General features: G+C 40.8%; 5 protein-coding genes and 1 long non-coding RNA gene across 11 annotated transcripts; 3 read left to right on the forward strand and 3 right to left on the reverse strand.

Annotated features, from left to right (window-relative positions):
• Positions 1 to 8,978: 8,978 nt before the first annotated feature.
• gdf6a (growth differentiation factor 6a) lies at positions 8,979 to 16,711 on the reverse strand. The gene is made up of 2 exons (XM_034611381.1): positions 15,953 to 16,711; positions 8,979 to 11,562 (listed from the first exon to the last, which is right to left on the reverse strand). The coding sequence occupies exons 1-2, from the start codon at positions 16,311 to 16,313 to the stop codon at positions 10,574 to 10,576; spliced, it is 1,350 nt and encodes a 449-aa protein (XP_034467272.1). The 5' UTR covers positions 16,314 to 16,711; the 3' UTR covers positions 8,979 to 10,573.
• A 2,286-nt stretch (positions 16,712 to 18,997) lies between these two features.
• On the forward strand, positions 18,998 to 31,691 carry sybu (syntabulin (syntaxin-interacting)). 3 transcript variants are annotated; one of them, XM_034611377.1, is made up of 8 exons: positions 18,998 to 19,165; positions 23,147 to 23,193; positions 23,341 to 23,527; positions 24,902 to 25,102; positions 26,546 to 26,645; positions 27,408 to 27,566; positions 28,883 to 29,038; positions 29,854 to 31,691. In XM_034611377.1, the coding sequence occupies exons 2-8, from the start codon at positions 23,170 to 23,172 to the stop codon at positions 31,043 to 31,045; spliced, it is 2,019 nt and encodes a 672-aa protein (XP_034467268.1). In that variant the 5' UTR covers positions 18,998 to 19,165; positions 23,147 to 23,169; the 3' UTR covers positions 31,046 to 31,691. The 3 variants fall into 3 exon arrangements, with proteins under 3 accessions (XP_034467268.1, XP_034467269.1, XP_034467270.1); XM_034611378.1 differs by having other exon boundaries at positions 24,956 to 25,102; positions 29,854 to 31,686; XM_034611379.1 differs by lacking the exons at positions 18,998 to 19,165; positions 23,147 to 23,193; positions 23,341 to 23,527; positions 24,902 to 25,102 and adding an exon at positions 25,141 to 25,795.
• A 2,316-nt stretch (positions 31,692 to 34,007) lies between these two features.
• On the reverse strand, positions 34,008 to 42,119 carry ebag9 (estrogen receptor binding site associated antigen 9). The gene is made up of 7 exons (XM_034611747.1): positions 41,769 to 42,119; positions 41,211 to 41,305; positions 40,020 to 40,101; positions 39,673 to 39,828; positions 38,556 to 38,666; positions 36,713 to 36,804; positions 34,008 to 35,710 (listed from the first exon to the last, which is right to left on the reverse strand). Exons 2-7 carry the CDS (start codon positions 41,291 to 41,293, stop codon positions 35,593 to 35,595), a joined length of 642 nt encoding a protein of 213 aa, XP_034467638.1. The 5' UTR covers positions 41,294 to 41,305; positions 41,769 to 42,119; the 3' UTR covers positions 34,008 to 35,592.
• A 464-nt stretch (positions 42,120 to 42,583) lies between these two features.
• On the forward strand, positions 42,584 to 52,558 carry ttk (ttk protein kinase). Of its 3 annotated transcripts, none has more exons than XM_034611290.1 (25): positions 42,584 to 42,689; positions 43,334 to 43,424; positions 43,529 to 43,751; positions 43,997 to 44,103; positions 44,197 to 44,340; positions 44,543 to 44,618; positions 44,707 to 44,788; positions 44,911 to 45,029; positions 45,327 to 45,414; positions 45,562 to 45,670; positions 45,809 to 46,031; positions 46,631 to 46,737; positions 47,012 to 47,155; positions 47,243 to 47,415; positions 47,595 to 47,740; positions 47,865 to 47,991; positions 48,135 to 48,227; positions 48,366 to 48,523; positions 49,185 to 49,336; positions 49,425 to 49,549; positions 50,321 to 50,395; positions 50,486 to 50,662; positions 52,082 to 52,178; positions 52,267 to 52,352; positions 52,434 to 52,558. In XM_034611290.1, exons 2-25 carry the CDS (start codon positions 43,334 to 43,336, stop codon positions 52,500 to 52,502), a joined length of 2,991 nt encoding a protein of 996 aa, XP_034467181.1. In that variant the 5' UTR covers positions 42,584 to 42,689; the 3' UTR covers positions 52,503 to 52,558. The 3 variants fall into 3 exon arrangements, with proteins under 3 accessions (XP_034467181.1, XP_034467183.1, XP_034467182.1); XM_034611292.1 differs by having other exon boundaries at positions 47,255 to 47,415; XM_034611291.1 differs by lacking the exon at positions 42,584 to 42,689 and adding an exon at positions 42,719 to 42,883.
• Positions 52,559 to 54,356: 1,798 nt separating this feature from the next.
• Positions 54,357 to 114,870, forward strand: bckdhb (branched chain keto acid dehydrogenase E1 subunit beta). Of its 2 annotated transcripts, none has more exons than XM_034611294.1 (11): positions 54,357 to 54,595; positions 55,559 to 55,636; positions 57,577 to 57,645; positions 61,681 to 61,814; positions 64,040 to 64,195; positions 67,814 to 67,922; positions 75,622 to 75,719; positions 79,137 to 79,247; positions 99,596 to 99,682; positions 111,698 to 111,857; positions 114,410 to 114,870. In XM_034611294.1, the coding sequence occupies exons 1-10, from the start codon at positions 54,361 to 54,363 to the stop codon at positions 111,836 to 111,838; spliced, it is 1,218 nt and encodes a 405-aa protein (XP_034467185.1). In that variant the 5' UTR covers positions 54,357 to 54,360; the 3' UTR covers positions 111,839 to 111,857; positions 114,410 to 114,870. The 2 variants fall into 2 exon arrangements, with proteins under 2 accessions (XP_034467185.1, XP_034467184.1); XM_034611293.1 differs by having other exon boundaries at positions 111,698 to 111,849.
• Positions 100,338 to 101,759, reverse strand: LOC117776904. The gene is made up of 2 exons (XR_004616515.1): positions 100,823 to 101,759; positions 100,338 to 100,380 (listed from the first exon to the last, which is right to left on the reverse strand). It is a non-coding gene; the product is annotated as an uncharacterized LOC117776904 (long non-coding RNA).
• Positions 114,871 to 144,179: the final 29,309 nt, after the last annotated feature.

Here is a 144,179-nt window from a genome sequence, read left to right on the forward strand (position 1 = left end):
GTGTCTGAGATCAAAGGCAATGTGAATAATGCTAGTTAGCTACTGTAGCTAAGTGACTCTACAGTCAATATATTGGCTGCAGTCTGCAGGTGAGGTTGAAACGTACTTTGCAGACTGTCTGAAGACAGCTTTAGATCATATTATGGGATACGATTCAAGAAATTGCAAAAATGCTGACTGGTACTCTGCCCAATTAATAAACTGGGCTTCGTGAGTAACATATATGGAGTGTGTGAGTTTAAGAGTAATGACAACAAGTTGAACTTGTGACTTAAACCAAAACCTTCATTCTAAGATGTGTGATGCTGAAGTGTTTTGAGCAAGACACTGACTCCCTACAAGATCAAGAGCCGGTGTTGCAGCTGTCCCTATTTGACCTGTCTGGATATAAGGTAAACGTATGAGACTTCCCTTGGAATGATCAATAAAATGAAGATATCACATTATTATGCAGATGACACATTCTTGTTTTATACCCTTTTGGGCAAACTGGTGTATGGGCTGAGTACTTTACACTTCATTTCAAATCATAGATTGCGTCTGTAACATTGCTCCTCTTTCATATGGTTTGATTCCACTGTGAATGCTGGTGAATGTGTGTCTGTGGAGCTGTGTCAAACACTTTAAGCTGGCGTGGATAGCCACACTTTCTCCTCATTAGGGAGAGATACTGTCCCACCTGGAGTCTCTCCCCCATACCCAATCAATGGCAATAAATAAAAGAGCTTAGAGGTTCCAAGCCTTTCCAGTTTGAAGCTCAGCTTTGTTCATGCCTCATTCATCTGAGGCCAGGGCTGGACTTGTAGGCACAGAGTCCACAGAGGTCCAGCAGAGGACTGGAGATGGCAGGGTTCAGAAGGTCTCAGGTGCTACTTTTGAGAGAGGACCATAGAAATCTGCTCAACAGACCTTTCAGTTTTGAGCAACAATTTCTTATTAACATAGAACATAAGTATATTCACATAATAAGTGTATAAACACATGCCAACAGGAATCTATGTGATGATGTGTATAGTGCAATAAAGGCTCTCAACTTAATTTGTATGAATACACATATTTTCCTTAAAATGGGTTGACTATAAATAATTTAAGTTGATTCAAGTCAAAATTCAGCCGAAAATAAAAAACTTATGTTTAATTAATGCTCCTTTATGTAAGTTGGATATTTGCTATTGTTACTAAAGTCAGCAGTAGCAGCTGTTTAGTTACAGGTCCTGAGGAAACGTTATGAGTTCAACATTAAATCATCCCTTTACCCACCAAGAGCTGCCTTAATGGTGAAAAGCAAAACCAGTGAACTTAACCACTTTTTTTATCTCTTTGTCGTTGAACAGGGTTTCTTACCCTTTAGGCAGTGATACTTCTTCAACCTCTAATTTTAGACTGAGGGCAGACTGGACTCAGGAGAAACTCACTATCACCTCTTGGTTTGGGCTAGCTGGTTAGCATGCTAACTTCAGTAGAAATCATTAGGTCCGTTTGACTTGGACTTGGACTCACTGTGTCTGACAACGTGATCAGCCGGCGGCTGCAGGGCTGGAGTAAAAGAACACAGACATCAAGTCGGACACTTTTACTTCTCGTAGCGTCAGTCGGATGAAAACAACGACCGATCTCACAGTGTTTGCTTTTTTCGTTGAAGATTAAATGGATGTTTAGGAAATGCTTGTGTTTTTGAAAAAAGAATACAATGAACAACGAAGTTGACATAGAACTTTCTTTCAGCTGAAAATTAAAACTGTAGCGTATAGTGACCATGTCAGAAGGAGATGAAAATGTATCACATCATGTTTGGAGATAAATAGTGAGAGCTTTTTGCTTTTTTCTTAACCAGCACATTAGAAATACAAAATAAGGCACACATGAAATAACATAACAGAGACAAAGAGAAACCAACAGATATGCACTACCAGTGGTTATATATTAAGTGAATATTATATATTCACATAAACATATATGTTTATATAATTACATATAATATATATAGTTTTTATATATAAAATCGCTCTCATGATCTTTTAAGGTCACATGACCTGGTGACGTTTTGCAGCGCTGGATGAAGTTAGACAAAAAATGTAACCAGCAATTGTGTTAGGACCAGCATGCATCACATTAAGTCAGCGCTGCACAAGTCAAACGCACCAATTGACTGTAAATAGAGATGGATGAGTCTGCAAAGTAGCGATAGTGAGGTACCGCCAATACACACTCTGGATCAATTACTAGTTAGTCTCAGCTGTCAGTCATGATCCTGTTGTTTTAACATTAAATAACGAATTCAAACCAAACTTACCAGAAAAAATTAGCACATGAACATACATCAGTGCTATAAGAACTATCTAAAATTATTCAACTTGCAATTTAGTTTGATCCAGCTCTCATCCATTGATATGGAGAAGGTGAGATTTATAACCAGGTGGCGATGGAGACAATTTGGCTTCACTTTTGGGGAACAGTCATGTCATCCATCTTTATGTACAGTCTATGGTAGAAATCTCTGGACCACAACACATGGTTGTCCTTGTACCGTCTAACCTTCTTCTCATTCTGTTCATAATTTTTGTTTATTTTTCGAAAGTTTTAAAATACATACATATGGCACCTTTAACTTGAAATCTCCCAAAAATATATAGATTTGTATGAAGATAATAATAATTAAAGAAAGGTAAATTTCACTGAATAGCCCTATTGTGTTTTTCTTTTCTTCCGCTGTCTTATGGTCGGATAGAGGTCAGATGAAAAGTGTCTCTAGAGCTCATCAGACAGCATTAACAAACTATAGGAGGCAAAGTGTTTTACTAGTACAGACAGACTATAAGACAGACGAGAACAGAAAGACCGAAATAGAGAGACAGAGCGGGTCAGACAGGGGGAGAGGAATGCTGTTTACTTATTGCACTCATCCATAAGAGGGCTCCATCTCAACAGTCAGTTGGCCGGACGCTGCCTTGAGTTCAGCACTGCATCCAGCCAACAGCAGCCCCCCTCTTCTCCTCCCCCAAACCCCCCGACCCTAAACTGCCACCACTTTACCAACACAAAAAGATGCAGCACGGCACTTTCCTTTTCACCCTAGCATGCAACACCCCCCCCCCCCCCCCCCCCCCCCACACACACACACACACACACACCAACCCATCCACACACCCTTCTGACACACACACACACACACACACACACACACACACACACACACACACACACACACACACACACCCCTGGCCTCCCCCTTTCCCACCTTTGTATCAGTTGAAAGGCATATGGTTACAGCCATCCGATTCCCCCTGGCTGAAAGTGCCTTTCACTTTACCGCAGTTCACAAAGAGGTCAGACTACGGCAAACAGGAATATTTTGTGAGAGCTCACTTTTTTTTGTGCCTGAGCTAAGAGATGTTAGAATAGCAGCGGTAGAGAGAGTCCCTGATAAAGTTACATCTGGTCAAACAAACCTCACTCCATTCCTCATGCCAGAGCGGGACAATTTATGTTGCAGTGAATAAAGAGCAGCATTTGGGAGAATTGACAGAAACTAACCTCAGACATGGTCAGCGAAAAACATCATTCATTCAAGCCCACATCCATGTACCAACTTTTCAAAAGCAGGTTTCCTGACGAAGTTCAAACAGCTGCAGAAGAAACTTTACTGTTTGGATTCGAAATGGTCAGTGAAGTCGAGCTGCAACGAGTTCAGGAAGAAGACAACAGGGGTGGGCTGTCTGAGGTGAACGCCACAATGAGAAAATCAATCAACGGCAGGCAGGTAGGGTTGATAGGAGCGAGGTGTCAGAAATATCACAGAGGCCGGTGTGTGTAACACGATGAGGCAGTGTCTCGGTCACAAGCCCCTGGGTCCCTGGGCTATCTAGTCTCTCTCCCTGTCTTTGTGCTACTCTGGTAAATGATTAATAATGAGTGTTCCTCTGTTGACCTTGTTTGTTAAGAGACTTGTACCTGACAACTTTCCACAGTTTGTGCACCAAAGGAAAGACATTTCTGACACGGACAAGGACCTACTCCAATTTCTGAACGTCTCCCTGCGCCACTTAAACGACTCATAAAATAAGTTGAGCCCTTTGAAGCTTTGCGAACGCTACCCCAGTGTCCCTATTGTTAACCTAATAACTGTAGCTGTGAGTTTCGGGGTAAATTTTCAGTCTGTGGCCCTGTAATTAGACTGACTATTCAGGCACCAATTTATGACCATTATTTTTCTTGGCATAAGAGCTAGTGAGCTGAAGATTTGATTTCCAAACGGGAACTCTGGGGAACCACACCAAAACAGCCTCTGGAAAGAAACCGCGCAGCCAAACAGTCTTCAGCACTTCAAACACTTCACTGCGAGCTAAAAGAGATTAATTCTGAAAAGCTAACTGCTGTTTGCTTTGCCCTTTATGATGGTTCCTTTTAGTAGGATAACATTTGGTGAGAAAGTGTCAGACTTGGTTTAACTCGAGGCCGGCTGCTTCCCAATGGACCAGGGAGTCTTCGAGGAGGTCTTCCCCTAGAAACCTCCCTCCAAACCTGCCACCCAACCCCACCCCTGAGGAACGGAGTGACGACCGGCCTGGAAGTGTGCCCTGTTCCACGGGGCCATCAAACATTTATTCATCTCATAAGATGCTGCCAACAGCCTCACTTGCAGCCTTGGGCACAGCAGAGAGCTGGGTGAAGCGAAGGCAGGTCAGGCCCTAAGTTATGACAGTCATAAAAAACAAAGATAATGCAGTGAATTTATATGTATTTCTGTTTTGGTGTGTGGAAACGCTAGCAAGTGTGTGTGTTTGCGTATTAGGGAATGCTGTGGTGAGGGGATTTTATCCCTGAACGCAAGACTGCCTCGCACCATAAATCCATCCCTCATTGGGATGACAAAATGAAAATGGCCCCATCATAAAACATCTGTAATGGCTCCATCTACCACCAACACATAATGGGGCAATTACCAAGACGGGGGCTGGGACGGCATAAAGCCTTTAGCTCTCAGCTTAGGACGTCACATATGTGAAGACCTTGAGAGAGTGAACAATATGACAAAGATCTCTCATCATTACCTGTTCATTGACCCTGTTCCCAGAGAAACCATTCTGTCAATTCCACAGATTGACAGACCGGCACATCTAATCTGAAATTGCATTATTGATGCCTGATCTTTTGCACGGCCCCGGCCTGGGTGCTGCGTCTTCCACACCTCGTAATCAAGCATAATTGAGGTTAACTGTACGGCACGGCTGAAACGCTAGACAGGTAGGCCGCAGCCTCTCATGATTAATGTAGTGTGTTAGTGTTCTGGGCTCTGACCTTTTGAGATAGGCCAGGCACCATTTTTAAGTGAAAGCTCTGCCTCTGCCGAGTTGTGGAGTTGTCCATCAAGTCCTCCTGCACCCCGCCACCCTCCTCCTTCCACCTACCACCACCCCCACTCCTCCAAAGTCAGATCCTTGTCTTGCTGCCTCATTGCCCCTGACCCATGTTTGTTTGCCTACATGTCTCGTTTTACAATGCAGAACCAAAACCTCTTGCTTTTACCACCCAGGTCTTTTTTTTATTCGGGTGTGTCTTGTGTAGAGAAGAGAAAAAGTTAATGGACATTGATTGAGCATGGATGAGGAGAGAAGGAATTGTGGGCTGAAGTTCTGGGTTTTTCCTCAATTTTTAGCGGTGAAACATATTCCAGTCTACTCTTGAGCAGCTTTGGAGTCTAATTCCTGTCTTTTCCTTTGACATTACGAGTCAAAGCATGAATTTAAGACCTAATTTGTCCTTCAGCGGGTCAACTGTCCAGACCAGTGAATGCCATTGTCCGGCCACAATTGGTCAACGACCCTCCCTCTCCTCTCCACAAGCCGCGGCGGATGTGAATTGGCAGCGAGGTCATGTCCTTGCCTTGCTCCCAAACATGAGCATTGTCAGAGTTAACTGAGTAAATTTACTTTTGACTCGAGCTCATTCAGACCCTCGCACAAACACACAGATACACTCGAAAAAAACAAAAAACGATGGACTGCAAGAATACAAAAAAGACATTCTTCCTTTGTGCAGAGGTTTGCAGGAGAATTTGAAGGTGTGCTTGTTAATCAGGGATGGCAAGGACCCGGGTCACCGTCTGTAACATAGACCAGGGGCAGTAAATGGATGAGGAGGGGGTGAAAGGGCACCCTCAGACATTCCTTTAGAAAATAAACAGAAGAAAAACGGGCTTCTATGGACAGGTATTCCTGAGCAGATATATGAAGTTGACTTTAGTTTATTGCTTTTTTCCCGAGTTTCTAAATGAATTTGTTTCTAAGATACAAAAACCGTGAATGATTCTCTGGGGCAAAACATTTGGAGGCGTGTTTGCTACCTCTGTCGGAATAAGCCAATCATCCTCACGTTTCAAAAGTGCACTTGGGAGTGAGTTTAATGCAATTAGCAGGTTATCTGTGGTGAAGTGGAGGTGTCTGCTGTCCTCCTGTTACCGTATGGTCTGACAGGAGGGAGGGAAGGCTCTCTGTCGGGCCACAGAGGAAGAAGCAGAGGAATCGACAGGCAGATGCCCCCTCAGAGGAAAACACCCTGCTCTTTTGTTACACTACCTCTGCTCTGTCTGAGGTTTATTATCCGTCTGTGCATCGACACCAGCACCAAGTGAAACCCCCGTTTTTAGAAATTGTGCTTCTCGCTTGGCAAGTGATTTAAATAGGTTCTCCTTTTTGTGCTTTCCTTGACAGACTTCAAGCAAATGAATTCCGGGGGCGAGAGAAAAAGGTAGTGACCTCTGGCATTAAGGCACAAGCAAGTGTATTTAATGTTTGGGGCCGCCCCTGCCTTTGTGTTGAAGCCAGTGGTTCAATGAAAGGCAGCAGTAGGGGTCACTTCAGGCATCTGCTGCTCTCCTGCACCGATCATCTGTCCATCTGTGTGTGCTGCTGCCCTTCTGTCCACTGATAACACACTCACAGACACACAAATGCATACAGCAACACACACTCTCTGTATAACGTTGCATGCAAATGCACTCATTGCACGCTTTATATTCTGGACAAGTGTTTTTACTCTGTGTCTGCTTCAGCGTTGAGAAGCACCACCTTGCCCTGGCCCGTGTTCTTGGCTGCAGAAAGGTGTCAAGCTTTATTGTGGAGGGAATCACAATATCTGCAATGCATAACGGTGGGAACTCAAAGAAACCAGAGAAGGTGGGAACCCCTCTAGAGGCAAAACAAAATCTGTGAGTCGAGAAAGGCTCATTGACAAATGGATAATAAGTTCTTGCTGGATTTTATCAGTATAGGCTCGCAGTTTAAAAGGCAGACCTTGGCAGTGACCAGGCTCCCCCTTTTTCTTTTCCCCTCTCTACATTTAAATTGCATCCATTCAACAGCTCAATGCACGAGATCTAAGTCCTGAAGATACATTTTCTAATGCTCTGTAACAAATTTCTGCTTTCTCAGAAGTCTCTGCTGTCTGAAAGATCAGTGTAATTTATGCCTTTCCTGTCACTGATGAGGACACAGCCGATAACAGAGAGGTTAAGTATGAGGAACATTTATGTCTCCATGCGAGTCAGGAGTTTTTTTTTTTTATCTTGGAGACGCTCCCGGGCTTTCCACTCACAGAATCATGTTGTAGATCTTCACTTTTTCAGCCTTTTTCGAATCTCTAAAGAGGAGCCTCCACACACAGATGTGGGGTGTCAAGACTATTTGTGTTATACATTCTCCACATTTCTGATGAAAAGGACCCGTCTCTTTGCCATTTTCAGTTTGCTTAGACTAATATATTAGGACCAAGTTTCAAATAAACACAAGTCGGTTTTTTCTCTCTCCCCTGGTCTCTCTGCCTCGGTGTGGAGTGGAGGGACAATAAGGTGGTTGTGATGAAGAAGTTTATTGGAACATTTAACTTAAGAATGAGGGATTGGAGCGGGTAAACAAAGCATTCCTTTCCCTTTCATCACTGTTTAACTGTTCCCTTAACAGTCAGTCTCACCTCTAGGCCTGTGCCTACCAGACCGGGGGAACTTGTCAAATAAATATAAATCAAAAAGTAAAGCTTTATCTCACGAGGTACCGTTCGTTCGCTCTTCTAATCCGTAATCAGCTGCAAAGCCCTCATCTCTGGCACTGAATAGAGATTTAGGGTGGTGTCACAGTATCTCCCAAGGTGCACTTGTGAGCAGGATATAGCGCGGCTCGTATAGTAGCACCCCGGCGATGGTGTTCCAGACGTATAGCCTGGAGGGCCATTTGGTTATACTCAAGGGAATGGTTGTTGTGTCAGTCATTTGCAGCGACTGCTAAAGAGTGCACTTAGCATCCTCTGTTTCCCCCTAGCAAACATGTGGGGAGTGACATGATACTGTACAAGAGCCTGGACAACATATAACATTTCAAAGCAATTTCCTAATTGTTTCCAGGCCAAGGTCGATAGCCTATATGGAAGCAATCCCTCCTTTCAAACTTCTTCTTTTTTTCATCCACAGATTGGGAAACATTAAAGTGTTAAGTAAACTTGACCCAGGCGGGGCTAATTCATTGGGAAATAGCTGGGGTTCGTACATTCAGTGCCATATCAGTGACAGTCCTCCTGCTTGGATGGTCACCATATGTTTATAAGGATTTTAGTGGTGCAGTCCTGAGCAGGCCAGTCACCTGATAGTGACATGTGTTGTCTATATGATCAGAGACTGTTTACATAGAGGGAGAACTAACAGATTAGCTTGAATACCTGAAGGCAAAGGTATATGTGTTCCATTTGCACTGTATGTTGTACATAAAAAACACATTTAAGTTTAGAAAGTCACTTTAAATACAGTTGTCTGTTATTGCCAAAATATAGTCTCCTATTTTTCCTTTATTTTCTTCATTCTATATCATTTTACACCAACGGGCCACGTGTTATCCGTGGGTGTAATTTCTCTACATCTAATTCAAGATAAAGGGGGGAAACATTTCTTAATGACCACATGTTACCTATAATTAAACTATGAATGAAAATAAAAAAAAATATGAGATGCTTATTTCAGTCAGAAAAAAACGCCATACAAATGTTCCATTAGATTTTTATGTTTTTTAGAGAAATCACATGACACTTGAAAAATAATCATCAGAAGTTCCAGGCTGGTGCACTTTGTTTTGAATTTTATTTGTACAGTAATGGTGTGGAATATTATATAGGTATATAAATGATCTTATATATCATTGTAAAAGCTCTTTACACTCTAACTGAATGCACCTCAAAACTCAGATCCTATATGTAATTATGAGGTAGACATTAATTATGGTATTTTCCACCCTCTGCAAAAAAAAAAAACGAATACACCTTAAATTACTCTTATCAATGTAAGAAATATATGATTATCATGAAACTCTGTACATCACAAATAATAAAATAATTATAGAATAGAAATTATACCGATTTGAGTGCATTTTGTATATTTACAAAGAAATGCCGTTTTCTCATTTCTTCATTCGTTGCACTTTGTAAAGTTTTCCACTGTACAAATATTTACAGCTCAAAAAAATAATAATGAACAGCAGTGCATTCAAAGCTAATGTGCATTTAAATATCGTCTCGTTTGCGAGTCTCTGTTTTTTCCATATCTTCGTCATCAGAGAGGACAAACTTTCTCGCTGACCGCGTGTCCTTGGCGCAGTCAGTTGTGGAAGTGCATTGCGTAAAGATGCAGACTTTTGAGCAAAAAGTTCGCCTCAGTAATTTTGAGTTATTTCTTTCATTCGTTCTTTTTTTCTTGCTTCCTTCCTTCTTTTCTTTTTTTTTTTACAACTGGGCCCCACTCAGGCACAACTCTGGTTTTGTGTCCTTCTCTGTGCGCAAAAAGGCGCACGACGCATCTCCAAGCGCCTCCAAACGGGTCTCCAGTATAAGGCCAAAAAAAAAAAAAATCTCTTGAAGGCATCACCACCTCTCATCAGACCAGTGTGTGTGTGTGTATGTGTGCGTGTTGTAGATTAGACATTCATTTATATCTTTATTATTTAACTTCTTTTTATTCTCTTATTCATTTATTTGGAGAACAGGCACTAGTTGCTCGGGTCCGTAATGGCTGACTCCAGCTGGACACTGGCAATTACAGCCTGCTGGATGCACATACCCAAAGGAATCCGGCCTGGCAGGCGGGATCACACGGCAGAGCTGCAACAAAGCGCTGACAGGCAAAGCCCACTGTCCTCTGGCCTCGGCACGAACAGGTGCAGCACGGACTCAATGGGCTCCCATCCCGCCTTCAGTCACATCACACACCATGTTCCCAGCCCCTGTGCCACATGGACACGTCGCGCTCTGGGAAAACAAAAGCCTGTTTGATGCGTGATAACTCGGTTTGCGTGGATGGGAGTGCACTGTATGTGCGTAACACTTTTTTTTAAGGCAGAGAGTGTGAATTAATGTGGCTGTTACTGCGTCTGAATAAATAGCAGATATTCGCCTCTTGTGCGCATCCCTTTTGAATAAAAGACAAAGGCGCGTCATGCGTCAAAGCATTCCAGACCTGCAGTGAGGACATCTTCAACCTGGGACCCCTCGAGACATATCTTTCCTCTGTCTTTTTAATGTTCGAGCAAAATAATGGCCGCTACCTGCACCCGCACTGCTCCACCACCATGTCCTCGTACTGTTTGTACACCACGTTGTTGCCTGAGTCTATGTACAGGATGCTGATGGGGCTGAGTTTGGTGGGGACGCAGCAGCTGGGCGGGGTGCTGTTGGGGTCCATGGAGTTCATGAGCGTCTGTATGATGGCGTGGTTGGTGGGCTCCAGGTGTGACCGGAGCGGGAAGTCGCACACCCCCTCGCAGTGGTACGCCTCGTAATCCAGGGGCGCGATGATCCAGTCGTCCCATCCCAGCTCCTTGAAATTCACGTGCAGACCCTTTTTGCTGCAGCGGGATTTCGACTTCTTCCCGTGCCTCTTCCCGTGCCGGTTGCTCAGCGCGGTCCTGCGCCGACGCCGGGGCCCCTCTCCTCTGACGCCCCTCGGCGGCGCCCCCTCCTCCCCTGCGGCCCTCGCCGCCGCCGCCTCATCCTTCTTGCCCACCGTCCTCCGCGACTTGATCTTCTCCTTCATCTCGTTGAACAGGTTCTCCCTCTTCTTGGAGCGGGTGTAGGCCACCAGGATGGCCTTCTCCTGCTGGGACCGGCTGCTCCTGTCCAGCCCCAGCTGCCTCAGGTCCACCTCGGTGTCGGATTTGCTGAGAGTGACCCTGAGCTGGAGGCAGAGCTGGTTTCCCTGCTGGTTGTGATGGTGATGATGGTGGTGGGGATGATGATGAGGGTGGTGATAATGATGCTGGTGCGCTTTAAACGTCTCCCACACGTCCAAAACCTCCCAGCCGGCTTTGGTGGAGTCGAGCGGGTCCAGGGACCGGGAGTCCAGCAGCCTGTCCGAGCGGCAGGGGTAGACCTGGACGTCGTAGAGGCCCGTCGTCTGCAGGGAGGCCTGCAAATCCCCGGGCGCCCTCCTGAATATCCTTAATTCCGCCCCGACCAGCTCCTCTTGGTCTGAAAGGGTTGAGACATCAAACAGATACTTTTGTCTTCGCAGAGGAGAGTGCAAAAGATCGTCTGCAAGGATAAAAGAAAGAAATAATTGCAGTCAGATTCACTTAGGGTGTACAGTGTTCAGAGGGATGGAGGGAGGAGGAGGAGGAGGGGGGCTACACACATTCTCCCACAGAGGCCTTCCACCCACTCCCATCCCCCAGCCCCCCCCCCCCCCCCCCCCCCCCCCTCTCTCTCTCTCTCTCTCTTCCTCTCTCTCTTGTTTTTCAAATGTCCACCCGGAACCTGGCTGAAACAAACCGCAGCTGACATGTCCCTCGGTTTGGATGAGAATGGAAAAAAAAACCGTAAACTCGCAGTTAACACCAGGTTTACTGCTGGTGAGAAATGTTGGTTATCCCACCTTATGAACCCATGATGACCCCTTTCCTTCCCCCTGATTCACTTTGATTGGTTTCCACTCTAACACAATTCTGTCTTTTATAACGACAACAGGAATGATGAGGGTTCCTTTTTAAAAAAAAAACTGCTTTAAGGCTTCCTCCATCAAATTCCCTGCAATATATATATTTTGTTATCATAAAAATAACTTGAATTCCTTTCATGACGCAAAGCAAACCAACTTGTATGGCAGTGATATAATCTCGCACATGTGGATCTTTTACCCATCCGTCACATGGTCAGAGGTTTCCTTTTTGACACTGCAGCAACAGTAATCTAATAAATCCATGGCGATATTTTAATTCCACGCCACTTTTAATCAAATCCAGCGTGTTTTAATGAAAAGAGCCCTGCTTTCATTTTACTTGCTGACAGATTGATTCTTAATTTCCACCACTTTGGCAGAGTGGAAGTCAACTTTTTCCTCCTCTGCGGCCTCACTAAGTCTTAAATCTCAGCAGCAGAGATGTGGTTACTTTTCTTTTTCTTTTTTTGAGAGACAGAGTAGTAAGGCACAGAGAGATTTAAAAAAAAGAAAAGACACAAAGGAGAGGTACTGTACACTCAACTGAACAATACACAATTAATGCATTATTCCCTGCTGGAGAGCCAGGAGGCCTGCAAAGATTTCATTAAGGCGAACCAATGAGGCTTGGAATATAACGCTGAGAGACAAAGCACGAAAAAGCGTCAAACACACAAGTAGTTTTAACACAGAGTAGAATGCTCTGTGTTCAGCTTAATCACGAATATCAGGCTGCAATTCACAGTATTTTAATGTTTGGATGCAAATGAGCTTTGTTCTTTTACTGCGTAAAAAGGCCTTAAAATAATTAATTTTTTTCTTGAACAAAACGAAATAATTGTGAATATAAGGGTGATATTTTTCTTTTGTTCTTGTGGTTTTCCTTTTTTTGAAAATATTCCCCAAAACTACCGTCAGTAGTATGAGTAAATGCATAATTTAACAAGAAAAGTACATTTAATTCATGAAAATTCAAGAGACAATGATATTTGCATTAGAAACAAGTAAAGTGTTTTCCTATAAATGTGGAAAATTCTACTTATGGTTAAAATAATTGAATCTTTCAAACTGAATTGAATTGCTTATTGTCAGGGATGATTTTTGGTGTATCTTTAAAATTAAAAGCACATTGTCTCGGTTGATTGTCTCTATTTCCGTCTGATCATTTCTTTCCTCTTATTTGTCAATAAAAGTGACATGTTTGTATGTAAACGTCGCTGTGATAACTCTCGTAAAAACTTGTAAAAATCTCCTGAGGATATATTCTGCGTCTCGTTGTCAGTTTCCCTCCGTGAACCCTGCCCAGTAAAACAGCAGAAGCAGACTGAAACTTGTGCTCGTTGTAGAAACTTTCCGCGTATGGTCCGCATTAGGTTTCTTTTTTTAAGACCTCAAACAAATCGAATACAAGTTCACCAAATAATTAACAGTTCCCAATTCCCATCTTCCTCATTAAAGCACTTCCCCTCTTATATTTCACCTCATCCTGCCAACGACAACATTCCCCTCAAGTGCGCCTGCACGGAGCGAGCACACTGTGGATTATTACCGCGAGACACGATCCGTGTTGACAGTTAAAAATGTACAAAGTTCTTCTTAATTTCATTATTATGTAAAAGGTCTTTTTTCCATTACGCTGCGATGCTCCTCAGCGGATAATTGGCGGAAAACACAGTGAACCTTTATTTTTTTATTGCCTGGTTAATAAAGAAGCATCCTGTGCACTTTGGTTTGACCTTGTTGGTTGTGTTTGAAGAAACGCAAAACATGTTTTTGTCATCCTTGCCTCTGTTTAGAGGAGGGGGAGAGAGACACACACACAGAGAGAGAAAGAGAGAGAGAGAGAGCTTCACCATCTGCGCTTTAATGAGTTAACCCAAGTGCCAAAAGTAATTTTCGGATTCGGGTTATTCTTTTTTTCTGATCTCGCCTTTTTTGACCTCCAGGAAACACCCCGCCTCGTTTTATAAGCAAATTGCATTCACCTACAGTGTGAAAGCACAATGAAGCCGTAGATCACGTAGATGCTCTCGGTGAATCGTGTCTCTGCGCGGGGGAGCCGTGCGTAAAAAGACGCAAAACCTGTGGCTTTACGCGCCAAACGTTGCCACCCCTGTGTGTATTTCTTTCCTGACGGAGGCGACTTAAATTATAGGAAAACTCCCAGCTGAGGCTCATTCCGCAGGTCAATGCAGTGCAGCACTAATGGGATGCTGAGAGGAATCCCGAGAGAGAGCGAAGGCGCTCGAGCTGATGGGACAACGGGAATAAAAAGTATTGTCCGTAATTAAAGTGGCGGTCGCAAAGGGAGGTTTCGCAGTAATAATAATAATAAGAACAATAAATTATAATAAGAACAACAACAACAACAATAATAATAATAATAATAATAATAATAATAATAATAATAATAATAATAATAATAATAATAATAATAATAATAATAATAATTGGTATGATGAACCACTTCACAGCAGAGGAGGTGCTCGCAGATTTTTTTTCATCCCCCCGCCGTTTGCTGGTGATGTGCCCATCGTGGCCCGGTCGGGCCATTATGGGAGAATAGACAGTGTTTGATATGTTATGACATGAACACTCAATTAGATCATCGAGTTCAAATACTCCAATCAGCCGTTCGATGCCAAGCAGCTCTCAGAGGGTCCAGCTCGGGGTCAGAGCCAGTGACACATCACATCAAAATCACAGGAGAGAGTGAGGCGTTTTTCAAATCGGATCCGTTCACACTGCAAGAAATGGCCGCACGGATGAAGCACTCTTTTTTTAAAGTCTTTCTTTTTCGGCTGAAAACGAGTAAATGTGTGAGGGGATGTCACGTGGGTTGTTTTCAGCACAGCGCAGATGATAATTTTTCTTAAATTACACTTTATCGAATTTACATCTTTGGGGAAATGGCTGATGTGCGCTGGAGGTTTGAGGCTGCATCTCTAGAATCATTGGCCTATAACAGCAGGTTCCAAACAGCCGCACTCTGGACTAAACAACTTTTCGCCATGGGCACTTTTTGCAGCGCGCACTCATGCGTCCGAGCGCCGAGACTCGGAGTGTTTGAGACAGGAGGGGACGCAAACAAAGATAGCTTTTATTTCTCCTGCAAAGATTAACTCGGCTTGTGTCCCCCTGTGTGTGCCGAACGTGTTTGTGTTTATTAGATTGTGTTTGTCCTCGCAGGCCGGTCAAACCGCCTGGTTACACACGTTAACTGACCCAAACACCTGCTTCTCACACCGAGCAGCTCTGCCCCATGGCCCCCACAGCTCCCTTTGTCAGCACAGGCTGGATACACTGGGCACCACAACTCAAAAGATTGCACGGAGTGTCGGACCTGGCATTCAACTCCGTTTTATAGTTTTAAAAATGCACTGGCTTATTTCAGTGTTTGAGTTTAGCGACAAATAAAAGAACCGAGAAGGAAACAAGCAGCAAGTGCTTTAATATCCAGGGGAAAAAAACGTTCCTCCCCATTCACGTGGAGTTTGGGTGAACATCATCCTGCTGCCTGAGCAAATTTACAGCCTTCATTTAGAGAGAGCCTCACAACAATTAGTGTTTTACTGTCGTGTTACCCAGAGGTTAATTTAAGCGTAATATAACTTATTCGGAGACAGATTAAATGATCCGGCGACGGTGCTGCAAACAGATCCCAGTGAAACCCGAACCGTTGCACACAGCTTACTCTGCAGCATCCAAAATTCAGCTATCACCACTTACGTTATATGATTTATTGATGTGTTGTGCTCGTAAAAGTGCGTTTGCATATCTATTTTTTTCTGATTTAAAGCGTGCGTAAAAGTATCCGCGGCTATCTTAAAACACTGTTGCAGTTTTTACGCGTCACTGTTGTCTGCGAGCATTTCTAACACTATCTAAGAGGATAATACTTGGTCAGTCAGATGAGGGGAAAATAACTTTGCTACAGAATTATGCAAGACTGAGCTGATGGGGGTGAAGCAGCGGACCAAAACCAACCTGTTCCTCTGTCCACAAAACTTGTTATGGTGTTGGCAGATTTCGAGGAGCGGAAAAAGCTTGCGTTTAGTCCGAGCTTCTCTGCAGCCGAGTATGTCCTGTATATGGAGAGCATGTATTCATGCGGCACAATAGAGTCCTTTGGGTCTTCTTTGTGGAGCTCCACGATAGGATGCGACGACGCGAAGATGTCTTTTAAGAATTTGGATGACCTCTGTCCGTCCTGATGAAGGATCCTCGCTCCCCTGTTCCTCCTTGGCGCAGAGGGGGAGATGATAGCAGCAGATTGGAAACACGGTATATTCCCAAGGAAAACAAGGAGCAGGCCCAGATATAGCGTTACCACTCGAGATGCGTCCATGGCTGGAAGAGTGAGCGGGAGATGTTGGGGGAAACTCTTCTTTCTCGTCCCCCCTTCTCGGTGAAGCTGGATACGGGGGAAGCCGCCGGGAGCCGGAGATGATGTTGCGCCTTCAGCGTCGGAGAGCTGCTACTTTTGCGCTCTCTGGTCACACCAGAAGAAGTGCGTTTTGCGCTCTGGACTCCGCACAAGAGCGGAGACTGTTGGGCCGAGAGAGAAACACGCCCACATGGTCGCTCAGTGCGCGGCTCCCCCAAACAATCCCATGTCACAGACCTGCAAACAAGACGCGCACTCGATCCAGGGGACCGCCACTGCAGGATGAAGATATGAGAGGACATGTGGAAGTTGCAGAGATTTTGCTGTTGTTGTTTATTTTAGCAGCCAGTTTCTGATTCGTCCACATTATCCACAGAAGTTGACTTTAAGGATGTCAATAAATTAATTATGTTATTATTTCCCGAATGAAGTTACAATGAAACTGCTCTATTGTCAATTTTGCTCACTCTAACTTTACGATGTGGATGTAGAAGTAGGTGCCTTTCTACACAGGTCTCTAGGTGTGTGTGTGGGGGTGGAGGGGGGGTGGGGGGGTGGGGGTGGAACTACAGAAGAGTTGTTATGCTCCTTATCAGAGTATCTGACAGCCTGAAATCTTCCAAGGACGCATCGGATCAGATTAGATTAGATTTTACGCACAGATACACCGCACTACACAAGGTGGCCATAAAGTTGTGACATAGATTTTGAAAGCAACATGATGGATTTGGAAGCTTCATTTCACACTCTGTAAAGTGGAGGTTTCAGTGAATTAAATGTGATCGATGAGAGCAAGACAGATGGAATTTCAGAGGCTGAGTGGATGACACTTAAACCCAGCTTTGACGAAGAGACTCGTAAGACAGGGAAACGTGGTTCAGTGAACTGGGGTCAGAGGTCTGGCCTTGAAATTCAACCTTAGAGGTGTGAACACAGCAAAGGTTCAACATAGTCTGGATGGGGACTTGGTCAAAAGTATCAGACCCACTTCTAAATAGCATTACTGACCTCTAGTGGCCGCCACTATTTATTACAACGTGATGTCTTGCCAAATAAAAAAAAAAAGAAAGAAAGAAAGAAACGAGGACACATGCTGCGTTCAAGTCATCTGGGAAAATCAGATTTTATGGCTGTGTTTAAAAGCTCCCACTGAGCAGTATGAGCCAGTGCTTCAACCCTCGTCCAAACGTCATAACAGATTTTTGAAATGGCCCATAAGTCCAAAGGAGGGATGTAAGCAGTTATACATGTCGATACTTAAAGCTTGGATTGTAAATTCTAACAGGAAGCAATAAATGGTATTGTACTCAACAGCACAATAAATTACAGTGCATTATAGTTTGGTACTGGTCCGACCCAACCGGTCGAGGCAGATGGTTGCTCTTCTAGTTAATTAGTTTTTTCTCTACCCTGTCACCAAAATTCTTCCTCGACTTTACCATGTAATGTGAGTTGAGATAATGCGTGTTGTGATTTAGCGCTATACAAATAAAATCCAATTGAATAGTACAATATAATACAATGGTTCAGGTCATATGGATGGTGGGGGTGTACACTGTGTCAGTACGTCATTACTCCAGCAGAGGGCCTCAGTGACAAGAGAACAAACTGCTGCTCATGGGTCACATGCTGTTTGAGTCAGTTCCACCCAGTGTCTGCTGCTGCTGCCTCACAGCCCCGTTTGACGCACTTGTAAATGAGGAGCATGTTCGAGGCGAGGAGAGAGCAAACATTACGCACCGATATTTCGTAGATGCGCATGACGCTGCGGTTTAAATGTTTAAATGTCAGTCTGGTTTCTGCTTTTGTATCTGATCAACGAGGCGATTTATCAGTGGAAAACTGTGTTGGTAGGTTGCTTTTATAAAGAATCAGTAAATGCTAGAGTGAGAAACTGAAATTTAAAGAGAATATGAATCTAAACAAATATCTACATAGGCCTAAATATGGCCAAGAGCAGCGACCTGGACATCCCCCTGATTTCAGCACCATGGAGAGCCAACTCTGCACTGACCAGAGCCATTTGACAGACATGGCTTCTTAACTGCATGCACACGCACATAGTGTCAGACCCACATGTCATGGTGTTTATTGTAGGTGCCATAAATCTGTTATGGAACCGTGACGCATCGTGGATTCGGATAGATACACTAAAATGTTACATTTAGTGTGGGGATGAGCACCCATTTATTATGTATTATACGTGTGTCTATGAATAATAAATCAAAGCATGTGTCATGTGTGGAAAGTCAATATGGCCATGCAGCACATCATACCTTGTCATTCACATACATGAAGAACATGTGCCAGATTATCACAGTTGGTGTTTCCAAACGTGTCCAGGCGATATAGGCTGCCCTTAATGTCTGCAGCTTATATCCTTATATATATGGTGGAGATAGCTGGGGTGGGGGGGGTGGGGGTCCGTGGTTAAGTAATGCCTCACGCGTTATGTAACCCACTTGGGATGGTCGTCATATTGTGCGTGTGCTCTCGGCGGGCTCGCCTTTTGCCCAGTCATGTGTGTGTGTGTCCTCAGCCAGCACGCAGCTCATACACACATACACATACACATACACACACACACACACACACACACACACACACACACACACACACACACACACACACACACACACACACACACACACACACACACACACACACACACCCCTCCTACATCCTCCACTAGCATCAGAGGCTGAGCAGAGCGGAGACTGGCACAGGCGGAGGAGCATCAGCAGCGGAGCGACCCTTTGTGCTTCACCCATAAACGCGCATCCTTCTGAGAGGACTCACCATCAGACATCCAGGTAAACATTTTTTATTTATTTTATAAAATCAATAATAACAATAATACTTCAAGCTTTGGGGTTAAAGAATTAAAAATAACTATACTCACAGGATGAGAGCAGGTGTCTGACGAGGAGCTGTTTACAAGTTGAGGAACGACTCTTTTTTTACGCACGTCATCAATGTTTTGGGTGGTGCTGGGGGGATGTTTACATCGCTGCTGGTTAAACCCTGTGTCTCCTATGTCTTTGTTGTAGAGGCATCTCCTCGTTTCAGAAAAGAAAAAAACAAACATTGCCAGTATTACTGCGGGGGTGTAGGATGAAATCCCTCTGCTGGATACAAGCACACATGGAAAATAAGCTGTTTGATAACACTCAATGGAAATGGTTTTGAAGTGAGATGGTAAACAAAGGGAGGGATGTAAACATGTGGACGCATGAGGACATCTTGGGTCCCAGAACAGCGGCTGCATTTAATGACTAAAATGAATTAAAAACAATTGATGAGAAATTCAGGCATTTATTTATTTAATCTTATAATTCCATTGAATTGTATCATAAGCAAATGTTATTATAAATGACCCCCCCCCCCCCCCCCCCCCCCCCCCCCGTGGTCCATACCCCCTCTAGAGCAAAAACAACAAGGAAGACATATGCCTACTCTCCCTAGGATGATTCCTGGAAGTGAAAGAGATTATCCATGCAGTAATGACATCATGCAGCGATGATGCACTTTGTTTGAGGGCCAGTGAGCTCAGAGCAAGTGCTGTGATTGACGTGCTGCTCAGAAAAGAATGACATTGTTCTATTTTCGGAGGGTTATTATTTTCTGCATGGGTTTCATAGGCCTGGCACCTCATTAACAGTCGTACCAAATTAGAACAAAAAGGCTGAGAGCATCGTGGAGTTGAATATGAAAACGGATTAAAGATCATGCACAGTCCGCGTGCATGATCAACATTAGAGAGCACTGTGGGATGGATTAAGGGAATCCATGCTGTTTCAAAAGTTGACCATCTGGATAAGGGGAATAGCTCAACTGGAGGCCTGAAGACTTGTTTACCAGTCATGTGCACATTCTCTCAGCCTCCCACCGACAGCGCTTTCCCCCCACTGCTCTTGTTTTCTGAATCTATGCTCCCACCAGGCTCATATATGTTTGAATGGCTTTTCACAGGGACTGTGGATCACAGGCAGTTTGTAATGCTCAGGAGACCTGGAAACCCTGTGTTTGCAGCTTAGATAATGGTTAGCTGGTTGCTCAGTAGGGAGCCAATCAACATTGTCTAGAGTAAAGTGGATGAGCACATTCATGATGCTGCTTTAAAGGGTCTACAGTTCAGGACAATTAAACAAATACCGCACTGTGGTTGTTTGTCTGCACCAGTGCAATTTCTGTCTACATAAAAATAATTCCAGATACATTTAAGTTTCATGTGACAAGCTCATTAGAGATCATTGGTCCTGCAACAAAGCAAATAACAGGAGATGAATCAGAAATGCATTGGAGGCATTTGTCTGTAGGATGCTAAAGTTCTATACAGATTCTATGACTCGTTACGTTCCAGGTTTTACGATCCTCCACGGCTACTTGTGGCTGAATTAATTTATTAAAGTCACTTCCTGTTTTGTCATTAATATTGTATGTTATTTATTTAATTATTTCTCTCCCATTCATCCCCATTAGCTTCTACATCTTTTTCAGCACAATATTATTGTATATCAATCATCATGGATTCATCCTGCCTTTTGTTTTTATGATTAACACTTCGGTTCAACAATAATTTGATAAACAATAACAGCCTGGGCAACGGCAGAATCACAGTGAGGAACTTAAGCAATAAAATAAGGAAATGTACATAAATACACGTACACGATATACGTAAACTCAGATTAAATGAAACAGAGAAAATAAATTGATGAATAAATATAGGATTCGTGGCTTTATGACATTATACCCTTGCTGGTACCATTAGGTTGTACTCTTTGTAAGAAAATGTTTTTCTAAGAAGAAAATGATTATAAAGTGCCAAATATACCACAGCGCTGCTAGAAACGACTGAAATATAAGTCAGTAGTACACAGATGTTCCTGAAGGCCACACGCGCCTGCACAGGGACAGAACGTTCAGTCACTCTGAGAAAAACACTCACACATCACATCACATCACCTCGGCACACTCTAGATATTCTCTCAGTGATGGACAGAATCTCAGGAGGAAGCTACTCTCCAGAGTTTCACATAATTGGTTCCATCTTGCTGGAGTTATCCGTACAGCGCTTCCTCCCCATGGTTGCTAAGACTGTTGCTAGGGTACAGCTTTTGATGCCTATATAATCTGATTTTGCCATGCCAGTGCACCAGGCAGCTGTGTATTGCTACAGTAAAGTGATGCTGTGGGAACGCATGAGCTCTAAATAAAAATTGAAACAGTAAGAAAGGTGGTGCAGACCACCTGGAGCTCCGATCTAATTTGGTCTCTGACGACAGGAGGTGGAGTTTGATTCCTCTCTGTTCTATTTTTGCAAACCTCTGTGGTCCTGTGCTCCTCTGTGGTTTGAATAAAGAGGATTTTTGCACAAGTCGGAACTGCTAAAACAGGGACGTGGCTTACATTAGGTCATGAATTGGGGATTTAATTCTCATTATGATGGACGATTTGGAGGGGAATCTAGGTCATCAAGGTTGAGACTGACACGTTTTTTAAAAATCTGGATGAAGCTACAGGGAAGACCGGTTTAGACTCACGACAGCAGTTCACAGGCCTCAGGGTCAATTACATCATTCCTGAGAAAAAAATAGAAAAACACATTATGCTCTTATGCAACTGAACCTCTTAGGCGATGATGCTTGGAGGCAATCAGCAGGAGAAGGGAAGTGAAGTGATTGTATCAAGTTTATTCAAGCATGAGAGGGAATCTGCATTATTTAGCATTAAGGCATCAATAAGAAATGTCTTTTTCCTGTTTAGATGTGGGAATGAAAATGAAAAGTTGGAAAAGTGGATTTAAGATTGCTCCATATCTCACTGATAGAAGCACTTTGTAGCTTTTGGGAGGCAAAGTTTTGACTGGAGGTTTAGAATAACAGAGGGAGGTTAAGACACCGCTCTTATATTACTGTGCTTCATATCTGATCGTCTCAATCAGGAATGACTTTAATGAAAAGCCAAAGTATGAAAATAATATTTCTGTCCTCTTCAGAGCTGTGTCTCAGCAGACTTTGGGTCATTTAAAAAGATCTTTTCATACTGGAGATTTGCTTTTGTCTACTGTTTTTAGTTACGGTAGCAGCATGTCTCTTACTGTGGTAATTTCAGTCTGGAGGTCAGTCCGTCACTTTGGTCCAGACGGAAGAATTTCAACAGCAGGGGCGGATACAGGGGGGCACTGATCCCCTAACCCTTTTTTAAAATATATATTCAATGATGTGTTGCTTTGCTCAAAGCTATAGACAGTGTAAAAGTAAACAAGGAATGACTTGAATGTGCACCTTACTGAATCAGGAATTGTGCGGGTCATATAATTGCCCCCTCTGTGTAAATTGTGGATTCTTTATGGTCCCTGATTTTGAAAAATCCTAGATCAACTACTGCTCAACAGCTCACATAGCTCCTCTACCGCCACCATGAGGTTGGCATTTGTGATTCAGGGTCAAATATCTCAAACAACTATTTGATGGATTGTCATTAAATTCAGTAAAGGCATTCAAGATCCCCAGAGGATCCCAAGTCATTTTGCATATATCATTGCATACGTAAAGTATGTGTGTGTGTGTGTGTGTGTGTGTGTGTGTGTGTGTGTGTGTGTGTGTGTGTGTGTGTGTGTGTGTGTGTGTGTGTGTGTGTGTGTGTGTGTGTGGCAGTGGGTGGGATTTAGTGGCGTAACACAGTTCAGACCCTTGTTTCTTAAAGGGTTCAAGGGCAGCGTCAAAATGCTGCCACATACTCAGTCCACAGAAAAATGACAGCTGATTTTTCTCCTTTTTTCTCTTCATCAGAGGAATACGCTTCGTGAAGCACAATGGGACCGTTCCAAGAATATGAGGTGAGTCTTATTATTGCTACTGTGTGTTGAATCTAAAAAGTAATTTCACATGATTAAGAAAAAGATGGAAATAAAACTAAGTGGGGGTGTGCTTCCTGAAAACAGTATGTCCCTGCCTGTAGCTCTGACAGATGTTACTCTGAACAGGAAAAGAAGTCGCCAGAGAAGGGCAGCCCTCGCAGTCGCATCCCACGCTTGGTCCTCCATCCTTTTCGCCCAAAGGACAAAGGATCACCTCAGTCCGATTCACCGTTTTCAGAGGAGGATGGCAAGGAGTGTGACATCAGCTCCGACCACTCCAAGAGAACCATCAGCAACAATAGCTTTTGCTCTGGTAAGACATTCAAGTCCAGTTCAAGGACAGCTAAGTTCATACCTGAACAGGAGCCATTTATTTACAGGTTCCCTTACAGGCCGTTAGGTGAAGGATTGTATTGCAGTGCTCTAGGTTGAAACATAAAACTCTATTCACTAGCAAGGACCACACCACAACAATATGTGATTTAAAGGTTTGAATGGAAATTGTTATATTGCTTGTTGTAGGAGCTATTCCAGTAGTTTGATATATTGCCATTATTATTATTTGTTGTTTTTGCATTTATATTTTTAGAAACTAGGGGGCACAAGGGACTAGACCAGGTAGGATTCGCTATAAAGGTAGCAGGTGTGTTAATGAGGGGAAGCACCAGGAAGGGAAATGTTTTTTTACCAGAGCTTGAGGAAAAGCACATGTATATATTTTCTTTTGAACGGGAAAATGAATCTACCCAACCGTGAATTCAGCGTGGACAATGGACTTCTTTAAAGAGTACAACCCAACTAGGCTGGTGCCTCAGTGGCTTTTTGATAGGTTTATTTTGACAGAAACATCCTTTGGACAAATAGCCACTACACATGTTGAGGAAAAGTGAATAGACATTGTGTGAAGGGGTTGAGCTGCAGATGCGTAGAACAAGATATGCACGATATGCACCAAACTGAATAATAAGGGATGAGGGAGGGAAGAGAGGGAAGAGAGGATAAATGGATGAGGGTATGGATGAGGGAGAAGGATAAAGGGAGGAGGGACGGAGGATGAGGGGATGAGGGAAGGAGGATGACAGGATGGTGAAAGGAGAAAAAAGGGATGTTGGTAAGGATGAGCAGAAGTATAGGGATGAGGTACAACGGTGAATGGATGAAGGGAAGGGAAAAGGTGGGTTGAAGAATCTGAGACAAATCGAGCGTGATTTGTTAACTGGGTAAATGTCGGCTTGACAGGTGAATAGAGTTGTTGTTGAGGTGTGGCCCTGCTCTCGAACCAAAGTTAACAAGTTAACATCATATGTGATGAAAGCAGAACCTTTGATTCATTTTTTAAAGCAAAGCATGCAGGAATAAGCTCTACCAGAAAATGTGTATATGTTTATGTATGTTCACCCAAAAGTTACAAATAGAGCAAATATTACACTTAACAGTTTGTGTCAGTGTGTGCACAGTGCGTGTGCATGTGCATGTGTGTGTGAGTACACAGCTCAAATCACAATAAAGGCACCACTTGATAACCACTTTCTGAAAGTGACGAGCCATGGTGAAAGCCGTCGTGCTATCTGTCAGATGACACCCCGGGCTGAACCTTGAGCTCTGACTGCCTGCCTGCTTGTGTCCACTGCCTGCCCCGCACTGCCTGTTCGTGCGTTATTACTGTCTGTGTACCTGTCTACAATAGATGACACCGGCTGCCCCACTAGTCAGTCTGTGTCCCCCTCCAAAACCCCGTCAGGCTCCGAGCAGAGTGCCCACAGCTCGCCCACACTACCCGAGCGCAAGGCCAAAGTGAAACGTGTGAGGGTGATGGCCGAGGGGAGCGGTGACCCACGGAGCGCGCACAGGCACAAGAGGGAGATGAGGTCGGCCATGAAAGCCAGAGGTAAGCAAGAACACAGAGATAAAGACAAATGAGAAGAAAAAGGTGAAACACATAATAAGAGAAGACAGAAAGACGATCAACAGCATTTGAAATCTTCACTTTAGTCCTTAATTATTATTGATCCTGGGAATAATCTGCATTTGTGCATTTTCTGTTTAGTTCATGAGTGCTGTTATTTCATGTGCACACTTATATACAACACACTGCATATATATACTCCTGCATGCCAGTGTTTCCTTTAAGACCAAAGTACAATAACAGTGTACATATATCCGCAGCAGACAGATTCCCAGGCATGTTGACTCGAGCAAGCAGTGACTCTGAAGGAGAATAAATAACTGTACTGTATCTGTGCTCTGTTAACATTCATCAGAAACAGTTCACTCTGCCCCTTTACGCCAAAATTAAATTTCCTCCCTCTTCTAATCTGTCTCATTCTGGGGGTCTTGAGAGAAAACTGCTTGATCCGGAGTCAAAATGAGTCCGAAAGCTGATTGGTGGAGGAAAAGGTTTGGGAGCTCAGGCAATTAGGCTGATTAGCAAGAGGTCCCTACACTGATCGTTTGTGCACAGGCCGCTCAGTTCATTCACCAAGTGGTGGAAGATCACTTAGTTTTCTTCAGTTTTTTTTTCTCACAGTTGTCACTGTACACATTACTATGGTTTTGTTTGATGGGAAGAGGTGCTGCTCAGGTATGACTTTAAATTCAACCTTCAATGATGTCAAACAAATATTGTAATATATTAATATAATAGTTTTTCCTCTGTTTTGTACAGTTATCAGGTTCAAGGCTTGAGTACTGTGCAGAGGTCCTTTGTGTAAAAAAAGTGCTTGTGTTGCAGCATGTGAGCAGATTGTGTTGACATATAACTACTAGATGTGAATGGCTAATTGAAGTGGTTTATTTCTACCTCAGTCTGACACAGGGGTGTAGATCAAGTGAGAGTATCTGTCTGAGAATCTAGAAAAAGGGTGTATATGTGTTCATGTCAAAGTTAATGCAGAGGTGTGGAGCTAAATTTAAATGAGAAAATAACTGTTCACAAATGAAAATGTGAATGAGGGAAACTGGTCCAAAAAAATACATTTGTTTTTTGAATTTATTAGGCAAAACAAGTGAATTTTCAAGCTTAGTCATTCTTAAATTTTGTGTTACATTTGTGCATAAGAATCATGAAGTAAACAATCCAATGTTTTCTAGCACTGGTCACCACTGAAGTTATTGAAGCTGCTTTCAGACATGCATTGAACTCCTCTGGACGGATCTGAAATGTCTGAAAATGTCAAACCACACCAAGTGCAGGCTTTAGCAACAAAACCCCTGAGAGTATTGAATTGGGGAGGATTCCGTATCTGTCTAACTTCACATATTCATTCAAAGAGGAAGAATGTTAAATCCTCTTCACTTCAGACTATGAACACGTTGATGCGTTTCTCTGCAGGTAGTGAGGCAGACTTCAGCTCCTCCAGCAGCACAGGCAGCCTGAAGACCAGGGAGAGCCTCACTTCAAGTTCAGTTGGAAAGAAAGCTCTTTCACGAAGGTATGAAATTCAACATTTTTATCATCCTAATGCTTTACTGGGTCACTACTAGACTGGGAAAAAAATTGAGCTTAACTAAAATAGAAATATTAATTGTAACAGAAGTTGCACTAGGCCCTCAGTGTTCCCATTTACAAGAAGGTATCAGCAGCATTTTTGTTAAATAAATACCTAAAAGTGGCTTAATTTCATCAGAATGCACGATACCTGAAACAACAATCCCTAATTTCCTGAACTTCCCTTTAAAAAATAAATATAATCAAATGACAGATTTCTAACCTAAACTCCATAAACAAGAGAAATCATTATATCCATTAAACAAAAAGGGCTTCTCACTCCTCCTACTCAGTTGATCAGCACAAGTTGCTGAGTTGAATTTATCAAGACTAATCTAACTTGCATATTCTTTTACAAATGTGACCAAACTAATCACATAATTAACAAAATCTGGTTGTTTGTTGTGAGGGGGGAGGGAGGGGGGTTGCTGTCAACTGGAGTTTAAAATGTCTTCTATAATGGAATGGACCAATCCAGTGGCAGCAATCTTGGTAAACCAGCCAATCAAAGGGGGCCCCACCTGTCTCAGCACTCACACGCACTAAGGGAAGGACAGAGGGATTTGAAAGTTTACAAGGACATGGGTTCACAATTTAACCTAGGGTCAGAACATGCATATAGCCGATTTTCATATTTTTGTATATTTGGAGTTAACACTTGAATTCTTTTTGTGGATGTTTTGGTTTTGAATTAAATTCAATCAAGTCGTGGCGGCCACATCAGACCGCTCCCAGTGTTCAAACCACCCGGAAGCTTGACAGCCAATCGTGATGCAGAGCTGTACGCTCCCTACAGGACTCCGCCCAGAGCTGCCTCCTCAACCACCACCAACAGCAGCAGCTGCAACTCCAGCCCCACCGCCAGGTACCAAACATTGTTTTCAGTCACTGTGACCTCCTGGACGTGTCTAACCCCTCCACGTTTCTCCACTTGGATTCTTTACAAACCCAACATTCTCTGCCTGAGGGAGAAGTTAGTAGATTTTGGAGACTGGGAGATTTTGGATAGTGGCTCAGGGAAATGTGCAGCATAATGATGAGTGAGTGAGTGGGTGGCTGGATTAGGCTCAGACTGTTATCATTTCCCCTCTTGCAGCTGGCTGGGATTATATCGGTCATGATTTGGCTGTGGCCAGGATTAATGGGGGATTGAATAAAAAAATGTCTGAATATGGTACCCAGAGAGCGACCATACTGGCTGCAGCCAACTCGTAACTGGATTAGAGTGAATGCACCTTGGTTTGGAGGAGAGAAGAGGGTCATAAATATTTCAGACTAACAAAGCCTGGAGCTTGTAAGTGTGGACCACCATGAATTTCTTACATGGTGCTCCAAGCTCCGAGTTACCAGGAGAGTTTATTTTATAGGTTTTATTTCTGTAGGCCTGCTTAGCCCTGTATATGGGTTCACCTACAAATCCTCTGTCCGTATTATAAATAACAAAGCCTTTTGAGTTGCAGAATCTGCTCCCTTCATCCTACACAGCATCCATAAATGCATCCAAAATCCTGTCACTTTAAGACATTCTGTTGTCAGCCTTCCTCTCTCTGGCCTGGCTAAGTGTCATGTGACATCTTTCAGTTTCACATGCTACCTTCTCCTGGGCTGTTTCTATTTCTGGCAGGGATGCATTGCACTCTCTCATCAAAGCCTCGAGTATCCCAGGTTGCTAGGATGCAGTGCGACAGGAAGAGAGGGGGCGCTTACATGCTGCTTTGCATATTGTCCAAATCCACCCAGTCGTCCTCTACAGATAAAAAAAAAAAGAACATAAATCCTTTCTCACTCGGAGCATAAAACCCTGATCATAGAACATGCAAAGAACATTTGAAAGCTAATGTAATTAGCCTGTAGATTAACGATTTGTTTTCAGTAAGGTGATTTCCTTCCTTGCTAACTCTGCTCTGATAAAGCAGCATTTTAGGGTTTTTTGGCCTCTAGTCTGCTTGCTAGTAATCCTATGTCAGACAGTAATTCCAGGCTTCAGAGAGCATCTGCCCAAACAGCACTCTCGGCCAGACTAATTACCCTCTGCTGGGAGCGATTTCTACTCTGAAATGTCAATTTAGTTTGTTTTCTGCTGATGGCTTCAAAATGTCTACTTGGGCATCTACTGGATATGGTCGTTCTAGAGGCCGTGAACGACACCTTTGACAGTATAATTGTATATGTGCCCAACAGAAGAGCCAACCTGGGCCACTACCACTCCTGTGGAGACAACCACGGCATCAGACCCCCGAATCCTGAGCAGTACCTCACCCCTCTGCAGCAGAAGGAAGTGTCCATCAGACACCTGAAGACCAACCTGATGGAGTCTGAGAACAGAGTCCATGACAGGTCAGTTAAGATTCAGCAGCACGGTAGCTCCCATGATGGTATCTGTAGGGTTTTATGGTTTTAAGGCAGGATGATAGTGATCATATCAGGGGTAAGGGATAGCGCTCATATCAACACTAACATTAAAAACAAACAACTGCCTGATGATACTACAGGAATTTGATAAAGTAGTAGGGTTTAGTTTTCAGGGCTAGAAAAGAGAGAATAATCTGAGAAGATTGATACCAAGTACAATGTTAGTTTAGGATTAAGACTGGAAACTGGGAGAAACTGCTAGTTTAGCTAATAAATGCCACCTATTTACACTTTGCAAAGCATGCACCAAACTACAACATGCTGTCTTTAAATTTTGGCAATTGTATGGAGATTTTAAAAAAATGTTAATTAGTTATATTTAAAGACTGGATTTCTGCTAATTGCAGGGGCTGCAATGATCTGTGGTGACAACATCAACATTATAGAAATTGTAACTAGCAAAATAAAAAATCACTGTTGCCAAAGTAGGTGAATGAAAAGTTCAGTCTTAACTGGGACGGGGTCAACCCACAGCTGTAAATCTGAACGATTTGATCTATAGAAGTGAATTTGGAGCAAAAAACCACAGACTGGATTTATGATAGTTGGATGTTGTTTCCTTTGGACAGAGCCAAGCTAACACTATTCCAATATTTAAAGGCTTTGCGCCAAGCTAAGCTGGCCAGATGCTAGCTGTAGCTTCATATCGCTGATGCAGAGAAATGAGACTAGTATTGCCCTTCTCATATCTCAAAAAAATATCACTGCATTAATCCTGTACATGTTCTTCTCTTTATTAGAGAGACAGAGATTGAGGAGCTTAAGGGCCAGCTTGGCAGAATGAGGGAAGACTGGATTGAAGAGGAGTGTCACCGGGTTGAGGCTCAGCTGTCCCTCAAAGAGGCTCGCAAAGAAATCAAACAGCTACGTCAAGTGGTGGAGACCATGAAGAGCAGCCTGATGGAGAAGGACAAGGGAATACAGAAGTACTTCATTGATATCAACATTCAAAACAGGAAGCTGGAGTCTTTGCTGCAAAGCATGGAGCTGGCCCAGAGTGGTGCCAACCTTCAAGATGAGAACACCTTGGATTTCATCTGTGACATCCCTGAGAGTGGAGGGAAGAAGATGGAAGAGGAGGTAGCGTTAGGGGAGCTGGGGCACCAAGGTGAGGAGGCAATGGCAGACAGCGGGCTGCTGGTGAACGATGAGATGGCGAACAGAGCGGACATTTTGGAGCAGGTTTTCATGTCCACAGCGGTGGACTTCAGTCAGGACTCTGAAAATCTGAGAGCTGAGGCAGAGGCTGGGCCTGGGGTGTCTACATTGATAGAAGAGGAGCAGTTGTTTGATGAATCTACCGCACCTACACCAGCTCCACCAAATGCAGTTTCAACTACAATCGACATCTTTTCAATCACACCCTCCCAGAAGACCACAGAAGACAAAGGAATCCAGACCGACACAACGCCCATGTCTCCAGACCTGCAGTCTCTCCTGCTCCAGCTGCTGAAGTTCCACGGGTCCTCAGCAGGCAACACAGCTCTATCAGCCTCAAGTGGCCTTCAGGGCCTCACACACCTTCCCAATCCCACTTCAAACACTGATCTCCCTGACTTCACTCTTCACCCACCCAGCATGCCCAGCCCTGCTCACCCAGAGAGTCCTGACACCTCCACCGATTCCGGCATGTGCTGCTCAGAGCCTGCACAGAGCCGACGGTTCATGGAGGAGCTGGACTTTGCAGTTGACGACAAGGAACCTTGCCTGTCACCGGGACTGGACGTGGTTGGCAAACGTTACTGGAGCAACAGCTTCCTGGTGGATCTGGTGGCAGTCGCAGCTCCTGTGTTACCCACGGTGGCCTGGCTGTACTCCCGGCATGGTGTAGATGGAAGTTCTCCGGTATACAACATCGCTGCTCTCATCAGGGGCTGTTGTATCATGGGATTGCACTCTCTTCGTCACGTCACTCACAGGCCCAATGCGTAATGGCTTCCAACCTGCATGCACGCGCCTAACCTTGAAGTAAAAGCACTTAAGCATCTTTTTCGAGATTATTTTTTTTACACCGGATATCAATGCAGTTATTTTGGTTCCAACACTGTTACTTTGCACTCTAAAGTTACCAAACTGGTGACATGTAAGGGATAATTTATGACAGGGGTTATATATTTATTTATTTATCATAAACATATATAAGCTCATCATCTGGGTAGATGGTTTTGTGTTATCATTGTCCTGTTGTGTCCCTAGTTTTCCTTGTGTTTTTGAAAAAAAAAAAGTTTTGTGTTAAGGGATGTGAATTTTGGAAGGTGAAAGACTGAATGTTAGTTTGTGTTTGACAGGTTCTGAAATTGCAACAGTTTTGAGTTATTGTTGAAAAAGAAACCTTAAACCTTCAGCCAAAGCTTTAATGTAAGTTCACTCTTAATGATTTGTGAAGAATAATTTTTACGTATTTTCTTTCCTCCCTGGGAGTAGAGCTTTATTCGGTACAGCCTGTGTTTTGTCCATAGAAATACGTTGACGCTTCAAAGCAACTGACACTTGTTATGTGCCTGAGCTATGTGCAATACTGGTGGTTTACATCAAATGTCCTTGTATCTTTATTATTAAAGCATGATAATTCTAGCCACACGTTTGGACTCCTTATTTTATTTTATTTTTTCAACCTTTCGGTTGTGTCGTGGGTTGCGGATTGCGGTTGTCAAAGTTTCACTTATGGAAGCAGCCTGTGCAAAAATATTGCAGGAGACATTTGTACAAGATGTTCACATTAATTAATTAATGAAAGGCGGGTGGGTGGGGGGGGGGCATCTTGCCTGATCCCAAACGCAGCTAAGCACTGTCCTCATGATGCTCATCTTACGTAAAAGCTTTCTCGGCCAGTATTTTCAGACGTCCCTTGGGTTGTGAAGCCGACAATGTAAAATGCATTAGATCCACTTCACTGGGATCTCTCAGAAGCTGTCAAACGCTGCCTGTGCCCTTACACCAGTAGCAGCTGTACGAGTTTGTTTTCTTTAGTCATTGCATAACATCAACGGTCATTAAATGAAAATGAAAGAACAAGCTTTTTTAATTCTAAATGAAGTAGCACTTGGCCTCTTTGCTTTCATTACTTTTTCCACTCTGCCATATGGTGACGTATCTTAAGTTGCATACCCACCATCTCTTGACTTTATAAAACAGACCAATGAGTCATCAGATGCTGTAATCCCCACACAATTTAGTGGATTCTAGATTAATATGAGTGGGCAGCAATGGCGTTAAGTCTGTTAACACACCAGTCTCGTAAAGTAAGTACGTACTGTGGCCTGTCAGGACAGCTCTTTGGCCTCATATCCTGTTCCCTCTCCAAAACACTGATGACATGCTTTCCGCTTTTTGAAACTAGGTCGGCCTCTAAGAGGTTTTGGCAGGCGTCTGTGTCCCCAGACAGACGGAGAGTGACATCATTGTGTTGAGGGTCAGATGAGAGATGACAGCGTCCATCAATCCAGGTTTAAAGACATCAGAGATTATAGTGTGGCGACAGATTTAGTCAATGCCAACAGTGACCCCAGCTAAATGCTAACATCAGCATGCTAACATGGTCACAATGACAAAGCTAAGCTAGCCCAAGCCAGGCAACATCCATGAAACTAAAATGCTTGTGTTAGCATGTTTTGTATATCATCCACCATCTTAGTTAGCATGATGGTTTGTGCTACTTAGCATTATATCCTATAATATGTTTGGCTAATGAACAGTTTAGCAGGTTTGAGAGAATGTTGGAATCTTTTTTTATTTAAAATCCCATTATCCCAGTTGTGCTGTTCTACAGTAAAGGCAGATGTAGTTGACATGCAGACAGCCCAGCTTGCCTATGGGAAATGCACAAGTGTGCAAACATTTCTAGTTAATAATGTATATGAAAAGTTCCAGTCTGGTTTGACACCTCGTCATAACTAAGAGTTCACTGCAGCCCCTGTTACCTAACGTTAAATAATGGATGAACTTAAGCTTCATTGAACAAAATGAAAACAAGACTGAGGATATTGTGTTTGGACACCCTGAACTGCTGGATGTGGGCACCCTTGACCCTCTAGCCCCTAATATTCACTCCTCTGTGAAGAGTCTTGGTGTTAATTTTGACAGTGACAAGCAGATTTCCTCCGTTGTTTGGTCTAGCTTCTTTCAGTTGAGACTTATAGCTAAGGTAAAGACTATCTCCCCCTCATCTATTCAACGCCTGCAGCTCGTCCAAAATCCTGCTGCTCACCTCCTGACAGGAACGAAAAAGAGAGACCATGTTACACCTGTGTTGCACTCCCTCCACTGGCTTCCTGTTCGTCACAGGATTGTTTTTAAAATGTTCTTGTTAACTTTTAAAACTCTTAATGGGCTGGCGCCTCCTTACCTAGCTGAACTCCATATTCACTCTCCAGTTAGAGCACTGAGTACCTTTCACTTTGTGAAGCACTTTGGTCAGCCAAGTTGTTTTAAATATGCTATATAAATAAAATTGATAGACATTGACAAGCATGATTGGCTTCAAGATGTCACGTGAGAAGAGATGCGTAAACATGTGATCAAAAATTATAAAATTATTGTACATCATCGAAATTTAGGCATCATTGATCGTACATCGTACAGAAGGAAAAATCATCGTACAAATACAATAATTATCATACCTCTGGTAACGCAGCAGTGTATAGCCTATTTACTAATGTTGTGGTAAAAAATATATATGTTACAAAAGTATTTCAAATTCTTGCACCTTCAATCACCCGCCTTGAAACGTCCTTGTATTTTTGTCAAGTTCATAAACTTCGAAGTAAGTCAAGTTTCTGTTGGAAGTGGGAACCATGAAAGATAATTATTTAATATGTTCTGATATCAGAACGGGACTGCAGCTTGACAAACTATTTCTTAAAGCGCAGATCAGAAAACAGAGTCATGACCACAGTTACGCACCTCAAGAGGTATGAACCAAATTATCTTTATTAAAAACCTGTGTAGGACGAACACAGCAGGTACACAATCTGCCAGACCTTCTTGATTGAGCTGGCGGACTCATTGCTTCAGAGTATGTGTCCTGAACCATGACTGTTTTTTATAACACAAAGTCAGACATAATGGAAAAAAGGAGATGAGAGGCAACAAGTTCTGTGTAATTCTTTTTTGGAAAAATTAAAAGTGCAAAATGGCAAAACAGAACAACATGCTTTTGGAAACTGTTGGAAAAGGAACATTTTTAAAGAAAACACTAATCCACAGTTTGCCAAATTCCATTAAAATAAATACTTCAATTAAAGTCTTAAACCTGATCATGCACTAATCAGCCCTGTTTTCCAAGAATCAGCAGCTCAGAGCAGGTCAATAAATCATTTGATAGATAACATTAACTCAGTGTCTCGTTAGAAGTGTGAGATCACACTGCTTCCAAAGCTTTCCTCAGTGGAACATTAGGAAAGATACGTGTCTTCCTCACCCTATTCAAAGTCATGGACCGCAGGCACACTCCATCATGTATGCACATTTAAATTTATAAAGGCCTTTCTCCATACTTTGCTGTTGTTTCCATGACAACAGCATCCGCAGCAGCAGTGGAAGCAATTTTTCCAACATTGTTTTCAATTCATATTTAACACGGTAACTGGTCTGAGATAAAACTGAGATGGCAAGACATGTTTTATTAAGAGTGTATTTAAGAATAATGTTCCCTTCCCCGACAAAAAACAGATAAATACAATGATCAGGGGATACTTTCCATAGCTAACCATATCTGACAGAGGAGAATTAGTCCAGAAAATCAGAAGCCATTAGATTACCATAGGAACCCACAGCACAACATGGGCTAGATTCTAGTCTATATTCATTTATCCACTCGTATTGCAAATCCTCAGCCTTCAGTTCAATGCAGATTTCCAGTGTAGTAATGGCTGCACAGCATATCAAGCAACATTCATTAGGGGGGGGAAAAAAAATCAGTTTTTAGTCAATGACAGACATAAGTATAAAAACACATTAATCAAGCAAACCAAGGAATGTCACTGGTATACAGTGATGCTTAAAAGTAATTACACTCCTTTGTCCTTTTAGGTTATAATTAAGACAAAGAAAAATAATTTTAATTGAGATTGAAAAGGTAGCACAGGTACCAGTTTATTTACAGACGTTCCAGGGGGAAAAAACAGAATAGAGCAGTTTTCTATGCTACCAAACAATTGTAATCAGAATTTTAATGTTGCCTTCTAATGCTGCATCTATCCTTTAAGCTATAATGTACGGGATCGTATAAAAACAAATCTCACTTGAAGTCCAGAGTAACCTCGACCTTATCTGCCCTGGAGAATGAGGAATGCATTGTACACGTCTGCGGACTAAAATGGCTGCTGGTGGAAACAGGGTGGAGGAGAACGCTTTGCTAACAGATGAGTAGTGTACGGTGATAATCCTGGTCTGTTTGATGACTTCAGAGATAAATTAACAGACTGAGTCTTTTTTGCACTCCTTCTCACTTTGGCTCAAACCTGAGCATCACTAAAATGTTACGAGAGCTTGACGGCAATCTTCTGATCCTTTTTCATCATCCTCTGAGCATCTTTCTCTATCTTCTTCCTTTGCTGCTCCATGGTGCGCTTTTCTCTCTCAGCCATCTTCTGTTGTCTGTGAAATGAAGGCAGAAAAAAATCCATGATTAGAGGCTGTAACATTAGAGCACATTGACAGAAGCAAGGTCAGCTGGGAGAAGGGAAATCTTGTTCCTTGTGGTGCTGGTGCAGTAAAAATGTGCACACACTGTCACCTGCTGGCCATGTTGTGAACCTACACTACTCAAACAGAAAAGTGCCATTGAGAGCAGCAAAGTTACAGCTTTCTGTCTGTCTGTTAGGGAAGTTTTATGTTTTAGGAGTTTCCTCTTTCCTCTCTTGCAATGTTCCCCTTTTAGAATTGAGTGTTGCATACTGGATGTATAAGGAACTTGACCAACTACATTATCCTGATAAACGGGTGCAGTGCACCCCTATCTGGTTCATATAGGCCAGGGGTCGGCGAGCTGCATGCAGCTCTTCAGCCCCTCTGCAGTGGCTCCCTGTACAGTGTTGTTGGCGTTCATTGAACACGTTCCTTTTTTTTCGTGAACGGTAAACTGAACAAATCAGTTTTCATTTGATGAACGTGAAACTGAGTGCGTCAATGACTCGTCAACATGTTGTGCTCAGTACAACACGAGACGTGAACAGCAGGACTCAGTGATAAAATGACCGGAGTGACACACAGACATGATCCAACACCATTGATTAATAACTAAACATATGATCGTAAATTTGACACCTAAATCATCCTAATAGAAAATGGAACAAATGAATGTGAATTAGTTCATTTTTGGAGCCATGAACTTAGTTCAAAATTTGAATAAAATTTGAATATGAACTTGAACTAGATCATTTTAATCTGTATGAACTGAACTTTGAACTAGTTCATTTTAAGTGTGAATTGGCACAACACTGAGTATAACTATTTATAAAACTTTATAACCTGTGTTATCAAATATTTTTTGCGGCTCCAGAAGAATTGTATTTTGCGGGAGAGGGGGCAAAATGGCTCTTTTGATAGTAAAGGTTGCCGACCCCTGATCTAGTTACAGATGGATTTTTGACATATTACCTGAGCACCTCCTCTGCTTCCCAGGCAGCATCGGACTCTTCCTCCCAGGCGTTTGTGTTCTCCTGCCAATTGTCCATTTCTCCAAGCTCACCCTGTAAAGTATTCAAAGTTATCCCTGAAGATGTGACAGGAAAAATTACATTTCTGTTGCAAGAGCTTTGTATTCCTGAATAAGAACACAGTGTAAACTAATTCATTTATTTTGGATGTCCCAAACCATATGCAAGACCTGTTCTGTCCACACTGATGAATTTCTACTAGTAAATATTTAGTTTTCTAGTGTCTTTACCCCCTGACAGCAAGAATGTATCTGGAAATATATAATTGACATGGCTGCTACTGTATTTTCTGATTAATTCTAACTAAAATTCATTATATTTGTGGTTAAAACCTAATTCTCTGATAGTTTGAATGTTTTTCATTTGCAGACCAATATCCACCAATGAAACTACCAGAGTTTATTTGAACTGATATGATGATCACACAAAGATCAGATGGCTCACAGGCATTTAGACTGATAAAGGCGTGTACTACGAACATTTAGATGTTACCTCATGTAGCTTTAAAAAACTGTGTACAGGCCTAACAAGTTAGCCGACATGTTTTGCATTCCCTTTCCATTCTAGTTCCTTTTAACATCTTGTATTTTAAACAGAAATCGATTAAATCTTAGCAGCCTACAGAGGATATAACCTGTATAAACTTAGCAACTGGATATGTTTATATAAATCTTTTACTATTTACTCATCCTTCATTGTTTTTTTTCATACATTAATATGAGAAATCACTATTATATTTATCTGCTCAGTGTTAAAGGGATAGTTCACCCAGAAATGAAAAGTCCCTCATTATCCACCACTATGCTGATGGAGGGGTAGGTAAAGTGTTTGAATCTACAACACACTTTAGGAGTCTCAGGGGTAAACAGTGTTGCAGCAGAATCCAATACAATTAAAGAAATTAGTGACCAAAACTTCAGACGTAATAAAAAATTAAAAAAAAAACATGACTCCACACTGCTCCTTTGGTGTCATCCAAGTGTCCGCAAGCCCTGACATTCATATCCGACTCGAAACGAGGTCATTTTCACTGTGTTTTAAGCCTAAATGTAAACCAGAAGTGGCTAAGCTAGCGGGCGTTAACATTTCCGACGGTCCTTGAATGCACCTCGTCGGAATATATCAGTGGATTTTGGGTTAAAACAGTGTAAATCACCTCGTTTAGACTCGAATATAAATGTCGGGGCTTGCGGACACTTGGATGACACCACAGGAGCAGTATGGAAGCATGTTTTGTTTTATGTATATTTATTACATCTCAAGTTTTGTTCACTAATTTCTTCAATTGTATTGGATTCTGCTGCAACACTGTTTACCCCTGAGACTCCTAAAGTGTTTTGTGGACTCAAACACTGCACCGACCCCTCCATCTGCATAGTGAGTGAGTGAGTAGATAATTAGGGAATTTTCATTACTTGGTGAACTATACCTTTAAACTTTTTAATGACCAAATGGTAAATGGACTGTATTTACATTGTAATATATATATAGTGATATTCTACCATTTGTGTCACTTTACAGAAGAAGCCATTCACACACCACTGTTACATGCTGGGATCTTTCTATCACACATCATTCACATACTGTCGGCACAACCGTCAGGGGCAATTAGGGGTTAAGTGTTCTTGCCCAAGGACACTTCAGAATGCAGACTGGAGGAGCCAGGGATCAAACCCCTGATCTTCTAGTTAGTTTCTACCTGCTGGGTCACAGCCAACCCAAAATGACACAAGTGCTGGGTGTGTGAGGAACAGAAGCTTCAGACGTTGTAAACAGTAACTTACGGAGGGTGGACTGAAGTTCATCATATCCTGAGAGGCTGCCAGTCTGCTGGAGAATCCTGCTGAGCCATCAGGCACCAGGTAGTTCAGAGGCTCCCGTTTCTTCAGCAGGATCTGCAGCGTGAAGCCGTAGAGACAGGAGTGATGACATTGACTAAGATACTTTGTGATGCACTGGAGTACTATAACATGCACAGATGTAGTCATTTTTATTTTAAAAACTGGCAAAATTCAAGGTAATTACAGCGACATTCGTTATTAACTATGCTGATGCAATATTCTGTACATGATGCCAAGCTTCCGTGTATTATAACATCTAAATATATTATAAGAATCGCAAGGCAAACTATGCCCCGAATATCAAAGTAAATCTTGATGAATTCAGTATTAAGGCAGTTGTGTGATTTGCGGATTTATTTCTTACATGATATTTCAATCGAGGTTTGATAAAGAGGAAATACAAGTAAAGGGCATTAGAGTGAAAAAAAATACGATCCTAGTGGATTATGAGCTGTACATTAGGGTTGGGAGATTGGACGAATATATCGTCTACGATTGGCTGAGAACACCGTAAGTTGTTTTTTGGGGCAATTGAGCGATTTGTCATTTTATTTTGCCAATATAATGGTCTGCCTCCGATAACTTATTCAACTGTTTAATGAACCTATGCACTGGCAGTTGTTATATATTATATTAAATCATATGTATTCATTCATTCATTCAGTTCATCCAGATGCCGCTCTCCCACTTTTTTCTCTCTTTAGCGCTGATACGCAGACACACGCAGACTCAGATGACGTCTCTGACACACTATAGTTTAAACGTTGATTTGTTTGTAACCACCACCACATTATCAACAATGATCACCACATAATGATCGATAGTTTTCTTAAATGAGGAAAATCTTTCTTCATGGCTGCGTGTACTCATTTACACTGGTGTGCAACCCTGTGCACTCTGGCAAATATATCATCACTCAGCGCTTGTTGGGCTGACAGTGGTCGATTGGAAAATACAAGCATATCACTCAACCCTACTGTACATGACTTTTTTCGCAAAGAAAGAAGACGAGACCTCGAATCACTAGATAAGCAGTGCATCTCAATGGCTGTAGACGCACCTTCTGTGTTTTCCTGATGGTAGGGGCCATGTCTTTGAAAAAGTCGGGCTCTTCGTCACCATCGTTGAGTGGAGGGGAAACGCTTCCGTTGCCACCTTCAATCTTAATACTAGTGGGAGCGTCTTCATCCCAAGAGCTCCATTCTTCAATCTCTGGCTGTGCAGAGTGGAACATAAAATCCAATTTACAGTTCAATTGTTCTTTGGAATTCAAGAGCAGGAGGTTTTAAGTGTTAGTAAGTATATGTAAATTTTGAATTTGTTTCCGGTGATAACATTATTTCCAAACACTGAACCTTAGACTCTGAATTGCTCAAAGCTGGTGCTGTTGATTGATGCATCACTGACCTGTTTTGGTCCTGATGATGAAAAATCCACTGTCGTTGGGAGAGTTATTTGATCACCACTGAGCTTGCGCCCCCTTCCACTCCTTAGACAATAAATTAAAAAGTCAAAAGGAAATAACTCAACATTGTACAAAGAAACAACTGACAGAACATTGTTATTGTTTGTTTAGAGAACACTGGGCGGACGGTATATGGAAACTGCATATTTCTGCAATGATACAAACTGAAAATGGAATAGAGAACAATGTTGTATATAATCTGATGGAAAGGCAAAGATCTCTGTGTCCAGCGGAGATCGGGTACTTTACCAGATATTTAGAAGAAAAGGGAGCCTTTCGAAAGTGCTGTCTAAATGATGTCATTTTGTAACTGTGGCTTTTCTGTTTTGTAAGATAAAAAAGAGATTGATTTTGCAAATATGGATGACGTGCAAAGATTCAGGCGGCTGTTTGTGTATGAAACTAATATATGATCCAGTTATCCGGGGAAAAAAGCTCCCCATCGAGTTAATGTATAAATATGCAGTAGTTGAGTTAGTGTGAAATCATTTGGAATTTTTGGGGGGGAATTTGGATTTTTCTTACTTTTTGGCATGTGTCTCCTCTCTTTTCCATTTGTTTTGCATGTAATACTGGAAGAAGATGTATGTGTTTGTACATTCAGCTGCTTTTAGACATGCACTGAACTCTGGATAATCTCCTGACATTCTCCAGTGCTGGCGTATGTGAGAGCATAAATGTCCAAGTGAAAGGCTCTGGAGTTTCTTTTGCCAGCCCCAGAGGATGACACGTGCCAGATGCAAAAGTTAAAAGAAAGAACAAAAACAAAGAACCTTTGGTGATAAGGGCTGACGACAGTTTTAATGTTCTGTAAAAAACTACACTGAGGAATCACTACATCACGCCCATCCTCTGCACCACCCCTCACCTGAATGCTCTAGAGCTTTCAGTGTTTTTGTGATTGCGTCTGAGGGGGAAATCTCTGCTGCATTGTTCATATGTGACAGACAATCTCTAGAGAAAGTCCAGTAGCACGTGTGTGGACAGGAGTTCATGTCCGAAAAGGGATGGTTAGGGCCTTTTATGTTTCCAATAATGGAAAGTAGAATTACATTGGAAAGACTTCCATAGAAGTAACAGCATGTATCAGGAGTACTGGACATGGTATTTATGAAGCTTTCAGTTGTGCTCACCTGCATATTAACCTCTTAAAGAAAGCCAACAAACTGGCTAGACATGTGCAGATCTTGAAGAGACGGAACTGAGTGATGGCCATGATGAAACTGGACTGGAAGGAGAGAACAGAGATAACATTTAACACTGCTGGTTACAATGATGAACACCTAGGTCTTGTTTTGCCCCCAATTACCAGGATGTTTAGTGAAGAAAGTATCCAGTGGATAAATATTGATGCAACCAATAAGTCAGAACAGATGACCAGGAGTGAATCCTAAAGATACGTGTTGACGTATATGAGCATTATGTGACAACTTGTCCTGTAGTTCATCTGGAGATCCATGCCATTAGCATCTTATTAAATTGTTACCCTGCTTGTGTGTAAACAGATGTAATGATCACAGCTAAACTACATTACATGCAACTATACAAGCAGCACAAACACGACCTCAGGCTAACGGGGAATAGAAAACGAGCACTGCTATTATTTAAGCTAAATTAAGAAAGCTAAAAGATGTCTTCATGTGGAACTTCTGCACGTCTTTGCTATGCTATAAATAAGCAGCGTTACTCACTGTGCAAGATGTCAATAGACCGTCACTGCTTTCTTCTCGTGTGATAGAGGAGACACGTTCATTTATTTGCTAATCGTTGCTCGCTAGCTTAGCCCCATGGGAAACATGGTATTTCTGAAGCCTGTGATAGTCTTCGTAGGACGACACATTGGACGTGACAAACAATACCACTGTCCTGTCAAAACCACGCATGTAACGGCTGCACACCCGCGTCCGCTTTCATGACAGAACTCGTCAAATGTTGTCGTCGCTCATCTCCGTCCCGAGGCTGCCATCTTTGAGCTGGGAGCAGCAGGAACACGGAAGTGCTTGCGTGCGCGTGGTTCTTCTTCTCTCGTTTGATTGGTGCTTGGCAAACCTGCTGCATTCAGGGTTTTTTTAGGAAATCGGAGGAGTAACAGATACAGTTTTTGTTTGCTCCTGTATTATTTTCTCATTGTAAATAATAAATCAATCAAATAAACCATAGCTCGTACACAAGTATTACATATTTATAATAATAATAATAATAATAATAATAATAATAATAATAATAATTTAGATAGATATTACCTGATATTTTCTCAAGAGGTATCATTCCCCCAGCCAAACAGGAAGTGTTGCTTCCGTCATATTTCTATGCAAAATTAACTCTGTTGATAGAAATTAAAATTCTAACAAACCGACCCTTTGAGTAATCGCAAATGAAGAAAATACATAATGACAAATTAATTATTTACGTTTGATTAGACCGTCATTCATTTAAAACAATGACTGCATTATAGAGTCGTGCTCGTGACGCGAACGCACCATGTCATCACCACAGAGTACCCAATGAAAACCGGACTCGGACGGAAGTGGCATATTTGAAAACTGCCAGTTGAAGTCGAGCCTCTTTCGTTTCTCCTCAGTGAAAAAGAAGTTAATGACAGCGTAAACACGGTGAGGCGTTTCTATTGGAAATACGATGTTTTAATCTTATTGCTGATACACTTATATGCACATGTTTGAATTCACCGGGTTTTTGCGGGGCCCACATGGGATCCTATCCTCCGTAACAACAGAGCTACGTGTTGGCTAACTAGCTAGCTGAGCTAAGTCACTTTGTCAACACTTTGGCAAAGGAAGACCGCTGTGCAAGTATCGACCCTATCATATGAAGTTGGAGCTTTGTACATCCATTTTGCTGTGTCATTAAAACAACATGTAAGATACCGTCAGGGAAATTGATCTTTAGAGTAAAGTAGTATCAAATATCTCGAGGAGCTAATATGACGAACAAGCGGCCAATAAAGCTGCGTTTAAACTTAACGGTACAATCAATGTACAATGGTTTTCTTGACTTATAAACAATGATCTCTACGTCTCTTTTGATGCTGAAATATGTCTCATAATGTTTTGGTGGGTAACTTGCAGGAGCTTAAAGTCCAGTGTATGACTGAATCCCCTTTTCTCACAATGTAAAGATCCATTCGATTGTCATTGATTTGATCTATGTTTATGTCATTTGCGATCATTGTCTCACACGAGTGGATACAGGTCTTTAACTGGGCTACATGGTGTATTCACTCACTCTTCGCTTTCAGATGGAGGAAGAGGAGCTGACGTACGACAAAAAGCAGCCGCTTGCCATGCTCTATGCGAAGCTCAACAAAATGAAGAAGTACCTAAATGAAGGTAATAGTATTCCACACAGTCCTTACACTGTAACATCCTTCAGTATCCACACTTTGTGTCTGCACTGCACTGCATTGACTCCTGACTCTTTGCTCTCGCCACAGATGACACGGACAATATCAATCAGGTCATCGGCTCAAACTCGCCTGAGTCATGTCTCTCATATTTAATGGACCTGGAGAAGAAAGCGGACCTTCACCTAAATGAAAACCATCTCACTAGACTCGTTGACTTTTATACCAGAGTATTTTCCAATATGCCGCTGGGTAAACACTGTCAGAATGAGAGCTATGCCAGGATGCTGGTCAGATTTGCAGAGCTAAAAGCGTAAGTAACAAAATCTCCTCCACTTTTATTTAATATGGACAAGATTTTATCATAGCAATAATGACTTGGAAAATTTTGATTCATTTTGAAACGCCTTGTGTAAATATTCTTATGTTGTGTATATAATTGTTTTGTAGTCTCTTTGAAACACTTATTTACTAGGTCACTTTGAATTTTTTTTATAATAACAAAGTAGGATGGGCATTTAATCTGCCTTTTTTTTTGTCTATTTCTCTTTTTATTAGGATTCAAGATGTCAGTGATGCAGAAGCCAACTTCAATGTAGCAAGATCTCACAGTCAGAACTTTGCATTTGTTCACATTGCTCATGCAAACTTTGAGCATTCGCAAGGTAGAAAGATGCATCTTTTTGTCCTTCTTGTGCAAGTAAATATATTTCTATGACGTCTGGGTTATTACAGTGTCTGCTGATTCATTTCACCAGGCAACACAAAGAGAGGCATTTACATACTGCAGAATGCTATTGAAGTGGGTGCCAAACCAAAGGAACTGCTGGAGGCTGCCTTGCAAAGTTTGCAGACAGGCAAAACCCATGTCTTGTGTTCAGAGGAGAAGGAAAATGTACCACGTGGGTATTAATTCATGTTGATTATTTTACTGGTGTGTAGCCATTCAGAGGTTCAGTTTGCACTAATGATGTAGAACTATCACATCATGTATTGACTTTCCAACTTTTTTTTGTGCTTTTCCAATCAGATTTTCACATTTTGCTGTGTTTTCTTTTCCGTTAGTATTGCCCAACTGTAATGTTTCTGATTCTGTCAAAACAGGCTCAGAATTCCCAAAAGTGAGCAGAATATCAGACGGGACAGGCGACTTGCAGCTCTCCAGTATTTTTGGTTCAGGGTAAGACTAAAACCCCAGCTATCTGTGTATGGTAAGTTTCTGCTTGATTTAGGAAATGTGACATCAAAAGTTGTTCTCTGCACTTCAGATCCGAGTCCCTTGGAGGATCATCAGATGAACAACTACCAGGCTGGAGATCTGGATATCAACACAAGAGAGCAGTTGGCATGGTAATAGTTGCATCTCTTATAACTTGTATTATTACAAACTGTACTGTGCATTGTTTTCCAAAGAAACAATAACCAAATAGTCCTTGAAATTTGTAATTATTGTTCTCCTCTTCTGTGTGCAGCCAGGGAGAGTTCCTGTGGTACCATTCTCTATCCCAGAAAATGACGACTATGATGATGACTATATATATGAGAAACCCTCAAAGAGAAGTGATGCATCCATCCCCAATAGTTTGTCCAGGTACATTTTTTATAATATTTTCATACAGGTTTAGTTTGGTTAAATATACCACTCTTTCTAGTTAGAAAACTTAAAATTACTTACACTATCACCCCTAAGTTACCCAAATGTTAATTTATAAACCTGTAATGGAGAAAACAAACCATTTTGTAGATTTTAAGTCATTTAATTAGTTGAATCAAACACCAAATATTTTTTAAACATCTGTGAAAAGTGATGTATAAAATAGAAAGTTGTATATATTTTCAACTGTTTTATGTGCTTCTGATATCTAATTTAAATTTAATATTGTCCTAGGCAAACATCTGGTTCCAAGATGAGCTCAGTGTTTGGGTTGTCATCATCAAAGAGAAATGCTGTTGATGGAGATTTAGTCAATCTTCAAGTGAGTATAAACATGCTGCAGTAGTTTGGATTCATGCAATGTCAGAATCAGCTCTTGGCACTTGATATATTATCAGTGCTCTGCTCAGCAGAAGTGTTCAATTTAAGCTGGAGAAAGAAGTGTAATATCTGTTATTCCTGTTCTTAGCCACCAGCTGTCAGTCCAGAATATTGCCCTTGGGTGGACCAGGCATCTGTGGACTCTACCACCTCACTCCTTCACACACACAGCACACAGGACATCTCGAGAATGGAAGGTACTAATTAACCGTGCAAATCTGCCACATGGAATGCCGTGCCGATTGTAGTAGTCACTGAAACCTTAAAAGCTGTGTGAACAATGTGTGTATATGGTATTTTTGCTGTTTTGTTAATGTGTTGTTTTTCTCTGACAGATGTTACTTACAGTTTTGACCAAGTCGTGAAAACAAATAGCCCTGAGTCGTGTTGGACATATCTAAAGAATCTTGAGAAAAGGGGGAACCCGCACACAGACATCAGCCTCCTCAACAAACTCAAGGACTGTTATTCTAAAGTCTTCTCCAGGCTGCCGATTAGACAATACAACAAAAACGCCTTCTACGCCAGAATACTGGTCAGATATGCAGAACTGAAGGGGTAGGTGATTCAATACTGTTGATCTGCATTAGAGATTTGTTTTGACATTTACTGGGGACATTTCATTAGTCTGTGAGCAGGATATTGTTTTCACGACATTACCTGATTGTGATACATACAGTGTGTGCATGCAGGGAATGCATCGCACCTCTAATGCTTTTCATTGCAAGTGTGGTTAGGGTTGGGCAAAATGCATGGAATATACATACTGTAGTGTATACACACTATAATCCCAATACGCCAAGGTCAAATTCCCCAAAATGACCATTGTTGCTGAAATGTGTAACAAAAACCAGAGACATTCGATACCATTTTCCGATTTCGATACCCAGCTGAAACAGCAGTTGTGCTGTTTAAGCTGATACAACAGCAGTTGTGCTTTACTGCCAGTGGCCGTAAAGCACAACGGCTGTTTCGGAACGACGAAGAAGGGATTTCAGTAAAAGAAAATGGCAGTTTTATGGAAGTGAAACTAATACTTCAAAGATGCTGTTCCTGGCATTTTATGCAGTATCAGATGTCTAATGCTGGTACATCTCTAAAATGAAGTATATCGATGCATGTGCCAATTATCTGAAATTACATTTCTTTTTCTGTAGGATTGAAGACCCAGATGAAGCACAGGACCACTTCATAGTTGCGAGATCCAACTGCAAAGGCTTTGCCTTTGTCCATACAGCACATGCCCAGTTTGAGGTCTCTCAAGGTATGATCAATTTCACAAATGTTTACTTTCCAAAAATCTGATGCATGGGGCAGAAAATGCACACATTGGAATACATGTAGAATTACTGTTAGCTATAGTGATCATAACAACACTAAAACTGATGGCAAGTTGCTGAAGGTTTGCTAGAGTCACAGGGCTCAGTACAATAGTAAACGTGGTCACACTTGGCTTGTTAAAGAAGTGAGTTCTTGTAAAGACATCCTACTTGCAAATAAGTTTAATTCCCATTGTCTTCTCCTCCCTTTATTTTAAGGTAATGTGATCAAAGCATCCTCAATTCTGCATAAAGCCCAGGTGTTAAATGCCAGGCCTGCTGAGCTCCTGCAGGTGGCCATGCGTAACCTTAAAGCTGGGGAGAAACAGCTAGTGCCCACCAAGGAGGAGGAACAACTCACAGGTAGAAACTCTTTGAAAAGGAAAAAGCGCTGGGATGGACATGGTTTCCAAAAGAAGTGTTTCTAATTTGTCCTGTTTTATTTTTTAGATTTGCCAACAGTTGTTCCAGTAAGCATTTCTACACATGGTGGAAACCAGGACCTTCAGCTTCCTGCTCGGGTCCCTGTGAACCGCTCAGTTGAATGGGTTAAACCTGCAAGCAAAGAGCCCTTATCAGAGTGGAAGCTGCCAACTCTCATCAACCGGCATGTTTCTCCAGAGGTCTGATAACGTTCTTTAACTACTGCTGCTGCCTCTGTTATGCATTCTCACCAAACATTTAAATTATTTCAATGAAAAGGAAATTAATAGTAATTTTAGAATCTTTATTATTTTCATTAGTTCTTACATCAATCTTACTCTTGCACTAATCGAATCATTCCAAATTGTTTCCTTCTTAGGATAAACGTACATCCCCACCTGACCCCAGACCTGTTCCTCGAGCGCTGGAGTCGTTTCCCACTCCCTCCCTCCAGCTTCCAACTAGACTGAACCCACAGACAGTCTGCCAGACTCCGAACAGCTACAGAAACCCCGCTGCTAGCAGGTACGGTTTTTACCTTGGGTGCCTGTCTGCCCAGAGTATCATCAGTAACACTCCATATGTTTTAATTGTCCAAGACATTTGTCTCTGTCTTCTCTCACACTTATTCCATGGTTCTTCCCCTCAGCTTTATTACTCCAGTGGTAAAGAGAGGTCCTGAGGTGTTCTCCTCTGCAGCAGCAGCACACAGAGGCGGACCTGTTCAGCATCCATGCACTCCTCTAAACCAATCAACCTGTTTCCAAACTCCACAGGTACGACATGTCCCTGCCCTAACTGTTACTTGTTATTCCTGTTATTAAATGTGTTAGACCTGGAATATCACATTTCACCACCAACAGTTGCTACCTGGGGGAATTGTTCTGAGCTGTAATGTCATATTTAAATCTCATTTCAGGCTTCCTTTACTGCGCTGTCAAATGAAACCATTACCATAAATGACAAACAGTTCTTCATCCTCAAGATGATTGGACGTGGTGGATCAAGCAAGGTGAAACATTATCATTGAATTGATGTTCGGAAAGAAAAAGATTTAATTACTGGATTTTCCAACATTTTATTTTCCTTGATGTTTTACAATATTTTATCTGTCCTTGATTGGCACTTTTTAAATTTCTTGTCTTTCCAGGTTTACCAGGTCCTCGATCACAAGAAGCAGCTGTTTGCTGTAAAATATGTCGACCTGGAGGAGGCTGACGCTCAGACTATAGAGAGTTATAAAAATGAGATTCAACATCTGAACCACTTGCAGCAGTACAGTGATCAAATTATCAAGCTCTATGACTAGTGAGTACATGTCCAATCCCCAAAATATATATAATCCATGCATTTTACAGGAATCACCATGAAGACCTAAACTATAGGACAGCAATGACCAAGTATCTTTATGATCATCCACAAACATATTCAGATTACTATCATCTATGATAGTATCAAACACAAGCATCAAATCTTCATAATTGACAAGCTGGAAATGTCTAATAATTAATCGACCATCAAAATAATTGGCAATTAACTTTCTGTTGAATTATCAAATAAGTCTTGCAGCTCTATTTAACTGTTTAAAAGTTGTGGTGTTGCATCAGCAAAATGCTACTTAAAATGAAAACAAAAAAGGATACCAATGTGAAGCAATTCATGATAAGAGCAGTTTTAGAACACACACTGAAGCAAACATGAATGTATCATATGATAACTCCAGGAATATGAAATAGAATTGTGTGGAATAATCTGTAAATGGACAAACATCATTAATGAAATTAGGCCCTGTCAAAATGAGGTCAGAAATATGGAGGTTTTCATTAGATGCACAGTAGAGGATGTGAAAAATATGTTGTTGTCAATAACACTGCTGCCACCAGACCTGATTTAAAGGTGATGTCAGTTCTTCAGACTCAGTTATTATCTCTGCCATGGATGTCCTAATGAATTGTATGTGTGTTTGCAGTGAAATGACCAACAGCTACATCTACATGCTGATGGAGTGTGGAAACTTGGATCTGAACACGTGGTTGCGAAACCGCAAGACTGTGAATCCCCTGGAGAGGAAGTTTTATTGGAAGAACATGCTGGAGGCTGTCCATACTATCCACAAGCACGGTTTGTATTTCTAGTAAAGCTTTTAGAGAAGTGACTCAGAAATGATCTTGATTCCTAACTGTTCCAAATATCTGTATCTTCTTTGCAGGAATAGTCCACAGTGACTTGAAACCAGCCAACTTTGTCATAGTGAACGCATCACTGAAGCTGATTGACTTTGGCATCGCAAACAGTATCCAGCCTGATGTAACAAGCATCATGAAGGATTCACAAGTAAGATTTGTGTTAATGATGCGTTACACAGTGAATCCGGTTTAAAGGGATGGTTCACTGAAGGAGTGCAGTTTTAGGTGTAAACAGCGTTGCAGCCAAATCCAAAACAACTGAAGTCATTGGTGACTCCATCTTCAAACGAAAAAAAAAATGGGGGAAAAAACACAAGATGCCTCCATACTGCTCATGTGGTGTAATCCAAATGTCTGTAAACTCCGACATTCAAATTCCTCTCGAAACTGCGTAATTGACCTCGTGTTTTTGCCTAAATGTCCTCTGGTATCCTCCACCAGAGCCGCGTTCATGATCGTGCGTGCACAAACGCCGGTTGCATCGCTGCATAGCTGCAGTTACTGCTGAGTATCGCTGATGTCGTCATGTGCCCCTTGGGCGAGAGCATAGATGCACAAGCTTGTGCGGTGCGTGTGCATGTGCGTGAACATGGCACCAGGCAGGAGGATAACATTGGACATTTAGACTTAAAACATGGTATAAATAACGCCACAGAGGTGGTGGTCCTTGTGTAGCCCTGTACGCATTTGTGTTCACACAGTGAAAATAATGTGTACACATGTGTCCAACACCACCTCCAAATGTGGTTGGAGTGATCAGATCTCCAGATGTGTTCAGATCTGTATTAAACGCTGACCATTTGGGATTTCGTCACTCTTGACATATCAGTACCAGGTCTGAACGGGGTTTTGCATGTTAGCATTACTATACAGCCCGGGTGATCACTCTGTGTAACACATGTTTGTTTGTTAAATACAGGTAGGCACTTTGAACTATATGCCTCCTGAAGCCATTAAAGACACATCATCCCAGCCAGGAAAAGCACGCTCAAAGGTATTTTTTTTACTCACTTTTGCCAATCTTTGAAATAACCTATGATTACAATGGATGAATATAAAACATTGTCTGTTTTTTGTGCCACAGATCAGCCCCAAAGGTGACGTGTGGTCCCTCGGATGTATCCTGTACTGTATGACTTATGGGAAGACTCCATTCCAAAGCATCACCAATCAGATTACCAAGCTGCACGCCATCATTGATCCTTCCCATAAGATCGAGTTCCCTGACATCTCAGAGAAGGATTTGCTGGATGTGTTGAAGGTGAGAGACCATACACTACACTGTATTAGTGGGATGTGAAAATGTGTCTTTAGCAACAATTAGCAACCAGTAACTAAAGATGTGCTGTATATATTTCTCTAAAGTGTATGGAACTTGGGCTGTGGGAAATACTATGGAAACCAGTGTTTCCCCTAGGTTTACAGCTTTGGGGGCGGCGGACACGGACACAAAAACTTAAAGGAATCATGATGTTCATGTGTTTCTCAGTGTGTGTGTGTGTGTGTGTGTGCGTGTGTGTGTGCATCACGATAGAACTCCGCTGTGCGCGATACAGAGAGCAGAGGAGAAATCTAAACGCGCGACCATGTAGAGACAGAAATGACATGCCGTCGTGTAAATAAGATAAATAACATAAGGCCATTTAGTTTGTTTAATAAAAGAGCAAGCTATAGACCTGTTTTATAGGAAAGGTAACCTTAAATGACTTATGTTGAGATCTGGCGCTATATTCAAAAAAAAATTTTTACTTTACCTTCCAGGGGGGGCGGGGCGCCCCCCTAATATAATGGTAGGGGAAACACTGGATACTTACTCTCTCTGCCTGTAGTTAGCAAGACAACACAGCGTTTTGAGGGTTATTCTTAAACAGGCTACTTCACCTTATCTTCAAATATGGGGAAAAGTAAGTAATTCTGGAAATGTGTGCCCGGGCCACACTGACTGCACATTCCTCGCATGAGCAGAGTGTCTCAGGCACGTCTCCTGCGGGAGTCACGCTGCGCTTCCAGAGACGGGGTCTGCAGTCCGTGGGCAGTTCACAGCAAAATCGACAGTGAAAATGACATTAAACCCCAGTTTCAATGTCAATCAGTTGAACATTTTACAAACATAAATATTCGCAAGTAAAATCACTCGTTTCTGTTCCTCCATTCAATAGTTTTAAAAAGGTTTTTATTGATATTGCAGGACTGGAAGATGCACAACTTAATGCTGTAGAGTCCTGGCATTTAGTTGTGTACATAGACCTACTTTAATTTGAAGAAATACAGTTGTTCCGACAGTTTAACGAAGCCGCTCAGCTGCACACACGCAGAAGACTAGCTCCCTGTGTGAACAACAGACACCCGCGAGACGCAGCAGACCAGCAGGCATGCGTTGCACACACACACACACACACACACACACACACACACACTGTGTGGCCCAGACATTATATTGCTTCATATCTATCATATTTTACCATTTGTCTTGAATTGAAGTCGTTTGGTCTCAATAGGTCTTTAAGTTGTTGAAATCTGCAGACACTCTGTTTATTATTGAAAAGGGACTTTAATGTTTTTTTTTCCCCCAACTATTGCAGATGTGTAACTTAATAAATCCATAGAATAGTGTCAGATCTTATTGTTGCTGATGTAACGTAAAAGTCAATAAACTGTCTTTGTTTTCTGCTTGTTTCAGAGGTGCTTGGTACGAAATCCTAGAGAAAGAATCTCAATTGCAGAGCTGTTGGAGCATCAGTACCTGCAGCTGAAGCCACAAGCATCCTCTGAATCAGGTAAACTCTCACTCATAAACAAAAGCACAGTCTTTATACTTGCTGTTTACTACATGACACTGACCTGTATTTAACTGGCCTGTTTCAGAAGTTACATGTAACAGTGATCTGAAGAAGATCCTAATGGACCTTGCAGCCCTCCAGTCTCCAAACAGCATCATAAGAGCTGCAAACGTGAGCTTGACTCAGAACTTCTAATTATGTTCTACATATTTTGGCTTCTGTAATGATAATTGAGCTCTCTGCTTTTCACAGAATTTGGCCAAGATGTGCAACAGCGGCAGAAGGTTGGATGTTGCAGAGTGTGCAAAGTCAACAACCTAATTATCCTGGAAAATGTGAAGTGGAGATTTACATTTCCTTTCTCCATTTTTTTTGGTTTACCACTAACTACTGTATATACTATGTTCTTTTGTAGGAATTGACTAATCCATATTTGTATGTTTCCAAAATATATAGCTTCATTTTTATTTTCTTCATTTTTACTTAAGTTCCCTGACAATAAATGTCAGAATGCAGCAGACAGTAGATAAATATGCTGTAACCTTCAGAGTCGTTGGTTAATTTGTCTCAGCTGATATAAGGGGTTGGTGACCGACAATATGTAATGCAATCAAAAAATGTGTGAAAGACCTGGATATGTTGAATTGATAAAAAATATTTACTGAATCTAATTGCCTGCCATAAAACAGCGAAACAAACATTACAAGAAGTTTGCTTTCTTTCAGTTAGAAGCATTTTATGAATCGTCAGTAAGTAAATAAACATGTTTTCTCTTTTAGATATAAATCCTCCAAGTTAAATAAACATGTAGGTTAAGTGCTGATGAGAAGTCGCCTCCAGTGACGATAACACAAAAAGAAGATGAAATCGACATTTTATCGGCTTCCCTGAATTCTTTCTCTATTTCGTTTACCTACTAATTCCACAAACATCTGTCTGTCTGTATCTAGAATGCATATCGAGAGTATGTTCATCTAATCAGCTTCACACTTGTGTCGTATTGTGTATTCTTAATGGCCAGAGGAGGCGCAGCACCAGGTTTGGTACAATTTAGAGACCTGACATGCAGTGTGCACGCAGTCTGGCTTCAGTCAGCAGACAAGAGTTGGACATTTTAATTTAGCTACAGCAAGTTTATTTATAAGGCATGTTTAAAACGGCCAGAGTTGATGGTGGTGCTGTGCAATGAAAACATTAAAAGAAATATAAGCATAAAATAGAAATGCTGAAAAGTTAATTAAAAAAAAGCCTGAGAAAACATGTCTTCAGTTTAACCTTGAAAGTCTATGGAACAACTCATGTTGTGGGGACCTAAATCTGTTTAACACAGTCACATAATGTGGACTTGTTTTCTTTATGGGGACAAAAAGCAAGTTCGTGTAACTTAAATCATCACATTTTAAGGTGAATAAGGGTTAGGTTAAATTTAAGGTAGGGCAAGAGTTAAGGAAGTATACACTTGTTAAGATCATAGAAAGTCCCCAGGAAATCTGTAAGTCAATCAAGTGTCCCTTGAGGTCATGGAGACGTGTGTGTTGGTTCTTGTACAGATATCTTTGTGGAGACCATTTTCATCCTAGAGCCTCATACGTTTTTTGGTTTAAGGGTTAGAATTGTGTCTGTGTGAGAACAGTTCACCATGAACACAACCACGCGGGACGCGCACGCAAAGCTTTATCTGCACGCGCATTCATGTGTATCGTGTCCTTGCCTCGCGCGCCGCCCTCCTTTTTGACCAATCGCAGCCTTTGTCTGTTCGTGGAGGATAGTATGGTGAGAAACAAACAGGAGGTCTTACTCCGACGCTAGTCCCGGGTACCACAAGGAGCCCCTTGCCTAAATCAGCTGTTAAAACACAGACATTCTATACAGTCATTGGGATTCATCTATTTTTCACATTTCTACATGATAAAAATGAGGTTATCTTCATAGTCTAAGATAATATATATTGGTGTTAATTACTTTAATAACGTTTTAAATAGCAAACGATATATAACTGAATATATTGTGTTTAATGCGAATGCAATGCTATTAAACCTGGATGTGCACTGAAGTATTACTAGATAACACAGTGTGTCAGGTCAAATAACCCGGAAGTAGCCTGGTACCCGAATATAGTTTTTTTATTTTAGTCTGAGTGGTGTTTACACTCCACTAGACGATCTCAGCACTTTAACTCATGTGCCCTTCCTGCTCTCAAACACCAACACCAACAGTCATGGCGGCTGCCGCACGGTTCTTCCTCCGAGGCTCTAACTCGAAACTGCCCCTCCTCGGGGCCGGCAGCGGGGCTCACAGCTCTGTCGGGGCCTCGCTGCTCACGGTGTCACCGAGCTGCAGCCCCCGCATGAAGACACAGAGGAGACACGCAGCGCACTTCACCTACCAGCCTGACCCCGTCCCCACAAACCATGGTGAGGGGCTAGCTGCTAGCCGGCTAACGCTAGCTACCGTTGACGTGAGCGAGTTGTTTCGCACTGGAAGTTTCCGTAGTTTATCAATAATGAAGGCTTGTGACTCAACCGCGTTATGAACATATTGTGGTTTAATGACAGAGTTGTGTTTGCGGTGTTTGCATTAAGTGGTCGAACCGGAATAGACAAGGTTGTTACTGTAGACTCGGAGATAAAGTAGGTTTGTTTACTGACATGTTGGTATGCAGCAGTTTGAACACGTGACCCGGTTATACCTTGTTAGTAAAGCAGGACTTCTTCAAATATATAACTCTCACTAGAGAACGGTGTTGTGGAAGAATACGAACTCCTTCAGGTCCAAATTCGGGTGCTGGTTCAGATGAGTTCTATTCACTGCTCGCTTCTGGGAAACTGAATACACATGTAGGCAAGTTTTCTCCCAGGTCAGCTTCCTGGGAAAGTTGATTCTGTGTTTTTCCACAGGTACCTGATGACTAATGCAAAAGGAAGAAAGTTTGTCTCAGCGTAGACCTTAGTGTCACGTAGGGGAATAAAGGACTGGATCTCGGTGCTTAAAGAAAGTACCAGGAAATAAATCATGTAAATCATTTTCTTCCACAGTATCCATTAAATGTCTCTTAGTGTGAGGCAGGTCCAAATAAGTTAACATTTTATCCTCCACTACATTTTAATTGGATGTTAGCACTCACACCCACACATTTGACCAAAAGATAATCCAGACCAGTCATTATGATTTATTACTTGTTCCTTTGCTGTAACAATTGTAACATGTGTTTGATCCATTGTTTTAAGTCATTGTCAAGTTTCTGGAATGTAGTTTCTTACCTGCAACAACTGGTACGGTCACTTCTGATTGTGTTATTGATTATGAGCTGTAGCTCATGTCAAGTCCTTCAAAATGTTGTGTTCCTTCTATTTATTCATTCATTTTGAAACTTTTAGGACCAACACAGAAGATGAACATGTTCCAGTCAGTTACAAGTGCCTTGGACAACACCCTCGCCAGCGATCCTACAGCAGGTAGGATCCTATGAGAAGAAGTGGAACTTTTCAACCCTGTTGTTTCACTAAGTCATGCATAACTGAAAGTCATGCTAGGTGTTTGTCTGTAAATTATCACATATTGCAGGAAAACTGTCCTTCACGTTGGCCTCATAAATCAGAGGTTACAGGTATTTAATGTGTTGTTTAGTGTGACCAGAGGAAAGCAGCAAATCCTCATATTGCACAAACTCAATCCAGAAAATTAATTTATTGTCAAAATAGTTGTAGATTAATTAACAATTAAGATGAACACCTGCATTAGAAACTATATTGATCTTTGTTTAACATGTGAAGGTCCAGACCTGTTGAGATGATATCTGTAGCTGAAATTAATTTGCTTCTGTATTGTTGGTCTACTCCTTGTACATTCTGCAATTCAGGTATTATGTTGTTTGCAGATTCAACGCAAAAAGCATTTAAAATTAACTGCTGCTCTTATTTGCACCTCTGGATGGCTTATTCTCTATAGCATCTGTAACCGGATCATGGATATTGTAGGACTGAAAGCTGTCCACTTTTGCCAAAACTACAAAACATCTTTTTTTAATCTGAGCCAAAGGTGAAATCATTAGCATCGGTGGTCATTACCAGTGACCCTCCTGGCTGGTTTCCTCACTATCATCCGTTCTTTCAAACATGGTACATGCTGATGTAGGCCTACTGTAGTGATTAGCTGTTTGCATCTATAAATCCTTAGTTGCCTTTGTGTCAAACGTCTCATGTCGTCAAGTGGATGTACCTCAGCGTTGAGTGTCTGACAGATGGGATCTGTACTGCCAAGTCAGAAATTCATCTGACTGTCCAACGAGTGGTCAAGAGCATCTGATGGCTTGTCTCACCCCCCTGTACACTGAACAACAAGCGAGGACAATTAAAATCTGTCTGATTTAAAATGACCTGCAAAACTGCATCAAAATCTGCCTTAAATTGCGATGAAAGCTTATCAAGGTGACAACAGAGCAATTAAATGTTAAAACATATGGAACCATGTGATCACCTGACTTGGTGCAGTTCTCGATGGTGTCGGTGTTCTACAGAATATGCACAAGGAAATCACTGACCACCCCCACCTGGATTCGGTCTGACATTTCTTTTAAGGGTGTGAGATGCTACATGGTTCACTTCTTGGAAATTTTGATGAATAGATAAAATAGAAACAACCTAAAACAAATGCAAGCTGGTTGTAATATAAACTAGTTGTAATCTAAGATAACTTTTTGCCATAGCTAAATGGTTAACCTTGTCAAGTAGTCCAAAAAACACAAAATAAGAGCAAAGGCTGAAAGTGACGCAATCAAAATCTGACCATTAACACATTTGTCATCATGGCTGTCATTGTAGCAGTTTTTCTAAAATTAACATGAATCTATCAGCCTGGGGGGAGACTCAGGTTATTTAGTTAGGCCTCATCATCGTGATTGGTGGCACAAGCACTCACTCATGTACAACTGGAAGTACAGGTACACACAGAGGCTGGTTTGATGCCAAGCCCTACAATGTACAAAATGCTACATGCTACATTTTATTTAATCATTTATTTTGACCATGTGAGTGCGGCAGTTATGTGCTCCCCAGGTCAAAACATCAACCTGTATGATCATTAAATAAAGAGTCCTGTGTTTCTAAGTTGAGTAAAATTTTTAATATTGTTTCAAAAAAATGTAAATGCGAATACAAAAGGGTTTTGTATTATGGAACAAACTTCCTGCCCCGCCTGACAACTCTAGTAACAGGAAACATAAGTTACTCGGCTCGTTCACTTTGCCAAGTCTGTCGAGAGCCAATCAGAGAGCTATAGGCAGGACTTCAGATTTTCCTTAATAAATTTTGTTAACTGAATATTTTTCCATATTCAGTTCTTTTGTGTTGAGGAACATGCACCTTCATCACAGACTGTGTTTTGTGTTTATCTACAGTCATCTTTGGGGAAGATGTTGCCTTCGGTGGAGTATTCCGATGCACAGTGGGTCTGAGAGACAAATATGGTAAGATGTTTTTTTTCACCTTTTGACCCCTACCACCCACTCACACCACCACCCCAAATTCACTGAGTTGCCATTGCAGAGTCTGTAACTGTCAGCAACCTGTTCTCTGGTCTGCTTTACATGAATATTTCCACTAGATGGCAGCATAGGACTGAACAATCTTACCACCTCCTCTAACAAGGCCATGCTCCAGACTAACTTTTTACATTGGTTTCATTTAGCTGCACCAGCTCCTAATTTAGATGCACCCAACATTTTTCACTGTGCCTTTTAGTGCCGCAATAATACACCTTTTAAACCTTTTCTTGACAGTTCCCATGTGCAATGGTAATTTCATATTTTCAATTTGATTTGTTCGAAAATCGAATCTCGTAGGATATTTCAGTTTACAATACAAATTTTGCCTGGATATGAAAGAAATTCTCAGAGAACTAAAGCTTTAAACTTAACAGAGAAACATCTAACTTGGTGCATTATTAAAAAGGTATTCAGGTAGGCCTGTCACAATAACAAATTTTGTTGTACGATATTTTGTCCCAGAAATTATTGCGATAAATTATATTATCATCAATGTGAAACCATTTTAAACTGCTGGTGCAATGATAATATTATAGCATTATCAATGTACACCTTTTCAAAAAGCAATGGACTTCATTCGAAAGAATATTCAGTCTGAAATTTTGAATTAGTATAAAAAATATTAAAATACCCAAATACATGAAACATAAACCACAGACAACACCAAAGCATAGCGTGCGTACGTGTGTTTATTTGGCCCGTGAAAAATCGAGCGAATCAAAACAGAAAGTAAACTTCAGTACTGTTCAGGTCCTAATAACTTGTGATGAGTGTTGGTGTGTTTAGTTAAAGTGTCAAGTGAGTGAAGGTCAGCAGGAGTGTGGAGGGAGAACACTAAGACAGGAGACTCTCACACGAATAACTGCTGCTTCTGCTCTGATCCTGAAGCAGCAGTGCTAACAATTTGACAGCGTCCGTTTTGTCTGTATGACATACATTTCCTCATTCAGCTCCTCTTCTGTCTCATCTCTACTTCACGTGTGTGAGTGAGTCAGGGCCAGCCCGGCGCCTGTGTGTACCGGACCTGTCCGACCAAGGAAAATGTTGAGTCGCACTTCACAGATATTTGGTCACATGTATGACCAAAATGGACGCACTCTGGAGCCCTGCCATATCACTGTTCATTGTTCATCTGGAGGATCATTAGGATCTGTTTGCACTTGTTTCTCCACTGTAGAAGTGAAGGTTTACAAAGTTGATCCAATAGGTTGCTGATTTGTGGCAGTGCTCATTGCTGTAAATTCATTTTGGAAACCACTTTTTTAATATTGCGTAATTTACATTCAAAATCCTACAGGTTGATCATCTTTCTCAACAGATTTTCTCATTACTATAGTTTATATCAGTTTGTTATAAGGTCTATGTGTCATTCCAGGCCCAGTTTGTTAGTTTCCATTATATGTTAATATACTCGTTTAGGTATTTGTGCCTTTTTTAAAGGGTAAATCTGTTTTTCTCACATAATAAAAGTAACCCATCGTCTAACTCAAGAAAAAGCACAGATGTTACTAAGAACACGAACAATGGATCTGTTTCATGATTCAAGTGTCCAAGATGCTCGTGCATGCACCAAATCAGGACACTGAAGCAGATAAATAGTATATTTTTATTAACACATCTCTGTCAAATTAAGTATGAACCCATTTAGAGGAATGCACCAGCTGTCTCTGTCCTGTATTATTTAATAATGATTTACCCTTTGAAATAAGCTGCAGTGTTGGTAGCAGAAAATACATTAATGACATGTTTAGTTTTCTATATAAACCAGACTGAGAGCATGTCCTAGATTGGTGTTGGGTTAAATGAAAATCAGTGGTTAAACGTGTGTGTGTGTGTGTGTGTGTGTGTGTGTGTGTGTGTGTGTGTGTGTGTGTGTGTGTGTGTGTGTGTGTGTGTGTGTGTGTGTGTGTGTGTGTGTGTGTGTGTGTGTGTGTGTGTGTGTGTGTGTGTGTGTGTGTGTGTGTGTGTGTGTGTGTGTGTGTGTGTTAGATTATTGCAAATATATATATATATATATATATATACACCAATTTGGTCAATGTCATTTTTCAGTAAATCTGTGAACAACCACTCTGCAAACACCATTGTCTCTTCAGCTAAATTAATGTGACACAAAACATAATTTAGAAACCGTAAAACGACAGTAATTGAATTATTTTTATGTTTTTATAGACATAGATTATTCTTGTTTTGGCTTATTTTCTATGGTTTTGTTGGCGAGGAATCTCAAATCCATCCTACAGTAGCTGGCCTTGCCTTTTGTTTTCATTGACGTCAGACGTGTTGACCTTTTGTAGAGGGATCATTATTTTCCATCTCATCCTTGCGTGCAGTGACGGATGCTAAGCTGTTTTTATCCCCCTCACCATTGAAAGGGGCCCTGCACACCTCTTGCCACCCGCAGCCATTGTACAGAACAGAGGTTAATGCAGGTTGCACACTACATAAGTGGCTTTTATATTACAAGGCGGATGCATTCGTCACCGGTTACTGGCTACTTCTGAGTGTTTCCCTGAAAAACGCAGCACATGTTGACTCTGTGATGTGAGCGACTCTCCCTCTCACTAATGTGCTGAGCCATTTTTGCACTTAAAGCAGAGTTGGTGTCACATGGCACCGACTATAAAGGTTACCCAAACATGTAAACAACTGAGGCACAAACATCAAGTCAACAGTAAATTTCACACTTAAACATTGTGTTGTATGCAACATCCATTGGTTGTACTATTTGTCATGAGTTGACTAAGTGCTCGTTTGTATTTACCCTCACTTTCACATGAACCGCGTGTGTGACGCTGGTTCATTCTGAGTAGCACGGCACTAAATTTTGATCACTTAATTGTTCATTCCTCGGAGGGTTTTCGGTGCTGTGGTCGCTGATTGAACTTTGTGAGCACAGAGCAGGGCACACAAGGGCACAGTTTTCACTGCTGAGACCAACAAAAAAAACCCAAACAGCATAAAACTGGGTTAGCAAATACACAAAGATGAAAGCAAAAATAACACACTGTGTTCAAATTTAGACACCCACTCTTGTGGTTCTTTGCTGTGTTATAGGGTGGAGAATGAAAAATTGTTCTGTGTGTGTGTTTTGACTTCATAAGGGTTGTGTGTACATCACAGGCTTGGTTGGCTACAGCCTAAGAGGTGTCATCCGCTTGTCACTTAATTTATTTTAGGACCGCATGGCATTTTAAGTGAGAGTATTCTTTGCAATCTCATCGCGTAAGTGTGCAGCATGGACCTTCTTCTGTTATCAAAAAACCCTGCTCGTCCTTAAACACCCTCTGCAATTGGTGGTAAGTGGTCCCAAATAAATAATCCCATTCCGTTGACCTCACTTTAAACTTTGAAACTGAAGTTTTCTGTTGATTCAAAGATAAGTAGCCACTAGTTTCCTTCCTCCTTTTTTGAAGAGTTCAAACTTTCTGACCAATTTCAGGAAGTTTAGATAGCGTTAAACGGTAGATGTGGAAAATTAAGCAGAAGCGTCCTCTAACGATATAATGTTTGAATGATTTCAAACTAGTAATACAATAGTGATATTACAGTTACAACGAAGCAAACCGGTCGAATCATATTCTCCATTTAAATGGAAAGATAACTTTTTTTTATGCTCTTTATTCAAAGAAGTTAGCAAATACAATAGCTGAATGGACAACACACAGAGGTCTACAAACCAATCAATGTCAAGTATAGGTAGATGCAGCCCACGTAGGTAATGACAACAAGACGTACCTATGTCAAAACTCTTAATCTTGCTAAATTGCAATGTGAAAACAAAACTAACCAGATCAAATGTAAGCTGTGTTAAAAAAAGATATGAACCTTCGTCCAGACTTTCAGGTTAGAGTGCGTTTTCTGTCGATACAAAGACGGATCGTCATTAGTTTCCTTCCTATTAGTGTTCCAGCTTCTTAATCTCTCTTTGACTCCTCTCTTCTGTTCTCTCTCCAGGCAAGGACAGAGTCTTCAACACTCCCCTCTGTGAGCAGGGGATTGTGGGATTTGGTATTGGTGCAGCCGTCGCTGGTGCCACGGCCATTGCTGAGATCCAGTTTGCTGACTACATCTATCCTGCTTTTGACCAGGTAAAAGTTTGCTCCCTTGGTCCATTAGTTACACCTGTGCTTTCCCTGATAAGACACGTTCAAATGTGTGCCGTAAAAAAGGCTAATGACACACTGTCACAGTCTACTACAGCGTTGGTACAAGACCAGAACTTCATGTTTAATTTTGAATGTGCTCCAGGAGGAATTTGTCTTTTAGCAATGGATCACACTCGCTTGTACTTTCCTGGTATTTCATAAAATACAGAGTTGGAATATGGGGAAGCAAGTTGAGGAAATCACACTCCTCCTGCTAAGTGTCCTAACGCAGGAAAAACAAGGATGCACGGACATCGTACAGGCATTGCAGGAATCAGGTTTCTTAAAAAGAGTCAAATCTAATAATCTAGATTTTAGGCCTTGAAATGTTGATTTTAAATCTCTTGAACATTGATTGGATAATGAAGCTGATACTTTTATAAGTAGCATTAAGCCCAGTCTCAATTTTAAGTGTGTTTTGGGGAAAGATTTGTGTTGATCCTGCTTTAACAAAATGGAGCCAAAAAACTGTTCAACACACACACTAAAATTTAGCTTTTGTTTGTTTGTTACCAGTATGGAAGTGAAATTGGTCTTCAGCTGCATTAATAATGGTCTTAAAGACCTACATTTAACATGTTGAATCTTCAGAAATCATGCAGAATCAGCACACGTTTTGTTTTCCAGTTATATCAGTTTTTCCTGTTCTGTCTGGTAGCTCAAAGACCAAGTTTTTTTTAAAGGAGCACCTAATCACAGCATGCCATATGATCATCATATTTCCACCTTTTTTTTTCCCTTTAGCAAAGAAGGCCCCTGACTAACTCACAGACTCCATGGCAACATGATACTTTCTCTTTGCATCACCTAATACATAATGAGAACTGTATTGGAAAATGCCTAAATAGTAAAAGGATGGAAAAAACTAAAGGGCGGAAAAACACCCATGTTTTTGTCAGTCCTGAGACAAACGATATCCCATCAACATGCATTGTGACCTAAAGTAACATAACTGTTCTAAAAACAGCATATTTAAACAGCTGAAGACAAAAACAGCCTGTAAAAGGTTGTAAACAAAGCTGCCAACTGAAAAATGCTATTTCTCCTACCGTCAACACCATTTCAAAATATATGCATCAGATTCCAACAGTGCATCTGTTTGGACAAAATGAACACAGAATTCAGAATATATCTATAAAATACATTATAATGAAAAACATGTTATTTAGGTCATTTACAGTGAGGGCCGGCCCCCTAGTTTTTACTAGTAGGCTCAGCTGGCTGAAGAAACTGGAGAATTTCCGTAGCAACTGACAGAACGAAGGAAGATTAATGTGGCATCAACAGACTAAGCACGACAGTGGGTAGCACTGCTGCACCATACATACTTGTTGACACTAGTGTCATTCTGTGTATTCTCAAGATGAATGTGAGTCCCTGCTACATCAATGTAACATAAAACAGAATGTTTGTGATAATGCAGCTGGTTTCTAACAGACTGCTGCTGCGATGCTTTGGATACGGTGCTTTTAATCTGGTGTCAGGCCTTGAGTGGGCTCCCCCTCTCTCTTTCTGTGCTCTCACTTAAAATAATGCCGTCCAAACTGACCTTACAGAAAAATAAAACCTGAATTAACAGCCTACCTGAGTTTCAGGGAGGAAAGTCTAGTATCAGAAACTGTAGAAGTAGCTAAAATAAATCTGTGATTATTTCTTAATAATTCAACTTGACTAATGGTTAAATCACTATACTCATAAAACCTAGCATTTTCCACAGAATTATTAAATCTATAGTGGTAACTGGGGTGAACGTGCACGTAGGTCACTCTCACAGGCAACAAATTCCAAGAAACATGAACACAGACTGCAGAGTGAAAAAGAAGGTCTTGTGTGATAGAATAACTGCATTTTCATGCCACAACTGCAGCTGAAAGTATGAGGACTGTGTGGATGTTGAAACATAATTGGCCGTAGCATAACAGAGCTGACGAGCATGCTGCAAATGGAGCTGCACACACCAAATTGGATATCTGTTATGTTATTTTAAGAATTATAATCAAGAAAATTGGTTAATTTCGAAGATGTGGTGGGACAAATAAAAAGATAGATATTTAATGGGAAACACTGAAACTTCACTCTATGATGTTACAATGTTTTTATTGTCTTTTTGCACATAGAAACCTTCTGCATTGTTCTTATTAACCTGAATCACTTTGGTCTCTTTCCAGATAGTCAATGAAGCAGCCAAGTACCGCTACCGTTCTGGCAACCTGTTCGACTGCGGCAGCCTCACCATTCGGGCTCCGTGGGGGTGTGTGGGCCACGGATCACTTTACCACTCTCAAAGCCCAGAGGCCTTCTTCGCCCACTGCCCCGGCGTCAAGGTCAGACATGCAGTTCAATTCAGATTCTCACTTGTATTTCTTTCCCAGTCTTTCTTGTTTGAGCACTTTTGCAGTATCACGTCTTACCCCAAGACATATTCAAAAGTACGCTGGCAGAACATTACGGTTTATGAAATGGACCGATAACATGTGTGCAGGCCATATTTATTATAAGTTATAGTAGTGCAGGGCCAGTTTGGAATGGGCTGTTAGCTTCGCCGGTGGAAATGCTTTGGAGCCGTCGTCAGAATTATCCCTTTTCATTAGTGAGTCCTCCTTAAACAGGCCTACACTACACTGTCACTTTTGTGTTGTTTTTGTGCTGGAGGTGGTGTGCAGAGATGTTATATACAGTCTATAGTGCAGATTGAAGTTACAAAACTTTTTCTTAATTTAACCTGGTTTATCTTCAGTGAAGCTATTATGCATCCTTGATTGTGCAGACCACATATCCCAGCGATTCCCACAGAATTAATCAAATCTATGGCAGTAACAGGCATGCATGTGTATGAAAGTCACTCACGCACATAGATTCAGAGTAATAGGTACACAGACTAAAGAGTGAAAAATAAATTCTCTCATGAGAGAGAGAACTACATTGATGCCACAACTGCAGCTATGCGGTCTGACTGGACAGTAACAACGTTATGGACCATATCATGAGCACAGCTCACAGTAGCGCAAACATGCGGTAGCGAGCAAGCACATGGCAAATAGCAATGCACACACCAAGTTAAAGGTCTCTAATGCTATTATGAGAAGTGTTTTTGTTTTTAAAAACAACTTATTTTGGAAATTGTGGCAGGCCACCACAATCTAGATAATGAAACTATACTGTAGGGTGAATTTATGTGATGTAATAAATGGGAAACAATACATCAATATGGTTCAGGATATATAAGATGCATATTAAATATCTATATTATGACTGCAGTAGAGTACAATAGAATGTTACTCCTAATTATAATAATAGTTATGATGACAAAACAAGAAAATAACAATAATATAATAATAATTAGATGGTTTGTACAATACTGTACAGTGTAACACAGTACAATAGATATTATGATATATTTATTGTATATTCATCTTTTATTACCTCCCATTATCCACAAAATAATGCAGTTAAAAAAAACTTGGGCTTCAGAGTTTTACAAGTGTGCTTTTTGAGAACTGGAAATGGAAATTCCTTGTAGTCAGCATCACTGGAGAAGATACGAGGAAAAAAGGAGGCTGGTTAAAGGAAAACTAGTATCTAATCCCGCAAGGAAAAATTATTCCCAAGATAGCCTCCACCACCACATATTTCTTTGTTGGCTGGCAGCAGTAATTTTGCTCCTCACTACTCATCCTGTTTATATACAGAATTAAAAAAGAAAGGGGTCTTAGATCTCTTTTCTGAGGCATGTAGTTATGCAGTATTCACTACAACTTCTTGTTAGTATTCTCAACTCGACCTTCCCTTCCAAACTCCTTGTCCTGCCATTGAGAAATGTGCCCAATTCTGTTCTTCTCCAGATATTTTAAAACTCTATTTTCAAGTGAGAGAGTGGTTATCAAATGAAAAACTTTTGTCCACTGTGAAACATTTGATTTTTTTGATTTTTTTTAAATTTAAAATATCCAGAATCTCTTCTTTTAACCCTCTTTTCAGTAGGTAAACAAAACAACTTCCTCAAACCCCACATCTGGGTAAGTTTGACAGAAAGCCAGATGAGCAAATTATTACTTTATGATTGCAATGTCTTTTGACAAAATAAACATAAATCCAGGTTAATGACAACAGCTGGGCTGTGTCATTGGTTATACATCATCTAAAATGAGTGACAGGGTTTTCCACAACGATGTGGAGCAGTATCCAGCTGAACTTCAGCGAGTCATCAGATCTTTGGCAGGCAGCCGGCGCCTATAGAAAAGCTCTGGAGTGATCACAGAGAAAGTAAGTGTGGTCACACTAAGGATGTTCAATTTCTAAATGTGTCCTTTTCTCAGTTTCTCCCTCAGTCCTAATGAAAACTTCACTTTTGAGTCTGTAGGTCTTTAAATGTCAGCCTGATATTTGACTCTGCACAGTGTGAACAGAGGTTTCATAAAACAATGATGTAAGCCAGTTGACTCGGGCTGTAATGTTTTTTCAAAAAGTCAAGTGAGGACACATTTTTAACTAGCACACAATTCACTGGAACTACTTTCACTGCCTATATTGTTAAACAACCCCAAGCCTTCAGTATAGTCTTCATAGTTTCCATGTGTTCTCTCATGAATCTTGCCTATATTATCTGTGATAACATTTTCCTGAGGATGGGTATGAGAAAAACCTAGGCCCACACACAAAGTTGTAAATTTGACTAGCTTCTCGGTCTAGTAGTTGTTTTTATCAAACTACTTTCTAATCTGGACCATGCAGTTGGGGCAAATCTTCGTTGATATGAGTGTTTTTGGTCCTTCACCACAGTTGGAAAAATTGTCAACTATTTTTCAGATGCTTCAGTACAGTCATCATCCGATCATGGCTTTGCTCAGTTCTGTCCTCCTCCAGCTTTGCTGAAGGGGAATTTTCAAAGTTCTCTCTGCTGGATCATACGTCAAACTATATTTTTTTCCTCATAAAGTGACAGACCTATTGACACAGTCCTGTCATTGTGAATGCAATCTCCAAATAACATCAGAGCTCCACATAACACTATTTACTACTCAAAAGATACCTAAGTGCTGCAACCTATAGAAATTGAGAAGGATTCAACTTTATGTCCTTGTGGAGGTAGCTAGGAGAGCACCTCCACCTGTAAGAGAGGATCAGTCAGCGCAGGTGAGAGCTGTTAGCTGGTTGATCCTCAGGTTGAAAAGGGAGCAGGGGAGCAGGGAAGCTGCCTGGGAGGAAGCACATGAGAGACACGCACAGAGGACAGACACTCTGGACAGAGACGCGGAGGATCACAGACAAACGAGAGACACTGAGCTGCAAAGCCAGACCCCAGCAGGAAGTGCTGGGACTTTATGTTTAGAGTTTGCGAGTTTGTTTTTGGATTAATAAAGAATGTTAAAACCCGAATGGTTTGTCTCTGGCTGCTGTGGTGAGAGCCCCGGGGCATGGTCAACTGCCACAGTCCTCTAGTGGGCAGCATTTATAACCTGCATGATGACAATCCAATCCAGGAAGTGGAAGCACAGCTGTTTTCTGCTCCAACTCGGCAAAGTTAAAGCACTTAGCTCGAACAAACCAGGTTGTGGACGTCAATGATTTCGCAAAGGAGCATATCACATTTTAACAAGCTCTCAGGATGTGACTAAGAAAATGATGTGTAAAAACACATAAATGTCTGTATGGTTTACAGCCACAGTTGATCCACTGTGAGTAACCCCAGCTGAGAGCAATAAACATGTTGTCTCTCAGCAAAGGTCAGCCTGATAAATGTTAATCTTAGCGCATACTATCAGCACTTTTAGCTCCATCTGAGGTCCAGTTTTGTCAGCATACCCAAGTTTTGAACTTAAAACCATACAATGGCAAAAAAAATTGTTGTAATTAATAAACATTTATAAAAATCACAATGGGACTGTATATTTTTCTGCAGTATGCACATGTTGACCAAATGATTTGTTTCTTGTATTCCTCAGGTTGTAATACCACGTGGTCCAGTGCAGGCCAAGGGGCTGCTCCTCTCCTGCATCACTGACCAGAATCCGTGTATCTTCTTTGAACCCAAGATCCTGTACAGAGCCGCAGGTACGATAGGGATTGACACTGAAGAGTTGGGGTCAACATGTAATTAGAGCCTTTTTTTTTTTGTTCCTCTTCGGGCTGTATGATATTTCCAAAATCTCTTATCTCAATAAGAGATTTCATATTCAGGTAACAATACATATCACAATATAGCACATTTCCTTTCAATTCTATGCCTAGTCAAGTAATGACGGTTGGAAAAAGTGATTGGATAGAATAGGCTTGAGAGAGGAAAACCATGAAAACCAAAATGTTATCTGAACTGAGCCCACACTGTCACTGCATGTCTAGCAACCGGGTTACCAATAAAGTTGTCTGGAGGGAGAGGGGGTGAGATTCCAAGCAATGCTAAAATAGATTTTCTCTAAAAAGATGTGTTTTCTTGTGACCGTAATGCCAAGGTAAGTAAAGCCTTTTTCCGCTATCTTAAAGGGAAGGGTAGTATACTCCAATGCGAGTGCCTCATCATTCACAGGGAAAAGTTCACTTTTGTGCAGATTTAGTTTATATCCTGAAAATTGGGCGAGTATTGACAGCATGGCAGGCAAAGAAGTAGCTGGGCTTGATATAAAGTGCAAAGGATCGTCTGCATATGTTCAACTCCACTTCACTCCACTCCAAAATCCCTGAAATGTCTTGGTTACTACGGAATACGATTGCTAGTAGCTCTATGACCAAATCGAAAAGTAATGGGCTTAAGGGGCAGCCTTGACGAGTGCTCTGCTGCAGGTCGAAAGGCCGCGTCTGCTGAGAGTTTGTGAGGATTGAAGCCTTAGGGCACAGATATAATAATTTTATCCAAGTGATGAAATTAGACCCAAAGATGAATTTTTCTAATATGGTGAATAAGTACTTCCACTCCACACGGTCAAATGCTTTTTCAGCATCCTAGGAGATGACACACTCAGGAATTGCATTGGAGGTTGAGTACAAAATATTAAACAGGCGGTGTGTATTAAAGTATGAGTAGCGTTTTTTTTGACAAAGCCAGTTTGAATCTCTGATACAATTGATTGTACTATGTTCTCCAATCTGCGGGCCAAAACTTTAGCCAAAATCTTGGCATCAACAATTAACAAGGATATGGGCCTATAAGAGGAGCAATCAGTCAGATCTTTGCCTTGCTTTGCGCTGAGCGTGATACTTGCTTCGTAAAATGATGGTGGAAGTGTACCTTGTTGAAATGAATCTGACAGAACTAAACTTTGAGGGGAAGTTGAGGGGAAATCAGGGAAGAAAATAATTAAAAAAATTCTACAGGAAATCCATCGGGTGCTGGGGATTTATCCAGATTGCATGAAGAGATAGCTGCAGCTGTTTCAATTTGTGATATAGGTTAATCTAGTCTCGTTTTGCTGTCAGGAGAGAGTGTGGGAATGTTCAGTTGGTTTAAGAAATACTCCATCAAATTGTTATCATTATGGAATTCAGAGGACTATAGTCTGGAATTAAAAATCCCTGATGTGTAATTCATTTCGGTGTGGTCAGAGGAGATGCTTCCATCCTCCCTCGCAATTTTTGTGATCAACTGTTTTGCCTTAAATCCTCTCAGCTGCTTAGCCAACAGCTTACCAGATTTTTCACCATGTAAAATAGACCCTTGCTCCTCAGAAGCTGGTGTTCAATTGGGTGTGTAGAAAGGAGGTCAAATTCAGTTTGTAATTCCACTCACTTATTTTTATAACTCTGTGTCTTTAGCATGAGCATATTGCAGGTCTAATTCTTTAATATGCTTAGTCAAATCGAGACGCTTTTTATTGGCCTTCCTTTTCAAATTCACGGAGTAGGAAATAATCAGTCCCCTAAGAAAGGTTTTCAAAGTATCCCAAACAATAAAGCTGGAGGTTTCATGAGAAGTATTTGTGAGACAAACGGATTTTATCTGCTCTTCTACAAATTTGTAGAGTGGGCAAGTGTGAGCAAATCAGTGTCAATAAAAAAGTAATCAATCCTGGAGTAGGTATGATGAACGTGAGAGAAAAAGGAATACTCTCTCCTGCTTGGATGGAGGCAGCGCCACATGTCACAAATGCCATAATTGGATAGGAAGGACTCAATAAGTGAAGCAGATTTACTCCAGTTCCAGGGTTAGGTGATGAGCGATCTCGCAATGGATCCAACCAGCAGTTAAGATTCCCACCGAGAACGATGATCCGGCAATGAAGAGAAGAGATGTTCAAAATCATCTGCATTGGGGGCACACACGTTAGCAAGTAGCACTCCTGTATTATACGGTTTCCCCGGGACAATGATAAAACGACCACTTATATCCGATATCACACTGTGATGTTTGAAGGGAACATTTTGGTTTATGAGGATTGAGACCCCCCTAGCCTTGACCTGGAAGGTGGACTAAAAGTGCTGCCCCGCCCACCGCGACATGAGATATGAGTTTCTTGTAAAAAGGCAATTGAAACTTTGAATTTCTTGATGTTTGATAGCAGTAGTAGGGTGATTTAAACCCTTGATGTTCCAGCTTAAAAACATTTAGGGGGCTAACCATTCTCCTTAACTGAAAATGTAGGTTGGTAAACAAAAGCAATAGCAAAACTCCCTGCATAAGTCATAGAATGGAAACATAAGGCAAGTATTATATCGAGAGCGAACAATGTAAGACCAAGGCTTGTAAAGACCCCCCAGGATGGTGTATACCAAAAATACATCTTCCTGTCTCTCTACACATCATCTTCAGCTCCATTATTGTCATATGAAAAAAAACAAAAAAGAAAGCACCCCTGGGTTAACATTTCAGCTTTGCTGGAAACATAACCTTACCAGGGAGGGAAAACGGTGCCATTTCACTTTTCTTCTGTGACTCTGAAAGAATATATACAATACAGTAGGAACATGAAGCGAGCTCAAGAGATGCTAGACGCTGACCGTGATCCTCGGCCGTGAACTGGACTTGGTCAAATTTCATTTTGAGCACGTTGAAGGAGGTCCTGAGTTCTGTGGCTAGTGCCTCACGTTGCTGGTCCAGTAGCGTGGAGATAGCCTCAACTGTTAAGCTAGCTGTTGCTGCGTCGTCTGTTTTCCCGTATCTGCTGCTTTTCGAAGCCATTTGGAGGCAAGCGCCAATAGTGTAGCCGAAAAGATTTAAATAAGGAAAAATTTGGTTGTGGAATTGAGGGATAAAGGGGTGAAATATGAAAAGTAGGCAGGACCACCAGCTTGTTGCTTCTACTCCATGCTGTTGCAAACCGGAAGTCCAGAGCCTTTGCAAGTTTTTCAGTAAATATATAAATATATGCTGAAAATATGAATTCAGTCAAACATATTAAAACAAGAAGTTATGATTCTCTTTAACAGTAGAACTAGCCTTTCTTTTAGCAACAAGATTCAGTTTTTTTCCTGGGTGGTTGGAGTGTCCCACCTGTTCAGAATAGCCCATTCTGTGTCACGTTCACTTGCCTCCTGGTAATTTGTGTTGCTTTCTAGCAGACGTACCACATGTATCCCTGCTTTGTGGAAGAACGCAAATAACTGTCACAACTAATAAAAAATATTGTGGTAAAAAGTGTCATTCAGACACCTCCTTTGGCATTGTGCCTCACTGGCCCACTGTCTGCCTGCCTGGTTTCTTTATTCAAAGCAAATGTTCTGCCTTTTAGAAGTGCGAGGCAAGACAAACGAACAATATGCCTGACTGCAAACAATGTGAGCGTGATCAGCAGGATCACAAGTGTGAAGCAGACCGTCTAAATGGGGTGTGAAATGTTGACAGTGCTGAGCTGAGTCTGCTCCCCCTCCCCTCACTGTGTGGAGGGAGCACCAGTGTTCAGTGTGGATTGGTTGGACAGGCTGCTGTGGAAAAAGGCCTCCAACCTTTATATTCCTTGAAGATGATGTACAAGCTCATTATAGTAAAGAAAGACAGAACCAGAAGAGACTGGCACTAGCAGCCTCAAAGCAATTGTTTGTTTCCTGCATTGATGAGAGCCGTTGATTAGGGCCGGATGAGATTGTGAAATGTAACAGCTGACTGTTGAGATTGTTTCAATTACGGAAAAAGGTTAGGGATCACTGTCCAAAACCTTTTCCATTTTACAGTGTAGTCTGGTAATAAACCCATTCATCAGCTCATAGGGAGCAGACCTCCACACTAACTTTTTTTTCACCACCTTTCCAGAACTGTGAAGCCCTGGTTCGTCACATCATAGTAAAATATTAAGGTCTTAAGTTATCTTCACATATCCATGAGAACTTTGATTATACAAGCTTTATGACTACTGCAAAATACAAACCATCAAAAACTATTGTAACCAGCTCCTCTGCAGAACATATTATTGAATTGAGAAGCTAAATATTGTGCAATGAACAGATGCTGTAAATATGAATTGATATTAATGTGAATATTGGGCATTGAATAGATAAAGTTGCATAGCTGCCTTTCTTTGTGTATATTTATGCTCATACATTTAGCCTTTAACAGAAATTGCAAAAATAATAAATTTGAAGTCGGTTTTTTGGAAGATATCAGGGGGGTAGATCTCGGCTTACGTTTGGAAAGGGATCTTGTTGTTGAAAAGGTTGGTGACCACTGTTCTAGAGTGACCAATTGTGTCTGGATCTCACTTCCCTTCTCTTTTATCAAATAAACTCAAACCAAGGGCCAAAAGCATTGTTGCAATTTTTACTATGATAGATTGGTGTGTGTGTTGTGGGGAAATGTTCCACAGACATTTAAGGGGGCATCTTTGGAGGAAATGACAAATAGAGATGTTGACAAGCACAAGTTGGCAGGCCAATTTGCCCAAAATATAAAAAAATACAGGCTAGAAACTAGTTTGAATTGTCGCCCACAGTTTACTGACTTTGTAGCAGCTTTATATATCATGTCTATATTAGGAATCGACCAATATGTTTTTTATCAGGGCAGATACCGATTATTAGTAATCAAGGAGACGATATACATTTGCAGTAACAATTTATCTAGGTGTCAAAATTTAGAATAACAGAAACTCCAACACAAAACTTTGTTGAAATGCCTTTTAAGTATATGTCAAAATAAAAGGGAACTTTTGAACATTATTTGAAAATATAAAGTGTAGGGAGCTCCCAGCAGTATTCTTTTGAAGTTAACTGAAAATTTAAATAAATTAATCAACAAATATAAAAAATAGCTGCCTAAAGTTTATTAAAATAAAGTACAGATAAATAAAACTAGTAAAACTTTGTCCTGAAATTTCAGTTTGATCGGTATTCCCAATTCAACAGCACCAGATAGTGGTGCAGAAAGCAGAGTTTCCCCCTCGTAACTAACACGAGCTGTTCACAGCAGAATGTACTGTGAAAAGGATTTTTCACCATAGTTTTAATGCTTATCTGTTGGATATATTCAAGCATAAATATTTTCAACACTTCCCGTTTCAAAATAAAAGCACTACAGTGTTTCTGGTGTTAGGGTTACTACTTTTAAACAAGGAAATACTGTGATTTATACACATTCAGTGTTGATAGGCGTGACGTCTAACAAATCAGATAGTGCTGTGGGCGGGACATTACTCAAGACCACCCCTAACCCTAGGCACCTGGATCGAAGCCAAAGTAGCGCATTTTAAAGTAAATTGATATTATCCGCAATAAGATAAGGGGTTAGATAGATAGACAGATAATCTAAAAATATCGACCCTGATAATCATAATCGGTCGACCCTAGTTTAAAAACCTCAGATTATGGGATAGCACAATTATGCCAATTAAGACAAAGAACGGTGATTGGCGGTTTTGGTGAACACTGTCAATTTTACAGGGTTGTGCCCACTATAATTTGTAATGTCTTGTGTACACATGGAATACACAAAACCAAACATAAAAGCAGATACTTGATGCAAACTTTCTTGTATTATCATTATTGATGTCTTTCATACCTCACAGCTGTGGTCTAATAATCTGTCAAAGCTATGTTGGCTTCTGCTGCTGTGAAAGAATGAGTATACTTACACTGGTCCCATTGTGATCATGCGTGTTACAATATGTGTCAGAGAAAATCATTATGAATATGAAGTGTCATGACTCAAACTGATGTGGTTCAGCAGGGTTCTTTGCTTTGCTTTTGTTTGTGTTGTTCCTCAGTTGACATTTGTATTTGTTGTTTAGCCCTTTGGGGCAGTGATGAGATCAGTTCAGTACATCAGTTATATACTGCATTTTAGAGAAGTCACTCTACTATTTTCTGCAGCATTTCCAATTGGAATAATTTAATATATTGGATACCGTTTTAAGGGGCTGTGACAAGATATGGGTCGAACAATCAAGTCCAGGTTTTAATTTAAAACCTCGGGTCGAACAATCAAGTCCAGGTTTTAATTTAAAATGAATGCATTTACTTTGTTTCCATTCTCATTATCTCATTGTTAAACTTTTTTGTTTCTGGTTATCTCGTTGTTAATGCTGTATGTTTTGACAGATGTATGAAAACCCGCTCACCCATCTTGCACAGTGTTTACTCATGGTCGTGTTTCAGGAGTTATTTTGATTTCCTGAAGGCGAAGAGCGAGCCGGCTCTAGTGCCAGGTCCACATGCCTCTAATGATAGCCGCCTGGATTCTATGAAGTCATGTTTTTGATTGTAGCGGCCCTCTTTTCTCGTACGGAAAAGGATAAAAGCCACACGTTTCTATCATCATGGTCATATGGTTTTGTAGGGACTGAGATTCCACTTATTAAACCATAACCTAGTTTTCATAATTGAATTCTAACATTCCAAAAAGTGCTATTATTCCACCCATGTGGCCTATTTTCTGTCTCGTCTGGAAGCCTAAACCAGGAGCTGCATATGATTCACCCAAAACCTTTATGTTGTTTTAACATAGTAAGCCATCGAGACATGGAGCTGTTTTATTTTCCTCTACGACCTCTCAATTTTTGGAAATGATCATTGGAGTCAAGGTTTCCAGAAAGGTCTTTGCAGAGTGTAATTACTTACTAATTGTGATTTTGACTTCATGTGGTGCCATGTAAGAATCCTTTAAGATCCTGTGCTCTAGCCTTTTTTCAGCCAAAGCCATAATAGGGAATTAGATTCAAAGACAATTACAAGTGAACTCATGTGATTATATGTTGTCTGTGCAGCATAAATATTGCAAATAATTGTAATGATTTCCATGACTGTGCTTCAGTTTTCCAAGACATTTTTAACAATTAATCAAACCACGCACTTATATGCACTTTGTCTTGGACTGCAAAGAGTTCATTTAGAGGCTGACTGCAAGGCCCCCCCTTTTTTTGGAGCGCTGCTCTGTTTATGTGGCCCTTTTTCTGAGTGATATCCCATCCCATCCCACCCCACCAATATTTAGTTGTCAGGATAAGTCAGAGCTCTGAGCTTGTAACTGGCAGAATCTATTAGATCATGCACTCGATTGTGCTGATGAAAGTACACTCTGGTGAGGGATGAGGTCCTGGAAAAAGCGTGAAAAGGCATTTGAAAATAGGCCAGTTAAAATGTTCTAGAGTCTAAATTTACGTTCTTTGACCGGCTATCATTTCACCACTTTGTCATCTAGTCTAGTATTAAGAGGTACGCTCAGTTTGGAGTATTTTACATGAAAACCACAGGGTACATAGTAAAAGCAGGATTGAATGTGTGCAGAATCGACCATTAAAGATTTTTCATGTGAGATCACATGCAGTTTGTTTGAACACCGTGACATTAATATTTATGAATGTTAATGTTTTTAAATGTGTGTGTGATTCCTCAGTGGAGCAGGTTCCGGTGGAGTCCTACACAATCCCACTGTCGCAGGCTGAGGTCTTACAGGAAGGAAGTGATGTCACTCTGGTAGCCTGGGGGACACAGGTTGGTGATCCTTACTCATGCATCATTAACACACTCTCTGTGGGTGATCTGAGCAGTTCCAAGTTGTCATCTCCCTTTGGATCATTTTTCATGACCACAGGAAAAAAAGGAGTTCAATCTTGCCTCGAGAAAAGATGTTTAAAGACGCAGAGGCAAGCCGTGGATTAACTTTAAGTCCATCACAAGCCCCCTCTGTCCCAGCAGGGTCTCTCAACCTGCAGTCTTTGGCTGTATCAGCTCAGACATCTCTACAACATCTAGGCTGTTCTTGGCTCTCCACACGTTAACACTACATGTCTGCTGCACACGTTCCATTATTGCCTTTCTTTTCATCCAAGAGATTTTTTTTTTCGCAGCTCCATATGAATGTGCCTGTAACTCACCAGGAGTCATCCCCACCTTCGATTGTGCCCAGACACTTAAACAGGCTTATCCGGGCTGTAATGTACCTGGTGAATGGGAGGGATCTCGGAGAGCGTTAAGGGCAAAACGTCTCCATCAAAGCCACTATTATTGTTGAAGGGGAGACAGAGAAGAAAGAGGATCCAGTAAAGTAGTGGAAAGCATGGCTCTCCTTTTTTTGAAGTGGCACTCTTCTTTCCCACCTCATTACTCCCCTTGTGTGTCAGGCCTTTGCAGATGAGAGAAAAGAAAACAACTTGCTCAGAGTAAAAGGAGCCAAGCCCAGTCCTCACAGTACAAATTTCAGACCACTCAAACAGAGGAAGTTTTATTTTCCTCCTCTTTATTAATGTTTTATTCCCTTAGAAAAGTCTATTGTATATGCATGCAGATAATTATGTAATGGCAGCATCATTTTTAAATAAATCTTTTTCAGTTATTGAAGTTATTTGTGAGGTTGAGGCCAGGGACTGTATCTTAAGAACTTTCTTGTCTTCTGACAACTGTCTCCTCTAGTTGATGATGAAGATTTATCACAGCAATGCTTATTAATAAGCAGCCAGTGATGCCCATCAGTAAACACAGACTCAATAAACCTGAGTTCTGCTTAGGAGGCTCCATAGACTATTGTTATAGATGGACGACATGACTGCTCCCCATAAGTGTCTCAATTGCCACCTGTTGGCTGGCTGCAGAGTAGGACATAAACCCCGCCCCCTCTCTGATGGTGGATGGGACATGGACCAAACTAGTACTACAAACAAGTCAAAGTACACATACACGTTTTTTTCTTGTAAGTTTGATTTGTAGTTATTTGATGCCATAAAAACAGGGAAAAATGTCTTGGCAGCTGAGATTGACCCTCCATTGGTTGAGCATGTGTATTGGTGGAACTGCGCTGCTGAGGCTCCATCCCCTGATCCCTACTGCGCAGACTCCAGCTCCAAATGCTCAAAGATGGCAGCGTTCATATTTTGGATATTTGGGCTTCATTTCTGGATAGTGTGAGGAAGTGGATAATGTCCATCTTTATATACAGTCTATTGTAGTCACTGATGGATAACATGCTGTGTCCATAGGAAAAACTAACAGGGAACAATTCTTAGATTATTATAAGTAGTGATGAATTGTCTTTTACAGCTTCCATGTGTGTTAACTTACTGAGCACTTTATTAGGAACCATAATAACATTCCCTTTCACTAGTTCCTCTCTTTGTTCCTGAAACTGTCTGTTCTTCATGTCATTGGTTCCAGAAGATGTTGAAATGTTCCTTTTGAGATTCTGCTCCATGTCGACATGTGATTTATCTGTTGCACATTCATGCTGCCGATCTCCCATTTTCAACATCACAAGTGTTTTCTTTTAGATTCAGATCTGGGGACTGTGGACGGCGCCGAAGTTCATCAAATTGTTTCGTCCATAAAACCAGTTTGAGATGACTCTTGGTTTGACATGGAGCATTATCCTGCAGGAGGTAGCCATCAGATATAAAGTACATTTTTTTAGTTAAGTAAAAGGATGAAGATGTTAAGCAATAATCTGAAAGGCTGTGGTTCTTTGGTATCAACGGGCACAAGATGTGCCAAGATAACATTCCCGATGCCATTGCCTCACCATGGAATCCATGGATTCATGCTGTTGATGCCAAATTCTGAACATGCCATCAATGTGCCTCAGCAGAAGTCCAGATTCAACAGACCAGGTTATGTTTTTACAGTCTTCAACTGTCAATGAGCCTGCGCCCACTGCAGCCTCAGGTTTCTCCTCTTGGATCACAGGAGTGGAACCTGAGTGGTCTCTGCTGTTGTAGCCCACCCAGCTCGTGATTTGACATGTGTGTTGAGATGCTGTAAAGAGATTATCTAAGTTACCGTCGCATTCCTGTCAGCCCATAGTCTGCCCATTCTCCTCTGACCTCATCAAAAAGTGTTCCTGTCTGCATTACTGCAGCTCACTGGATATTATTTTGTCTTTCACACCATTCTGAGTAAACTGCAGAAGATTGTTGTATAGGAGATTAACAGTTGAGATAAGATAGACAAGATAAGACAACATATTCCTTTATTAGTCATGTGATTTGTCATGCGAGTCTAAAAAATTGCCCTGAGAGAAGCACTAGTTGTACAGTCTGACAGCAATAGGAAGGAACGACCTGCAACACCTCTCCTTCAGAAACTTTAGGTGGATCAGTCTCTCACTGAAGGAACCGCCCAGTGCTGTGATGGTGACCTGCAGGGACCTCAGTCCAGTTTATTGATCAGATGTCAACATCTCAATGTCCATTCCCTGGATCTTCACCAGTATTGGGGAGGATGGTCTACCCTTGCAGAAATCCAGCACCAGCAGACACCAGTCCACAAAGTTTTGCATCAGTTCTCTATACTCCCTGTTCTCCTCATCTGTGATGAGGCAGACGATTGCAGAGTCCTCAGACAACTTTTGCAGGGGACAGGAGTGAAGTGGTCAGTGTAGAGGGTGAAGAGGATCGAAGCCAGGGCCCTTCCTTAAGGGGTCCCCTTACTGTGAACAGCCATGTCAGAAATACTCAAACTGGCCTGTCTAGTACTAACAATCATGCCATTATTGAGATCACATTTTCCCATATATTGTTTTTTGATGTATATATTAACTGAAACTCCTGACCTGTATCTGCAGGGTTTTATCAATTGCACTGCTCCCATCTGGGTGGCTTATTTTGATATGTGCAGGTGTTTGTAATAAAGTGCTCAGTGAGTGTATGGTTTATGTAATAAATTGTAGTGCTGTGCAGCAACTCTTTTATTTTTTGGGGTTGTGGGCAGATGTTATGCCTTTACCTAGGTCCAGCTGCTCAAGGCTTATTTGCCCAAGTGGTATGTGACATATTCCTTCAGCGATTAGGTCGAATTTCACAGTGTTGAAATGGCAAAACTAAAGCAAATGTGTCAATTTTGTTATTCAAATGCAATACTCGATGTGAAGCAATGCCAGTATTGTGCATTTTGAGTAATTTTTCCTTTTCTTTTTCCACTTAGATCCATGTGATGCGCGAGGTGGCCAACTTGGCCCAAGAGAAACTGGGAGTGTCATGTGAGCTCATCGATCTACAGACCATCCTTCCCTGGGATGTAGAAACTATTTGCAAGGTAACCCAGTCACCAGTTAAACTGACATAAAGCAGGGTCTCATTCTCTAAGAAACTGATACATTTATTTTATTGTGGCACATCCTGTTATCTATTTAAAGGTCCATTGTGTAGGGATTAGTGTTATCTAGCCTCACTGCTAGAACCAACTGAAAACCCCTTGCCTCACCTTCCTCTTCCAATCACGTAGGAGAACTAACGGTGCCTTTGAGTAAAATAAACACACTAACAGCCCTTGAAAAAGTTCGTGTTTGGTTTTATCCATTCTGGGCTACTGTAGAAACATGGTGGAAAAACATGGCGGACTCTAGGGAAGTTAACAAAAACACAACAATTCTTACATAGGTCCAGATTACTCAATACTGATAAACCAGATAATTATGGATATTATATTCGATTTCTGCCAAAAGATCCCACAAAATCCTGCACACTAGACCTTTATCTAATATTCTCTCAATATACAATGTTTTTCACGCCAGTCTCAATCTTTTGGGGATATGCAGAATATCTGCATTCTAATCTCCAAAAAGACACATCACTTGTCTTGAATACTGTTGCCACTGAAGAGCTGTTGTTCAATGGAATCATCTTCCTACTGTAGATGTGTGTATTTTGGTGCGATATGAGGCAATGTTCCTCTGGTCGGTGTGGTTCTCTTTGGGGCCTGATAAACAGGATTCCTTCCACAGCTAGTAAACCTTGAATATGTGTTTGTGTGTTGCCCAAGTCTTATACAGGCAATGGCACTCACCAAAAACAATATTTCATCTGGTAGGGCTTTCAGAAAAGAGGTGCTTTCCAGTGGATATCCCATCTTTATTTAGCTTGAAATGATGGAAGGAGGACAGTCTTAGACAGTTTGGGGAATCGTGGCAGAGAGAGATTCCCTCCTGGTCACCAAACGTGTTTGTGTATAGAAGACTAAACCAGCAGGAGAGTCAGATGTTCTGAAAAGCGCTTTTGAAATGAAAACCAAAGATCGCAAGGAGCTTCTCAGCAGGAGGTGAACCAAATGTACGCATCCTCTCCATTTACGGAACACTGCTTCTTAAATGGTTCTTGAAGATGTCACATGCTGCCTTCTAAGCAGATACATCTTTATTTTTGCATTCATGCTCCTCTGTTTAACATTTGCCTTTTGTCAGTGAACACTCCAATGCGCCTGCCGCCAAGCAAACTTAATAACCAACAGTTAAAGCACAAGATGCAACTGCGGTAGGAGGGTAGTCATTTAAGAGGGAGTCTTTTGGAACTGAAGAGACTGTAGTATTGTTCTGGCACTGAACACGTGCAACCTGAAGTGAGCAGCAGTCAGTTACAGTTACAGATTGTTGGTTTAAATTGGGGACTTCTGAAGTGAAAGTCGTCTTCCTTTTTTTGAAGTAGTGCTCCATTACAATAACTGCCATGAAATTGAATAGTGTGTTTATGTGCTGTGCTAAGTGGGTCTAATGCCAGGCCTGCCAACTCGTACTCGTCAACAACATCTCTCCTTGTCATTTCCTCAAACCAGATGCCCCCTTAAATGTCTGTGAAACCGATAAACCAATTTCGCCACTCACACTCACACACACACACCATATTTGGCACTGTTGCATTACACTGATACACTGGTATCCCAACAGTGTTTTTTTTTCTCTCTCCCCTGTATGTCTCCATTGAGAACATAATTTTCCTGTTGTGTTCTGCTGGCTGACCACAGAAAGTCTCTTTTTAATAAAGTGATTATCAAATCTCAGTGAAGGCACCAAATAAATGACTGCTACAGTGCTGGTTTACTTATATAAGACTCGTCAACACAAAGGTGTCATCGGGGTGGTGCAGAAAACATTCACACAATATCTTGTCGTTTTCCTTTAGTGCTGATGGCAAAATGCTGAGATGACCTTTAGTGTCCAAAAGTAGACATGTGTTGCAGCACTTGGCCTGAGCATTGCCTTGTGTTGCTGCCACCTCTACAGAATTAATATACATATTAATTTGTTACAAATGCTTTTTGAGTTCTCTAAGGTTTTCTTAGTGTGCTATTTGTGCCAATTTACCATATATAGAAGCAACATCAAAATAAACAATTTAATAATCAGATTAATTGGTTTTCACGCAAACTTGCAAAAAATGCTAAGACTTTTCTCATTTTCTCTTTTAATAATAGTCATGCCATTGAGAAAAACAGATATTATAATCATATTACCCTTTCTCTCAAGGATACAGAAACGGAGCACTGGTCACTTCCAATCACTGATTATTATTGTCATCATACCAACCAGTGCATCAGGTTCAATCTGTAGAACTATCCTTTCAAAAGTGGACAATCTTAGAACAAAGCCAAAAGGTGTGGCCTAGAGTGCCTTTTTGAAGAGTTTTCACAAATATCAGATACATTAGGATACATTTTATAATTTTTTTCTTTAGAATAATCTAATGAATGCATGATTTTAAATTGAATCAACTGCAACCTGGCATTAACCGAGCCCGAAACGATCCTTTCTTTCCCTTCCCTCCACATCTCATCAGTCAACTCCACACCAAGATCTGTCTCCCAGGCAGATTTGATATGTTTTGATAAAAATAAAAAAAACATATGTCAGCATGTTTTCATCATCATACCATTGGATGCCCCTTCTCCGCACCTTCCGGGACTCCCACAAACTTCAAATTTAACCGTCTTGAGTGGTCATCCAAGTCATTCAGAACGCTGTTTGTTGCCTATAGCTCCTGGTAGGCCCTCTCTAGAGCATATAAGAGAGTCCAAGCGGGGAGTAATGGAGTGCATGGTATCTTCGATTAACTTCCTCATCTCCATACGTTGATTTTCTATAGCACCTAATATTGCAGATGGCTGAGGCACAGCTACGTTGAGATTCACTGCTGTGGTTGTGCAGCCATGTGCTTATTGTCAGGTACAGCATCGTTTGAAAGGTTATGCAGCTCTTTCTTGTTCTAATTGCCTTTTCCAAACCTTGTCTTCGGCCCAATCAAAACCAGACAGGAGACCCAAAATGTCAGTCACACAAATACTAATAAACTCAAACTTTAGCGTGATTATTTATATTAAATCATATGTTTGTCCCTTTTTCAGTAGTAGTAGTAGCTGTTGTTAAACTCAGTTTAAGTTACCATAGTTCTACATCACAGTAACATAGAAACCCCACTGCCAAATAGAGTTTTGGCAGTGTGACTGCAGAGCGGTGCAGATGCACCAGCACACAAGTATAAATACTCATAACAGCATAAACCACTTCGATTCATTTCTCAGAAATTATGAAAATCCTTATTAAATCAACATGAAAAAGCAGCTGGAAGCACCTTTAATGTAGAATGTTCTGCAACAATGTGGAGAATAGACACAACTGCGTAGAATGGAATCACTGCCCTGGTTGTCCTCAATAACCCAGTGCAGTGGTGGCCTAAGTACTGGGTGCTGCACAGCTGCTCTGTGCTGGCATTACTTCTAGATGGTTCTGTGGCTGCAGCTCTGCTGGTGCTCAGACATTAGGGTTTTTCTTCACACTGGAACCCACCCATGCAGAAGTACTTTAAATTATATATGAAGCACCATTTCAGGGATGCAAAAAAAATTATTTTTACTACTGATTAATCTGTCATTTATTTTTTATGAATTGATCAAATATCTAGCTCCCAAAAGGTTGCATCTAGTTCATTTAGCCCAAGGTTTTCAAATGTTTTTACATTACCAGCAGTTTGAAACAGGATTTTGAATTTACAATGATATTTCGAACAGAAAAGCACAAAATCCTCACAGAGGCAATAAAAAGGCAAAGTTGCAAATCCAGAGATTTATGATATTCAACTTTTAACAGATTTTAGACATCATGTAATATATTTGATCCCACAAAAGAAATATATTGCATTGCCCTGACTATGATACAAGGTTGAGTATTAGAGAAAGTAAAATTTAGTTTTAGTTTTCAAACGCTTAACATTTCTTATGTTTATGCCCAGTGTTCACACTACAAAGTTTCCGAGCTCCTTGAACTGAAACCTGGTTTACTTTTGAAAACTCCAGGGTTTAGTTTTATTCCAGATGGACAAACGGTGGCTTTTGGAGATGATGACATAGACACTCGCATATGTCTGATTGGGTCTTATCAGTCCTGACTGACCAGTAGTGAATGTAAAGCATTGCTAACATTTACCTTCAGTAACTGTTCCATCTCAGCATAGGTCCAAGAAAATATATCCCTTGTCTTTTTTTCACCTTTTCTGCTCATTTGTAGTATTTTCTACAGCTAAGCAACCAACTACAGAGTAGACAATCTGCCTCCAGTTTACACTGGCACATGCAAGTGTATGTGAAAGGCCATGTGATATGCAATTTACAGAAGAATACCTAATCTTGTGAATAACAATAATTGTATTGTCCTAAAAATATAATATACCCACTGATTTGTTTTTCATATGTATTTTCCAGCAATAAATCAAGTGGTACAAATATTGTTATATTGAGGTACCATCTTTACCTTGGAGCAGGTTTTTCTGTACACTATTTAGATACAAAAGGCAAAAAAAATTAAATGCACATTTATAAGATCAGCACAAGTATTTCCTCATAACTGATGACAGCACAGTATAATCCTAATGTATTGGCCGTAACCTTGGTTATATTTTCATCACTGCTTATGATTTTGTGTTGTTTTTTTGTACTAGATAAATGGTTTAGAGTTGGTTGAGCCCTTGTCAGGGGTTATCCTCTGATAAACAGATATTTGGGTCCAGTGTTAATCTTATCTGTGGAGAGGGAGTTGGCAAAGACATTGTGTCAACTCCTTAATTCAAAAGACTGTACACCTGGTGTCTAGCTTTTTCCAGCATGCACACGTCCCCCTAAAGCCTTTTGTAGCTCTTATTAACTGGCCATCAGATACAGTCAGTGTGCAGACAGTGAGCTTAGCTGCAGACACACATCCGGCCGCTGGCAGCCAATTAAAGGGTTTCATGTCCCATGAGTCACATGTACCTTGCATATCTTTCAGTCAAGGATGTGTGTAGGATACATGTGCATGTTTTATGTGTTAAGCTAAGATTGAAGTGTCTTTTATCATAAGATATCATTACGGCAGTGCTCTGGAGGACCATGCCATCTTATTGTTTTCTGTGGGATCCATTCTGGCAACTTGGATCTAAACTGGTTTTTGACAAAAGGAATCATGTGTAGAAATTTAGTACAGAAAACTGTGGGTATTAGATTTTTTCACACTGTCTCAAACGTACCAGTAAAATATGCAGCTTTTATTACCTTCAAGTAGCATCCTCCAAAGTCTGAAGTGTAAACTGACTTGGAATAGAGAGAATGGCACCGCTTTCACTCCCACTTCTCACCATAAATGCCAAAGTTATTGCAACCTTTGTGACTAAGTACAATCTCCTGTGAGTGCATAGCTGACTGATAGTCGCAGTTTAAATTTTCACAATTAGACCCAGCAAGTTTAAGAGGAAGGCCAAATATAGATCAATTAAAAGTAATACAAAATCGGAGTTTATCTACAATATTCAATGAAAAAACTTTTAAAACATCAGAAACCCAAACAGCGTTTGGTGTATTTCTTATAGCAGTAGGTCTCCTGGTTTAGGAAGCCATGAATCATGATGAATATTTGGGTGGGACCAGGTTAGAGTTGTGGTTTCTGTACACATAAACCACCTACTCTCTCAGTCACAGATCCCATCAGAATTAATCATCACGTGTGGCTGCAGAGGGCGCTGTTCCAAGTTACAGTGTTGCTTTAATGGATGACTAAAATGGCTGGCCGTGGAAATGCTTTGTCGTGTTTGGTCAGAGTATTTGGAGATGTAGAATGTACAGATGCTCATGTTTGGAGCACATGCTGACAAACAGCTGTTTCATCCATCACTGAGTAGGCTGCTTTATGCCACCAAACTTGTTTAATGGCTTTTATTGCCTATTTTAGCTAAACTTTCTCACACAACATGTAACTCTGTTTTTGCACACTTCCACATTTGTTTGACTTGGCTTTGGAATGTCCAGTCAGCATTGTAAAAAAATCTCTGCTCCCATTATTGTATTAGTCCATTGCTGGTGATTCAGCCTTATTCTCAGGTTTTCCATGCTCAAGATCTGGCCAGTGAATAATCGAAATGGTTTGCCAGGGCTGGTTCATAGTCATTTGTTTTTTTAACCATGATTGGAGACGATACTTCCCACAGTGACACACACACAGGTATTTTAGGCAGGAGCTTGTTTACCCTGTACCCTCATTGGCCTCCACAATGGGCCTTTTTCCCCCTTGTTGCCTTTAACTGAGCAACACTTGCATAACTGCCTTTCCAAGCAGGCCTGTCTTGCTAATTTGAGACATGTAAGATTCCCCAATTTTACCAAAATATGCAAACGGACACATTTTTTCCTCAACGTTGTTCCTGTGATTAATGTTTTACAGCACTCAAAGAGAGCAATGAATATGATGATGTCTTGATAAAGGCAATTACAAATTATTTTACAAAAAGGTAAATCCACAAGATGCATTGGGTTGAGAGGCTGGTACTGTAAGGAGTGCTGATATCTTTTGGGTGAAAAAAGCTGTTGTATAGACTCTGTTGTGTTGGTATCTTAATCGTTGAGCACAAGGTCTGATCCGACAATTTTTTGTCCGTCAACTTACTTTTGATTTCCTCACATTCTGTTATTGGAATCATCCCAGAGATTTTTCATTCAATATTCAACCTCAGGGAGTAAGTCAGAACGTGTACTCCTCGCAAGACTGTGCTAGTATATGAGCTTCCATATGTTCATATAAAAGACCTAAAGTCGTACTGCATCCAAATTCATTCTTTTGGGTATCAAACATTCACACCTCATGGTAGCGATTTTCCACAGCTGAGAAAAATATTAAAACGTCAATAAAACCTTCTCAAATCCTTCCTCCAGCATAATTCACCTCTCTGCTGTCTCTCAGCTGGGCAGAGCTTTGTTTACCCAGCATGCATCACTTTCTAGCCGCATGGGTGTTTTATGAGGTAACATGTAACATTCATGAGTTTTTATACAAAGATGGTTTAAAGTGACAGTCAATGTCTCTACAGTGTTTTACATTAATTATGCAGACTTTGGCAGCCCGCCATATTATAATTTGTCCTGCATTCCACACTTTAAAAATCAACATTTCTTATAACAACATAAGATTTCTCTATCTTGATGTTTTGGTCTGTTGCTGCATTTTCTAGCTTTTTGCAGCTCTATTTACAGGGTGTGTTGCCTCGTGCTTGCTTGTACCATCATCCATGAAGTTGCTACTGTCAATGCAGACAGTCAGACCTGATCTTTTCAGCTGCAGTTGTGCGACTACATACAAGTGGCATGCAATGCCGTTTTCTCTCACGCAAAAACTTATTTTTCATTTTTTATAAAAATGAATTCTGTGGGAAACGCTGCTCTATGTGAGGAACACTGTGGCAACGTGACTTTCAGTGAGTTTCTCTGTACCACACTACAGCAATGAATGTGGTCTGCAAAAACAGTTTAGTTTTAAAACAACAATTTGTTATCTTATTGTGAAGATACTGAGTTTGAGTATGATGCATAGAATCATATTTAGTCTGTATTTATGATATAAATATAATCCCCAAGTCCTTATGACCAGAATTGGAGTTAATGAGAATTGCCACCAGCCTCTTGGAGTGTGGGTTGCAACCATTGTTCAAACCTGTCAGGGTTACGACATGTCAAGCAGTTTTATATCTCATCAGACAAATTGCGTAAAACCATGCCAAAGTTTTAAAATTGTTCATGGGACATCTTGATTTGCTTAGCCAGCTTCAGTGTATGAATATGTAGGAGCAGTGCCAACTCTGATGCTTTGAGATGGCCTGTAGGTCCCTGGTGTGTCTGGTAACCGTTTTCCCCCCAGTTCATTGTGTTCACTTAAATGTGTGTAAACTTTCTCCCTCAATAGATGTGTCTCTTGGCCTGTGTTCCAGCTGAAGTCTGTGTGACTGCAGCGCTGCCTGGATCGCAGCCCTCGTAGTGATGCAACCAATTTGGCTGAACCTGTTCAACTCTCAAAAACATATGCAGGAGGAGTCACTTAGAGACTTTATGTGCACCAATATCTCAAGTCTTACGGAATATAAATAAAATGTGTAAGTTGAAAAAGCAAAGACCGAATTTGTGTGAGTGTAAGGGGTTCATGGGGTGCTTCAGCAGGTATGTGCAGCTGCATCTGTTGTGGTTCTTGGAAGTGATGCAGGTTGCAGTGTCTGCGTGTTCTGAGTGCTCTGGAGTCTGTGGAGTCACTGTACAGATAAGACCTCCTTATCAAGGCTTCGCTCACCCCCTGACTCTTTCTTAATGGTTTCAAGCTGTAATGTGCATGTAATGTGCGTCCTGAGTGAAAGACGGCACGGAGATATAGAGAAGTTGGACTCACGGTACGCTTGGTAGCATGGAAGCAAATGGGGACACCAGTGTTTTCTGCTTAGTGTTAACTCGAGCATGTGGTTCTCATCTAGACATTTGCGGTTATTGTTTTTAATACTACGTACCATAATTATATAGGGTGAATAATATGTCATTTGACTTTGCAATGAAGAGACTTAAGCAGAGCAGCACAATGGAACATTTTCCCAAATTTCCACCAAACATTAATATGGAACATTATCATTAAAGACATGATACTTTATAAAATATTTTATTTTGTCTGTTTATGCAAAAGTGATTCTGGCTGCCTCAAACAGAAACGGTCTCCTGATAATGAATAAAAACAAACTCTGAAGCCATTTAAACACTAACTTTAATATATATGTCTTCAAAAGGAGTTTGGCTGTGGCTTTCAGTGGGAAAACAAAACAAGTCACCTTGATGCTCTGATTTCCCCCCCTAGCCCCACTCGTCAGCCTCTTCTAAACATGTTTTGGAAAATTTGCTCCTAATATCAAATTGATCATTAAAATTATTCAGTTTTTAGCTCATCATTTTTACTCACGGCATGAATTTGCCAGGGGATTTTCCGTTTTCTAAGTTTTAACACAAGATTGTTTTGCCACGTCTGGCAGTGGCAGTTTTAATTTTAATTCCATATTAAACAGTGAGAGTTTGAGTCTGTTCACAAGAGACCCTGAGCTCAGTCACACAGTAAATGATGATGATGGTGACATCAGCTTATTAACATTCCATAATTTAAAACTTATTTTCTGTGTGGTGGACAGCGGGACATTTTTAAGCCAGAGAAAAGTGACAAATTTATATTAAAAAAATGTCTGGACACATTCCCCATCCCACCACTTAAGAAGTCTGCAGCCTAATTATCCTTATGCTTCAGCTATAATGATGTAGAGCTGTGAAGCGCGTGGCGTTGGTCCATCAAAGCAGGTTTCTGAGCTGCCACATGGAAATTTGTTGAATCAAGTCTGCTTGAAAAGCATGTTTGCTTGATCCTCATTTGCCTGTTGCATGTCAACAAAGCACAGCAGTTTTTGTTTAAGTTGTCACTGCACTGATGATGCTCAAACCCAGCCTTAAAACTTCTTCACTTTGTTGTACCCTGCCACCAGATACATCTCTGCTCCTCTGCAGAGACATGGCCACACTTCACAGTTTAATTTGAACCAGGCAACATCACTTTTCATTTTCAGATGATTCCCCTGGCGTTTTTTCATCAGCTCATACGTGTGTTTCCGTTAAAGCGAACTGCATAACTGAGAGCAGAAATGATGGCCTATCCCCTTTGCTTCATTTCCCAGTTTAAAAGATGAGCCTTGAGCTTTTCATTATCAGAATTTTGAGCAGCAATTTACGGCTACCAACAGATTGGCTCCAGATGATGGGCATTTTAAACAAGAAGCTTGTTTCCACTGTATTTAAATGAGAGCAAGGCAGAGGGAAAAACTGTACAGACAGTAGTTGGTTGTAATGGTACATAAAAAGGTTACCGATATGTAAGCAGGGTCTGTCTGATGAAATAATACCAGACAATTTCTACCAGTCAAAATAATAGTATTAAAGCAAATAATATATGCTAACTATGAAATAGATCATTTTTAATGTGAGCCTATAAAAGATTATGAGCATTATAAACCATTTTAATGTTTGCCACTTATGTTAGATAACATATTTCTGACTTAAGTAGTTAGTAGACCAAAGACATAATTCATGATTTTAGCCTTTTATCATTTTCTGCTTTTACCCTCGGTGATGGTATAAGTACAATTCAATAGTATTTAAACAATGTTTATTAATTTTCACATTGAACTGGAGGGAACTCTAATAATGAAATAGTAATAAAATAATAATTTTATCGTTTAAAGTCAAATAAGGTTTGCATTTATGAACTAAATGAAGAGTTTTTGAAAAAGGCATCTTAAAATAAAGTGCCTAATTTTAGAAAAAATAAATAAGATGTAGTTTGAGTTTCCCCTTTTTTCTTAACTACATTTCACATATAAACAATCTCAACAAATAAACAGCTCTAACAATCCTTTTTTTTGTTCCCACTTTCTCTTGTTCAGTGAGAGAAGTAAACTCGACCCTGTGCGGCCAGGATTTACTACCTTAAAGACAAAAAAGCAGCACAGATTAAAATAAGACTACCGTAAATACGAGAAAGTTGTGCAGGTTAAAATAGAAACGCTCCGTCAAAATGTAATAATAGGTCTGGGTCCGTATAGAACAGTGTTCCGGACCACGGTCTTCATCATTTTTTCTGCTTCAGCTTACTCTTCGGGTGAATCCATGCTTTGACGAGGTGTAGCCACCTTCCTTACGATGCTTGGACACAATCGCCGCATTTACATAATCTATGACGTCGATTACATCGCCCCGGCCCTACTTTCAAAGCTAGCTGCTTGTCCAACGTGTGCAAACTCAACAGTTGAGAACATTATTAATGTACAGGATTCTGTGGATGTGCAGAAAAATTATATGTTGAAAAACATGTAACAGCAGGTGTCAAACCTCTTGACAATTTGGCTTTCATTCATTGTTGGAGATTCCAATTTTTTTTTTTCTTTAACTGAACTTTTCCCTGAATATTATATTTAGTTCAGATATTGTTTGTCTGGATCTATATTAATGCTTTTGTTTCCTTGCCTTGGCGATACCGGTCCAGATTTGACACGCAGCTCAGTGGCGAGCAGACTCTGCTTTTATCTGACTCTGTGGCCTGGAGCGTGTTCAGAACAAACCAGGCTCATTCCTGTGTTTCCCTTTCAACCGATGGGTCTTTGCAAGTTTCTGCTCTTTTGCCCACCACAAAGCTTCTGATGTCTTTGGCCCGCCGTCACACATACACACTGGAAACAATCAAAGTAAAATAAAATGGCACAGGAAAAAAGTGGCCAGAGGTTGGGCCCCACTCCCCGCATTCTTATTATTGTAGCCCACATCTGTAATTACAGTGTTAACAGTGCGCTCTGTAGACCCAAACAGCAAGACGATGTTGAGAGAAAGGAAGAAAACATGTGGGGCCAGAGGGAGCCAGTTAAAAACTGGAGTCAAGGGGTTTTGGGGCACTAAAACAGCACTAGTGTCTCCTGCTACTGACTCCTTTTCCATCCTTCCTCCTGGCAATAGCTCCCGCTCAAATTCCACAACTAGGCACAGGAGTTTTCTCAAATTCTTCCTGGTGTCACTCACGGGAGAAATATGGTTTAAAATCTGGTAAATCCACACCCAGACATAGCCAAAGAATAATGAAGGCTCACATTTCTGATAGATGTTCAGAATAAAGGAGCTTTGTGAATTAGCCAAGGTTAATCTGTAATTTTTGAAAGGGCCAGACTAATCAGTTGTCACCACAGATCAGTGTACCATGTCACTCACCTCCAGGCTGTCATCCATACAGATTAAGCAGATGAGATAATTACCACAGACTGTTGAAAATGGCTGCAAAATGAGGCAAGAAAATCACAATTTCCTTTTTTTTTCTTCTCATGCTGTCATTGTTTAATTAACAATTTTGGTTCCCGATGATAAGTATGGCAGTTAAATTTTTTAATGAAACAAACTCTCCAACTCCATAAGGCACTTCAGATTCGACGGTTGTTACTTCCATGGGCCAGTTCATCAGTTTTCCACTGGAGAGGACAGTTTAGTTCAGGAACGTTGGCCAGAGATATGGGCAGATTGAGCTCATCAAGGTCAGTCAGGAGGCCAATAGCTGGACTGAGTGGAAAAGGCAGAACATCTGAGGTCACATGCAGTCGCTCAGAGATTCTCCTGGTCCTTTTTAAAAATGCTCAAGTCAGTTACATCAGCTTAAACCAAACCAAAAAGTAATACAATATTTTCCTCATCTAGAAGCCAACTTTTTCCGTGACTCACTTGTTTACCTCTCACCATTGTCTCTGCTTCGGGAGGGTGGGTGTAAGCAGTCAGGTCAGTTAATGACGGACAGGTTCGCTAGCCAATCATTTCATTTTGTCTGAATGATGTTTATTTCAGTCCTGCAAGGGCCACAGACACTATTTATTAAAGTTTCCATGTTGGACTTGAAGCAAATTCACAACAAGTGGCCCTATAACTTCAGCACTCCTTCCATGACTCAGATTTGAGTAATGACGCATAATACACGGTCATTAGGGTTGGGTACCATTTGGTACAGGTACTCATCTGTACTTTAAGTATTTTACTCTGTGTATAACAAAAACAATTCGGAACAGGGTTTTTCCTACGTAGAGAATTGTGAGTCGGCTACCTCTATCAAATTACGTGCCTCCTCCGCCTCGCTACAACATTCCTGTACAGTGGAAACCGATTATAGTGATCACGTTTGTCCCAGGCAAAATTCATCGCTCTCTCTCTTACTATAAAAGAATTGTGTAGCTTCTGTATGATAGTCCCAGAACTTGAGGCATCGTCTCTCGCGCTGACACACACCAACAGTGGGGTCGGACACGTGTAAACTAAGCCTGGTTAAAACCAACAGAATTTGTAAACTTAGTCAATGTATGGAGATTCGGAGGAGATGGCATGGCGCGTTTGGTTTGGCTCGACTGTGTTGGCAGTGCGCAGCGCGAATGATATAGAGACACAGAGAGGAGCGGTAAATTACTGACAGAGCCAGTAAAAAACTGTGAGAGCAATTCTAGCCATTCATGGATGTGCTGTTAGAATGGGTGACGCAAGTAGAGTAAGATATATGGGGCTACTGTGGAAGACATCTTCAGACTTGGGGGTGATTATTGCTCATGTTACTCTGTTAGCATTTGTATATTGTTCCACCCTCCTTGATGCATCAAGTCTACATTAAAATCTTCTGCATAAGACATCAGCTGCTGCCTGAGTTCCAGCTTCCAGAAAACCTCCATAACACCGATGTAATTTGGTTGATACCCTTAAAAGTACAGAGTTCGGTACCCAACCCTAACAGTCATGAAGTAAAGCAGTTGTCAGATAATCCTAAAATAATCATTTTATGAGTCCCACAACGGGGGAATTTGCTGTGAGCATCATGTTCAACGGCTCATGTTGCTATTGTTGGAACTTTGAAAACAAAAATCATGCCACCCTGAGTGACATTAATAAAGGAAATTATGTCATGGCAGAATAAATAAAGCTTATTTTTTAGTTTTCATAATTTTTACCAAATGAGTCTGCAAACGTCAACAAAGTCAAAACAACAAAATTGAGCAATGCACCTAGTGAATTTAAATGTCCTCCAGAATACTGATTTCTAGAGGAGAAAAAATTTAATCTCACACAGTTCTTTTTTATTTATTCAAACAAGTCTATCACTTCTGGTGAAAACATCACTGTTTGTAAACTAGATAGTACTGTAGTTCATAATCCACTGAATCATCTAAGGTTACATCCACACTACAATGCTTTTGTTTGAAAACATTGGTTTCAAATTAAAACATTGTTTTGGCCACATATCAGTTTCAATCATGTTTTAGTCCATATTAGCCATGCTTAAAACATATCATGTGACCAATCGCATACACACGGCATGTGCATGATGTTTATTGGATATTTTCTTCAAACTGTCCTTATACACAGTATTGATAGGAGCCAGATGCAGTCGCATCTGTGACTGTCCTCAGCTGCTGTCAAAATATCACCATACCAGGAAACACTAACTCAGTTTCCTGTTGAGGAGTTAAGTAAAGTGCTGTAGCAGGTGGTTTGTGTTAGGTTTTTCCTCTTCATAGCTTCCTCACATACTTTTGTATTTTGTGGTGACTTTTAAGTTTTAGTGAAATGTGTGGTGTTGAACTTTATTATTTATGGAGTACCATCCTTGTCTTTATATCCATAAAACCTCAACACAATGAAATTAACCGTTGTCCCATATTCAGCTCTGGGTTATTTCTTTTTTCAGCTTAGTTACCAAGATGATTTGACTGTTTTGAGTATAGTGATCACTCATTACAGACGTGTAGTGAAACCATAATAATGTTCTTTGCTAAAACATTTCACAATATGATTGTAACACTACTCATTCCATAGGAGTCTTTAACAGAAAATTCTGCATTATCAGTTTGTGAAGGTTTATTTTAACATTGTCCTTGATTATTCAGATAATTCATGGATCTTGATCAGACATGTTTAGGGGACTAATATCGGGGAGTTGGTGCAGATCCTAATAACAATACACACCTTGTGAATTTAAATGTGGTTTCATAATAGGAATGTTGGGTCTTGGTGGAGGTATGCACTCTACTGATTGTTATTCTTTTCACCTCTAGTTGAGCTACATCCACACATGACTCTGAATGCCAGTGATAGTTTAATTGTGAAGCTGCTGCATTGATTTTGTCAGTATATGTCCTTCTTTTCTGCCCACTGCTTGTACTTTGCAAATAGAAAAGTTGCATGGTCTAACCAGACGTTGCAGACTACCATGGTTCTTTCATTGCGACTAACTTAGTGTTTAACATGTTTTCCATCCCAAGCCTATCTATTTACCTCAAATACTACATAATTTCACTTTATACAGGTTATCCTGCTGAGTAGTAAACCCCCACTAGAAGTTGGCTTTAAGGGCTTTAGTGTTTGCTCGTATATGCAGCAACTTGTGGGATGTTCACAAGGAGCTGTCATCAGTGTATACAGTAGCAGTCACATGTCTGTGTGTACACACTGATGCACAGGCTGCCTTACAGTGTGGATTCTGGGTAGAAGGGTAGAGTGTGTTTGTGTGTGTCAGGGAGTAATTGAGTTGAATTGGTTTTAATGGGTCTTTATGGGGTGTTTGGAGTTATTTCTGCCTGAGGTCTCCTGTGGTGTACTGGCTTCTCTGGAGGATGGCTTGGCCCTCCGCCCAGCGCAGAGGCTGCTGTTCTACACTTTCTCCTTGGCTCTTTCATTCTTGTGCTCCTTTCCCTCTCTCTACCGTGAGAGAGCGAAGGAGCAAGAGATTGCATGGCACCGGAAGAGTGAGCGAGTGTAACCCTGTTGGTGTTTCCTCCCGCCCTCCTTCTCTCATGCCAATCACTCACTCCGCCCCGCTAGTCGCTGAGTGCCACTTTAAAGGCCCAAGCAAGTAGTCAAGCCTCATCCCGGCTCTCATTTGTCACTGAGATCACATGGTGGCGCATGAGTTAGGACCCTGTGGTAGCCACGCAATTACAGGGTCGAAGGAAGGGAGGCTTGCCAGCGGGTCCAGTGGCAAGGACGACTCCGCGGTGGCGGCACACTAAACTTTCTCTTCCTGTCGCATTTTGATGGACTGCCTCAGGAAAGGGAAGGCATACTATATGGAAAGATGTAACTTACAGACTAGTGTGTATGTTTGTGTATATACAGACAGTAGAAGCACAGCAGATTTAGTTTTTGTCATCACTATTTTAAAATAATCTGAGACCAATTTGGTGGCTTAAAAATACAGATCCAACAAATAAATGTTGGCAACTTCTCCTGGAAAGGCTCCCCCATGTGTTTTTGAAAACTTTAAAAGCACATTATGTGATTCTGCAGCAGTCAAACCGCATCCCAGTTTAGCTCCAAATATGGACTGTTTTTATTCACTTCTCATCTCCATAGTCTCCACACTGTCCGTTAAGATTGAGTCAGTGCTCTTTCGTAACATACTGCATATATAATGCCACTGTTTTTCTGGACCTTAACACTTATGATGCCAAAATACCACAACAGCATCAGCAGCAGGAGGTAACCTGTAAGAGTAACTCACCATCACTGTCATAAATTGTTCATCAATCTTGAAGAGGCAGTGTGTGAAAAGCCGTGTGTGTTCAAATGTGTGGGTGTGCACTTGGACAAACTATATACACGTGCATATGGCTGTGGTGTGTGTGCAGCATGACTTCATGAAGGCAGAATAGGATAAAAAGGTGACAAGTACGAGATTGTCCACATTGAACAATGGAAAGACAGGTAGAATAGAGCCTGATGTAGGTGAACACAGACTTACGTTGTGAGGATGGAGTGAATGCAGGAGGACGAGCTCCATGCTGCTCATTAGGTTTGGGTGTGTATGGGAATGGCAGTAAACATGACATTTCCTCTGCAGCCAGTGGAATTACTCCAGTATCTAATGACAGTCCTGCAGCACAATGAGTAGTAAAGCTGCAGCCACCAGAGCTGTTGCCCTGCCCAGCTACCACCAACCGCCACCAACCAGGAGCCATAGTTTTGACTTTGGGCCAGGGCCAGTGCAGGGAGCAGGATGTATCAAGCTACAATATTATGAAGTAAGACGCTGGCTTTATGAATACAGTATAGTGATTGACTCATATACTCTATAAAATAGGAAAACGGTCAAATCTAATAGCATTGTGGACTCAAGCCAACTGCTACAGTATGGTCTCAAATTTTCATCATAAATTCAGATGGTGTAAAAAGCAATTACAAGTTTATCTACTCAGCGTCTTGTTGGCAAGTGTCCACCTTCTGCTGAAATACAACCGGTGTTGTTGGGGTGATGCCACAGTGTCCAAGCTGGCACTTACTGTAAATCAAGCTCAGCTCGTGTAATTATTGTCTGGGAAATTTTTTGTAGTAAAGGACGAGTTGACTAATTTATAGCCTGACTTCCTTGGAGATTGCTGGCTTTTCAGAGAAGCTGGACAGTGTTAGTAAACATTCAAAATTTATGTTTGACTTAGTCCAAGAATATTGTGCAGTACAGAGGACTGATAAAAACTTGAAAGTGTGATAAATATAATACATAAACACTGTAGAATTATAAATTTTAATCAACACAGGTAGTATATTCTGTCCCATATTTATGGGATTAGCAGCCTCACTATTTTCTGTACACGCATATCATCTATCTGTTTTCATCACTCATTACCCTACATCCTTTTAATACTTGTGCATAGTCTGTTATTTTTTCACTGCTCTTATTTTGGCAAAATGATGCTCTTTGATTCAAGGGACACAAGCCACCCAGTAATAAACTCATCAGGCACATTTCCATGATGTAACATAACGAAGAGATCGCCCTGCCAGCATGTCTTCCAGAGGCTATATGAAAAGATTCATGACATGTTTACTTACTCAAGACAAATGATTTACCCGCTTGGATGCACCTAACTGATCATCTTCCTGCTCTGTCCAATCCACTTCCTGTAGCTCCACCACTGTCTTAAAAGTAACTGCTTTACCCTAATTTAGTCCAAACTTTACCAACATGAGAGGTGGCTCTCATGGGAAAATAAGAGGATTGGATGACTATAGAGTAAAGGGTCAAACCACATGATCAGAGTGGATGTTTCTGTCTCTTGAAATCCCATCCAACAACCGGAAACAAATGGGTTAAAGGCTACAGCCACAATTACTACATATTACTTAGCATCCTGTCACAGTCTCCTGCCAGAGATGTAAAAACAACTTGAGTATGTCTTTTGCTATTGAAACTTTTTATTCAAACCTGAGGCAGTGAGATGAGTTTAATAAGTACTGAATTAAAAATGTTTATGTTTCTGCTCTATCAGTAAGTAAAGGTTACCTTGCAAAGCTTTGGAAAATGGTCAAATCATTATCACATAATTGAGCTTGATCCTTTGGGAAATGTTATACTACTCTTGGAAAGAGTATGTGAGTGATACATTCAATTAACACTATTTCATCAGGTCATATATTGGCAAATACCGGATGTCCTCCAACTGTTTCTGATCATACCACATCTTCTCTTTGGGTATAAATACATGACTCAGTTCAGACATGTTTTTTGATACTTGAGATTACCAGAGTAAATCTGAAAAGCAAAATTGTCATTCGTTTAACAGAAATAATTTATGCCCGCCCAAAACTACTGAAAGCCAAAAGTTCAGTCAACATCTCTATCCGATAAGTATTATGGTGATGTCATAATGTATGCCCCCTCCTGCCGCAACTCTTGATTGTCATATGGCATGAAGCTCTGCTTCTGGAATAGACCATTCAATAAGCTCATGCCAGCTAGTGAACACTTTGCAAGTAACAGTCATATGTTGAAGCGGCAAGGATTTTGGACTATTAGGTCTATTAAGTAGGTCACAAGTTTTCCTCAGGCCACCGAGTCAGAAATTCTATTTCACACTATTGTTAAGACAGTGTCAGGCTCCTTTTTGTGTCAAAAGCATCTGAAGAATGTACTCGTGATGCTACAAGTACTATGATGGATCTCCCCTTAGCGAGATGACCAACAAGGAGATCAGGCCAATGTTGGTGTCACAGTGTCAATTGGAAGTAACTCAGGCTTAATGATGTGTGTAGAGTGTGCATGTAAAATGAGGATTGGGTTCAGCATCAGGGCGGGGTAGGAGATTGCTCAGCAGCTCTGTTTATTCAAAGGACCTGTATGAGTCATCTCACTAAGGCGAACCTAACAGCAACATGTCATATCAAGACATCGCCCTAATCTCAACCTCTCACTCGATTCGTCCTCACTGTGCAGATTGCCAACTGTTGTTGCTGTCTTCCAGTGTTGTCATTATCTTCCACATTCCTGAAGACGGTGTCATATAACCAATGGAATTTGCAGTAAACTCAGTCACCTCAACTGGTCAAAGACTGCTAAATATGTGGGCAAAAGCTTGTTGCAACCGTTGAGTCTGTTTTTTTTTTTTAAGAGCATTACTGTAGTGTGTGTGGCTCTCATCCCTACCTGGTGCGGGTCATCCACTAACCAGAGGGTCAGTGGTTTGATCCCAGTCTCCCCTATTCTGCATACTAAAGTGTCCTTGGGCAAGGTATTGAATCCCAAATTGCCTCTCACAGCTGTGCTGACAGTAAGTGTTTGTGTGTAGGATAAAGTGGGGCACATAGATACACCCTATGAATGTGGTGAATGGCAAAACTTAATGGAAAGCACTGTGAGTGGTCATCAGGACTAGAAAAAGATTATATAAACAGTAAATATATCAAATATATTCATTTTATTTTATTTGTGTAGATGCAGCCTCATTTAGCTCTCAGTACCAGCGAGTGAGGGTGGTACAGTTTGCCACAGTTATTTAGTGCTTCACAGCCAAAACCAGGACCTCAGCAATGTAAATATTAGCTTTTTAATCATCAGAACGAAGGCCCAGAAATACAGTGTTTGATACTATGTGGTCCTGTCGGAGGGAAAAAAGCTCAGGTGTAATTAACAGTGCCATATGGACATGTTATGTTAATTTATCTTGTTAGGATGGGTGTTTGGTTTGTGGCTTTGAGGGAATAGAGAGGCATGTGATGTTTAAATGAAGAGTGTATTGTGTAGTGTCACTATTTCAATGGAGATTTCACTCATTTACTGTAAATCTGTACACGTTTATTTCAAATTAGAGTAAATACTTAAAATTCTCAGAATAATGGAGACAACAACATGTGCATTGCTATTCATAATGATTGAGTTTCAGAACTGATAGAAATAAAACAAGTGGGTAAAGGAAAGACAAGACAGAAGTAGCTTTGGTATGGACCAGTGGCAAGTGGATGAGATGATAGTTGACTCTTGGTTTTATTCAGTGGTAGATTGGAATGGTTGGAAGGGACGAATCCTTCTGCAATAATGTTAGGTTCCAGAAATCCCAAATGCATAAGAGGTGGAGACCTCTAATATCTGTGATTTTATGGTTGGCCTTGCGTACCCACCTAAATCAGCCCTGCAGCTCATACCATTGTTCTTATATGCATTTTTCACACACAAACACACACGCGTGCACACGCACACACAGACACACACTTAGAGAAGTAAGCAGACATGCCATACCATAGGTGGCAATATTTGAACCACTCTTATTAGTAACACCCAGCTCTTGACCACATACTACAATAAGTTCTCATGTCTACAATGCTCCACAACACACACAAATACATCTACAATATGCACAAACTTGCAACTAGCAAATAATCCAGAATAAATTTCAGCCTTGCTTCTGTGAGTTTTATACTATAAAACTCTGAACCTTCTCCCATCATTGTATTTTTTTTTTTTTTTTTTTTAGTCGGTGGTGAAAACTGGTCGTTTGCTCATCAGCCACGAGGCGCCAATAACCGGAGGCTTTGCAGCTGAAATCAGCTCTACTGTGCAGGTGAGTGTGCATGTGTGCGTGTGTGTGTGAGAACATACTGTTTTTGATGAGATTTTATTGAGCCCTGCAGCTCCCAGAGGCAGGAGGTGGTCTTCAAAGCTACAAGTCTTAATAGGCAGCAGTGTTCTTTTCAATAAAAGCCCCACTTTCTAATAAAGCTTAAATAGCCTTTCACTAAATGCCCCTAGCAGCAGATGCTTTATGCTACCCCATAAGAAGCACTCATATCTGCCAATCTGTTTTCAGCTGCAGTAATATCTTACAGGGTAGGACATTGGGGCTTACATGTTAGAGGTAGGATGTGATGCCGAGACAAGACAATCATTTAATTCACTATTCCCCTTTTGCGCATTGTGAGCAACTCAGCAGTTCTAAACCAATGAAACATCTTTTTGTAAGCTTTGTATAAATGAAATATTCATCAAATTGGGTTTGTTTTAGGAGGGATTGCGACACTCAAAACACTGACAATTCCTAATATGCTATAGACTTATGTAATTAGTCCCAAAAACCACACTCCTCTTCTTCTCCACCAAATCTAAACACAGAGACATAATACAAACACTGTTAGATTTGGTATGATTTTCCAAGGCCCTGGTTTCTCTTAGAAATTAAAGAAAAAGATTTAGATCTTTTATCGTAATCATCAGTTTTCTTTAGTATCTTTATCTGTGCATTCACAAATATGCAAACAAAAACTGCTCATTCACCACATCCTTTCATGATCCAAACCGGCCAAAATATGCTTAAAAAACAAGGCTGAAGATGTAGCTGAGCACACTGAATTAACTTAATACATGGCAGTGCAATATTCCTGCTTACATCCTTGAAAGCATTATTGTAACTTATACCATGATTATTCCAAATAAAGGCAAGATGAATATTAAAAGCATCGACCAACCCCATTCATATTAGTTTTATTGATTTGCATTTATACGTGTTTTAACATTGTGTAGAGAATGTTTCATCAACACAGTTATGTACTGTGCTGAAAAAATATATATATAATTTGAATTGCATAACACCTTTATTCTAAATAAACACTATCCCACAACAGGTATAATGCCACTGACATAATAATTGATGGAATTACTGAGTGGTCGAACTTCTGAAAAGTGAAATGGCTAAAAGCCTCTAAACTAAATGGAGTATGAAATCAAGTGAAAAAATCCTCTAGTTGTAGGGGTTCATGAAGAGGAGTCATTGGATTCGACTGAGAGGCAGCTTCATTTTCAACGCTTATCTCTAAACCTGTACTGAGGGTGTTTAGTTTATCCAAGTTACGAGAGACTGTTGAGACAGAGAGTCTAACTACCCATATAAGGTTTAAGAAATATTGCTTGTTGCTGGCAATGGGACGCCTGGACACTGTAAGTGAGACGTGCCAGAGAGAGCAGATGACACATTCTGAACTAAGTGTGTGATGCGTGACTAAATGAAAAGTCCTTCTCCCCCATCATACTAATTACATCTATTTTTGCATGGTGAGATAATTATGTGGGGTGTTTTCTCCATGCGAGACCCTCAGCAGTGAATTCCACTCGGCTCAATAAGCCATTTATCTCAACAATGACAACTCCCCCCTTTATCTGCGCCTCCTCAAAAGTCATTGGACTAATTGTATGTATGTGTTACCTGCTGCTGTTTCCTCGTTAATGTGCATGAAATCAGAGTTGAAGCAGTAAAATCGATCAGTCCTCTCCCCACTTACTGTCGGTCAGATGTTGCTCTCTCCCACTGCCAGTGAGGACTGAAATGGGCCAGTGATTCATCCCGCTCATTTCAATGTTTTCACATTGTGTATGGGTGATGTAAGTTGTTGGTGTGTTCACTGATTGCTTTGATCTGCTGTTTTCACATGGCCTCGAGTAACTTGGATGCACTCGTTGGAAAGAAACATTTGGAATGGTTGCTGATCGTGTTTTAAAGGGATACAACATGACCCACAGGCCTCTGTCACACTGTTGAACACAACACTTTATTACTAGGGTCCCCACTGATCCTTCAAAAGTCTTAAAACATCTTAAATTAAATGAAGATCAAATGTCTGGACTTCAGAGGGGATCAGCTTTAAATATGATATAAGGGATAAGAGATTATCTGAACCTTGAATTGGTAGAGGTATTCACAAACACAAGCTAATGACACACAAGCAGGTATAATATGGTATAATATAATCAAGTACATTACCAAGTGAACCCTTTGCAACAACCTCAGACAAGCTCTTCCAATATCTATAGATCACATCTGCACAACATTCAGGAGAAATTTTGGACCAGTCTTCCTACAGAGCTGCTTAACATTAGGACATCTGGTGGGAATGGCTGTCTGAGCTCATTCCACAGCATCTCTACTGGGTTATGCTTCTCCAAAACTGTGGACTTTTACTTTATTTGAAGTTATTTTATAGTAGATTCACTTCAGTCCTAGGGTAGTTTTTTGCTTTCCAACTTTAACTGAGCTTCACCTGGCAGAAAGCCACCCTGATGTTGTCCGTTATAAACTTAGGAACTAATTTAACTTCTTACATAATTTGAACGTAGTTTCCTCAGTCCACAAAAGATTTTCTAATTAGGAGAATGTTGAGCTGTTCATGATGGTGCGCTTGCAAACTACCTGGGTTCCATTCTAAACCAGTAGACCTTTGCTGCATGTTGTCCCCCATTGGCTCTGACCCCCTTTAGCCACTAAACTCTCTCTGAAAAAAATGTTTTCCCCCCGAAACAAATGCAGCAAGCTTCCTTCTTAATATTCTGCTACAGACAACACCACGTGCCATGGATTGCATGTTTTGGACTCATCAACAGAGATGTTTGCTAGCTCTAATGATTCCTAAGCTGTTACTCTGGTTTCATGCCTCAGTGATCTTTGGACGCCTATTTCTAGGGATAGAAGCCACAGCAATAAACTACAATGGCACTTGGTAGAGCCCATACTTCTCCCAAGGCCAAACAGTCCCTTTTAAATTCAATAAAGTTGGAACAAATTTAACACACTCGTAGATATCAGTCCACAAAATGAGTTTTTTCAGCAAGATCTATGAATTATTCCCTGGGAAACCAGTGAGAATGTCAAAATTTCACAATGTTAAAGAAAGTGATAAAACAAATTCTGAATCTGCTCTCCCTGACCCATTTTGCATCCTTCCACCAAGTTTTATGTTAATCTTTCCACTAGCTTTTGTGTTAACTTGCTTAAAGACAAACAATACAACAAACAAACAAACAAACGTACCAGGGGTGAGCACATAACCTTCTTGGTAGAGATAATCATGTCCATTTCTAGAGTTTGACTGTGAACTTTTTTGGGATGATTATCCAGTTTTACTCAAATTAACAACTCTACTCTCCTTTGAGATCTTTTTATGAGGCCTGGTTCACATCAGTAGCTGCTTGTTGCAAACTCCAAAGGATTGAGTGTTTTTTTTTTTACAAGTCATTGTAGTCAAGTTGTGAAATAAGATGTGTTAAGTCCTATCAACACTTAAAACATTGCAAATTAACTTAAATCTGAGTTTTGTGCACAGACATGTTTTGACCAAAAGAAAACAAAAATACAATGCATATGAATAGACAGCAGAGAAGTGGATTATGCTGCTTAAGTGATTTGAGAGGGTTTTGTGGTGGTTTTGATTGTTTTTTCTCACCATGAATCTGGGTCACCATTGGAATCCATTATAACCACTGTGAAGTCAAGCTGACAGAAACCACCATAAGTTGCAAAAGAGCGAGCTAAAACAAAACTTTAAAGTATATTTTTTACTTCTGCAGTGGATGAGTGGTTGATACTCAAGAGTGTTTCCGGGAGCATTGTTTTAATTCAATAGCAGAGTGAGGTCACGACCTAAGTGAATTAAATGCAATAATAACTACAATACCTAGAATGTTCTATAGGCTTGGTTACATATTTCTAAATTAAAAAACAATAATCTTAATAATTTTAAATAAAAATCCCAGCCAGGTAAAAAAAACCCTGGATTTTCTGTCACAATTCTTTATGGAGCCATTTTCAAACATTACTGTATTGAATAATATTTCTATGCAGATAATAGTATTTTTCCTCAACAATTTCAATGAGGTAAAAATACATAAAAAGTATAATTTTAATAATCAATTCAATGTAACATCAGCACAAACTGCAGCCCCAAAAATCACCATAGAGATTAATTATTGCTGCAACCAACAACTATTTTCATTATTGATTATTCTTGATTGGTTATTATTTGATTATTTGGTCTATAAAATGTAGGAAAAATCATGAAAAAACTGGCAATTATATATTTAAAACCACATGGGTAAAACCATGTATTTCCATTGCTATTTATTATGGTTAGCTACTGTACTTGGTTGGTTTGGGCCACTGTTTCATGTTTTTTGTTTCTTTGTAGTTTTTTTTCTTGTAGAATGTTGCTCTTCCATCTGTGTTACACACATCAAGTGGCCAGTATGCTTCTTCAGAAGGACTTGTCTAACAAAAAACCCAACACCCTTCTCACAGTCATTAAAATTCCAACATGCATACATACATAAACACAAGTACGTAAATCAATACCGGCGTCACTGTTAAAATAAAACCATTACAAGTAGAGAGAGCGAAAGTGGTCAAAAACCAGCGAACACAATCCCAGCCAGCAATAGGCCACATTGTTTTTATTTGTTTTTGGTTTTCGTTTTGCCTTAAGGAGATCTCCTATTCTAGTGTTCCACTAGAGTAGCTTTGCATGATTCACAGTTAGTTTACAAGTCCTTATTCACCTAAACTGTCTGTTATGCAGCTCCTTATTTCAGCCTCTGACTGAAATGGGCAATATTAGCTCCAGGCTCCTTAAAAGCCGTCTGTCTTCTGATTTGGCTGAACATGTGGAGCCCTGCAAATGGAACGAGCACCCAGTTCTTTTGAGCACTGCCTCATTCTTTTATTTGTATGTCGCAGCATATTAAATGCCTACTGTGCTATTCAAGCACACTGTTCTGAGACAGAACATGTAAATACATTTTCTCAGAAGACCAATGGTCTGCGTTGGAGCTTTACTTGGAGTGGATGATGTTATGAAGAAATCTGTGACGAGCTAAACTCAGCTCATCGCCAAAGTAGCAGAAAACCACTGGAACTTTGCCTTCAGAGAAGTCTGAACTTTTTTCTCACAAGGATTACTTTTACACACGTTTACCTCATTATTTGAAACTTTGGCAATGTTTATTATTAACATCTGACATTGTAATATTATATTTAGAACAGAAAATAAGGAAAAGCATAATTGGTCCCCTTTAAAAAGCCAATAGCTGACGGAATAGAAGAACTCATATTTCTGTTTGCGTCACCTCTAGAGATGCCAAACTTCTGGCCTGAGGGAAGCAAAGTAAATTTGGTGTGTAAAGGATGCTTGGAGTCCAACAAGATGAGCTGTGCTTTCTGTATGGCTCACACCTGATACAGATGGCAGAGATGTTTAGATTCAAACCAATGACTTTCCCGCCTACCTTCGTAATTTTTTCCCAGCATATGTATATATCTATTTTTTTTTTTTTAAGGTTACCAAACCAACTGATACAAGCTAACTTCGGAATTGAGTCAATAAAATAAATATAAAACATTTTCAACAGTGTCTTAATATTATAATATCTAAGCCTTCTGAAGAAAAACACCTAGGTTTATGGGAAGGTAAGAGAAGTAGGTGTCCCGCAAGTCAATGAACATTCTCCTACCATTTGACTCTCTACCTCATCATTAGATCATTGCAGAGTCATCCCCAATCTGGAAATGATACCTATATTTTTATTTAGTTTGGCAATTGTTTGAGTAAAAGACAAGCGAAGAAAAAGGATTGAAGGCAGGATCATAAACTGGATTTGGACTTCTCTCGTGAGCCCTCTTTTTTTCATTTGTTACAGAACCGCTTCGTGTCCCACTGTGTGTACAACCAAGTGCAAAACTACAAATGTAGTCCCAGAGAAACTTGTCTGAACATCTGTGCTATCATTCCCATATTCTCATTTGTTTATGTAGCTTGAGGTGAAATCATTAGTGCTTGGTTTGATGTCATTAATGTTCTGACTAAAATGCAGATGAAATGTTGTCATTATGAGAAAGAATGAGGCTTTAGAAAACGGATATTTTAATTAAATTACTGTACAGTCCTACTTGGTCTTGATAATAAGATGATAAACTGCTAAAAATACAAATACAGCTTTTAGCAGAAAGATTGAGTCACGTGTCCTCAGCCAGTAGAATAACATCCTGGCTTTCAAGATATTGGAGTGAGACCAGTGCAGATCATCCTCCAGTGTGGATGTTTAAGGTCTTAACTTGTACCACACCTTGTTTACTAGTGTGGCCTTGTAGGCAATCAAGGGACAAAAAGATAAACTGGTTCCCAGTAAAGGGTGTTTAGTCTAGACTCTTGTCTGGGAGTGTCGTGAAAAGCCCAGTCTATTATTTCTGGAGAGAGTGGACTACCTATCCACCTCGAGATCCATTTAAAGATGATATTTTCTCTTTTGTATTAAGAGCAGAGGGGAGTTTGGTAAAGTTTCCTTTATCCAACTTTGGCTGTGGCCTTCATGACATGGTAATGTGTCATTGGCTGGCCCTTCCCCTAGTGTTTGGCTCATGACTGAATAGGACAGAGTAGGGCAAAATGAGATGTGACTAAAGACAGTGCTTTCACGGACCTTCTGGATGCACAGAGAGAAGTGGTGAATCACTCTCTTCTTCACTGAAATCTACAAGCAACGAGAAACTGCACTACAATCAATCAATTTGGTTTCAGAGAAATTCAATATTTATGTCTGCTGGTTGTGATGGAAATAATGAAATGTATAATTTTGACCACTGTCTATGATAACAACTATTGTCTGCCATGAACCGTTAAAACAGGTCTAGATAACTTTTCAGGAGTATTAAAGATGTCTTGAATACAATCTATTTTCTACACAATTATACATTACACTGTATTGAGTCATAAACCACTGTCCCTCAGGGGATCTCAGAATTGCCTGTGGGGCCCTTAGATGGTCTTCCTCTACTTCCACTAGCAGTGCTTTCAATTATTTGTGTGTAATCTTAACCAACAGAATCAAATATCTTGCCCAGCATTTCCTGCTGAGTTGTGTTACTGTTGTGAGACATGGTACAAGGACCACAGACTCCGCTCAGGTCCAGCTGGTGTTATCTGAGGATGTAGGATTAAACTTTATCTGCCACAAATGCCCTCTGAATCAGATTTAGACCACTGGTTGCTTGTCAGGCTTTACTGAATTAAAATCAGGGTAGTCCCAAGGCCTGGGGCATCACACATACACCCACCCCGTGTTTTTCTCCATTTTGAGGATACAGTAAATTACCTTCAAAGGACAGTGTTTTTACAGGAAGGCTTCTTTAAAAGGATGCTGTTGCTCGATCCTACCAGTTGTCTAATAGCCTAAAGCCTGACTCTCTCATTAGCCATTTCTTCCCTTCATATAACTGCAGGGTGTCATTTCTCACTAGAAGTCAATGACACGTCATCTGTTACTTTTAATGTCAGTTTAACTTATTCACTAGCTGCACCATGACAGCTCATCACAAACCATAAAAGATTATTTACTGTATGAGAAATGAAGAGACAACTTTGTCTTCAAGTTACATTAAGGTTTTTCCTGAAATCTAACCCTAAATTTGATGTAACTCATAGTCAGTATTTTTCACTAATTCCCTCTTCCCTATGTATTTGCATTCAGTGATTATTCCACTGTATGGTAGTCTTTATTTGAAGTGCTTAAGTCCGCCATCCACAAAACTTGACTCAAAGTAAACAATGTATGTATGTAATCCATTGTTAAGTTTCTACATTTATTTCATTGATGCTAGCCTCACTGCTAATTTATTTGATCGCAATTAAGCAAGATGCTTTAACTTTTCTGTGAAACAGTCAAGGCTCATTTATGCTCAAAGTAAAATACATATATGAAACAGATGGAGCGCTCTGTCTGTACACTCTGCATTTCGTCAGTGTTTGAGAATTTCTTCTGGAAGCTTATGGATAAGGCTGAAACAGACGAAATGGAGCAGTGCCACTGGAAATTGTGTGGGCCAGTGCAGCCATTAGTTCAAGCGAGACACTCCTAGGACAATAGAAAGAAAATTGGTGTAACTTTAAGGACAATGCATCATCGGTTTGTTAGGCTTGACTCCACAATCAGATTCAGCTATACATTGTCAGTTTTGGCTCAGCTATCGTCAAAGATGAACTAGCTAAGCTTTGTCAGGTTCAGCTGTGATTATATTTAATGCTGAACCTTTGCAGGTTAACAAAGATACACTTGGGATAGAACAACCTACTTGTTTAGTAATTTGGTGTAGGCTTACATTTTAGAATACATTTTTCCGTCCATTGTCATAGTCTATAAACATGAATTTACTTTTACCTGTTTAAATCAAGCTGGTTTGGAGGCTTGTTCGTAGACTGTACTAGTGGCACTTTTCTACCTCTGGCTGGGTTTCTGACAAAGTTTTTTTTGTGTGACATGAGAAACAATATCATCACTGCGAGTCAAAGCCCCCGCTGTTCTGTATTTTTAAATTCTGAGCAACTGAAGGATGCAAGATTTTTGTTACTGCCATGCCATATATCTTTATCCTGACATTCAAGTATTACATATAATGATGCACTTCCCAAAAGATAAACATTGATTTGAATGAAATCTGAGTTGTGTAGCCATGCTCTGTCCAGCTGTGGTGGCAGGCAGGCAGTCAGACCACTGTACTTTCCTTCTGCTTCCAGTAAATGTATTTAGAGGAGATTACAGATGGGATCTAGACAAAAGAGCAAACTCCCTGGTACTGTCTGACATGTTGTCAGACGTTCAGCAGAGAGAAGAGCTTGAGGTTCTAATCTCAGTTGACACGAGTAATCACATTGTCATTTACTGAATGGTGAAAAGAAAAGCAAGATACCATGTGGAATCACTTTGGATCACACCTCTTCAGTGCCTGCACAGATGGGCCATTTTATAAATACCTTTGACAAAAGCTCCTTCACGGCATCTGCTGTCAAATAAGTGCTTGGAAATAAGCTTTTCAGTCAAGTGTGCAAAGAAAGAAAGAATTCATGTAAATGCTTTGATTTTGTTCATTTAAATCTGACAAGAGAAAACCCTCTTGTGGCTCAGTCAAATCATCTGCATCTAGATCTGCTCCAGGTCTATTCAAGTACACTTGTTTAAATGTGACTCTCCCAAGTTTTTACTTTTCCACTGAATGAGACTGAACTTTGCCTAAGAAAAAACTGTTACCTTTGTGAGCTAGGTGCCCGTTATGGCATGCGTTAATGATGTTTAAATAATCTTTAAAACAAGACTGGACTGTTATAGTGAGCTCATGCATATAGGATTAGTATTTAATTGCATATGCACCTTTGTAGCATGTAGCGTAGTACAATTAGTCCCTCGCGTCACCAGTAGTACAGTGACTGTTGTCAGGATCCTGTTGGATACAATTTGAGTTGAGGTTATTCTGAATACTACGGGGGAATGAGAAAACAGTTCAATGAAATAAAGTGGAGATGTCTTCATTCAGTGGCCATTTAGTAAAGCTGATCACAGTTAATTAGGCGGTTGGAGCAGACTGCCAGTCGGTCAAGCTGCCAGGCAGATAACAGTGCCAGTAGCGCTGAGCCCTGTGCAGCAAATCAGGTGGGACTTCCCCTGGGTTTGGGTTTCATTCTTACTGGCACCAAAATAATAGAATCCATGACTGCTGGGCTGACCCTCATTCGCTGGCTTTGCTTCACTAACTGATGTAACACACTCGATGACTGGTCTCCTCTAAGGCTGTTTAGTCAAGTTCAAATGAAATTAATTACTGCAAACATATCCCATGTTTAACTTTGCACTCAGGGTGTAAATTTTGAATTTGCATTATTTGTTTACGTTTTAATATTTAATGTTTTCTCTTGTTTGAAAGGAGTTCAAATATTAAAAAAAACAAGTGACAGCTTTAATCCATTTATCTCCAAAATCACCTCCCTAATCTTTTAATTCAATTATCCAAACACTTTTGGCGGAAGTAGCTGAACAGGGGGTTTCTGCATTTGTTGTTTTCCCCCAGTGTACTAAATAATAAATAATGCTATTTAGACATACTTGACAACTTATACAACAAATGTGAGAGCAAGATTCATGGGGATAAAAGAGTAGAATTTGTCAAGTAATTCTTGTTCCATTGACTGGGTTAATTTCCACTGTTGATTGATTGTCGTAGAAAACTGGTCAACATAAATCATGCCATCACTTCAAGTCATTCCACCCTGCTTCCATGTCCTTCCATTGTTACCATAGAACTATTCCCAATTTTCAATCTCTTACGTTTGATATTTTTCCAGTTTAGCTGTTACATTAAAGGCTTCATATGTCCAGTCTCATATGATTCCGCATTTGTCTTTCAACTTGGCAGTCACTTTAGTTGAGTATTAATCCAGGAGCTGACGTTCAGGCTGGAGCACTCTGTCTGTACCATTTCAGCTCCTCAGACATACAGAGGAGCGGGCTTCTGCTGCAGTCTCTCTCTCTCGTTTTCTCTTGTTGTGTTGTATTTTTACAGGCTATAAAAGCACAAAAGGCCTCCTCATCAAGTCTGACAGTCCCCTGGACTCTGCCAGATGTTTTATAAGAAAAATAAAAACATAGTGTGAAACATGCAAGCCCTGCCCTGCCAAACGCTATACTATTCCTTGGCAACCAAATAGTGGGTTCATAATGTGGGATTACATGGATGGCTGAGTTTGTGATGCTGTCAGTGTCACAGGCAACAGGTGAAAGTGTGTTCTGTGTCAGACATACATGCATGAACAGGCAATGCCCACAGAGGGTTCAGTGCTACGTTTGGTTGCTTGAGTTTTTTGTAGGTCAGCATGATCTGAAAGAGGGTACTTCAGGTTTGTTTCTGCTAATCTTTGTGCATGCGTCCAAGTGCGTTCATTTAACTCATCGGGGGGTTTGTCCCATTTGGAGTGTTTTGGCCAACTTCATTCTGCTATGTCTCCATGGGAAGAGGTCAAAAGCCAATATAGAGACACGTGCCGTGGCTTGTTTTGCACTGAGGCCAAATTGCCTGAGCACTGGCCGTCTTCAAGGAGCCTAAATGAACCATGTTTTCTTTCAGCTTATAAATCAGGTATGGCAATAAATATAAAGTTGTCAAGCTGTTAGGCCACTTTTAAAACAACTATTCTGCACTTGAGCAGTAAATATCATATCCACTGTTAATAGTTTTAGTAAACTGAGGGTATGCACAAGCAGTGAGAAAGGGTGAATTAGTTGTGTGTAGTTCTGTGAGTAAGAGGGTTTGCTGTGGGTGGCCAAGAAGAACGCTGTTGTTAGTTTTGGGACAGATCCCGTAAGACCGAGCCAAGGAAGTGTCTGTGCGTGATAGTTTGTGGTGATTCGTCAAAATTGGCTTATCAAAACAGCCTGTGCAGGCCTGTAATTTTAGATGAATTTAAATCAGCACGGAAACAAACAGCAATAAATGTACTTTTTTTTTTTAATCCACTCATCACTGTATATTTTCCTTCCTTCATATCCAACACAATACCTGGTTGGTTTTACCCTGTTACATCACTAATTTATTAAAAGACTAATATTCTACAGAGGGTGAAAAGTCATTCTTGAACGTGGAAACATTAATGGAAACATTAATTTCACAAAACATCTTGCAAGCTTTCCCCAAACTTATGTATGAGTCTTCCTTGTCTCCTTAAAAATGTCAAAAAACGGGACCTTGAGTTAAGATTTCTCTGACTACAGATCGTATTTTGACTGCACCGTTTCTGTTTTCCTGATCACTCGTTCGCATTACTGGTGTTACATGCTACAGCCCATATAGAGTCCCTGCTGTCAGCCAAATATGTATCGGAAGAGTCACAGTCTGAACATGTTAGGATGGCTTCCCTGCCTGAATGAATTATGTTTGAGCACTGACAGCATAATGAGAGAATTAATGCTCATCTGTGTTATTTATTTTTTTCTCTCTTTACAGGAGGAGTGCTTCCTTAACCTGGAGGCTCCCATCAGTAGGGTTTGTGGTTATGACACGCCCTTCCCCCACATCTTTGAACCCTTCTACATCCCAGACAAGTGGAAGTGCTTTGAAGCTATCAAGAAGATGATCAACTTTTGAACCCCTGTCAGGTACAAAGATCCGACAGCTTCCTTTTGAAGCTAATTTCTGAAGGGTCATTTTTCATTCACTTTAGTGTATATTAAAGCCTGTCACCAACAGGATTATAATCAGTTTTATTTATTCCAGTCATGTAGTAATAAAGACCTGAAAAGGTGACTTAAATATGACCTTCTGTCAGTAACAAAGAACTGTCATTAGAGAGAAAACATCATTCCATTTAATCTTTTTCTCCTACCCAACCACTAGACATGTAGTTTATTCTTATATACATCACAGGCAAAAATGCACATTCAAGGGACCTTTTAACACAAAGTATCACGATTAATTGAAATCAAACTCTATTAAACAAGAGAGATTTCTATCTCACATGGTACATTTGTGTTAAGCATAAAATTACATATTGTGTGGGAGCCTTAAAACTAAAAGAAATGGAGGCAACACTCCAGCAATTAAATACTACATGCAGTTAGTGGACTAGAGAGAGAGGTTGGTTTCTCAACTTGTAGTCCCAAATGTAGGTAAAGTTCCAAAAACACTGGAGCCCTAATTTCCCATAATGCAACTTGATTACATCTTAAGTTGTTCGCCTAATGTTCACATTCTTTAAACTTCACACCTCTGATTAGTGAATATTTTCTTCACAAGTCACGTGTGTAGATTTCAAATCTCAACTTCATGATGGTGCTAACCAAGACCAGCAAAAAGTATAAAATCCATGGAATGCCCCTTTTAAATCCCATGTACACATATTCAAATAGTCCATCAAACTCATCTTTCCAGGTTCACTTATGTTTGACAAGGTTTACGTTGCTTTGCTTAGCAAGCTTGCTACCCAGATGCAGGTTTTGAAACATGACTGGAGCATTAAAGGTCCAGTCAGTGGGATTTCATAAACAGAGGAGAGAGAGAAAATATGACAAATGCTGCTTAAATAATTTGTTTATAGTAATCAATTTGGCCTGGCACAAACATGATCACTGTAAGAGGTTCCCATTGTATCTTTTATCTTCAGTATCAACATGCTGATTAGTTTGTGGATTCACTTCTTTGGTTCGTTTACCAAAATGTTTTGATTTTTCAGTAAAGATGTTGGAAACACTGAAGCCACTTGCATGTGTTGCATCAACAAGCCTGTTGATTAGTCCTTACAATGCAGATTGACTGTTTCTTGTTCTGTACATTAGCAATAGACCGCACCAGGCATTGGAAACCCAACAGCAAAATGCTGATATCACTCAACAGTAAAAGCCTTTTAATGTGATCAAGTGTATAAATAAAGCCCCTCGTTGTGACGCTTGATTGTTCTGACGATTCTGAAGCATCGGTTTTGGACGTACTCGCATCTGTATTCAAAGCTGGCCATTTGTAATCAGACCACCTACAACTTATTTTAGTGCCAGGTAGGGGTGTGCGATATATATATATATATATAGTCTACGATAATATCTAAATTGTTGTTTTAATGATGTGCGAGCTCACGTTATCGAGTATTATCGATAATGGTGATCCATGCGCCACGCATTTACGCTCTGCATGTCAATATATAATTGGCCGCTTTAGATGATAAATTAAAGACATTCAGATCATTGAAGGGTTTTTCCGTCAGTGAATCATTGTCGGAAGAAAATAAGAAGAAGAGAATAGAGAGAAAACAGAATTTGAAAACAGAGTTTTGACGGAGCGGTGCGGCTCCGTCAAATGTCGCTCCACCTCCTCCGACTAAATTATACTGTGGAAACTTCTAGTGCTCATGTTTGCTGCTATAGTTTAAAAGTTGATTTGTTTGTCGCCACGATATCAACATTGATCATCACATAATGATCGATTCTTTTATTAATGAGTCAAAACCCCCTAACCCTAACCCAATTACTGACAGAGCCGCTAAAGACTGTAAAAAATGTACTTTTCACGTTCCAAACATGTAAGAAAAGACCCACATTAACACTGTAAGTGTACTAAGTGGACTAAGTGGAGCTGTGTACGGCTCCCTGGAGTCTGTCCCGGACTTGGTGGCGCTGTGACTGGGCTGTGCGCCTTCTCCCTGCTGTGGAGCTGTCTGTGGTCTCTGCGTCCATAGCCAGGGCCTTTTTATGTTAATTTGTCGCAAGTCATATCGTCATTGCGATATTAAACAACGTTTTCCTAATATCACACACCCCTAGTGCCAGGTGTTAACAGGGCCTACATGTCATGGATATGGCCAATTGTGTTGTGTAACCTAATGCTGCTATTTCATTGATGGTAGGACTATTGTTTTTAATTTGTTGCAGTGGTGCTGAATCAATATGTGAGACTCATGGACAGTAGGGTTAGGGAAGCAAGAACTGTTTCATTATCCCCTCTTGATCCTTTTTTTATCATCAGTTACAGCCACTAAAATGTTGCCTTGATGAATGAGGGAGGAGCCACTACTAAAAAGCTGAAATAAAATAAAGTGTATCCATCACGTCCCCTCTTATTCTCACTGCTCAGTATCTCTATCCAGCTCTACTGTTCCTCATCACCTGCCTTCCACTGTGGATCGCCAAGTTATTTGCTTTGACTTAAGGAACCTCTCTCCTTTTCCAGAGCCGACGTCTGGTAGCCCTGAACTCCACGCTCTCCCACTTTTCCTCTTCATTCATCCAATCAGTGGGGAGCAGCCAGGAAAAGACATTTTGTTGACCATCAAATCAGGAAGCAGTATCCAGATGGGCTCCATGTCCTTCTGTGTCCTGCTGAAAGACTGTTACAGTACCTCTGAAGTATGGAACCTCGTTCAGTTGCTACGGAAATGACTTGATCTGGTCTATATTATTAAACTCCACGTTTGCTTCAACATAATTTAATGTCCTCGAAAGTAAAAGTTCAATACTGTGGGAAACTCTTATTTGGTGGTATGTGTTACTGTCTGCCTTTCTGTGCTGTTACTTTTGATTGAATGTGCTCTAATCTTTATTTAGTTTGACATCCACTTAACCTCATTGTACTAATACCATGGACCTGTGGTTTTTAAGTAAAATAAAATGAAATCAGAATTGTTGAAAACATTTGGTCTGGTGATTTGCATTTCTTTGAGTGTGTTTGGATTTGACTGTGACCTTTTGGCATCAAAAAGCAGTTCAACACTTCTGCTCATATGATTTAGATAAATCGGCTACTTTATATACTGAACTGGTAGAGTCTAAATTTGTTAAATTGTTTGACGAAAATGTGGATTTTACAATGCCAGGGCCTACTTTACAGCTTGTTGAACACACGTTTTGCATTATGTGGTCATTGTTTAGCCAGCTGCTTGCTCTATTCTGTCCTGAGAAAAAAAAACAGTAATTTGAATTTAAGATGTAAAATTGTTAAAAATGTAGAAAAGCCGAGGAATTTTACATCAAGGCCACTGTCTGAACTTATGTCCTGCTTTTACATTTAAAGACCTTTCTATTTTAATCATTTTTTTACTTGTTATACTTTATCTTTTACCATTAAAACTTTTATTGAGACATGGAATCAATCAGGGCCATTGTTGGAACCCTCTGTCTTTGCGCAGACATTGGACTTCTGCCTGTGCCTCCATTAGGAGATGCTGGCGCTATCCAACACGGCTCTGCCACTCATACAGTTAGAGTATGCAGGGAATGCAAGTGTGTTGGGAAAAGACTAAGGTTTAAAAACTGTTGACCTCCAGAAGAGAACCATAATGAGATGCAATGATTATATACTGACAGTTACAGACTTTAGGGGGACAGAGGGCTGTACAGTTTGACCTCAGACAGGCATTAGAAAAGTGAATCAACACATTTAAAATAATAATAATACCTCCTCTGATGTGTTCAGCAAATGTCTTGGCAAGCCTCAATTAATATATTCTGTGTGTACAAGTGGCAAGCTTTGGTCAAAGAGTGGTGCAAAAATCTGTTTTTATTCTATTAATTACAGCAGTCTTGAGCTATACCAGCCATTATAAACCAAGCATTATCCAACTAAATATGTACTAATTTGCATACATCTCCAGAACAGAAAAACTAAATTGTCTCTACAATCGCCTGAGAGTGGAAAAAGTGTTGAGTAGCTAAATGCTGCAATATACCGATTCATCAGCTTGTCGATTTCCTGTCTGTCCTTTCAGTGCTGGATAGGTCGTGTACAATAGGTTTATCAGCACATTGTGACTGGCAACAGGAAATAGGGCTGATGCTGTCTAATGGAACCACAATCCGAATAAAGCTGCAGGCTGTAAAGCTAAAAACAATGAGCTGAAAGATGCTGAAATGTTCTGTGGAGCTGAAGGGAACTGTCAGAGTTGGCCTTCTCACTATGAGAGACCCCATTCATATTAAATATTCATTGTTGATATAATAATTTTGGTTAGAGCAGCTTTAACAGAGGTTTACCGGAGCTAAACTCCCATCAAATGACAACTGCTTCCAAGTTTTATTGTAAAGTTACAGCAGGGAATCAGAAAATCTGCCATTGTTTCCCAGGTCAGTTACTTGCTGGCTATGGAAAACCTACATTTCTGTCTGGATTGCATCATGGCCACAGTCTGTCCTAAATTTAAGACTCCAAATTGACAAATGGGATTAAGCTGTCCAATGCTGAAACAACTCTGACATTTCCAGGTGGACTTCCCCTTGAATGCTTTCAACTGGCTCTTAATTCCCCTCATAGCTTTTGGTAAATGAGTGTTACATGTCTTTGTTACAAGAAATTAAAGCCAATACCACCTTTTGTCAGACTCTTCCAGCCACACAGACATTCAGGCTCTTACAGACTCTTTAGACCAGTCCCATGAGTATGTTGGGACAAAGCACCTCGACTGACGGGTGGCAGGTCATGCCTCAAAGTGTTTGCTTTTGATTTGTGCAGAACTCAACCCATCAGTGGACTTCAGGAGAGCGATCCTTCCTCCCGGGCCACAGACAGAAAGAATATAGCACAAATGCTTTAGCACAATGGCTTAAAGGCGGACCTGCGCACCAGAGAGTTCAATGGTTTTAATATAATAGCCATCTGGAAAATCTTCTGATAAAATCACGAGCATAACTCAGTTTGTGCTTTTGGCAATTTCTTTGTATTTGGAAATATTTTCATAGCCATCGAGATGTGTGCCACGGCACACTCGATTTCCCCATGTTGTGGAGGGACTGCTTCCAATGTGTCACTTTGTAAACAATTAGGGAAAGAAATGGGAGCAGATTTGTATGCAGTACAAGAAAACTGCATCACTTGTGTTTATTTGTGTATCCATCTAGTACACTGTACTGCTAAATAAAACCATTTGGCGGCATGTATTTTTGACTTGTGGCTTGTAGAAATAAACATGTTTGGAGCGCTGAAGGAAGTGAACTATGATATTTCAGGGTGACATTGACCAGACCCTGTCGACAGTTGCATGCACTGCCTATCACCATGTGGACTTTCAAATGGAGACATTTGCAAATGTCTTCTTGGATTGGTTCAAAGCTGAAACGTAACAGATTCTTGAATTCGAGCCAAACGCTCTCCCCGTGGTTCTCATAACGGCTGAGACAGGCTGTATTCCCTCTGGCTTCACCATTGTGACACCTGTCGTGACGTCTGGGCAGTTTCAGCATCTGGAAGCAGCAGTTAAGGGCCAAAGCTTTCATTTTTTTTAAACTGAAACAATTCCACTAATCAGCGAGCATCTTCTAAATCCTTACAAAGTTTCGGATAGAATTCTCAGCACTCTGCACCACAAACACTGGTCAAAATGCAAAGATAAAATCACGTCTGTCATTTTGGTCTGGGTGAAAGCAGGGCCTTTAACCACGGTGGTGAGGCGGCCCCTCCTTTGGGCGGGGTGGCAAAGATGACCTCTGCCTGGTAGGAAGGCCATAATAGCATCTGTGTGCTGACAGTGTGTCATTACACACTATATTTACATGAAACGCAAAAACCAGGGGTGGTAGGTCACGCTGCAAAGCTACGGGGGGTGAAGACGCTCTGGTGCATGTCAAACTACAACCGGAGATTACTGAAGATTATAGAACCATTTAGCCTGTAATGTGGCCCGCTGTGCATTTTAATGGTTGCCAGGGCCTGTTTTACAACATCGTTACACATTGGGGTGGCTTTGATTGTATTTACTCAACATCCACTGGATATTTTCCTTTGATAGTTAATTATAATAGGTACAGTCTGGGATAGTTTGTACTGTGGTCGAAGTGGAAAGTGATGGTGATGGTAAAATAAATAATGTGGTGAACAGAAAAATGCTTGTTGGATAAGGAATCAGTTCATTTCAGTTCAGTGTCACTGAAGCTTGTTTTTTCCTTTTCTTACATTGGTGCAGTAATTGAAGCAGGAACTCATTCCTGAGAACCATGTTCCTTTTGCAGTGATAAGAAAAAACACTGCTTGTTTCACTGGAAACAGCAAATGAGCTGTGTGCCACATCACACCCACAGCTTTTAACAATTTAGATTTGCATTACCAAATATGTGTTGGACATACCTGCAGTAATGACTGCTGGTTCTTCCCCTGTCAATCATTTCCATCATTTGAATGTCTAGTTCCCGTTACATTGCGTTTACTGCAGAGCTAACATGACAGGAAGTTAAACAGCTGGTGATGCGACAGTTGTGTTGTGTTTCATGTGTAATATACACATGAACAAATATTCTAAGCTATATCTTAAGTTTTTTTATTTAGTTTATGGATCCATATTGATGGAAGATAGTCTATCCTTCCAGGGAGATGTCACTGGCTTCACTGCTGATTTCAGATGTTGGTGGAACACAGAGTTGGTGCACGCTAATGCAAAACAGGATATCATATTTTATTACTTCCTGGAGATATGATGCTAAGCCCTTGTTGGACCAACAAAAGGGAATTTATGATCATTTCCTTGTATTGTGGCCAATTCTGTGCATTGTGTTTTATATAAAACAGGATTATGATGCTATAGTGATACAAATTCTAGCCTTGAGGGCAGGACTAAAACCTCTGTGAACCCCCTGTGAAATCTTGCATACCTTTAATTTACTGTCTATGAACTCTTACTCTGAAAAAAGATATGTAAACCTGCCTTTAAAAACACAGTTTTCCAGTTTACCAACTGGAATCACAGAGGGCGGCTGGAGAACACCGGCTGTTTTTGTTCCGTTTATCCAAAGCTTCATTACCCCATCAAACATTTACCTGCAAGCGATGTGCTTTCACGAGTTCACCCACACACACACACACACACAGTCACACAGAAAGCATGTACTGTAGATTAGTTCAGTGATGCCATAAGAGCGAGTTCACTGCACAGCGTATACTGTTTGGGTTTCCGACCTGTGGTCCACTACTTCTTTGAACTCAAACAGAGCACTCACAAAGCACTGAAACACAAACCATATGTACGAATGCCTGTGCTAACGATCAGACCTTCCCCTCACACACACAAATGAGTTGGATATTATGAATTCCTCTTCCTACATTCGCAACTAACTCCTGAATAAAAAAAAAATCAGACAAGGTTTGGTTTTAATTCTGCCTGTTGCGGACGACTAATGGTTGCTAAGGAAAGAGGGTGGGGAGAGAGGCAAAAACACTCCTGGTCCAGCGGAGGTCATTTTTCCTGGCTGTCAGCTTGACGGGGTGTTTGCGTACCAATGCCATCCTGTTAGACACAGAGGGTAGCTCAGTCTCATCTGACGTAAGTGTCCCTAATTTGTGTGGCAACGAATTAATTTCCAGCCCCAATTGAAGGAGCGTTGCATGTCAGGCTCACACACTCACACCGTCCATGGCAGAGCAGGGAGCCTGTTACTAAGTTGGGGACGATACTTTGTTCCCCATTATGCAAGGAAAGCATTTCTATTCTCAAGCTTGGTGGGAGCAACACATTACTGTCTGTGGAAGTTGATACCACACAAATGCATACCATCTGTACAAGCCTGACTTTGAAGGGAGCGTGATGTTTGTAAAGTTCAAACTTGGACGTGACTTTTTGTAGAACCAAAAGGTTTTTAGTGAGGAAAACACCGTAGTTGCTGCGATTATGTCATCATTGCTTTGTTTACATTGGAAACAGATCCAGTTCTCTGGAGAACGTAATTTATGTCATGATAGATGATTTGTCTTTGACAGTGCACTACTTACAGGAGAAAAAAGTGATGAACCTGGCTGTAGTTCAATGCTTTATGAGGTTTCATCACCACTGATGAGTAGCAGACTTCAATATCTTCACAAAGCATTGGACTGCTCCTTTGGGTCCCCTGGAAACATCCCCGTTGTTGTTTTCGCTATGTGCAGCACGTTTCTGTATGTGCATGTGTGTTCTTAATTTGCAGTGCGTGGAGCTCTCTCGGCCGCCTTAGCTTTCCCCTGAATTCTCACCCACTCCATCTCTTAGGGCGCGTTCACACCCACCTTGTTTGGTTTGGTTCTGGACTTAAGGACTTTTCAGTTAGGTCTGAAACCAAACAAGCTGGTGTGTAAGGGGCCTCAGACTACAGTCCAGACCAACGCACCACAATGTAGTCCAACCAAAAGATGTGGTCTCGATCAAAAGAACCATAGTTTGGATTGATGCAGTTTAAAACCACTTTTCATTGTTTGCACCTTCAGACCAATTACAGGAAGTTGAGATACCACGATTATATTACAGTTGCAGCAAAATTAACAAAGCAAGACTACTACCTCCATGACTAAAGGGTTCAGTATGCTCAGGCAGCTGAAACCTCCCCACACCTTCCAGAATTAGGGAGGTGGTGGTGTGCAACAATTTTTGTTAATTTTTGTGACATTGGCAATCGGATTAGAAGACTTTTTGCAGCAATTGTTAATGTGATGAGACAGTAAGCAGGTTGTGACTTCTCTCTCAAGCTACGTCCCCAGTCACTTATTGGCCCTAAATCAGGATAAGGACTTTGGACTTATGAGGAAAGACTGACAGTATGTGTCTGTGTCCTCATTTGAACAGTTATCATGTCTCCAGCCTCTCTTTGACGGCTGGCTTTTAATCCGAACTTTTACTTTGACCTGTTGCTAACAGCTGGTAACAGTCTTCAGACGGCCAACAGCCAATTTCAAATATTGGTTCGGGTTCAAAGAGTCTGCTCACAGAGGACACAGTTTACTTTTCAGTTCCTGATAAGTATGATTTTTGACTGCCTATGGAAGTATTAGCAGTTTCCAATATAACATATTAAAATATTTCAGCAAGCTTAAGAATCTGTGTCTGTTTATGTAGCTGCCATGTCGCAATGCTTTGGAGCAGGCTGTTCCATTTTGGATCCAGTTCTTGGTTGGCAAAAAACTCTAATTTGCTACAGTAACAAATCTCATATCAAATCTTTTGTCTCCTTGTACTGACCAGGAGCAATGTTAAACATTTGGTTAATATTAGCGGGCTTCTCATTCTTAGCCAGTGTTGGCTACAACCTTTGCCAACTGAAATGACAAACATGACCACTGGCCGTTTTAATCAGGAGATAGTTCACTGTTAACTCCATGTGTAGTTTGAACAAATGCTAAAATGAGACTTGGCTGTTTATATATTGATGTTCTCTGAAGGGAAGTGCATTGTTTATGAGGGAAAAGCTTTTTTTAGTCAAAACCACTTCTTCACCCAAATCGTGGAATGGCTTTAATGCCTCCCTTCCCATATTTGGCAGTAATTTCTCACACAAAAATGGCTGATTGGTTTGTATTTGTCATTTCTGTTTAATAACAGACATTTTTTTTAAATTTCTTGCAGTGTTACTTAGTGCTTTTTTTCCTCCAAAATCATGTGCCATGGTTGCTAAGGCAACAGGGTGGGGGTCGTTCAAGACAAACACACACTTGGGAACAATTTAGCTTTGTCTGGTTCTAGTAGCTCTGCAGCAGCAACAACGCACACACCTTCACATATTGTCATTCTGAATGAGATTTCAGATTCTTAGCAATCAGCTCGCTCACCCCAAAACCTACCTTCAGGACATTGTCTCTGTCTGACTGTGGTCTTGTACAAGGTCCTTGCTGGAAGCCAACACACCACCAAAGAGTGTGGTCCAAGAGCTTCTGTCCTCAGCTGCTGTAGTGATGCCTGATGTTGGCCATTTTCATCACTGACACACTGGCTCGGCTTTACATTTTAACATGGAAATGGCAACATTCCTCATCTACTTCTCTTCTCTCTACAGACGCCATCATGCTTATCATCAAAGACATGTGACGGCTACATGTGTCACATTAACCCTAAATGTGGCCTGACTGGTCAAAGCGACAACCTTAATTTAATGTCACTTTAGAAAACACTTTGTAGGACCAACAGAGTAATGACAACTGAAACAATATTGCTGACAGTCTAGAACCAGTTTCAGTCTCCCTGAAAATGTTCCTGGAGTTAAAATGTCATTATTGTTGTATGAATATTATTTAGCTTGTTAGCACCATAATTCATGAAATATTTAAAACAAGTTGCTTGTGAAAAATAGTGAGCAGGTTACAGTCGTTATTTAAGCTGACAGCATTTAGTGTCTTTATGCTGCTCACTGCAGATCCAGCTGGTAGGTTCAGGTCATGAATATAAATTAGTATTTTTGCCTCCTCCAGTTAGTTACTTGTTGAACTAAAACTCAAATTTGAATTTAATAAAATGTAGTTGAACCTTAACAGGCCCCCTGGTCAAAGAATTTCAAACTTAGCATCTCCAGAATGACACTGTATAAAGACACAGTGTGTTCTCATTGTGTCTGATTGACACAACCCCTTGACATTTGGTTCTGTGTATGTCCCTTTAAGTCCCTTCATTTCAGCTCCCCGGGCCTGATCTTTTTTCTTTACCACTGGGCAGAGCCAGAGTTGGAATTTTTGAAATTCTACACATGGTGGCTTTAAATCTGAAACTGCCACAATCACTTTTTCCTGCATTCTTCTTTTCCATCCTGCTGGTGACTGCCACCACATGATGATGGTTCCCCCAGAAAATATAGTGCAGCTTTTTTTTTACCCCGTTTCAGCTCTGAGTGATTGATGAGCTCAACTTTTGTATTGGGGGTATATCCCAGTGTATGACCTCATCCTCTAACCAGTGTGGAGGTTCAGGAAGCGGATTGTAAAACTAAGTAACAAGTCACTAAAAGTACTTGACACAACATAATTGGAAATAGTCGCTTCCTAAATCAATACGAATATGAGAGCGGACAGCACGGACATCTGCCGTCTGACATCTGAGCGTTTGTCTCACATGGTTTACTTTTACATATGTTTACATCATTATTTGAAACTTGGAACGACACTGCAACTTAATAGGTCCCCTGTCAGCATATTGTTTTGTATGTGTGCATACAGTCCCATTCAGTAAATGATCTGCTGTGTGTGGTCATCTGGTGTCAACTCTGCTCAGCAGCTGGTCGGAGGAAAGTTCGAAAGGTAAAAACAAAAATAGGGTGGATGTGCTTTATCTCCATCCCACACTTTGATGTCCGTCTGTGGTGCTCCACCCAGAAGGACTAGTGTAAACTACTCGCTCTCTGCAATATGCTGCTTTGATTTCAGTTGAACGTCTGAGATTTCAATTCAAACGCTGCATCTTTCAGCATTCCACAAGATAAAGAGCTTCCTCGGAGAACATGACTCATGTCAGAGTTTTCCATTAATCAGTCCACACGTTATCTACAAAGGGGGAGAAGTTCAGTTTATATTATTCTTCAAAACATCTTTCTTTATGTTATCTGCTGTAATGCATGTGCTGCTGTAGACTCTGCAGACAGCGCTACTCTCCCATTGTGTTTTTTATGAGAGAATGAAATGACTTCCAGCGCTCGTCACTGCATAGAATTTATTGCAGCAAGTTCGTTATAAGATTAGTCAGTCAGTGGCGTGCCACTGCCACCGCACCAATCCATTACCGCAGCTTGATATCAACAGGTCTCTTGGTGAGCCTCCCAGTCAAACTCATAAATATACCATTCTGCTGGTCACATATTTGCCCTATGCAAACATGCCAGTCGGGACTTGTGGCATGTCTTCCATTCTTCAGCCGATGAGACACTCTCCCTGTGCAGAAAACCCTTGTAGACACAAAGCATTAAATCCACTGTTGGTTCCCACATGTGTCAGACGAGCCGTCGAGCGGCGGTGCTGAAGGATCTCAAGGAACACTTATTTTGCAGGGAGGGAAGAGCGGAGTCATTGAGGTCAGCGAGGGGGAAATGTGTGAACAGTAAAACATTTCACCTTCCTGGAGGCTGAGTCAGAGCCCTCCTATCCAAGCTGGAACTGGTGCAGGAGGGAGACGATCTGGTGACATGACGGTAAAAGTTATGGCAGTGGACTGACCTGCGACACCCAATTGTACTGGAGGAATAAATTAGATTATTACCCTTCTGCTACTATTTAGAGACCAAAATGAACAAGACTCCCTTTGAGAAAACATCAGACTAGTCTGAGATGTCAGGATTGTTGCTGTATTTGCGTGTAGGAGAGACACTCATATATATTTAGCGTAGGGTGTTAGTGTTTGCACAGAGGAAACTACATGGTTTGTTGTTTCAGTTGAATAATTTGTTAGTTTGGAGATTAAGTTTATTTGACCAAAACATTTTAGACCCCAGACATACTTTGGTATGCTCCTGCTAAGAATGTCTTTTAACACACAGCGCCAACTTTCCTCCGAGGCGTGCCATTTGAATTTAGTCTGGCGGTGGTTTGTAGTGATAAATCCATCATAAGGGAATTTCACAGACCCACTTTCCCTCACAATTTCCCTTTGAAATATCTCATAATACATGTGTGTTATGTAGGAATTCTTTCCTCTGTCAGGGACCGTGACAGGTAAAGCACTCTAAATATGTCTCACCGTGGAGAGGAAGGTCCGTGTTTAAGATGAACTGTGAGGAAACGTGATGAGGGAGGATCCAGATAGCAGCTTGTCAAGAAAATGGAGCACCTAGTTGGCTTCACGTTTCCCTGAGGATTTATTGGGGACCAAAGTACAACAAACACAGATTGAATATTGGACTAAAACTCATCAGGTATGTGACTCTGAAAAAATGCTCATGCTCAATGGAAGCAATTTTAGCTGAGTGTCTGAAGACGTTTGCAATAGCAAAGGTGAGGATATGTCATTGTGTTTATACAGCTTGCTATGTTTCTCCATTTGTCAAAAAATACATCAATGGTACTTCATGGGGACACAAATTTACAGACATGGATGAATATTTCTTGCACTTTTTTCCACACTGAAAATTGACTTCATCTTTTAATCAAGTTACATGAAACCGCAACCAGGTCATGTTTTAGTGTGGCTAAAATCTGATACTGACCGTTTAAACTGAACCACTTTAAAACAATAGTGCTTGCTTGTGTCCTATTTCTCTGCTTCCTCTTATTGCATTACCGTTTAAAATCCCTCATAATTCCTGTTGCACGCTGTCATTATTCATAATTTCCCACATGCACAACAACCCTGAGCTTATCAAGACATTACCCACAGGAAATAAAGACAAAAACACAAATGTCTGAATCATTTAAATAACCTTACCCTTCCAGTTCCCTCAAGCCCATGTGTAGATAGACTAGGTCAATGTCAAGTATGTGGGCTCCAGCTACCTAGACGTCATCCCTTGCCTAAACTGAACTGACTATTAGGCGGAAGCATTTCCCCTTGTGGGCTTTTAGTGTGAAAGGGCAACTCTGGCTCTGACAAAGGGAGTTGCCTCGTTCATATATGATAACGGCTTCACTCACAAAGCTTGTGACCAAACTGGTGACTCCTGTCGCTGCTGCGCTCCTCCTTCACTAAAACAAACACACACGAAAAGTCACCTTTCCAGTTACATTTGCAATTTTGTCCCTGACTTTCTGTCTAAATGTTTATAATTTTCCGTTTGGAAGCTTTGTTTTTGTTTTGGTATATTTAGCCATCCCTCGTCCTGGGCTCAGTGCCTGCGTGACAGACAGTCTCTAATTAGCACAGTAGAAATACATATTTAGAGCTGTGCGGCTTTGGAGACTGTCTTTATTTAAGTCACCAGGGAGAACAATGGAGGAAACAATGGCTGCCACTAGCCGGCAAGGTCTTCATAGCACTGACTCGGTCCAGTTCAATTTGAGATACTGTAAAACAAGCCGCTCATGCAGAAGTTAAAAGCTTGTTTATTTTCCTCCAGTGACAGGGAGTTGGTTGTTGTACTGCAGGGTTTTACACACTGTAGGAATAGCTGTGGTACCATATCTGGTAAGGATTTAGTTTAAGCAAATGATTCTGGCAACAGTTGGTTGCATAAATAAAAATAAATCATGGCTTAAATTATGAGTTTTGTGGCTGATGGTAATGAAGAGTTTGAGAAGAAGTGTTTGCTCCCCCTAATCATGGGTGACACGGGTGATTTGAAGTGTAATAATAGACATTTTGGGAACAAACAGTTTGTCTCCCTGTGGCAGTGGTGATAAGAGGAAGATGTGGCTTAATACGGTTTTGGGTTTGTTTCCTCCATGGAGGCAGGCTGCAGCAGGAAGTGGGGGCGCGGCCGACAGACGTTACCCATGGCCCCCTGCTGATATTCCTTTAAAAGGTGAAACTTGAATCAAAGTCTCAACACGTTCACTCCTCTTGTGGTTCACAAATGAGTAAGCAGAAGGGGACTCTGCTGCACTGTAATTTGTAAAATTAATTCACATCAATTTTATTTTGTGAAAACTGAATGGAAGTAAATTATAGTCCAAGTGAAGTCTTAGATTTCACACTGAAATAAGAGTGTTAAAATAAAGAAACAATGTGTCAGTGGCTGCAAGAGTTCACTGTTCTTCAGCGAGGAGTTTCACATGAGTTTCCACCAGCTTTGGCTCACCACACCAAAAGAGACTTACCACATATCACTCATTATTATTATGTCATATACAGTATCTTTTTTTAATTTTCCTACAGGAGTTCATGAAATACTAGATCTAAAAATATAATCATGTTCTCTGCGGGTGCGGCAAAGGACACCGGAGGAAAGCAACGACTGCTAAACTCATTCAGTGTAAACCTTGTGGTGATCATGCCAAATAATCAAGATGAGTAACTATTTGTCAGGGAGTCAACACGGGTTCATCCCTCATGTTGTGACAAAGTACATCTATCTCGCTGCCTCAGATTCGCATGGTTTGCTGAGGTTTATTCTGCTGTAGAAAGTGATTGGAAACACAAAGGGAGATAGTTGGTGGTAGAGCTCTTCACTGAGACAGATTTCTGGAAAGGCTACCCAAAACAGATGTGCACAAATTTTTTAAACTGCCTGAGACTGTAGTGACGCACATCATAGCTTTGACTTTAACGCTAACGTCAGCAGGCTCACAAAGAGGAGGCCAACGATGTGATGCTGAGCATGTGTGTTAGCATGCTGACATGTGCTCATCAATACTAAACCCAAAGCCCAGAAATAGCTGATGGGAAATAGTTGGGAATGGTTTTGAAATGTGAAGACAAAGTAACGCGATTATCTCAAGGGAGATGCAAATGTGTGCATTGCGATGTGGCTCATGAATAAACCAGCACCTGAGTTCTTAAACAAATGCTGAAGAGTTGCCATCTGGAATTGTTAATACGGGAAATAGACTAAAGATCGATGACAGGACAGCTCCCCAAAAGTGAAGTCAAACCATTTTGATCGCCCCTGGTGGCTGGCTGCAGTATAGCTCATAAACCATGTCACCTTCATTTTAGTAGATGGGACACGGACAAAACTAAAACGTCAAAGTACAACTTAAATATTTTTTTGTGGGGGTTTCTGTAATTTCTTTTCAAATTTTCAGTAAGTTTGCTCTTACCATAGCTCCACTCCACGATCACTACTGTGCAGATTCTGGCTCCAAATGACATCAAAAGACCAACATGGCTTCACCTGTATCTGCAATATTCTAGCTTAATTTTTGTACAATGGGAGGAAGTGGAGACGCGTACCCATTAGGTCTATGCTACGGCAAAGTAGCAGTAATACAAATAGTGAAGACAACATGTACCAAATGTCATCATAACCCATCGCCGCCCAACATAGAACCATGAGCTCTATGAACCCCTTCAATCCGGTTTGAGACCCCACCACAGCACAGAGACAGCCCTCATCAAAATCACCGACGACCTTCTCATGGCTGCTGACTCCGGCCACATCAGTATCCTCATCCCCCTTGACCTCTCTGCGGCCTTCGACACAGTCTCCCATACCATCCTCCTCAACCGCTTACCAAACACCTCGGCCTTACTGGAACAGCTAGATCATCAAAATCTGGATGTCATCTAACCTCCTTAAACTAAACAGTAATAAGACAGAGCTCATGGCTGTGGCCCCCAAGGCTCTGCTCCGGAAGGTTGGAGATCTCCTCCTAAACATCGACGGCTGCTCCATCGCCATATCCTCAGAGGTCCCCAACCTGGGCGTTATTCTCGAGTCCACGCTCTCCTTCAAATCCCACATCAAATCTTTCACAAAATCTGCCTTTTTTCACCTCAAAATTATCTCCAGACTCAGGCCTTCCCTCTCTGACTCCGTTGCAGAAACCCTCATCCATGCCTTTATCACCTCCCGCCTGAATTACTGCAATGGAGTCCTGTTTAGTTTACCTGACAACATCCTCAAACGACTCCAATATGTACAGAACTCCGCAGCCAGGGTTCTCACCCGCACTAAACCCTGGCAGCACATCACGCTAACCCTCATTTACCTCCACTGGCTCCCGATAAAGGCCCGCATCAACCACAAACTCCTCCTGCTCACCTACAAATCCCTCCATGCTCTAGCCCCACCATATTTAACCGACCTCCTCCAGCCCTACACTCCACTCAGAAGGTTACGGTCCTCAAACTTAGGTTTGCTCTCCATCCCCAACACCAAATTAAGAACTTTTGGAGACAGAGCTTTCTGTGTCGCAGCCCCCACCCTCTGGAACTCTCTACCCGCTGAACTAAGCAACGCTGAATCACTCAGCATTTTAAAAAAACTCCTCAAGCACCACCTCTTCACTAAGGCCTTTGGCCTCTGTTAATGCTCCACCCTGCTGCTAAATTCTATCCTGTTCGGTATTTGTCTTATTACTTTTTACTTTTCTCTACTGTTTTGTCCTCACAAAACATATGTAAAGCGTCCTTGGGTCCCGTGAAAGGCGCTTTACAAATATAAGCCATTATTATTATTATCATTATTATCAATAGTTGTTGAGACCTTTTACAAAGACATAACCCAAGAGAAGCTAATGGTAATCAGGGGATTACCAAAGTCAGAAGGATTCATCTCCTGGGTACCATGAATGTTTATATTAGGTTTTATAGTAAGAGGACCTTTGAAAACCTCTTGCTAGTGCAACATTATTCTTGCTGGAAATCTTTGGCCTTGGTCCACCCAAGTTTACCTGCTGGTTGCAAACGGACATGGATATAAAAATATATATATATTTGAACACATAAAATATGTGTAGAGGGAGGGTCTCTGGAGTGATCCGCAAACACAAGATGATGTCCCATCCCAACCAATGAAGAAAATACTGTGTGAGCTTTACGAGTCTGAAAAAAATATGATAATTTATTGTCAATTTTAAGAAGGGGTTAATATTCTCACAGAGAGTTGTCAGGGATGAACTCAGTCATCGGATCGTTCATCTTCCATTTCAGAGTGGAAAGTTTTTAAAACAAAAGCTGTGTCATTTCCTTGACTGTTTATAATTACAGTATTAAAATGGAAGCGGCACACTGTATTTGAAGTCTTGTGTCTTTAAAAAACTCAGCTGCCTCAAACATCTTGCTCTCCATGTGTTTTCAACCATGATTTAGTGAATTTGTGAAAGCTCACCTGCTAGCATGACACTCCTCTGTTTCCCACCACGCAGCAGATGTCAACACGGCCCAGATGTGTAGGTGTATACATGCTGTTAATTAGTCCAGGACTCGCTCTGATCTCTCTTCAAAGGCACTGACCCGCCACAGACACACTCCATCTCTTAGTCTCTCTCTCTCGCCACGGCCCCGGACACTCAGCCACTGACCAGCCCCACACCCAGAGCAAATATTTTGTGAAAAAGCAATGAAGCCTGAAACACTCGTACAATCATACATTTGTATTACTACATCTATGAGAACCTTTAACTGATCATTCCTTCTGTCCAAACTGTAACTCGTTTTCACACCTGAAAGTCCAGACCATAACCAAGGTCCATGTCTTTGTTACATTGTTTACATTTGATCTGGTTACTTTTGATTTCACATTTTAATTTAGGGAGCAGACTTAAGACTTTTGTATGAGATACCTACGTGCAGTTGCCATCACCTAAACTAAACTGAAAAGTCCAAAGGTCCACACCTAACAAGGTAGTTGTGAAAGCCCCCTAGGTCAATAACCCATTATGGTCCCTTTGTTTAGCATTTTCTGGCTGCTGATGAACTCAGCAGTAATTTGAGCTTCACAGTGAGGTACTTTACCTAATGAGGTTTTAGCACCATGCTGCGGTGTTAAAATGTGCAAGCTACACCACAGTATTTTAACCAGCACTAACTTAGCTAACTTTGCTTAATACAAGCAGATTTACATACTGATCACGAGTAAACTTGCATGTAAACTAGGATTGCCATCATCTCATCATTAATCAACACCGTGGCCAATTGTTTTGGATATGCTGTGATGACTAACATATACATTCTAGCCTAAGCTGTAGCACGTATACCAGTCCACTACTTGCTCCAACTACTCCTGAGATTCAGACTTATGGAATTCATTGACGCCTTAGAGTATTTCGATCAGGGCCTGGAGTTAAAAGTCATTTTATAATCTAACAATGTCATCTAGTTCGGGGAGTCTAAAAAAAATGCTGAACTTCCTGGACTTTTATCGCAAATCTGCCTGATTGCCACGTGTCCTGGAGACAGTAGGATACATATAGTGGAGCGTTTTTAAGTTTCCAGCCCACATATACCTGTATGCACACCAGAGTACTGTTGATGCCCAGAAGTACTCACACAACTGGCTAGAGCGCCACTCTTTGTCGTCATGCTGTGGAGCTCTGGGTGCTTTCCTCTGGTAACTGGCATGTCCACTCTGGCCTTGGTCCCTGTGTTTCCCTCCAACTGATTTTCTTCCCATCTCCAACGGTCTGATCCTCCCTCCCAGCCACGCCATTGGTCCATCAAAACTCTGCGTTCTGTCTAGGTTAAAACCCTGTCTATTGAAAGTAAACGCTCAACCAGGTGCAGGTAATTAGTTATGAGAAAGTGGTCTGATGTCCAGCAGGAGGAAATAAGGCTCATAAAATACACACTTAAAAGCCTGCAATAAAATCCATCACAGCGAAACATAAAAGCAGTTTAAAATCATTAAAAAATCCTGCAATAAAAAAAAAATCAATCACTGAAAAAACATAAAAAATGTAAATGTAGAAGCACATAAAAACGGAACCAAAGTCTTTAAATCCTTTATAACGACTCTGACAGAACTAATAATTCTGGTGTGGGACATTTCCCCAAACGAAGACTTGGCTCACTTTCCCTGGAGATGACTGCCAGTTGGACTTATTGGTATTAATACCACTTGAATGAGAACAGCTTGTTTCAGATCCTACAGGAAAGATGATAAATTGTTTGGACCAGGCTCGCCTGTACAATGATCTGGGTGTTGAAAGAATTGAAAAAAAAACACCAAATAAAATGGGTCAGTGCATTTACTGGACACCTCATTTCTATTACATCTTTTGTATTTATGTTTTTCCTGTGTATGCCTTTTATTTGTGTTGGCGCTGCTGAATAAACGGACAAATACATAGAGAGGAATGTTAGAGAGAGAGAGAGCAGGCTGTTTGCAAATGTTGACTCGACTGAAAGATCATATGAATAACATTGTGTGAAATCTCTGTTGGGGAGAAGTTGTTGCACATGTTTTTTTTTACCTCTTCTTTAGAGTAATGATGTGTGGTGTCTTCATATGAGTAGATCTAATTTTTTTCTGTTCGCTGTGTTTGACCTGACTCTGATGCGTTAAGGTTGCATAGGAGATGTTGAATAGATTCCCTTGAGTCTAAACTACTTTGAAGAGTGATTCCCAAATACCTTTTACTTCTTTGGAAGCTAAATGGTAAATATAAAATGCATCACTTTTCTAGTCTTATTGACCGTTCAAAGCACTTTATACAGTACAAGACGCATTCACCCATTTACACACATACAGAGCTTTTTTTTATTACATACACTGTCAGCACAGCTGTTGGGGGAAATTTGGGCTTCAGTATCTTGCTCAAGTACAGTCCCTGAAATATGTTTAGACTCTCAATGTTTAATGGATGACCCTCTTCAACTTCTGAGCCACAGCTGCACCAAAGCTGAAACCATGCGCACTCTTACCTGACTCAAAAGAAGAGGAATATGTCTGGTCCCTCTAAACCCGCCACGTTTACAAGTAATGATGCCTTCTTGGCTAGCTCGCTTACTTTTACCAGTTAGGCCTCATTCAGGACTCATCTGGATTATGTGTCAAACCGCTGGTGATTTGACATCTACTGCCGCACCCATTGCACCCATTGCATCTAGCCACCAGAGATAACATTAAACGTTGGTGGTCAGTAAATACCTCCTGAATGTAAAGTGGCACAATTAGACCTCACACAAGAACATTTAAACGTTTATCCTTTTTTCTTTAAGTCTTGTTCATACGAGTGTTTCAAATAACATTTTCTAGCCTGTGTTTAATGCACAAACTTCGCAAAAATCGCCCCTTAGAGACTGATGAGCGCCACCTGTTCACGGGGAGGTGAGTGTTTTCATGTAATAAACACTACTGGAAAACACATGGACAGAGGTGCCTGATCCATCTCCAAGAAACTAAGGATGTGCTCCAGGGTGTCGGCTGCTTACCAAACTAGTACAAAATACAGCTGAAATAAATGCTAAGCCAATTATACAAACATTACAATGGCTCGAAGTCTGAGAAAAAGACTGAAAGATGAAAGAAAAGTGTAAGACCCGATAGACTAGGTCACATGCCTTGTCATTGTAGTGGAAAACAAGATTTTACTAAATGGATCGAAAAAGAACATCAGACTGCCAACAAAGTCAGAGGGGCAGCACCTCCTGTTAATAAATTGATGCGGAAAGTGCAAAACTGTGCACATTCAACATTCCTATTGGCAAGTATTGTTTTCTTTGTATGCCTTTTGGAATCGCCTTGGCTCCGGAAGCTTTTCACAAGGCAGTACGAACGTTTTGGTCTTGTGGAAGTTGTGGGGGTATTTCTGGATGATGTGGTCATTTGGGGAACTGCAAGTGCCAGTTTGGGGTGGGTCAAATGTAATACCTGGACGGCAATACAGCCACACCCTGAATAAATGAGAGCAATGACAAATATACCATCACTCAAAGAAAAAAACGTGTGCTAGACTTCGTTAAGTACATGAGATGATTAATTCCCAATATGCCGTTGAACACAAGGGCATTGTGCAGCTTGCTGGAAAGTGGAGCTGAGTGGCAGAGGAAACATTAATATGTGATCGGAATGGGAAAAGAATAGGAAAAGCTTAAGAACAGTCTCTTTAAAGGTCCAGTGTTGAAATTCAATTACCCAGCCTTCCTATTAAAAGACGCTTGAAAAGATGGACTAGGAGCAGTTGCAGCTGCAACGTGAGCTGCAGCTCGTAAAAGATAGACTTCACCCACCAGGAGACCAGAGGATGACCCAGCCATTGTAGAACTTGAAAGAGGAACTGACTGGTCGGTGGCCAAATGGAAGATAAATAGATTGTCATATGATATGTGATATGGATTGTCCATGCGCTCAGTTGACAGGTGCAACAGATATGATGTTTTGGCCACACATGACCAGAATCATTGAGTCACATATGCAGTGCTGCAAGTCATGTCAGTTACCAATAACCATAGTGGCCTCTTGAAATGGTCCGACACTACAGGATCATTTATTTTGGGTCCCTGTCACACGTGTTGCCAGCACCACGCTGATCTGCACCGATTATTTGACCAATGATCCTGTAGTGTGAGGAATTTACAAACATAATGTCACAGATCTGTTTGGAATCCCCCCAATTTTTTATCGTAAATATGATATTAATGATTAAAAATTGGCGAGACTCCAACCCAGTGGTGTAGTAGAGAAATTGGGAAAGTGAGCAGAGACCTGGAATCAACGATGAGAGCAAGATGGCCAGGAAGTGTTTCCAGACGGATGTTGTGTACTTGATTGAAATTGAAAAATGGCTTCCGTCATTGTAAATAAGACTTTTGTTTCACGTACCAGGTGGACAGTGGAAAAGGGGGACAGAATTGGGGAATTGTGGCAATAATATGAGTGTTTGATCAGGGTGTCCTGTTGTTTGTGCTAAACATTGCACAAACAAGCGCAACCAGCCTATGATACCATCAATCAGCCCCAATGGTTTTTTAAAATTCAGAATTCAAGCAAGTTTCTGAGTTCCCAAGTTTCTGGAATCGCTACTCTGAAGTTGTTTGTGCGGTCTTGCACCTCGACTGGATCCTCTAGTGTGTGCGTTCTCACGATTAGCATATCAAAAATGGGTTGAAAATTGTCTAGTGTGCAGCAGGCATTGTGGCCTACAGCAACCTGTTGAGAACAGTGGGAACAGAACAGTGGGAACACTTCCAGCTGGCAGGGAGAGACTACCTTGTCATCAAGGACTACCAGTCAAACTATCCAGAGATTGGCCTGCTGTGTGATACAGTGAAACAAGGGATGAAACAAACTAAAGCCGTCTTCACGAGATGCAGAATCCATGGTGAGTGAAAATGAACCAGGCAGTAGAACAGACTTTCCAGAGACATATGGATTTTAACATATAACATCAAGTCCACTGTTTCCACAGTCAAACAGCTTAGCCCAAAAAAGAGAGGACAGATGTCCTCTCTTTTTTGGGCTGTAAAACAACTGTTAAAGAATGCAACGGAGACTTAAAGAGATCCTTATTTAGCCCTGCTAAATTACAGAGCATCACCTCTGCAGTGTGAACAATCTCCTGCTGAACTCCTCATGCTCACTTGCTTGAGAGGAGGGGTGGACATTATAAAGCCAAACAGACAGAGCTAAGTCTCCAATAGGACAGACAAACAATTATGTCTACTGTGGCCAGAAGATGTGGGACACTTTGGACGTGATGGCAAATTGGGACTTTTTGTCACACATGTAAATTTACTTAGTTTTTAAGTAAGTACATTATTCATGTATCTGTATTTACCTAGATTTAATTTAGGTAAATACATCTGCAAGGGCTGCTCACTTGTCTATTGCGCTACGTGTGCATCCTAATATGGGGTGGGCTATGTGAGGGGGCCAACAGCCGGGGGAAGCAGGGACAACACAAGGGTTATATAAAAATTTTGAGTACTTCCTCCACCATTGCCTTTTGTTAAGGTAATGAAAGAGACAGCTGCAAGATCCTATGAGATGCTTTGTCATTACAGCAACACACTGAAGCTGCCACGTCTTAGAAGGAAATCCTCGTCACAGCTGTGAGTTGCAATAACTTGCTCAACAAAATTTATCACTTCCTTTGTGAGTGAGTAAGAATTCAAACATTTACAAATCATTATTTTGTGTCATTGTGAATGGGATTTTACATCAATACACAGCGATGCATTGCATTCTTAAATGTTTTATTTATTTGTTCATTTTGATGGGTGGTAGAGGATGTTGATTACTGGACAGATTTGTGATATGGGGCCACAGTTGTACAGGACCATGGTTTTCATAGTTAATTAGTTTTATAGTTTGTTTATTTTACATAATAGCTTTATTCACTGTCTTATTGGAAATCATGTTAAGTCTGGAGTCAGCCATGAAAGCTCAATCAGTGTTCACCTGCTGCATAACCTCTTTCCATATTTAAGTTTTTTGGTGCCTCTAACCTCACTCTCAGTGATGTGATTGGAGGCCAGTGTGCATTGCAGGCAGACACAGACCTGAAACCTGTGATGCTATGATGCCTATCACCGTGCACGTGGCTAAAACCAAAATCTGTACGAGCACTCTGTAGCTATGTCCGAAAAGCCCATTCAGCCCCATGCACTGTATAGAGAATGACTAGCGGTTGTTCACTATATAGGGGATGAATGGACATCGGACATACAGCCCATATGTATGAACAGAGAAAATTGGGCATATAGGAAAACATACATATACTAATCATTTTAGTCAACAGTCCTGTAACTACGTCTATCGACATTTCGGTATTTTACACTCAGTACTGTACCAGCTTTTTCAGTGAACTTCATGCATGGGTTTGCAATCATTACAAAAGTAAAGTAATATATCTACTATTACAATATTATGAGAAAACACTAATAAAACACCTTACAACGTCTATGCCTAATCCTATGGCAGCCCAATGTATGCAAATTAGACGCATCTACGTAACATGTGACCTCATTACGCAATCTAGCGACTTCCAGCTTCATTTCAGAGAGCCAATAGTTACTTCTGGTCAGATTATTTTTTGGCAACACTGCTCTCTGCATCACTTAATTGCACCTTTATCATCAGTTTGATCTGCAAGTAATTTAATGTCCCCCTTTTTGCCTAGTGGACTGTTTCTGCCATTATTTGAGCTTCCTTCTAACTAAACTCACACGTGTACCATGAATAAAACCCATTGATTTATTTAGATTTTTTTCCTACTTACTTACTTTCTTAATTCTTACTTTCTTGTTATAGCTCCTGTCCATCTCCTCTGTCTGGTTTTCAATGTATTTATGTTTCTCTTTGTATTCATGTACTTATCCACCCACTCACCAGGGTTACTTTAGCTGAGGGCTGTTTCTCATCTCTACACACCCTGTTTGAAACATGGCTAAATGCAGCTGAACCACTCCACATTTTTATCCTGCAACTCTTTATCTATGCACTCTCTCCTCTGTCCTTAACTTGTCTTCAAACTTCCTCCAAGTGTGTGTCTTATCTTACAGCTTAGTCAGTTTGATCAAAGAAAATGACATCGAATGATCTGCAGGTTTCTTTTTAATTTGAATGTTTGCTGCACTTTTAGAGTTAGGGTTGGTAATCCTGGAAAAGCTAGCAGGAGCAGGCTACACTTTGAGAATGTGCAACCAAGCTCGTGCACCGGGGCGAGGGTGGGCTATAGGCCTGTCACAAATCTATGCAGCCCCAGTCCAGCCCCCTCAGGCATTTTAGTAGGCTTTTATTTTTGGATAATTAATATATAAATAAAAAAACTTGCTCCCAATCTAATACAGGTGTAACAGGCCAAATTATCCCCCGCCCAGATTATACCTGGGTATACTTTGGCCCAGGCCAGAGTATACCCCGGGGATAAACTGTCCTAGGCCAAACTATACCCGGGGGTGTAAAATAACCTAGGCCATACTATACCCCTCCAGGCCAGAGTATACCCCAGCTTCAATCTGCAGTCATCAACAGAACATGCACTTTATCTTGAAAACAAGCATGATCATTTTGATGTTGTTATCAGTGTTTAACTTTGAACATTTATATTGTAGCGAGGACTTGCTAGTCTTAGAAGTTGAAGTTTCAGGACGTAGTAATCTTTGATCTTTGTGGAAGTCTAATATTTTTTCTGTTTTTCTGGTTGAAGTAATAAAAGTCTATGTTTTAGAGTTTTAAGATTTAAGTCAGTTAGCTTTCTCACTTAACCTATATATATCACTCAACACTACTGATATCATGGGGGTATAATCTGGCCTGAGGGGTATGAATTGGCCTAGGCCATAATATACCCGGGGTATAATCTAGCCTAGGCCCCTTTAACCCCAGGTATAGTCCGGACTGGGGGTATACTATGGCCTGTTACACCGGTTCGCAATTTCACCATATGACGTGTGTGTGTGTGTGTGTGTGTGTGTGTGTGTGTGTGTGTGTGTGTGTGTGTGTGTGTGTGTGTGTGTGTGTGTGTGTGTGTGTGTGTGTGTGTGTGTGTGTGGTGAGGGGGGTAAATGCTTGTGCGTATTAGTCTAGCTTGTGAGCCATAGCCATAAGTGCTGGAAGAAGCACAGATAGTAAAATAACATTGGAACCAAGGCATCACATTGTGTCTTGTATATAGTCAGTGGTGAGAGTGAAAATTATTCTTGTTTGCAAAAGCAATATACTTTTTTACCAGTATGTTAAAAGTTAGTTAGTCAAAATTCCCACATACTGTAAAACTTAGTTTTATAGCGTTTCTTTCCCACGACTTTTCTTATATTTATGTGTGGCTCCCTTCCCGAAAACTCTCATAGTTTCCACTGATTGATTCCTGCTATATACAAAGCTGCCGGCCTGATTAAGAGCACAGGTAAGATCCAGGAAAGCGCTGTAGGGTTGTAAGAATTTGTAGCTTAGATTAGGATCTGATCCTTGCAGCTGAGGAGTGTAGAGTTTTCAACTGAAGAGAACCTCCCTGAGAAAAACCTACAATTCAACATAAATTCTTGGCAAGATGATTAACCTGTGAGGTCTGGGACTGGGGGAAAGTTCAGACCACAGACTCCAAATCCGTGACCTACAGTATAAATTACATGAAAATCTACTTCTATTATCAAATCATCATTGTTACATTCTTAAACTGGCCTTCCCTTGTGTGAAATCAGTCTCCAATCTTATGATTTTCAGTTGTTTTTTTTATTAAACCATTTTCCCAAATCCAGATCATGTGCACGAGACTTAATAATTACAATATTAATAATGATGATAACTTTATTTATATAGCACCTATAGCAAGTGCTTTACAAAAGTTGCAATCTTTTGTTTTAAGGTTGTTGTGAAAAAAATGACCATAATACATTGAAATGATATACTAAGATATTACAATCATTGTCGTAATTTTTTAATCCCTATTAATGGAGAAAATACTTCATTTGTGTGTCTCTCTCCCAGCTTGCCGGTGATTCGCAAGGCATTCTGGGTACCCCTACGTTCGAGTGAGGGTCTGAAAAATCAGCGTTTGGAGGGGTATAGAGCCTTACGCCTTAGGCCTACCCCTCCGTCCCAACAGTTATTGGGACAGCCGACCCCTACACGTGAATGTGCAAAACGAAGGGGAAGGGCTAAGGGGGTAGGGTCAAGGGGTGAAATGGGATTGGGCCTTAAAAGAGATTCAAAAGATCACAGATACACAGATAACGGCAAGAGTCTGAACTTTCAAGGCTTTGAAAACAAGCAGTAAAATCTTAAATTCGATTCTAAAACTCCCAGGTAACCAGGGATGAGCAGGAAGGATTGTTGTCATGTGGTCACTTAGCATGTTAATAGCCCGGGAGCACTAGTTTGTAATTGTAATCTTTATATGTTTCTCTTGCTGATACCGTAGTAACATGCATGAGAACAAACAGGAGGTGAATACCCTTCTGCATCTTTCACTTCTATTAATCTGGACGACAGACACAGAATGCCGTGCTGTAGCTCCTGGTTGTTAATTCGCAGATGTTCGGAGATGAACACCAGCCAATGCTGCTGCACTGTGTTGCATGCAGACTCTGTGGACTCCTTACCCCAGTTAAATTATTGTATGTTTCCTGTTACGAAACCTTGAATAGCAGCATGCTTTCCTGGTAGTTACAGGAGGACATGTCCTCATGTGACCTCAGCCGTAATACAGCTTCAAAGGGCATGGCATTGATGTAATTACACATGGTTGGTTTTTAATCCTGCCTTCATCCTTGATTCCCATTTGGCAAAGTCAAATATTTACTCAGGTCAGTCATAATCACATGTGTTGCTGGTGTGGACACTGACCTACACGTAGCCCGCCACGCCCCGAGACTCTGCCATTTTGTGTCTTCCTCCACAGATGGAGCGAAGATCCATCTGTGGCGAAGAGCCGACTGTGGCTCGTCCGTTTTCCACGATGTCTGGATGAGTAAAAACTGCACGGCATTATATGAGAGGCTTCGGTATCATCTTCCGTCCTCTTTTGTACAGAAGTGCACCCTATCATTTAACCCCATTGCCAAGATCCCCAAGATTATACGTATCATATGAAAATGTATATAGCTCACTTCTCTTGTTTTCACCATACACAATAACTATGTGCTACATCCTCTGTATGTTGTACTTGTGTTATGAGGCATGCACGTCCAAACAAGAAGAAAAACCTTTATTTGAATGTAATAATCTGCTCTGACGTACATACGGTAGCTTTTCCCACTCACACTGTTCAAAATGTACCTCGCACAGCCCGGCCCTCCGGGTACGATCAAATATGCAGGCAGCCGTCCAAGACAACGCTATAGTCAAACCTCAATTGCCATACCACCCTGTGTGTTCCTCATTCCATCCATGTTGTCCTGTCTGAACCGGACTGACAGCTGCGTCTTCACTTTTTCTGTGATTTTAACCTCAGAATTCGACCATAAATTGGGTCGCCATGTGAAGGAAAAAACATCCATCCCGCGCTGATGTAACCCCTCATTACAATTGATGTTTTTCCATGGAGTTCAACAAAAAGGTTGCACTGTAGATTTTACAGACCGAACATATGTGGAGGGTAATGACAATTTTTTCGTCGCACACATATATTCCAAACTTCCAATGGGATTTTCATGACAAATGCAGCCCCACTACAAGATTGTGATTTCTTAGGATTGATTTATGATGTTTTACTTGACTTTAATATGAACTAACACTTTTCTTATCAGCTGTGTTCACACAATGTGCTTCTCCCAAAAAAATACACACTTTTTGATTTAACAACATACGGAACAGATTTTCTGCGAATTCTTTTTTTACGATGTTCATTTTTCATCTTGTTGTATTTTTAAGGGCTGAACTGAACACATTTGGGATCGATTCATCTAATGACCATGTCTGAAAGGGGTCATAGTGACCAACCAACAGAGAATAATCACCCAACACAGAAAGTAACCCTCAGCTGTTTTAGCATCGTGCAGATCATTGTAGCCTGCAGCCTGATTGTGTTGTACTCTTCCTGTTCTCATCAACCCCACCTGGAAATATAGATAAAGATAGATAATAGAGCAAATACATGTGGACATGTAACAACTAATAGCAACATTTGAAAGAATAATTACAAGCATTTTTATTTATTTTCATGTTTATTTGTTCCTTTTTTCTGTACATATTCATGTATCTATTTTTAAATATATATATATATATATTTTTTTGCATGTAAATTAAACATTTTCTTCTGTTTGATGAGTTGTTTATTTAATACATACAAAGTAATTTATTCAATTTGTTTCCATTATTTTTCGTATTCTTTCTTATATTGCTTTGCTTTTTCTCACTGCCCTGATGTTTTTACTCGACTTTAACCACTCATCTCTCTTCTTGCCAAACCTCAACCCATCATAGGCACCGTACAGGCAGGTCTTCTCTCACCTCTGGTTAAAGGTAAAAGTAAATGGTTCATGGTTTGTTTTTATATCGTGGTTTTCCAGTCTTGATGACCACTTTACAGTACAGTTTGCCATTCACCCATTCACACACACATTCATACAGTGCTTCTTTGGGCAGCCCTTTTTTCTATGAGGGGCAATTCGGGGTTTAGCATCTTGCCCAAGGACAGTTCGGCATGCAGATGAGGAAGACTGGGATCACTGGGACGACCGCTCTACCACTCAGCCACAGCTGCCATAAATAAAGCTGCAGAAACAGATTACTTAGCCTCAGCTTGGCCCTTTGAGGAAAGGCCAAAGCAATACATTTCTACTTTATTCATCCTTCATATATTTCTCTAAATGTTTCCACAATTTCTGATTATTTTACAGATTTGTTCGTTTCATGGCACTGCTATGACTCTGCTGCTGCCCCAACGTTGGCAAAAACCAACTAAATGCAATGCTGTATAAAATAAAAGATGATCTTAAGAGTTTTCAAACAAACAAAAGTCAAGTCCATATTCAGTGCCTGTCACTGACTTGAGGTCCAACAAAAGTGTTCTTTGTATTTCCGTCCTCATAAAACTGTTTATTTAGCATTTATTAAATATTTTAAATCCTGGATAATTTACATCCATTTACTAACTTGCAGTAATTCTGCAAAAATCTGACACTTATTTCCTCCTGATGATGCCATGTGATGAGAGCAATAGTGTGAAACCATTGGCAGGAATGTGTTAATGTATCAAACACATGCAAACGCAAGTATGTGCATCATCATTATTTATTAAAATAATGCCTGAGAGCATATTGGGCAGACCCAGGCAGACCCCATCAGGCAGATGGTATTTGTCTATCCCAACACCAGTGTCTCTTTAACCTAAAGCTATAAAGCATTTGGTCGGTCAACATTGTTTGGGTTGGTACACAGTAATGGAGATTCATGGCAAAAATAACCCTCTCAGTTTTTCAAACAGGACATAGTGAACGCACTGGCTCAACGCTCCCCAATGTTTGAGCTCTAGACTCTCACAGTTTCCTGTTGCATTTAATTACCATAAATTCTAGCAAGCATTGGCTTTTTACATTTTCACAATAAGATGAATGATCAGCTTTGCTTGTGTTCCCAGGACTCAAGAGGATTTCAGGCTCTCCAAAGGCCAGACCTGCTGGCGTATGATGTGCCACTGTGCTGTGATTCATGCCCATGAATAGACGTCATAAGGGCCAACGATGTCGAGTCATCGGCCGCGTGTCTCTAATACATGTCAGCAATTATTAATTCCTGCTGCTTGACCTTTGACTCTCAGAGTGACGTCTTGTGTCACCAGCAGTAACTGGGTGTTGACTGATGTCGTCAGTGTCATGAATTTGTGAGGCTGTGAGTCACAGGAGCAGGGGGACATTTAGCCCCGTGTGACATGATGCAGTGTTAAAGGCAGAATGGAGGATCATTCTTTATTCATATAAAGATTATGATTCTGATATTTTGAAAGGAAAATGTGTCCCATTGATCAACATTGATCCTCCAACCTCTTCATTCATTTCAGTTAAATGCTGAAGAGAAAAACTGATTTTTGTGTGTAGTCTTGCATTTTTGTCACTATATGACTGAAAGACATAAGAAATAACCATTACATTGTCCTCCCATGATCCATATGCTTTCACTTGGTCTTGGTTTTGCCCACATGAATCTCATCCTCCAGGCTGCACAAAACAGTCACAAACCAGAGATTCAAACCAGTTGATATGCCAGATGATATCTCAGCATCCTTCTCAACCATCGTCCTGAGCCCGAGCGCTGATTTAGTGTTCCGAAAACCACTTTGAATATTTTATTAATCCTACACCTAATGACCCCTTGTGTGCACTGGGAGCAATTAATGAATCATGAACTCATGCTGCAGAGGATGAAACATCAAGAGTGTGACACACATGTGACAGGGCCAACATCCAAACAAAATAATGATCTGCTGGCATGTGCAGGAGCAATGGAAAACAGCTTGTTCTGGTTACATGCTTAAATGTGTGTGTGTGTGTGTGTGTGTGTGTGTGTGTGTGTGTGTGTGTGTGTCCATTTGAAAGTACAGTGGTCTAGAGTGAAAAATGGTTGCACCACTCACAGTATCTTCGATCTACCAATTCCAGTCATCCCGTTCCTTTTATCAGCTCCAGACTGGGCATGTGCATTGTTAAGAACCCAAGGCAGTGCAGTTTGTAATTTGGTGGACACGTGTTATGTTCAATATTAATACATTTTGAATTAACAGGCAACCGGTGCTGTATAGCAGCAGCGGCTGGCACATATCAAGGTAAGTAAAGACACTTGATTCTAGCTGCGTACTGATTCGACCTTCATTAAACTTAGGATAAACAGGTGCAGCAGGGTTTCAGGGTTCTGTGGACAGAGGCTACATACAAATTACTATGTTTTTATTTGAACATGCGTCACCTCGCTGTCCACACTACTCCAGAGTTTCAGAGATTGAGACGTTTGGAAACGCTGCTGGCCCTGTTTTAGTTTGAAAACTCTGGGGATGTGTTTTGGTCTGAATGGGCAGAAACAGAGGCGTTTGGAAATGATGACATATACAGTACACTCACAACAGCTTGCGGATTGAGTCTTTTCGGTCACAACATAATCTGTCCCGATTCTTCAGGCTACTATAACATTTCCCCCTTCCAGACAAGACAGCCAGCATTATGCTCAGCTACCAGTACAGAGTACAACATGGATAATCAATTACAATTGTTGCTGACCCTGTTGTCTTTGCTAACAGCTGTTGTGCATTTACATTCTGCATTTTGCGATGATACAACTGTTTATATGCATAGGAGACAAGCTATTATTCAAACAATCTGCAGAAATTCACATGTCCAGTTGGACACATGTCTTGTAACACCGGCACGCGCATGCCCCAAATATTTGTATAGATGTAGTACAAAGGCCTGTCTTTACTTGCCGTGGCTGAATGAGTGCAGCTCACTTCTACAGTTTCAGAGAGAAAACTAGGATGCAAACAGCCCATTCCAAACTGGCAGGTTTAAAACGGGCAGTGCACTAGTAACAATAAGGCAGCTAATCTGTTTGCACTT

Source organism: Hippoglossus hippoglossus, chromosome 16 (assembly GCF_009819705.1).
Source record: "Hippoglossus hippoglossus isolate fHipHip1 chromosome 16, fHipHip1.pri, whole genome shotgun sequence".
Lineage (NCBI taxonomy): Eukaryota > Metazoa > Chordata > Actinopteri > Pleuronectiformes > Pleuronectidae > Hippoglossus > Hippoglossus hippoglossus.

What these genes read in the sequence shown, in the direction of transcription:
- gdf6a (XM_034611381.1), bottom strand. Translation starts at nt 16,313, where the DNA reads ATGGACGCATCTCGAGTGGTAACGCTATATCTGGGCCTGCTCCTTGTT. An exon ending in TTTTGTGGACAGAGGAACAG is followed by an intron (nt 11,563 to 15,952) that starts GTTGGTTTTGGT and finishes TTATCCTTGCAG; the next exon opens with ACGATCTTTTGCACTCTCCT.
- sybu (XM_034611377.1), top strand. Translation starts at nt 23,170, where the DNA reads ATGGGACCGTTCCAAGAATATGAG. An exon ending in CAACAATAGCTTTTGCTCTG is followed by an intron (nt 23,528 to 24,901) that starts GTAAGACATTCA and finishes TGTCTACAATAG; the next exon opens with ATGACACCGGCTGCCCCACT. An exon ending in GTCGGCCATGAAAGCCAGAG is followed by an intron (nt 25,103 to 26,545) that starts GTAAGCAAGAAC and finishes GTTTCTCTGCAG; the next exon opens with GTAGTGAGGCAGACTTCAGC.
- ebag9 (XM_034611747.1), bottom strand. Translation starts at nt 41,293, where the DNA reads ATGGCCATCACTCAGTTCCGTCTCTTCAAGATCTGCACATGTCTAGCC. An exon ending in TTTAAGAGGTTAATATGCAG is followed by an intron (nt 40,102 to 41,210) that starts GTGAGCACAACT and finishes TTATTGTCTAAG; the next exon opens with GAGTGGAAGGGGGCGCAAGC. An exon ending in CCATCAGGAAAACACAGAAG is followed by an intron (nt 38,667 to 39,672) that starts GTGCGTCTACAG and finishes TTCACGCTGCAG; the next exon opens with ATCCTGCTGAAGAAACGGGA.
- ttk (XM_034611290.1), top strand. Translation starts at nt 43,334, where the DNA reads ATGGAGGAAGAGGAGCTGACGTACGACAAAAAGCAGCCGCTTGCCATG. An exon ending in CCAGTTTGAGGTCTCTCAAG is followed by an intron (nt 46,738 to 47,011) that starts GTATGATCAATT and finishes CTTTATTTTAAG; the next exon opens with GTAATGTGATCAAAGCATCC. An exon ending in CCTGTTTCCAAACTCCACAG is followed by an intron (nt 47,992 to 48,134) that starts GTACGACATGTC and finishes ATCTCATTTCAG; the next exon opens with GCTTCCTTTACTGCGCTGTC.
- bckdhb (XM_034611294.1), top strand. Translation starts at nt 54,361, where the DNA reads ATGTGCCCTTCCTGCTCTCAAACACCAACACCAACAGTCATGGCGGCT. An exon ending in GGGTCTGAGAGACAAATATG is followed by an intron (nt 57,646 to 61,680) that starts GTAAGATGTTTT and finishes TTCTCTCTCCAG; the next exon opens with GCAAGGACAGAGTCTTCAAC. An exon ending in CCCACTGCCCCGGCGTCAAG is followed by an intron (nt 64,196 to 67,813) that starts GTCAGACATGCA and finishes TGTATTCCTCAG; the next exon opens with GTTGTAATACCACGTGGTCC.